Source organism: Coregonus clupeaformis, chromosome 33 (genome assembly GCF_020615455.1).
Source record: "Coregonus clupeaformis isolate EN_2021a chromosome 33, ASM2061545v1, whole genome shotgun sequence".
NCBI classification, from domain to species: Eukaryota; Metazoa; Chordata; class Actinopteri; order Salmoniformes; family Salmonidae; genus Coregonus; species Coregonus clupeaformis.
This window is the reverse complement of record NC_059224.1, coordinates 41,022,243-41,166,421: the sequence shown is the minus strand read 5'-3', so window position 1 is coordinate 41,166,421 and position 144,179 is coordinate 41,022,243. Positions and strand designations below refer to the sequence as shown.

The following is a 144,179-nucleotide window of genomic DNA, read 5'->3' as shown; positions in this document are numbered from 1 at the left end:
TTGTCCAACTAGGCCTACCACCCCCTTGTATAATTTAACACTCATAATTATCCATGTAGGCCCCTCAAACTCAACTCTGGACCTCGAAGCCAGTTCCACTGCATTCTTTCATTGTAGGACAGAAAACAAGCAGGCTCTAGACCTCGTAGTTTCCAAAACTCAGTCCTCGGGACCCCAAGGGGTGCACATTATAATTGTTTTCCCTATACAGCTCAGTCAAATAATCAACTAATCATCAAGCTTGACATCCACTGCCTTCCCCACCGACATAATCCAGCCGTGACATCATTAAAAATGGACCTCCAATGTAGACCCAAAATGTCGCCCAATACAGTTGATCAACATCTCCTGCTGGGCATTAATAGGCTACTGCTCTGCTGGCCAGCCTCTACATGTGTGAGATTGCAATTATTATAGGATTCATGAGATAAGATTGGGATAATATATAGTGCATTTGGAAAGTATTCAGACCCCTTGAGCTCTGTCAGAGTGACCATCGGGTTCTTGGTCACCTCCCTGACCAAGGCCTTTCTCCCCCGATTGCTCAGTTTGGCCGGGCGGCCAGCTCTAGGAAGAGTCTCGGTGGTTCCAAACTTCTTCCATTTAAGAATGATGGAGGCCGCTCTATTATTGGGGACTTTCAATGCTGCAGAAATGTTTTGGTACCCTTCCCCAGATCTGTGCCTCGATACAATCCTGTCTCAGAGCTCTACGCACAATTCCTTCAACCTCATGGCTTGGTTTTGCTCTGACATGCACTGTCAATTGTGGGACCATTATATAGACAAGTTTGTGCCTTTCAAAATCATGTCCAATCAATTGAATTTACCACAGGTGGACATCAATCAAGTTGTAGAAACATCTCAAGGATGATCAATGGAAAGGGTCTGAATACCTATGTAAATAAGGTATTTCTGTTTTAAATATTTAATAAATGTATTCACTGTGACTTCCATTGAAGCTCAGAAACACAAATAGCAATACGTAATGCATGTGAGTTACCCGTTGCCGTTAGCTCATGTGTGGTTTCGCACACATGTGTCACATACAGGTAAGCTGAATCAAACTGCCATGCTATAGAATGAGGAAAAATGTGCTACAGTGTTTCTGTGTCCCTATGCATTAGATTAACTGCTGGCCATCAACAATCCTACAGGAACTTGTCTGTCGGCCTTGCATTAAAGAACATAATTGGTTAAGGAAAACTGTGATAAATAAAAAAGTATATCAGTTTCACTTAAGGACCAAAGGATTGACAGCCGTCCCATATAGATTGCAAAATAGTTGGGAAGAGATCTTTGACGTACCGATCCCGTGGCATAGTGTTTATGAACTGACATGCAAAACGACACCGGATTAAAACATTTGAATCTTTCAATTTAAATTATTATATACAATTCTTGCTACCAATAGAATGTTATTTATATGGGGGATACAATCTTCCCAGCTCTGAAGATTTTGCTGTGAAGAGACAGAATCATTAGATCATTTGTTTTGGTTCTGTCCATTTGTAGCTTGTTTTTGGACACAGGTCCAGGAATGGCTAAAGAATTGCAATATTTACCTGGAGCTAACCTTGCAGATAGCATTATTGGGTGATCTGAAAAGTCATAGTCAATCGATCAATAATATTTATTTATTTATTTATTTATTTCACCTTTATTTAACCAGGTAAGCCAGTTGAGAACAAGTTCTCATTTACAACTGCGACCTGGCCAAGATAAAGCATAGCAGTGCGATAAAAACAGCAACACAGAGTTACATATGGGGTAAAAAAACATAAAGTCAAAAAATACAACAGAAAATATATATATATAGTGTGTGCAAATGTAGCAAGTTATGGAGGTAAGGCAATAAATAGGCTATAGTGCAAAATAATTACAATTAGTATTAACACTGGAATGCTAGATGTGCAAGAGATTATGTGCAAATAGAGATACTGGGGTGCAAAACAGCAAAATAAATAACAATATAGGGATGAGGTAGTTGGGTGGGCTAATTTCAGATGGGCTATAATAATACTTTTAGCAAAAATGTTTATTTTTAATTCACAATCTGTAGAAGCAATGAGAATAGAAAGGTTCAGAACTTTTGTAAAACATCACAGTACGGTTGAAATATACATTTTAGTCATTTAGCAGACGCTCTTATCCAGAGCAGCTTACAGTTAGTGAATACATATTATTTTTTTTATACTGGCCTCCGTGGGAAACGAACCCACAACCCTGGCGTTGCAAACGCCATGCTCTATCAACTGAGCTACATCCCTGCCGGCCATTCCCTCCCCTACCCTGGACGACGCTGGGCCAATTGTGCGCCGCCCATGAGTCTCCCGGTCGCTGCCGGCTGCGACAGAGCTTGGATTCGAACCAGGATCTCTAGTGGCACAGTTAGCACTGCGATGCAGTGCCTTAGACCACTGCGCCACTCAGGAGACGTATATATGGCAAATAGAAATCCTATATGGATGGTGTTAAGAGATAGATGGGAGGTATTGAATAGAGTTGAAGGATGGGACTAATAACAAATAACAACAAATAATAACAAAGATAGCTAATAATGTAAGCATACTGTGTCCATAATAAGTATATGGGTTGTATGTTGGGAGCTTTTGGGAAAGAGCACAGTTAGAAAGATATGGCATATAGAAGCAAACCGGATGAATGAGATCGGAGAGGTTGAGAGTAGAAGAAGTTCAGGAGCAAAAATATTATATATATATATATATATATATATATATATATATATATATATATATATAATAGAATTATTGTAAAATTAACTGTGTCCATAAGGTGTAGATAGTAAGTATAGACCGGAAGTAGAGGCCTGGGCATTGTTGTTCACTAATTTACTCCAAGTAGGGAAAGGATGGCGGGGTTGAAAAGTAATAAAGGGGAGTATATATTTAAAAAACATGGGGGATTGGAAGTGATGCAGACAATTACATTGATAGAAGATACAATCTATCTGCAATATTAAGCTGATCCACCCCCCCAAAAAAAAATAAAAATAAAAAAAACAATCCTACAGGAGTTGGCTGTTCAGTATATACTCAACTACCAGGTAGTGGCCTGCCTATACTCAGAGACGTAGAGTTACTATACAGCTACTTCTAGCGTCTTGGTTGTGTCAGTGTGACAGCTTTGTTTTGTTGACTACTTCCTTGCCCTCTCTGTGTGGCGGCGCTACCATGGAGGGGCGGACTACATGCATCTCTGTAATCCTGTTAGCTGGCACGAACCAACACCGCCATCAAATAACTGAATAATGGACTCCCCGCCAACCGCCGGCACTCCGCAGCCGGTAGTCCAATGTGACAAGTGCTGAGCGGATGCTGGGCCGTGTTTGTTTTCTTATAGACCGAAGGGCTGAATGAGAGTGAAAAAGAGAGAGAGAAAAGCTAAAGAAAAGGGAAAAATGGAACAGAAAGAGAAAGAGAAAAATGTCACATCCGCAACAACGAGAAAGCAGACAGTACATCAAAAAGCATCTTGTTTGTTTGAAAGAACAATGCCAATTGGAGATGGCGGGAAGGAATGCATTGATTTGAGAATGTACAGAAGCTTATGAGATTGGCAAAAACATTGTTTATCAGTGTTAAATCTAATGGCATACGAACGACTGCTGTGTAGTTTTCCCAAAACTCAAAATTCCCAGTCATTCTCATATTGCACGTCAATCCAGTTGAATTACATAATTTATGCCTAATCTTGTTGTTTTTCAGATGATTAGTACAAGATTTAGTGGATGGGAGTCACTTACCATATTGTTGCACACAGATGGCATAGGGACAGTGTGAGAGCCGGTAATCAGGCCAAGCTAATGACCAAAGTTAATAAGCTAATGACTAGCTAGCAGTCATCCAGCTGTGAGAGTTCAGGACCAAGATTACCAACCTCCAGCTGTAGCAAATGGAGTGACAACAAACGGTAGTCATGTTGCATAGGTCATTTCCTGTTGTGGAGGGGCCTGTGTGATGTATTTTCCCCTGAGGTTTTTGGTACTCAACCAAGGTTATCCTCTGCGACTGGTGACATGCTCACAGCTGCAGGAGCCACTGGAGCCAACGCAGTTGGCCTCTGCTGAAGGTCTCTGCAGTTGCTCATCACCTGAGTTCCCAACAGGCTTTCTCTGAGTGTGAAGCAGTATAATGCAATTTGTCTTGTTTTTGAAAATATGGAATAGTCTTGCAATGAAAGCCACTGGGACAATGTTTAGTTTAGTTTTTTTTAATATTATGTTTTGGTTCATTGAATGCAAGTTATGGTAATACACATTGAAGTTGGATGCTGAAATAGTTTATTTCCTTTGTCCCTTTAGTTAATTCTCAAGTCTCTCTCTCCCTCTCTATCTCTATCTCTCTCTCTCTCTCGCGCTCTCTCTCTGTTTCATCACCTCGTCTCTCCCTGTGCAGTCTCCAGGCTTGGCTCCTGATACAGATAGGGACTACATGTCTATGGCCCCTGGGAGCCGCATCTACGACTATGCCGCCATCCCTCCAACCATCCCCCAGCCCCAGCCCACCCCCACCCAATCCAGCCACAAACCCTCCGCTGCAGCCTCCTTCTTCATCAGGTATGTTAAAACCATACATTAACCTAAGAGCCTTCCCAACAAACCGGGAACATTTCCAGAACATACGCTAAGATTCCCATTAAGTTCTAGTTAGGGTTTGATCTAACATTAGGTTGATAACATCCCAAAAACATTCAAATAATGTTTTGATAACAAAAGTGTTTTTTATTTTTATGTTTGAAATAAAATATCCTTGTAATGTTCTCCTAACGTTCACAAAAATGTTGTGCACAACATCTGTAACAACCACCACAGAACTTTCTAATTTGGTTTCCAGGTAATGTAATAACACAATGTACAGTACCAGTAATGTTTGTAGAACATAATTCCGGAACAAAATGTGAGAGCGATAGAAATGGTTCTGAGAAAACATTATGAGAAAATTCTGCTCATTTTGATAGAGATGTTATTAAAAACACCCATTACAACAAGCAGGGAATATTCCTACAATGCTCTCATGAAGTTATAGTATGACATGATTGTTCCAATAATGTTCCCTAAACATTCTTCAGCAATCTTGTCTGGATTCAATTAAATTGGTTCTCAGAAAACATGACTGGAACGTTCCGCTAACATTAATGGAGATGTCATCCGACACACCTACCCATGTATAGGATCTTAATTTGACCAGTTTCTCACAGCAGGAAAATAATCCTGCAACAACAGGAAATGTGAATTACTATGTGGATTTTAATTAATGGAAATATTTGTATTGGTTGATCAATTTTTTGTTAGGCCAAATCAAGTCTGACATTTTAAAGTGGAAATTACAAACTTTAGAAGCATTTTTAAACCTTGAATGCACTACAAGTTTTAATTTCTTGTGGTGCAGGAAGATTTCTCCTGCAACAGGGTGGTCAGATGAAGATCCTGTATAGGCCTAACAACCAATGGTGTGTATTGATAACAACAAACAGCCCAGCAAACCAGGAACATTAGCTAATATTCCCATTATAGTTAGGGATAGAGCTAACATTAGGATGATAACGCCCCACAAAAATTCAAAGGATGTTTTTGATCACCAAATATTTTTTTCTAAGAAACTGTTTGAAATTAAATATCCTTGGAATGTTCTCCTAACATTCACTAAAATAGTGTTCACAACATCTGTAAAAACTACCACAGAACATTACGTTGTCAAGGAATGTAATAACACAATGTTGCGGTAATGTTCTTAGATCATACTACCGCAACACAATGTGGGAGCAATAAAAGCGGTTCTGAGGAAACATTACAGGAACGTTCTGCTAATGTTGATGGATATGTTATTCAAAACACCCATAACAACAAGCAGGGAATATTCCTACAATGGTGTCATACAGTTATAATGTGACATTATGACATGATGGTTCTAAAAAATATTCCCTGAACATACTTCAGCAATAAAATGTTGGAGAAATAGAAGTTGTTCTAAAAAAGCATTCCTGGAATATTCAGCTAACGTTGATGGAGATATTACTACTAACACATATTACAACAAACAAGAAACATTCCTGTGAGACTCTTATGAAGTTATTATGTAAGGTTGTGACATGATGATTCAGAATTAGTTCTGAAAACATTGCTGCAATGTTCTGCTAATATTGATGTGTAATGTAACATTATATTATGAAGTTGCCAAACTTTTACACAAATATCATTTCAATAATTGTTTTAAGATGGTAATCAAGTAGATTTGAACCAGCTATCTGTCATTTTCACACCCCATAGGCAACTTAGTCTGCTGCTCCACCAGGATCCTAATGGTTCTAGTGGATTCCCCTTTGTACTGAAATCCTGCAATTATGATCCAAACTACGGCTGCATGCACATCTATGTACACCTCACCGCAATCTGCCAGGCAATAATTTAACATGATTTCTGAAATCAAGTTTGAAGGGAAATTAAAAATTGAAACCTCCCATCTTTACAGTATACAGTTGAAGTCGGAAGTTTACATACACTTAGATTGGAGTCATTAAAACTCGTTTTTCAACCACTCCACACATTTCTTTTCAACAAACTATAGTTTTGGCAAATCGGTTAGGACATCTTCAGTCGTGGTCAAAAGTTTTGAGAATGACACAAGTATTGGTCTTCACAAAGTTCGCTGCTTCAGTGTTATGATATATTTTTGCCAGATGTTACTATAGTATACTGAAGTATAATTACAAGCATTCCATAAGTGTAAAATGCTTTTATTGACAATTACATTAAGTTTATGCAAAGAGTCAATATTTGCAGTGTTGACCCTTCTTTTTCAAGACCTCTGCAATCCGCCCTGGCATGCTGTCAATTAACTTCTGGGCCACATCCTGACTGATGGCAGCCCATTCTTGTATAATCAATGCTTGGAGTTTGTCAGAATTTGTGGGTTTTTGTTTGTCCACCCGCCTCTTAAGGATCGACCACAAGTTCTCAATGGGATCAAGGTCTGGGGAGTTTCCTGGCCATGGACCCAAAATGTCAATGTTTTGTTCCCCAAGCCACTTAGTTATCACTTTTGCCTTATGGCAAGGTGCTCCATCATGCTGGAAAAGGCATTGGTCGTCACCAAACTGTTCTTGGATGGTTGGGAGAAGTTGCTCTCGGAGGATGTGTTGGTTCCATTCTTTATTCATGGCTGTGTTGTTAGGCAAAATTGTGAGTGAGCCCACTCCCTTGGCTGAGAAGCAACCCCACACATGAATGGTCTCAGGATGCTTTACTGTTGGCATGACACAGGACTGATGGTAGCGCTCACCTTGTCTTCTCCGGACAAGGTGTTTTCCGGATGCCACAAACAATCAGAAAGGGGATTCATCAGAGAAAATGACCTTACCCCAGTCCTCAGCAGTCCAATCCCTGTACCTTTTGCAGAATATCAGTCTGTCCCTAATGTTTTTCCTGGAGAGAAGTGGCTTCTTTGCTGCCCTTCTTGACACCAGGCAATCCTCCAAAAGTCTTCGCCTAACTGTGCATGCAGATGCACTCACACCTGCCTGCTGCCATTCCTGAGCAAGCTCTGCACTGGTGGTGCCCCGATCCTGCAGCTGAATCAACTTTAGGAGACAGTCCTGGCGCTTGCTGGACTTTCTTGGGCGCCCTGACGCCTTCTTCACAACAATTGAACCTCTCTCCTTGAAGTTCTTGATGATCCAATAAATGGTTGATTTAGGTGCAATCTTACTAGCAGCAATATCCTTGCCTGTGAAGCCCTTTTTGTGCAAAGCAATAATGATGGCACATGTTTCCTTGCAGGTAACCATGGTTAACAGAGGAAGAACAATGATTTCAAGCACCACCCTCTTTTTAAAGCTTCCAGTCTGTTATTCTAACTCAATCAGCATGACAGAGTGATCTCCAGCCTTGTCCTCGTCAACACTCTCACCTGCGTTAACGAGAGAATCACTGACATGATGGAAGCTGGTCCTTTTGTGGCAGGGCTGAAATGCAGTGGAAATGTTTTTTGGGGATTAAGTTCATTTTCATGGCAAAGAGGGACTTTTAAATTAATCTGATCACTCTTCATGACATTCTGGAGTATTTGCAAATTACCATCATTAAAACTGAGGCAGCAGACTTTGTGAAAATTAGTATTTGTGTCATTCTCAAAACTTTTGACCACGACTGTACATTGTGCATGACACAAGTAATTTTTCCAACAATTGTTTACAGACAGATTATTTCACTTATAATTCACTGTATCACAATTCCAGTGGGTCAGAAGTTTACATACACTATATTGAATGTGCCTTTAAACAGCTTTGAAAATTCCAGAAAATGATTTCATGGCTTTAGAAGTTTCTGATAGGCTAATTGACATCATTTGAGTCAATTGGAGGTGTACCTGTGGATGTATTTCAAGGCCTACCTTCAAACTCAGTGCCTCTTTGCTTGACGTCATGGGAAAATCTAAAGAAATCAGCCAAGACCACAGAAAAAGATTGTAGACCTCCACAAGTCTGGTTCATCCTTGGGAACAATTTCCAAACACCTGAAGGTACCACGTTCATCTGTACAAACAGTAGTACGCAAGTATAAACACCATGGGACCACGCAGCCGTCATACCGCTCAGGAAGGAGACGCGTTCTGTCTCCTAAAGATGAACGTACTTTGGTGCGAAAAGTGCAAATCAATCCCGGAACAACAGCAAATGACCTCGTGAAGATGCTGGAGGAAACAGGTACAAAAGTATCTATATCCACAGTAAAACAAGTCCTATATCGACATAACCTGAAAGGCCGCCAGCAACGAAGAAGCCACTGCTCCAAAACCGCCTTAAAAAAGCCAGACTACGGTTTGCAACTGGACATGGGGACAAAGCTCGTACTTTTTGGAGAAATGTCCTCTGGGTGTGAAGCAGTATTATGCAATTTGTCTCGTTTTTGAAAATATGGAATAGTCTTGCAATGAAAGCAACTGGGACAATGTTTAGTTTAGTTTTTTTTAAATATTATTACATTTACATTTTAGTCATTTAGCAGACGCTCTTATCCAGAGCGACTTACAGGAGCAATTAGGGTTAAGTGCCTTGCTCAAGGGCACATTTACATCATTTAGCAGACGCTCTTATCCAGAGCGACTTACAAATTGGTGCATACACCTATAGCAAGTGGGATAACCACTTTACAAATTTTATATATATATATATTTTTTTATTTTTTTATTTTTTTATTTTTTTATTTTTTTTATTTGGGGCGGGGGTAGAAGGATTACTTTATCCTATCCCAGGTATTCCTTAAAGAGGTGGGGTTTCAAATGTCTCCGGAAGGTGGTGAGTGACTCCGCTGTCCTGGCGTCGTGAGGGAGCTTGTTCGACCATTGGGGTGCCAGAGCAGCGAACAGTTTTGACTGGGCTGAGCGGGAACTATGCTTCCGCAGAGGAAGGGGAGCCAGCAGGCCAGAGGTGGATGAACGCAATGCCCTCGTTTGGGTGTAAGGACTGATCAGAGCCTGAAGGTACGGAGGTGCCGTTCCCCTCACTGCTCCATAGGCAAGCACCATGGTCTTGTAATGGAGCGAGCTTCAACTGGAAGCCAGTGGAGTGTGCGGAGGAGGGGGGTGACGTGAGAGAACTTGGGAAGGTTGAACACCAGACGGGCTGCGGCATTCTGGATGAGATGTAGGGGTTTAATGGCACAGGCAGGGAGGCCAGCCAACAGCGAGTTGCAGTAATCCAGACGGGAGATGACAAGTGCCTGGATTAGGACCTGTGCCGCTTCCTGTGTAAGGCAGGGTCGTACTCTCCGAATGTTGTAGAGCATGAACCTGCAGGATCGGGTCACCGCCTTGATGTTAGCGGAGAACGACAGGGTGTTGTCCAGGGTCACGCCAAGGCTCTTCACACTCTGGGAGGAGGACACAACGGAGTTGTCAACCGTGATGGCGAGATCATGGAACGGGCAGTCCTTCCCCGGGGAGGAAGAGCAGCTCCGTCTTGCCAGGGTTCAGCTTGAGATGGTGATCCGTCATCCATACTGATATGTCTGCCAGACATGCAGAGATGCGATTCGCCACCTGGTTATCAGAAGGGGGGAAAGGAGAAGATTAGTTGTGTATCGTCAGCATAGCAATGATAGGAGAGGCCATGTGAGGATATGACAGAGCCAAGTGACTTGGTGTATAGGGAGAATAGGAGAGGGCCTAGAACTGAGCCCTGGGGGACACCAGTGGTGAGAGCACGTGGTGCGGAGACAGCTTCTCGCCACGCCACTTGGTAGGAGCGACCGGTCAGGTAGGACGCAATCCAGGAGTGAGCCGCGCCGGAGATGCCCAGCTCGGAGAGGGTGGAGAGGAGGATCTGATGGTTCACAGTATCAAAGGCAGCAGACAGGTCTAGAAGGACAAGAGTAGAGGAGAGAGAGTTAGCTTTAGCAGTGCGGAGAGCCTCCGTGACACAGAGAAGAGCAGTCTCAGTTGAATGACCAGTCCTGAAACCTGACTGGTTTGGATCAAGAAGGTCATTCTGAGAGAGATAGCAAGAGAGTTGGCTAAAGACGGCACGCTCAATAGTTTTGGAAAGAAAAGAAAGAAGGGATACTGGTCTGTAGTTGTTGACATCAGTGGGATCGAGTGTTGGTTTTTTGAGAAGGGGTGCAACTCTCACTCTCTTGAAGACGGAAGGGACATAGCCAGCGGTCAAGGATGAGTTGATCAGCGAGGTGAGGTAGGGGAGAAGGTCACCGGAGATGGTCTGGAGAAGAGAGGAGGAGATGGGGTCAAGCGGGCAGGTTGTTGGGCGGCCTGCAGTCACAGGTCGCAGGATTTTATCTGGAGAGAGAGGGGAGAAAGAAGTCAAAGCATAGGGTAGGGCAGTGTGAGTAGGACCAGCAGTGTCATTAGACCTAACAAACGAGGATCGGATGTCGTCAACCTTCTTTTCAAAGTGGTTGACGAAGTCATCCACAGAGAGAGAGGAGGGGGGAGGATTCAGCAGGGAGGAGAATGTGGCAAAGAGCTTCCTAGGGTTAGAGGCAGATGCTTGGAATTTAGAGTGGTAGAAAGTGGCCTTAGCAGCAGAAACAGATGAAGAAAATGTAGAGAGGAGGGAGTGAAAAGATGCCAGGTCGGCAGGGAGTTTAGTTTTCTTCCATGCCAGGTCGGCAGGGAGTTTAGTTTTCTTCCATTTCCGCTCCGCTGCCCGGAGCTCTGTTCTGTGAGCTCGCAATGAGTCATCAAGCCACGGAGCTGGAGGGGAGGACCGAGCCGGCCGGGAGGATAGGGGACACAGAGAGTCAAAGGATGCAGAAAGGGAGGAGAGGAGGGTTGAGGAGGCAGAATCAGGAGATTGGAGGGAGAAGGATTGAGCAGAGGGAAGAGATGATAGGATGGAAGAGGAGAGAGTAGTGGGAGAGAGAGAGCGAAGGTTGCGGCGGCGCATTACCATCTGTGTAGGGGCAGAGTGAGTAGTGTTGGAGGAGAGCGAGAGAGAAAAGGAAACAAAGTAGTGGTCGGAGACATGGAGGGGAGTTGCAGTGAGATTAGTAGAAGAGCAGCATCTAGTAAAGATGAGGTCAAGCGTATTGCCTGCCTTGTGAGTAGGGGGACGGTGAGAGGGTGAGGTCAAAAGAGGAGAGGAGTGGAAAGAAGGAGGCAGAGAGAAATGAGTCAAATGTAGACGTAGGGGAGGTTGAAATCCCCCAAAACTGTGAGGGGTGAGCCATCCTCAGGAAAGGAACTTATCAAGGCGTCAAGCTCATTGATGAACTCTCCAAGGGAACCTGGAGGGCGATAGATGACAAGGATATTAAGCTTAAATGGGCTAGTGACTGTGACAGCATGGAATTCAAATGAGGAGATAGACAGATGGGTTAGGGGAAAAATTGAGAATGTCCACTTGGAGAGATGAGGATTCCTGTGCCACCACCCCTCTGACCAGATGCTCTCGGGGTATGCGAGAACACATGGTCAGACGAGGAGAGAGCAGTAGGAGTAGCAGTGTTTTCAGTGGTAATCCATGTTTCCGTCAGCGCCAGGAAGTCGAGGGACTGGAGGTTAGCATAGGCTGGGATGAAGTCAGCTTTGTTGGCAGCAGAACGGCAGTTCCAGAGGCTGCCTGAGACCTGGAACTCCAGGTGTGGGGTGCGTGCAGGGACCACCAGGTTAGAGAGGCAGCAGCCACGCGGTGTGAGGCGTTTGTGTAGCCTGTGCGGAGAGGAGAGAACAGGGATAGGCAGAGGCATAGTTGACAGGCTGTAGCAAATGGCTACAATAATGCAGAGGAGATCGGAATGAAATGAACTAAACATCTGGGAAAGGAGAGAGTAGGGCCTCCCTCACCAAAACTTCCACCTCAGAAACTATAATTGTTTCACTGAACCACCCGAACAAAAACTCTCCCAACTTCCACTTTTAGAAATTAGAATTGTTGTGAACTACAGCGGTTCAATGTTTCAAGGAATAGACTCAACTTACTTTATTCAGCTAGCTAACTATGACACCATAGCTAAGTAGCATGCTAGCATCCAATAACACACAGTTTAGCACCAATACTTGGTTACAACAAACTACCAATAGTGTGTTAACACACTAAACAGATAATTCGTGTCCGTGTCTAGTTCCTTTCATAACGCAGCAAAAATTAAACGTTGGCTAGCTAGCACAAATATATTGTATTTAGCTGCTACAGTACAGTTAGCTGGTCGTGTTGGCTAGCTAGCAATGGCTACTGTGTTGACTTTGTTTGAAAAACGGCTAGCTAGCTAGCTTCGTGCTGCGGGCCTACCTACAATACCTAACTACAATCTAAATACATAATTAAGCCTTACTCGACAAAGCCCAAGCTATGTATAAAGCCAAACTTACCCGACGCCCAGCTGACATTTGTCTTCTGCAATCAGTAGGTGTAATTAAGTACAGTAGCTACTAACTACCTAACGTTGATGGCTCAGATAATGAGGTTAGAAAAACGGCTGAATGGTAGGTAGCTAGCTGGCTTAATTACAGGTACTCTTAAGCGTGAAATAACATTGGAAACAACTCTCCACCGTTGCTAAACGTTACCAGTAGCTACCCGCTAGCTAGCTAGCCTCGTGTTCGCCGGGCTCCGCCGTAAACAATACTTACCTACAATAATTACCTACAGAAACCTACAATAACTACCTAAATAACTACCTAAATAAACTACCTACAATACCTAACTACAATTACCTACCTACAATCTAAATACATGGTTTAAGCTTTACTCAACACCATATAAGAAGCCAAGCTTACCTCCTGCTAGAGAAAACACAACCTCTCCCGACCAAAGTGCACCGTACCAAAACCATTCTGTTCACTGATATGTTAAACAGTTCCTCATTCTCCCTCTCTCTCCTCTCGTTTTCTCTCTATTATGTTTTGGTTCATTGAATGCAAGTTATGGTAATACACATTGAAGTTGGATGCTGAAATAGTTTATTTATTTTGTCCCTTTAGTTAATTCTCAAGTCTCTCTCTCCCTCTCTATCGCTATCTCTCTCTCTCTCTCGCGCGCTCTCTCTCTGTTTCACCACCTCGTCTCTCCCTGTGCAGTCTCCAGGCTTGGCTCCTGATACAGATAGGGACTACACCATGGGACCACGCAGCTGTCATACCGCTCAGGAACGAGACACTTTCTGTCTCCTAAAGATGAACGTACTTTGGTGCGAAAAGTGTAAATCAATCCCGGAACAACAGCAAAGGACCTTGTGAAGATGCTGGAGGAAACAGGTACAAAAGTATTTATATCCACAGTAAAACAAGTCCTATATCAACATAACCTGAAAGGCCGCTCAGCAAGGAAGAAGCCACTGCTCCAAAACCGCCATTAAAAAGCCAGACTACGGTTTGCAACTGCACATGGGGACAAAGATCGTACTTTTTGGAGAAATGTCCTCTGGTCTGATGGAACTATTTGGCCATAATGACCATCGTTATGTTTGGAGGAAAAAGGGGGGCTTGCAAGCCAAAGAACACCATCCCAACCGTGAAGCACGGGGGTGGAAGCATCATGCTGTGGGGGTGCTTTGCTGCAGGAGGTACTGGTGCACTTCACAAAATAGATGGCATCATGAGGAAGGAAAATTATGTGGATATATTAAAGCAACATCTCAAGACATCAGTCAGGAAGTTAAAGCTTGGTCGCAAAGGGGTCTTCCAAATGGACAATGACCCCAAGCATACATCCAAAGTTGTGGCAAAATGGCTTAATGACAACAAAGTCAAGGTATTGGAGTGGCCATCACAAAGCCCTGACCTCAATCCTATAGAAAATGTGGGCAGAACTGAGAAAGCGTGTGCGAGCAAGGAGGCCTAGAAACCTGAGTCAGTTACACCAGCTCTGTCAGGAGGAATGGGCCAAAATTCACCCAACTTATTGTGGGAAGCTTGTGAAAGGCTACCCAAAATATTTGTCCCACGTTAAACAATTTAAAGGCAATGCTACCATATACTAATTGAGTGTATGTAAACTTCTGACACACTGGGAATGTGATGAAATAAATAAAAGCTTAAATAATTATTCTCTCTACTATTATTCTGACATTTCACATTCTTAAAATAAAGTGGTGATCCTAACTGATCTAAGACAGGGGATTTTTACTAGGATTAAATGTCTGGAATTGTGAAAAACTCAGTTTAAATGTATTTGGCTATGTTGTATGTAAACTTCCGACTTCAACTGTATAAAGAAGATTGGTAGAGTAAGGAATAATAGAGGATACTTATTTTTCTAGATTTATTTATCCTCTATTTTGCAAAGACAAAGACCACAACCTGGAAGTCAGAGTAAAGGTGTAAACAGCTTTATATTTGTGTTAGTCCCATCCCAGTGGCACAGTGGATTCATTCGAAGGATGACATTCCAAAGCTCCCAGGTTCGATTGCTGCTTGCGACTATCAGCAAAACACAGTAAAACTATCTTTGCTCAATACATGTTTAATAAATTGTCAGTTGATTCTAAATAATTGCCATATGTGTTTCTACATGGATTTTCGTACATCTAACTCCCTCAAAAGTAAGATAACACTAACACATGAAATAAACCTCCATGGACTGTTCAAAACTAAGTTTTATCATTCTGGGAACATTGGAATACAATTTTAAGAACATTGAGGGAATGTTTTGTGCACCCTGATACAAACATTGTAAGAATCACAACTGAACAGTTTTTTGTGAACCTATCTCTTGTCATATCCCCACAATGTTCCCACAACCTAAAGACATGTTTTAGGAACTTTTAAAGAACTTAACATTCCCAGAACACATTTTTTCTTGTAACATTAGGTGAATGTTTTTTGCATAAATATTGTATAATCCTCCGCACAACTGGACAGTTTTTGTGTTTTGGGAACAGATATTTTGTGATGTCCCCAAAATGTTCCCACCAGACTGTTCCCACAGCCTAATGAAACATTCCGGGAACCTTTAAAGACCAGACAGGCAAATGTTTTATAAAAACATTGTATAATCATCAGCACAAATGGACAGTTTTTGTGTCATGAGAAAATTTGCCGCAACCAAACAAATGTTCTGGGAACTTTCACAGAACCAATTTTGGTTTACTGGGTTGTAGGTGATATATGCATATGTTGATTTCAGGGACTCAACTTGTAGCTTGATTGATGACGCAGTCCATGTAAAATAAATTGACATATCCGCAATGGTTCTGCCCCACTGTTGTTTATTCTACACATCATATAAATAATGGTTCTATCCACTGTTGTCTTGGATTGGACAACTCCAATAGGGCATATCACATGACCAGGAACTTTACACATTCCCTCCCCCTATCTGGTTATAGTCTCCTTCTCCACTTCCAAGGGGAAGGTAGGATGCAGTCTGCCTCATTCCTATTCCGTTCTCCAGCACTGTTTGTGTCAAAGTCTCTGTATTGCTTGTAGCCCTAGCTTACTGTGGTAAGATGTCAGTGATGGATGCCTGGGTTGGTCACTTGGAAATACATTTTGTTACGTTACAGCCTTACTCTAAAATGTATAAAATAATTTTTTCCCCTCATCAATCTACACACAATACCCCATAATGACAAAGCGAAAACAGGTTTTTAGACGTTTTTGCTAATTTATTAAAATAAAAAAAGAAGAAATACCTTATTTACATAAGTATTCAAACCCTTTGCTATTTACATTTACATTTACATCATTTAGCAGACACTCTTATCCAGAGCGACTTACAAATTGGTGCATTCAACTTATGAACTTTTTATTTTTTTAGGGGGGGTGGGGGAAGGTTTACCTTATTCTATTCCAGGTATTCCTTAAAGAGGTAGGGTTTCAAGTGTCTCCGGAAGGTGGTCAGTGACTCCGCTGTCCTGGCGTTGTGGGCGTCATGGGGGAGCTTGTTCCACCATTGGGGTGCCAGAGACTCGAAATTGAGCTTTTGTGCATCCTGTTTCCATTGATCATTATTGAGATGTTTCTACAACTTGGAGTCCACCTGTGGTAAATTCAATTGATTGGACATGATTTGGAAAGCCACACACCTGTTGACAGTGCATGTCAGAGCAAAAACCTGTCACGAACAGAAGAGGACCCAAGAGCGCAAGTTCAAATTCAGAGTTCTTTATTCAAGGTTACAGGCGGGAAGAGGAGTCCCAGGGGTGTCAGGGGTCTTTCAGGGTCCTCCTGTGGGTACCTGTGCTCCGGGGGTCACCAAATGTCCGGGGGTGTCCAGTCCAAGTGCTTAGTGTGTGTGTTCCCCAGTGATGGAGCGGCGTATCGGGCTGAGGGTGGTGAAACGTCTGGGCACGCTCATCTGGTGGTCGGAGACCTGGGGGAACACACACACACAACAGCAATATGAATGGCAGGCAGAAGTACAGATCAGGGCTGGGCAAATATCGTGGTGAGAGACAGAAGGCAGAAACGAGTTACCGGAGGGGCTGAAGATCGGAGAGTAGTCGAGGTCCAGAAGGCAGGTTGGGATAGACGGGGCAGTAGAACAAGGAGGCAGTCAAGAAAGGATCGGTATCACAAACAGGAGTCAGAGCGCAGACAGGCAGGTTACTGGTCCGGGTTTGAAGACGATCTGACAGGGCTTGGCTGAAAAACAGGGCTTGATATACTGGGAGAGGTAGTGGGGAAATGCAGTTCAGCTGGCAGAGTAATTAGAACAGAGTGAGGCAAGGTGAGGATGGTGAGTGGGAAATGCAGTGCAGCTGGCCAGGTAACAAGAGCAGAGCAGGGCAGGTGGAGCTAGTTAGGCTGAGTAGAGAGAGGGAGGTGAGCAGAGTGGAAGATAATTGAATGCAATTAATGTTGCTACCAGGGAGAGAGAGTGCTCATGACAGGACCCCCCTCCAAGGGACGGCCCCAGAAGTCCCAAGAACAACATCATGCCGGGAGGGTGGAGGGGAGCAGGCGGCGGGTCAGAACTCCTCCGAGCGGTCCCAGTGAATCTCCTCATCCTCAGAAGGAGCTGGAGGGTCACGGTCGGGAGACAGGACAGGCACTGAGACAGGAGCAGGGCGGGCCGGACGGCTAGGAACCCCTCTTGGACGGCCCCCTACGGATTGCAGGCTGATCAGGATGTAGTCGGTGGAAGTCAGTGATAAGGGTCCGGTCCACTATCCTCCTGGCCGGGATCCAGGTCCTCTCCTCTGGACCATATCCCTCCCAATCAACGAGGTACTGGAGACCCCTACCCCTTCGCCTAGAGCGGAGCAGCCGCCGGGACGGTGAAGACAGGACCGCCATCTACGAGGCGCGGAGGAGGTGGCGCCGGAGCTGCAGGGACCAGGGGACTTTCATGGACCGGCTTGACCTTGGAGACGTGGAAGGTGGGGTGGACCCGCATGGAAGCGGGCAACTGAAGTCGGACCGCCGTTGGACTGATGACTTTCTGCACAGGAAAAGGACCAATGAAGCGAGGGCCAGCTTTCGTGATACAACCCGCAGCGGCAGATCCCGGGCAGACAGCCAGACCTTCTGACCAACCCGGTAAGTAGGTGCTGGGGTCCTCCGTCGGTTGGCACCGACGGCGTAGCTGGTTCCAGACTTCAGGAGCACAGTGCGAGCCTGGGCCCAAGTGCGGCGGCAGCGGCGGGCATACGCAAGAGCAGACGGACAGGTGGCATCCGCCTCCTGGCTGGCAAACAGTGGAGGTTGATACCCGTAGACACACTGAAAGGGGGAGAGCCCGGTGGAGGAACTGGTGAGTGAATTATGGGCATATTCCACCCAGAGCAGGTGTTGAGCCCAGGCCCGGGGATTTTGGGAAGCCACACACCTCAGTGCCTTCTCCAGCTCCTGGTTCATGCGTTCAGTCTGGCCGTTTGACTGCGGGTGGAATCCAGACGATAGGCTGGCGGTGGCCCCAAGGAGATGACAGAACTCCTTCCAAAAGGTTGCTGAGAATTGCGGGCCCCGGTCTGACACTATATCCTGGGGTAGGCCATGGATACGAAACACATGTTCCAGGACCACCTGGGAGGTCTCTTTAGCAGAGGGTAGTTTGGGAAGGGGCACGAAGTGGGTCATCTTACTAAAGCGGTCAACAATGGTAAGGATGACTGTGTGTCCGTCAGAGGGCGGAAGGCCCGTAACAAAGTCCAGTGAAACGTGGGACCAGGGCCTCTTGGGTATGAGTAGGGTTGCAGCAACCCAGCAGGAGGCTGGTTGGGAGTCTTGTTTCGGTTACAAGTGGGACAAGCTCGGATGAATTCTCGGACATCCCGTCTCATCCCCCGCCACCAGAACCGCTGGCGGACCAGATGAAGGGTGCGCAGTGATGCCGGGATGACAGGCCAGACGGGATTCGTGCCCCACTGAATCACAGGTGACCTGAGATTTGCTGGAACAAACAGACGGTTGGGGGCGCTGGTGCTTGGACCTGGCTGGTCCCGAAGAGCCCCATGACCTGCTTCTCGATCTCCCAGGTGAGGGCCGCTACGACCAAGTGGCTGGGAAGAATGGGAGCTGTCATGGCGGTGGTCTCGTCCTTCTGAAACATCCGGGGAAAGAGCATCAGGTTTGATGTTGCGAGATCCCGGGCGGTAGGAGAGCGTGAAATTGAAGCGCGTAAAGAACAGAGACCACCGCTGTTGACGGGAGTTCAGCCTCCTGGCTGTTTGGATATACTCAGGTTCTTGTGGTCTGTCCACACTACGAATGGTTCCTTTGACCCCTCTAACCAGTGCCGCCATTCTTCAAGGGCGAGCTTGACAGCCAACAGCTCGCGGTTCCCAATGTCGTAGTTGCATTCGGCAGGGGTTAGCCGACGGGAGTAGAAGGCACAGGGGTGCATCTTGCCATCCTCAGCTGCTCTTTGAGAAAGCACTGCACCCACTCCCACGTCCGAAGCATCTACCTCCACCACAAACTGCCTTGCTGCATCTGGCATCTGGAGGATGGGAGCAGAAGTGAAACATGTCTTGAGGATATTGAAGGCCTTATCAGCAGCTGATGTCCATTGGTACGGTTGTTTAGTGCTGGTTAGCGCCGTGAGGGGTGCAGCCACTGTGCTATAGTTTCTGATGAATCTCCTATAAAAGTTGGCAAAGCCCAGGAACTGTTGCAACTTCTTCCGAGACTCAGGAACTGGCCAGGAAGTGACAGCCGACACCTTCGTGAGATCCATCTGAATGCTGCCCTCGGTCACCACATACCCCAGGAATGAAACGGTCTTGGCATGGAACTCGCACTTCTCTGCCTTCACGAAAAGAGAGTTCTCCAGCAGGCGGCGCAGGACCAACCGGACGTGGTGCGTGTGTTCTGACAGAGTCTTTGAGAATATTAAAATATCGTCAAGGTACACAAATACGAACGTATTTAGCATGTCCCTGAGGATATCATTCACTAGGGCTTGAAAAACTGCTGGGGCATTGGTGAGGCCGAAGGGCATGACGAGATATTCATAGTGGCCGGTTGGTGTGTTGAACGCTGTCTTCCATTCGTCTCCCTCCCTCATCCGCACCAGATGGTAGGCATTGCGAAGGTCCAGCTTAGTGAATACAGTGGCTCCCTGCAGCAGTTCGAAGGCAGACGAAAGTAAGGGCAGTGGGTAGCGATTCTTAACCGTGATGTCGTTCAGACCCCGGTAATCTATGCATGGACGAAGAGAACCGTCCTTCTTGCCGACAAAGAAGAATCCCGCCTCCTGCGGGGAAGACGACGGTCTAATTATCCCGGAGGCAAGAGAGTCATTAATGTAGTCCTCCATGGCCTTTCTTTCCGGGGCTGACAGTGAATACAGACGACCCTTGGGAGGTGCTGTGCCAGGCAGGAGATCAATCGCGCAGTCATAGGGTCTGTGTGGGGGTAGAGATGTCGCCTTGGATTTGTTGAACACCTCTTTCAGGCTGTGGTAACAGGCCGGGAACATTGGATATGTCGGAGGTAGCGCTAGATCCTTCCCGGTGAACGGGCAGGGTGGCCCCCCTTAAACAGGTCTGGTGACAACTCCTTCCCCACTCACGGACTGTTCCTGTCTCCCAGTCGATGTGGGGGTTGTGCTGACGGAGCCACGGGTATCCAAGAATGAGTGGTTGGCCAGGTGAGTGTAGGAGGTGAAACTGGATGGACTCCTGGTGGTTTCCTGACAGCAGGATTGTCACAGGGGCGGAGATATGAGTGACAGTGCCAAGATGATGCCCATCCAGGGCTCGTGCAGGAATGGGTTGTGTCAGTTGATGATGGTTCACGCCCAGTTGCTGTGCAAGCTCAGGGTCCATGATGTTTGCTTCGGCTCCGGAATCCACAAGGGCGGCCAATGTATGAGTCTTGTCAGAAAGCTGAAGGCGGAGATGAAGCAGGGTCTTTCGGATGGAGGGAGACTGAAGGCTTGTTGAGCTCACCCGGATCTCCCCTACACCTGGTGAGCTGCGGCTTTTGCCGGACAAGTAGCGACACGGTGATTCCGCCACCACAGTAGAGGCAAAGGTTGGAGCTTAGACGGCGCCGACGCTCCTCGGGAGTCAGAGAGGCACGGCCAATCTCCATGGGCTCAGGCTGATTGAGTTGGCTATGGGACTTGACAGGCAGGGGCTGGACAGAAGCGGTATCGACTCGAGTACGGATGGCAGGTTGACTGAGACGGCCCTTCTCCCTCCTCCCGGGTCTGTATACGGCGGTCAATGCGAACGGCAAGGTCAATGGCGGCATCAAGCGTTGAGGGCGGGTCATGGGAAACAAGCTCGTCCTTGATATAGTCCGCCAGGCTATGGAGGAAGGCTTGCACCAGTGCCTCTGGGTTAAACGAGCTTTGACTGGCCAGGGTACGAAAGTCAATGGAGAAGTCTGCCACTGTCCGATTGCCCTGACGGATGGTGAGCAGAGCTTGTGACGCTTCGGCTGTTGGCGAGCCTAGGTCAAAGACCTTTAACATCTCCTCCTCAAAGGCCCTGAAGGAGGCACAGGCTGGGGTTTGCCGGTCGAATTCCGCCGTTCCCCACAACCGAGCTCGACCGGTGAGATGTGTGATGACATACCCCACCTTGGCTCCCTCTGTTGAGAAAGTCCTGGGCTGTAGTGCAAACTGGATTCGGCAGCTGCTCAAGAATGGTCTTACTTGCTTCTGGTTGCCATCAAAAGCGTTCGGGTTCCCAATCCTTGGTTCAGGAGCGTGGGGATCTGGTGGCAGCACTGCCGGGCCTGCAGCATTGGGACCTCCAGCGGAGGGATGAAGGAGTATCGGTGGTACAGGAACAAAAAGACCAGGGGGTGCAGGTGGAGTAGCCGGGCTTGAGAGTAGTTGCAGGGCTTGGGCTAGCTGTTGTTGCTGCAGTTGGAACTGTTGTTGCTGCTGGTTGAATAGCTGGAGAAGGGAAGCGATGTCGCCAGCCATCCGATTTATGTCTCCCTCAGAGCGTTCCAGTCGCTGTAGGGCAGTCCTCTCTGGCTCTTCCTCCATCGTGGTCAGGGAGTGCGCTGGGTCCATGATGGTCAGATCGTTCTGTCACGAACAGAAGAGGACCCAAGAGCGCAAGTTCAAATTCAGAGTTCTTTATTCAAGGTTACAGGCGGGAAGAGGAGTCCCAGGGGTGTCAGGGGGTCTTTCAGGGTCCTCCTGTGGGTACCTGTGCTCGGGGGGTCACCAAATGTCCGGGGTGTCCAGTCCAAGTGCTTAGTGTGTGTGTTCCCCCAGTGATGGAGCGGCGTATCGGGCTGAGGGTGGTGAAACGTCTGGGCACGCTCATCTGGTGGTCGGAGACCTGGGGGAACACACACACACAACAGCAATATGAATGGCAGGCAGAAGTACAGATCAGGGCTGGGCAAATATCGTGGTGAGAGACAGAAGGCAGAAACGAGTTACCGGAGGGGCTGAAGATCGGAGAGTAGTCGAGGTCCAGAAGGCAGGTTGGGATAGACGGGGCAGTAGAACAAGGAGGCAGTCAAGAAAGGATCGGTATCACAAACAGGAGTCAGAGCGCAGACAGGCAGGTTACTGGTCCGGGTTTGAAGACGATCTGACAGGGCTTGGCTGAAAAACAGGGCTTGATATACTGGGAGAGGTAGTGGGGAAATGCAGTTCAGCTGGCAGAGTAATTAGAACAGAGTGAGGCAAGGTGAGGATGGTGAGTGGGAAATGCAGTGCAGCTGGCCAGGTAACAAGAGCAGAGCAGGGCAGGTGGAGCTAGTTAGGCTGAGTAGAGAGAGGGAGGTGAGCAGAGTGGAAGATAATTGAATGCAATTAATGTTGCTACCAGGGAGAGAGAGTGCTCATGACAAAACCAAGCCATGACGTCGAAGGAATTGTCCGTAGAGCTCCGAGACAGGATTGTGTCGAGGCACAGATCTGGGGAAGGGTACCAAAAAATGTCTGCAGCATTGAAGGTTCCCAAGAACACAGTGGCCTCCATCATTCTTAAATAGATAAAGTTTGGAACCACTAAGAATTTTCCTAGAGCTGGCCGCCCGGCCAAACTGAGCAATCGGGGGAGAAGGGCCTTGGTCAGGGAGGTGACCAAGAACCCGATGGTCACTCTGACAGAGCTCCAGAGTATCTCTGTGGAGATGGGAGAACCTTCCAGAAGGACAACCGTCTTTGCAGCACTCCAGGCAAAGATGAACGGAGCAAAGTACAGAGAAATCCTTGATGAAAACCTGCTCCAGAGCGCTCAGACAGGGGCAAAGGTTCACCTTCCCACAGGACAACGACCCTAAGCACACAGCCAAGACAACGCAGGAGTGGCTTCAGGACCTAAGAAGTCTCAAGGCTGTAATCGCTGCCAAAGGTGCTTCAACAAAGTACTGCGTAAAGGGTCTGAATACTTATGTAAATGTCATGGTTCAGTTTTTTATTTTGAATACATTTGCAAACATTTCTAAAAAACTGTTTTTGCTTTGTTATTATGGGGTATTGTGTGTAGATTGATGAGGGGAAAAAACGATTTAAGCCATTTTAGAATAAGGCTCTAACATAACAAAATGTGGAAAAAGCCAAGGGGTCTGAATACTTTTCAAATGCACTGTATATACATTTCACACATAAGGTACTATTCCACAGCCAATGGAAATGAGTAGGCTGATGTTCTTTGGCTCTATAACACAACAATAAAAATTAAGCACAACAACCTCAAAGGGAGCTATTCTGTTAGGAATTACGTTCGAAATGCAGTCTAATGACCTACTAACTGACAAGGAACACTTCCTACTTTGTAGTATGTGAAAGTTGTTTAGAGTGCATCCAGAAGGAAGTGGAGGTGAAAACAGAAACAGAGAGTAAATACTTATATTTCCCTGAGCGAACCAAGGATGAGTGATATCCATATTCTACTCTCTATATCATACCTTCTACATACAGATAAAGCTTTCACACTCTGACACTAAGATGATATTGTCTCCCAGCACAGTGAAAGGATAATCCAGAATCTGTCAAGCATCACAAATGTCAAACATCACATATACTCATACTCTACAGGCTTTTAATTGGGGGGGACTACTACCTTTATCCCAGTGAGATTGACACACTTATCATTGCTGTCATTGACTATAGCTCAGCCTTCAACACCATAGTACCCTCAAAGCTCATCATTAAGCTCGGGGCCCTGGGTCTGAACCCTGCACTGTGCAACTGGGTCCTGGACTTCCCGACGGGCTGCCCCCAGGTGGTGAAGGTAGGAAACAACACCTCCACTTCGCTGATTCTCAACACAGGGGCCCCACAAGGGTGTGTGCTCAGCCTCCTCCTGTACGCCCTGTTCACCCACGACTGCGTGGCCATGCACGCCTCCAACTCAATCAGCAAGTTTTCAGACGACACAACAGTAGTAGGCCTGATTACCAACAATGACAAGACAGCCTACAGGGAGGTGAGGGCCCTGGCGAGTGGTGCCAGGAAAATTACCTCTCCCTCAACGTCAAGAAAACTTAGGAGCTGATCGTGAACTTCAGGAAACAGCAGAGGGAGCAAGCCCCTATCCACATCGACGGGACTGCTGTGGAAAAGCTGAAAAGCTTCAAGTTCCTCTGCGTACACATCACTGACAATCTGAAATGGTCCACCCACACAGACAGTGTGGTGAAGAAGGCGCAACAGCGCCTCTTCAACCTCAGGAGGCTGAAGATGTCATGATTTAACTGGATTTGAACCCAAATGCAGACAACTACACCAAGCCAGAGAAGGTTTAACAGGTTTATTTACAATGTTCAATTAGTCCAGGTTTCCAATAATAGGGGAAGAGCAAGTCCAGGTTACAGGGAGGGTAACAGATCCAGGTCAGGGCAGGTGTGGTACCGTAATGTCCTAGTGTCCGTGGTGAGTCCAAAAGGGAGGTCCGGTAGTGGAAAGCAAGATGGTGGTGGCAGGAGTGAAGCGGAGGCAGGAGTCAGGTTCCAATAATCTGTGGCACAGGAGAAAAGTAAATAGAACAGGCCAAAAACACAAAGAGCGAAAACAAACAGGTTGAGTCGGCAGCGAGACTAACATGGTCGTCTTGACTATGATCTGACGATGAGTGGCAAGTTTGACCGGGTCTTAAAGGCTGAGGTGATTATGGTGAATGAGCTGCAGCTGGAACCCTGACTCCCGCACACCAGACTTCACTCCTGCAATCAAGGACAGAGAGAGGGGAGGGGGAGAGCAGAGAGAGAGCTACCTAGCAGCAGTAGGCCTAACAGAAGAAATCTGTCTTGGCCCCTAAGACCATCAAACCTTTACAGATGCACAATTGAGAGCATCCTGTCGGGCTGTGTCACCGCCTGGTATGGCAACTGCACTGCCCGCAACCGCAGGGCTCTCCAGAGAGTGGTGCGGTCTGCCCAACGCATCACCGGGGGCACACTACCTTCCCTCTAGGACACCTATAGCACCCGATGTCACAGGAAGGCCAAAAAGATAATCAAGGACATCAACCACCCGAGCCACAGCCTGTTCACCCCACTATCATCCAGAAGGCGAGGTCAGTACAGGTTAATCAAAGCTTGGACCGAGAGACTGAAAAACAGGTTCTGTCTCAAGGATTTCAGACTGTTAAAAAGCCATCACTAGCCGGCTACCACCCGGTTACTCAATCCTGCACCTTAGAGGCTGCTGCCCTATATACATAGACATGGAATCACTGGCCACTTTAATAATTGAACACTAGTCACTTTAATAGTGTTTACATACTGCTTTACTCATTTCATATGCATATACTGTTTTCTGTTCTACTGTATTTTAGTCTGTGCCACTCCGACATTGCTCGTCATAATATTTATATATTTCTTAATTATATTATTTTACTTTTAGATTTGTGTGTATTGTTGTGAATTGTTAGATACTACTGCACTGTTGGAGCTAGGAACACAAGCATTTCGCTACACCCGGAATAACATCTGCTAAATACGTGTATGTGATCAATAATATTTGATTTGATTTTGATAAATCTTTGTCTCAGGGATTAATATGGAGCGTTGCTAGTTTATGTCTGACAATGCTGAATTACAAATGGAACCCTGTTACCTATTTAGTGCACAACTTTTGACCAGGGCCCATAGGCCCATTATGTAGGGCATGGGGTGCCATTTGGGACGCAGCAATGCCTTCACTCTCTTTTTCCAGTGCAAAAAAATTTACTCCTATTTATATTGGTGTTGGAGACTGAAACTAATGTTGGGTTTGAGTTAGACAGAGAACTATGTCAGGACAAAAACCAACTAAATAAATCAAAAGTATGTATTCCTGCAGTTTCTTGTAGGCCTAAATGTATTAGGCTGTATACAGTCGTGTTCTTATAGAGCTATATTTCCCATCTGCCAAAGCTCTGGCTCAAAGTAGCCTACCACTTCAAAGAAAAAGTAGAACCTGCCCACGCAAAGACCAAATCAATCCACTTTGACAACATTTACAGCAGGTGGCCAGGTTATCGGATAGGATCCATTTCAGCAAACAGGCGAGGCATTCTCCACTGAAAGGTCAAGAACGAACATGGAATAAAGGGGAAGGGGATGCCAACGCTGAGCAGACAGCCTTCACAATACCAATACTCAGAATTCTGTGTGTGTGTGTGTGTGTGTGTGTGTGTGTGTCTGTGTGTGTGTAAATGGGCTCTATATTGTTAATGTAAATCCTTACAATGAAAGGAGGTGGAAAAATTAACTATATGGTGCACAGGTACGTGTGAAAATCCATATAACCATGGGGCAACTAAAGTGGACAATAGGTAGTATAAGAGTATGACGTATGACAAAAATGATACACAATATCATATGAATAGTACAAATACTACAGCAATGGATTGAGGAAAGGGCTTTTTCATAGATAAGGGCATTCATGGTTCTACTTTAAGTGCTTCGCAGCCAGAGTAAAACTAAAGTGGAAAATTGGTAGGATAAGAGATTTTGGGAAGATAAAGATCTGTGCACGAAAAAGCATGATATACTAGTGACATCAACAACACAGAGACACAATGCCACAAAGCCCAAAAAAGCCCCTTCGCAGAACATTTCCATCACCAGTGCTCTCTCTCTAAGCCCCTCCACACTTGAAACATTACAGCACATATCAAAGGAAAAGCCCTTCAGAAATCACCAGGCGAGAGACAGATAGAGCCTTAAGTATTAGACCTGCGATCACATCAAAGTCATTCCGGGCAGCCCTATCTAAAGACACAGAGAAGAGAGTGAGAGAACGAGCGAGAGATAGAGAACCAGTCTCCTTTTATCTTTGAAGGCTAGATTATCATTACTCTGTCATAAAAAAAACGTCCCTTGCTCCAAGCAGATTGGGTTTTTGCACAACCAAGCAGATTGTGAAAGACACGCCAGGGCAAAATCCTGGAAGTGAACCCTCTTGCAAGAGATAGATAATCAAAATAGATAGACCATATACCTATCTGACACACACTGAATTATTGGTGATACAGTAACTGACTTATTATATGCATAGACAGGGACCTCGGGCCTATCGAATTGGTTTATGCACATGTTTGATTATCGGTGCTTGAAGGAGTTCGATATGGAAATATACTGACTTATAGGCCTAACGTCCTGAAAAATGTGCACCCTAATGACTGGAAACGTATGAAACGTTATGCTTGTTGTGAGGCACCTGACTATCATATGTGGATTTATTCTCAGTGCAGCGAATCATGAATAACAGTATTTGTCGTTGACACATAGACCTAAAGAGAATGGGCTGCTCTGCTGTAGGACACCATTGGGCAGCCTCGACATTGCCAGTCTTGACAATGCCAGCGTGAGTCCCCACCCCCCTTGCTTGTTTTACCACACTGCCAGCTCCAACCGGGCAAGTGGGAGGACGACTGTCACAACACTGCTCGGGTCCTAGGGTTTGGATTCCGCCACACCACCGGGTAGTCTCAGAGGGAAGCCAACAGGGTCAGGGGTGAATCTGTCTAAAATATGTTAAGGCACAGTGGCTTTGTGTCAATATGCAATGTGAAAATGCACAGGGATGCAATTGAAAGCAGAATGGGATGTTTCTTGACCATAACGCGGTTGGAATTTACATAAAGTGTAAGCAACCTGACAGAAAATGGATGGTTAAAAAATATAAATGTGTTACCATTTAATAATGCCCTTACATAATTTCAATGTATTTCGTCTAGCATCAAACCAGTCACTCACCATTGGAGAAAGTGGAGAGCATAAATGTTGACAATCCACCCCATATTCCTACTTCATCCCCTTTTTCATCCCCCATCCTTCCACCCCCCCTTTCTTTTTTTCTAAAATAAAACCCTGCTGCCATGGTAACTTGCTTTGGAGGTCCATTCCAAGGTGTTGAGGTCAGCTGCTCCTTTTCTCTTTGAGAAAGGTAGTGGCTATTTCCATATTGTATACCTACTGCATTGCACCTTGTGCATTCACAAATAGAGACAATACAGTAGTTACAAATCCATCATAATTGCCCCAGAGGTAGGCAGTTGAACTAAATTAAATGTGGAGAAATGTCCTTGTCTGTCTCATATCATTTGCATAATGGGCAATGCTTTGTTTCAGAGGATTATGGAATTAATGTCTGTGTCTTGTTTTGTATGCTTTGTACAAAAAAATAAAATGCAGGACGACAGGATCTTTATAAACTTAGCTCTTTATTAACTAGCTATAACTGGCATGTTCATGTGTCTCCGGCCATGATCATCTTTAGAATGACCTCACCACCTGGGTGGTCTTAACCAATCATAGCACAGTATGATATGACAGTAGAATGCATCCAATTACAATTCAGTATGCTGACACATATGAATATTACATCCCCCTTCTTTTAAAAAAAAATAAAAAATATGTAGAACAACAAAGCGTTTCTTTTGAATACATGCTCTGTAGTTTGAACCCGAAGTAAGTAAGCATTTAAACTGCACCAACTGCATCAACATAACAGACTGAAACAATGATTCAGCATACTGTTACTTTTAGAACAAATATTTCTCAGCAACTCAGCTTTTCACTGTAGCAATGACATCTCAACATATCAAACAAATACAATACCAAAGCATTTCAAGTTAACTTTCAATAACAAGTTTACAGTCCGGAACTCTTTTAGGGCAGCGATCTGCCTACACCTTTTGACATTTCACAGCTCTAGGCTTGACCTCTCTTACTGACCTTGTGTGATATGAAGCTGAGCATGCTTCTGTGTCAGTCAACAGTTATTTTGGTGTTGCAGGTAAGTATGGTGTATGTTGTGTTGTGTCTGTGTTTAGTCCACCCCGTTCTCTTTCAGGGGAACAGTTCATCTCGTCAGTGTGTTGTTCTTTTGTGTTCAGTAGGTGACGACGATTGCGGCGGTACACCGCTCCTTCTGCGGTGCGAACGTGATATGAACGTTCAGTGTCAGCTGGTTGGATGACGACTGCTGGCTTCCAGTAGCCTTGCTCCTGGATTCTAACTGACTCTCCGTCGTTCAGTGGTGGCAGTGGTCTGGCTGACCTGTCGTATAATCGCTTTTGCTGTTGTTGTCTCTGTGCACGTTTTGCATGCATTTCCTTGTAGCTGACGACCTCAGGTTGCAGCTGCTGGTTGGTGCTGGGAAGGATTGAGAGAAGTCTGCAGCTAATCAACAGCTGGGCTGGTGATTTGAAGTTGTCATCTGGATTGTTGCGGTATTCAAGGAGACTGAGGTAGGGGTCTCTCTTGTCTGCTTTTGCTTTGTCCATGAGTGATTTAGCGATCTGCACAGATTTTTCAGCAAGGCCATTACTTTGAGGGTAATGTGGGCTTGTGGTGACGTGTGTGAACTCCCATGCTTTTGTGAAGGATTCAAACTCATTTGATTTGTAACAGGGCCCATTGTCAGATATTAAAGTCTCTACAATGCCATGCCTGGCAAAGGCTGCTTTCAGCTTGTGTATCACAGCTGCAGATGTGGTGCTGTGAAGCTTGTCGAGTTCGAAGTATCTGCTGTAGTAGTCCACTGTTATAATGTAGTCCTCGTTGTTCCAGGTGAACAGATCGGTTGCCATGACCTGCCAGGGTCGGTCTGGGATACGGTGAGGTAACATTGGCTCTTTGGTGTTTGAGGGGCGTCGTTCAAGACAGGTGGGGCATTTACCAACCATGTCCTCTATTTGTTTGCACATTCTGGGCCAAAACAAAATGTCCCGTGCTCTCTGTATGCACTTTTCCATTCCCATGTGTCCAGCATGGATCTTTGTCAAATTCTCTTCTCTGAGACTGGTAGGAATGAAGATTTTCTCTCCTTTGAAAATTATTCAGTTGATCTGTGATAGTTCATCACGATGGTTCCAGAAATCTGAGACGCTCTGAGGGCATTTTCTCCACTCCTCAGGCCATACTGACTGTATGACTTTCCTCAGCTGTGTGAGTTGTGTGTCTTTTTCTGTTTCTGCTCGGATCTCCTTCAGTTTTGTGTCACTAACTGGTAAGTTGCTGTACACAGTGTGCACCTGCATGTCCATGCCTTCACTGAGGCTACTGTCCTTGTAGGTAAGAAACTTCCTGGAGAGTGTGTCTGCGACAGGGATGTCTTTGCCTGGACGGTGAGTGATTGTGAAGTCATATTTTTGTAGTTGAAGGATCATTCTCTGTAGCCTTGGCGGGGCTGCGGCTAACGGTTTCCTCATGATTTACTCGAGTGGCTTGTGGTCTGATTCCACAATGACTTGTCGTCCATAGAGATACTGATGGAAACGATTAGATCCGAACAGAATGGCGTACAGCTCCTTTTCGATTTGAGCGTAGTTGATTTCACAGTCTGTGAGAGATTTGGAAGCGTAGCCGATGGGTTTTCCTTCTTGCAGTAGCACTGCTCCTAGTCCATACTTCGACACGTCCACCTGGAGTCTGAGCTCTTTGTTGGGGTCGTAGTAGGCTAGGATTGGTCCTGGTTCTCTAGTGATCAAGTCTTTCACTTTCTGGAAAGCGATGTCGTGTTGCTTGTCCCAGAGGAACTCACTGGACTGCTTTAGCAGCTGACGCAGGGGTGCATTAGCATTGGAGAGGCTGGGTGCGAACTTGGCTAAGTAGTTGACCATGCCAAGCACTGTTTCCAGCTCTGCGCGGTTCTTTGGTGGCTCCATTTCCTTTATGGCTGAGATCTTCTGTGGATCTGGCTTGATTCCATTCGCTGTGAGAAGATGTCTGAAGTAGCTGACCTCTGTAGCGCCAACTGTGCTCTTTTCGGGGTTGAGCCGGACTCCTCTCTTGCGGGACCTTTGCAGCATCTCGCTGAGGTTTCTGTTGTGTTCCTCTTTGGTTCTACCATAGACAAGGATGTCGTCCACAATTGCCACGACTCCGTCGAGGCCTTCGTACACCTCGTCGATCTTTCGCTGAAACTCGTCTTGGGCTGAGATAATCCCAAAAGGCAGGCGACGGAACCTGTAGCGTCCAAACGATGTGTTGAACGTTGTGAGCTTAGATGACTCTTCTGTGAGCTTGATAGCCCAGTAGCCTGATCTGGCGTCCATGACACTGAAGTAGCGTGCGCCCGCTAGCTTGTGTGTGATGCCATCTAGCATCGGTAAGGGGTAATAGGGGCGTTTGATAGCCTTGTTCAAGTCTCTTGGGTCGAGACATACTCAGAGCTTGCCTGTGAGTGGTTTCTCCACCACCACTAACGCGTTGACCAAATCCGTCGGTTCTGTAACCTTGGTGATGATGTCAGATTGCTCCATGCTCTCCAACTCTTTCTTCAGATGGGCGCAGAGAGCAAGTGGAATCTTTCTCGGTGGGTAGACCACAGGGGTTGCGTCTGGGTCAAGGTGAATGGTACATTCTCCTGGGAATAGTCCTATTCCTGTAAAAACATCAGCAAACACCTCCATGACATTCTCTATCTCTACTGGTGCTGTCATTGATAAAACTAGCTTGATAAGGTCCATGTCTAAACATGCTTTAAGACTTAGCACTGCAGGTACTCGAGTGTCAACAACGTAAAAGTCCAACATCATGTCCCTTTCCTTGTATTTGCATTTGAAAGTGCATGTGTCTTTTACTGGGAGCTGTTCACCACCATAACCAGTCAGTCTGCGCGTGGTGGGCTGTAGCTCGCACTCAGATGTCAAGCTTCTGTACTTATTCAGAGGAATAATGTTTACTTGTGCACCAGTGTCTAGTTTGAATTTGAGCTCTGTGCCTTGTCTTCCTATCTCAATGTCAGCATAGGCTTGCTCTGTCTCTGATATCTGACTTTTCTGTGTCACTGAATCAATAAACAGTTCATCAGCATTTGCCTCTTTGATTGACATTTCATCTTCACTCACTGTATGTACTGTTTTTCCACGGTATGCTCTGCACACTTTTGCAAAGTGATTCCATTTTACACATTTAGTACACTGTTTGCCTTTAGCTGGGCAATTCCCCTGTTCGCCATGCACTTTGTATCCACAATATCCACATGTTTTGGGGCATTTGGAGTCTGTGTCGCTCTGTTTTGGAGTTCTGTCTGTCCGTTCTGAAACATGCTCTCTGGGCACCGGAGGTGTGCTTTGATGTATGCCTGACTGTGTGCACTGCTTGTTCACGTGTGCACTCGTGCTGCCGCCCGAAATGGTTTTCATCTGAACCTGTGCTAGCTCATGAGATCTGGCTATGTCGATAGCTTTGTCCAGCGTTAGCAGTATTCCAAATACAATACGGTCCCTGACCATCTCATCCTTGTTTGCATAATCACAGTCTTTCACAAGCAGACGCAGCTCAGTGACAAACTGTTCAAACGATTCGCTAGCGCCTTGTACTTTCTCATGGAATTTGTACCTAGCGAAAATTGTATTGGTCTTTGGCACAACATATGCTTCAAAACGATCGTAGTATGTTTTCAGTGCCTTTGATTCAGCCTCGGTAAGTGTCCATGTGTTGTAAATGTCTCTCTCTTTTTCACCGATCCAGAGGAGCAGGTAGCTACACTTTTCCTCTTCTCCTCTTTCCTTCAGAGGACCCGTGAACATTAGCTCCACATGCTGTTTGAACTTACGCCATGCATCGGGTAGATTTGTAGACCCCCAATCCATTCGAGGTGAAGGAACTCCAGCAAAATCCATCTTTTAGTCCTTTTACTCTGACACCTTGTCTTGTTTTGTATGCTTTGTACAAAATAATAAAATGCAGGACGACAGGATCTTTATAAACGTAGCTCTTTATTAACTAGCTATAACTGGCATGTTCATGTGTCTCCGGCCATGATCATCTTTAGAATGCCCTTACCACCTGGGTGGTCTTAACCAATCATAGCACAGTATGATATGACAGTAGAATGCATCCAATTACAATTCAGTATGCTGACACATATTAATATTACAGTATGTGTACCACCACACCACAGTATCTCCATTTAGTTCTACACAAACAGGAAATACAATTCACATTTACATTTTAGTCATTTAGCAGACTCTCTTATCCAGAGCGACTTACAGATAGTGAGTGCATACATTTTTCATACTGGCCCCCCGTGGGAAACGAACCCACAACCCTGGCGTTGCAAGCGCCATGCTCTACCAACTGAGCTACAGGGGTAGCTTTCAAACTCCACTGGAAGTAAATTACTCTTGGTGTCTTGGTGTCTATCTAGTGTCTCAGTTCCATTTGCTATAGAGCTATGTCCCTGTGGGGGGTGATGATGTAGCTGATAATAGGTCAGTGGGATGCACAGGGCAATTGCATGTTAGTCCTTTGCAGCGGCACGGGCTGACAGCATCTGCTTGTTGACTGATCCCATCATGAGCAGCCCCGATGGTCAATACACTTAATGTATGCAGAGTCAGTGATAAATCCGAGCCAGCTCAGCATCACTCAACATCACTACTGTGTTCCTATGGCAAACAGACACTTAGACAAATACAAACATTAAGTACACACACACACAGAAATAGGCTACTCATAGTCTTGCACACAGTGCACCATCTAATTTCCCGATTTCATTCTGGGCCTGTCTTTACCATTCATTTAGTTTCAGGCGTATAGCTGGATCTACGCAACAGTTGGCGTGGCACATGGATCGATCTTGACATTACACTTCTTTTAAGGTCCGAAAACATCTGACGATCTTTGAATTTGGGTGAACTATCCTTCCCTCTGCATGCCTTTTATAGTCAGTGTATCCAAATACAACTGCTTCGCCGCTCTAGTTGGTGTTACACATGAGCGTGTGGATGGGAAGGGACCTCTTTCTCTCTCTCGTTCTCACTCTCTCTCTCCATCCTGTGCACTCACTGATTAATCAGTCACACTTGTCTTACCCAGCAGCCCAAAGGCTGTTGGTTGACAGCCCCGGCGCTGAGACTGCAGTAAATAAATAATCGCACGCCACTGCGTCGCCCAATCCCGCACTCTCTGTAACCTCTACTTTACTGATCGACTTTCTCATAGTCCCTCTCTCACATTTGCTCTCTCACTTTCTCTGTGTTCCTCACTCTCTCTAACCTCTACTCAGCTCTCTCTCTCTCGTATAATCCTCTTTCTCTCGCTCTCTCCCTCTGTGTTTCTCACTCTCTCTCCTTCTGTCTTGCACCTTCTTTAACTAGCCAGCTCCCTCTTTCCCGTTTCTGAATCCCCCAGTATCTTCCGCTCTCTGTTTCTCTCTCTGTTTCTCTCTCTCTCTCTTTCCTTGTCAGTAAACGAATTTCACGATGTAGACTAACTTCTGCAGATGCACCATTGAGAGCATCCTGTCAGGCTGTATCACCGCCTGGTACGGCAATTGCACCGTCCCCAACCGCAAGGCTCTCCAGAGGGATGGTGCGGTCAGCCCAACACATCATCAGGCGCACACTGCCTGCCCTCCAGGACATCTACAGCACCCGGAGTCACAGGAAGGCCAAGAAGATCATCAAGGACCTCATCCACCCGAGCCACGGCCTGTTAACCCTGCTACCATCTAGAAGGACTGATAAACAGCTCCAGGCCATCAGGCTGTTAAACAGTCACCACTAGCCAGCCTCCGCCCAGTACCCTGCTCTGAATCTTAGTCACTGTTACTAGCCGGCTACCACCCGATACTCTATCCTACACCTTAGAGACTGCTTTGCCCTATGTACATAGTCATTGAACACTGGTCACATTAATAATGTTTACATACTGTTTTGCCCACATTATATGTATATACTGTATTCTAGTCATGGCTCATCCTATATAACTATTGCTGTACACACCTTTTCTATTCATATACTGTCCACACTGTATACACACCATTAATTATATTCATATTCTGGACTCTGACATTGCTTGTTCTGATATTTCTTAATTTCTTTATTTTTACTTGGATAATGTGCGTATTGTTTTGCATTGTTTTCTAAGTATTATTACTGTACTGTTGGAGCTAGAAACACAAGCATTTCGCTGCACCTGCGATAACATCTGCAAATCTGAGTAAGCAACCAATAGACTTTGATTTGATTTGGAGATCATAGTGTTAGAGGTGATCAATGCACTATACTAATTACTGTGTGTGAGAGACTTGCTGCTTGTCACCTCGCCTCAGCTAGAGGACTTAAGAGAGGCAGCACTCAGGTGTCTCTTCTATTGACTGAGTGCCCTTGGACAGATTGCATTTCTCTCCCTCTCTCTCTTTCACGCTAGCACACACACCTACGCTGCCCTCTTCCTTTACTGGCAGCGCTCGCTTTGATTCATGGCACTCGTTGGCAGCTACTAGAGGAGCGCGGAGCACCTGTAAGTAACAGCTTCATAATCCACAGTAACGTATGAGTCACATGCGGAAAGCCCAAACACACATAGGATTTATGAGTGGATGTGGAAAGGGTGTGTGTGTGTGTGTGTTTGTGCTGATCCTGGGACAATATCTTAGGCTGTTCTGTGTATATGCGTATGAGAGAGAGAAAGAGTGTTACAGTTTTTCTCGATTGCTAAGACACATTTCTTGAAAGCTGCTCTCCTTTTCTCTTAACTGTGAACACAAAACCCAATTTTCAAGCTACATTCACAAAACCTCAGACTCTTCTTGCAAAACCAAACTTTCACCTCAAAACAGTTCAATCTGTGCTCAAAACTGAACTATGTTGTCAAATCGTGCCCCGAGTCAATCAAAATAAAAAACACTACTGAACAGTCACTAAACACTATGTAGAAAAATAGAAAACACAATGCTCAGGACATGAAGCTGGAGAAATAAATGTTTATTGTTCACTGTAGGCTAAATGCATGTTGCAAAACAAAACAAAAAACTGTGCATTTAGCATTTGTACAAAAAAGACAAAACAGAAATCTTGTGCATTTACATGTAGCACTTGTAAAAACAAACAGAAATCTTATGCGTTTGCCACTTGTGTACAGTAAGCCCATGTAAAAATAAAGTACAAAAATATACAAATAAGTGCATTACTCAGCCACAGCATCATGTCTCCGTACTGGGTCAGGCCACAGGACTTCATCCACATCACAGGCCACATTTTGTCTGGCCAGGCAACGGGGAAAAAACCCCTGGCATGCCGTATCCAGGCTTGGCATGCCTCCACACCTATGTCACCACAGGCAAGTCCCATGGCTTGCAGGAGATTTACCCTGGTGTAAGGTTGGCGTTCATATACCTTCCACCGGCATGAGGAGAATAATTCCTCAATGGGGTTTAGGAAAGGGGAGTACGGTGGAAGGCAAAGATTGATAAAACCTTGGTTCATATTGTACCACTCTCTAACCTGGAGGGCTCTGTGAAAACTCACATTGTCCCAAACAACAACATAGATGGGATGCTCATCCTGCTGCCCTAACAAAGCATCTCGCATGTGATTGAGGAAAATGAGGAGCTGGTGAGTGTTGTAGGGCCCCAGGTTGGCATGATGGTGGACAACCCCATGATTGCTGATGGCAGCACATAATGTGACATTGCCACCACGCTGCCCAGTAACACCAACAATGGCCCGATGGCCAATCACATTACGGCCTCTCCTTCTCCTTTTGGTGAGATTAAACCCAGCTTCATCCATGTAGATGTATTGATGGGGTCTTTCCATTGCATCCAGTTGAAAAACCCTCTGTAGAAATAGATATAGTTTTGTAAGTGATACGGAAAAAGTGATTTAGGCCACTACAGTAAATCACTACTTAGAGTAATCAACATTGAATGTGTCTGGATATATGCCAACCTGTACATACTGGAATCTTTGCTCTTTGACTCTGTCTGAGTTGCGATCAAAGGGCACTCTGTATAGTTGTTTCATGCGCAGTCTGTTGCGCTTGAGGACACGATCAACAGTAGAGAGGCTGACACTGTTGATACCCTCAAAATTTAAATGGTCCTCAATGATCTTCTGCTGAATTTCGCTCAGTTTAATGGCATTGTTCTCACGGACCATATCAACAATTAGGGTCTCTTGGTGTGGGGAGAACATACCTGTCCTCCCACCCCCATGTGGCAGTCTTTCAATTCTACAAAAAGAGAACATGGAGTTACAAAAAATATACATGGCATACTAGGCCTGCAAACAGTTAGACCAACCCTCCATTACAATACTACAGTACATTGGTACAGTGATGTACTGAAACATATATTTACTTACAGTATACTGTGGTACAGTATATAGTATGTCATACAGTAATTGCTGTCAACATTTACATACTGTACTATAATGTCAAAAAAAGGTAATTACCTGTTCTCTTCTCTAAATCTTCGGATTATGGTGGACACAGTGAATCTACTGATGTTTGGTTGTACCCTTTGTCCAGCCTCCCTCATGCTCATACCATGGACAAGAACATGGTCAATCACAGTAGCTCTGATTTCATCAGATATTACTGTTCTTTGTCTTCGCTGACCACCTCGACCACCTCGACCTCCTCTCCACCCGAACTCTTCCTCTCAGATGTCTATCCATTGTAGGGCCTCACAAACCAGTGCTCTCTGAACTGGCTTACTGTATATGTTCCCTCACATCATTAGCCACAAGTGTGATCAATTTTGAGTTGTTGTGTTCAAGTGGTGACACCTGTGCTCTAATTGTGTTTGACTTTTGTCACCTGTGCTCACCATTATGCAGCACGGGTGCATCACAATGAAAATGTGTTGGCAAGTTATGTCTAAACAGGTGAAAAGTGCTTATGGTTTTGCCAAAAGAGTGATTGATTCAATCAGTGGGTTCAAGCAACTGAGCATTTGGTTCAGACAATAGGGTTTAGTGTTTTAGCAATTGAGAAAAACTGTAATTGGGTGTGTATTTGTGTGCATGTGAATGAGACTGTCACTGTGTGTGTGTGAGTGTGTGTGTGTGTGGGTGATGAGCGCGGAACGGGAACAATAATTACACCGCCGACTCTAAGCTTGAAGAAGGCTCAACAACACGCTGCTTGAGCACCTGAGACGTCAGCGAGGCACAGTGAAATAGGGAGAAAAGCATTGTTGAAATAACAAACCTGAAATTGGTCTTAGTCAGCACGGCATTGCAGAGAGAGAGAGAGAGAGAGAGAGAGAGAGAGAGAGAGAGAGAGAGAGAGAGAGAGAGAGAGAGAGAGAGAGAGAGAGAGAGAGAGAGAGAGAGAGAGAGAGAGAGAGAGAGAGAGAGAGAGAGAGAGAGAGAGAGAGAGAGAGAGAGAGAGAGAGAGAGAGAGAGAGAGAGAGAGAGAGAGAGAGAGAGAGAGAGAGAGAGAGAGAGAGAGAGAGAGCGCAACAGCTAGTTGCAAGTAGGTGGAGGAAAGCAATGTCTTCATCATCACTGTCAAGCAGCACCCAAAAATAGAAGACGAAGCATGATGAGATGCAATTACTTTTGAGTGTTTCGGTTATTCTCCCCCTCATCGGAGAGTAAGTTGCACAACAGCTTCAGTATGCATCTACTGTGAATGGAAAGGAATAGTGTTTGTGAATGTAGTTTGTGCCTGTGAATGTGTGGACAAAATCAAAAAGAATATTCGATCAGATTTGTAATATTTCCATGTCATAATAGCATTAAAACCACACGTTGAATTGTTGCCTTACTTTTCCCCTAAAGGGCGAAAGTTCTCTTTAGAAATGAAAATCCACACAAATCAAGCATTGATATCAATGGAAGATTTGCTCAGAACGTTGAATGACACACAGCACTCTTATGTCAGGATTTCAACCCGTTACGGTACAAAACAGATTAAGCCGAGCCTGAAATAAAGGATACAAAATAGAGTAACATTCAAGGCTGCTTACTGTCCAGACACCCTATAGCAAATCCCAGTGATCAGACTTCAGACTAACTGTGCCTGCGATGTCTGTTTAGTGTCATTTTCACAGACTTGCAACCCAGGTTCTTATCAAATGACCTGAATGTGCTTTAATCTGGTACTACATCAGTTTGACACTTTATTGTGCATCTTTCAGATCTGTGCCTCAGGTTCTTGTCAGATGACCTGGAAGCACATGACTTTAATCTGGTCCTGAATCAGTTTTGTATTTTAGACCTCCACCACTGGTTGTCATAAACATTTTTAAAATGAGCTGGAAACAATTGGGAAAGTCCTCCATCGCTTGCTGCCATTTGTTATAACTGTATTTTGGTGTTCTTTTTCATAATATTCCAATTAAAATGTCCCCTGTTTAGGCTCCAACTGTTTCATTTATTCTAGGCTGGCAAAGAGCTTTCACCCTGGGAATTTGAAGCATCGAGCAAGCAAGGCAAGAGTGTTTTTGGCAATCATGTTAGTTTTTATATGATTTGCCTTAATTCAGTGAGCTTTCGCGTGGCTGCTAGCCAGAAATGGGTTCCCTCCTGCCTCCATAATTTCTCCCTGGCCTTTCTTTCTTTCTTTCTTTCTTTCTTTCTTTCTTTCTTTCTTTCTTTCTTTCTTTCTTTCTTTCTTTCTTTCTTTCTTTCTTTCTTTCTTTCTTTCTTTCTTTCTTTCTTTCTTTCTTTCTTTCTTTCTTTCTTATCCTCTATCCTTTTATTTTGCATACATTAATTATTTATTCTCGCCTTCACCTTTCTCTCTTTTCCTTTCTCACCATTTCTGTTGTCTCAGTTTTTTCTGGTTTCTGAATTCTCAATTCCACCCCCCCCGCCTCCTCTCCTCCTCTCTCTCACTCTCTCACTCTCTCACTCACTCACTCACTCACTCACTCACTCACTCACTCACTCACTCACTCACTCACTCACTCACTCACTCATTCACTCACTCACTCACTCACTCACTCACTCACTCACTCACTCACTCACTCACTCACTCACTCACTCACTCACTCACTCACACACACACACACACACACACACACCTACCCTTCTGCTCCATTCTCCCCCCATGTCTCCTGGTCCCTTCTGAGGTACCCTACTAATCCTTGCCTTTTCTCATTTCAAACTCCACTCTGTCATAGATGAATGCTAAGGAGATCAGCAGATATTATTTGCTTTTCATTTTTAAAAAGCTTCAGCGGTTTAACCCTTTACATTCGTGGGAATTGGCCTATATGGATAGGGCTAAATTGAAATATTTCTTACAGAAGAAAGCAATTGAAAGGGAACAGTTTGGAGTTTATCCGAAAATTATTAGACCAAAGTTGAGGACACAAGAGTTCACCTGACACAAGACTGAATCCAAACATTACACTGTTGATTTTATATGCATTTGACATTTACTGTACTTTTCAAATCTGAAAATACTCAGGATACATTCAGTAACATGACAAGAATATTGCTGGGGTAGGTGCAACACAAAACAAAAAAAATGACAAGTGTTTGAGTGAGAGGACTGGTGTCTCCAAGTGGCCACACACCTCTCCAAAGTATGCATAGTTCCTAAGGCAATTTCAATGCACTTTTATAAATCAAAGAAGAGTCTTCAACTATAAGGTGATTTTCTGAGCTCCTAGCTGTGCCGTTAAGGAACTAGAGCAAGCACAATCCTAGTTATTTTGTTTGGAACAACCCAGCATCCCGCCATCATACAATTACTCTTGTTGTTTACGCAATCTAAAAACAGCACATTATAAATCGCAATCTGGGTCAGGTGAGAATCATTTGAAAGCTTCTATTGCCTAAATTACTGGCTAAGTCATCAAATACAGTCTTACAGTGTGAGGTTTCACAATTCAGAGAAACAGATTGTAGTTTTGGTGGGCATAGAAAGGAGTCATGAGTTCATTCAGGTGTGTGTTCCGCTGTGAATTTTCTTCACAAAAGACAAACATAGGCTTATTCTGTTCAGAACAACCCAGGGTATGAAGCCATGTCATCCAACATAGTGATCATAAAAGTTGACACTGTATATGACATGAGTTTTATGTTACGGAAATGTGAAGTGCACATTTGGACTCACGGGTGTTTGGCTTGATTGTATGACATCAAAGCGGTATAATCATCAACATCTAATCTTTCAAAATATATTGAGTCCTCTTCATTTACAGCATTTCTCTCACTCAGACAACAAAACATTTGCTAAAGTTGCCCAATTAGCAGGAGGGATTGGGGCAACTTCTAGTGGCATGCGGGGCTCAAGTTCAGAACAGCTGTCAGTCAAAACCCATACAGAGCTCTAACGTAATTTACAGCATGTTACTGTACAGCCACAGCGTTCCAATTTAGGTGCTTATCAGTGCCCAAATCTGTCATTTTCAACCCGTATCCGGGTACGAATGTAAAGGGCTACCCTCTATTCAAGGGCTGAGCAGCATGAAAAAAAACATGGCTACAGGGTTACTGAGCCTCATCCCTGTGTCATGGAGAGACAATGAGCTGAACAATGATAGCAGTAAAAGGAGGGTTAGATAATTGTTTGGCTTGTATAATCCCACAACAGCTGTACCTCCCTCCTCCACAGTTTTCCTGGGTCACACAACAACCATGCAAATGACGGGTGGGGTTGTAACATTAGATATATACGAGATTGATGCTGAACAAACAACCCGGATCAAATTTCCTAATCTAATTCATTTATGTGGAACGAGCTCCTACCGTATTCAGTTTCAGTCAAAATCTGAGACATGAAGGAGGCGATGCTATAAGACAATCCATAATTCAACGAAACTACTCGACGCAGACTTGCTCTCTCTACGACTGTGTCCCGTCTCTGGGGGGAGACATATGGAGTCTCTCATTCACTCCACACAACACTCACCATGAACCACTGATAGAAATGTTTAGGCCAAGTGTGTGATGGATATCAGGAAATGTGTGAGGTTTCACTGAAGGCCAGAACCGTTTGAGGAATGATGGGATGTTTATTGGAAATTAATTTTTCATGTGTATTACACAATTTTGTATACAGTGAATTTCAATAACAGATAAAGACAGTAGGTTACTTAAGACAGAAACAATAGGAGGGATGTTGGTCGGAGGAGGGTAGGCGTATAACAAGAACTTCTAGCAACCCAAAGGTTGCATGCTCAAATCTCATTAAGGACAATTTTAACTAATTAGCAACTTTCCAACTATTTACTACTTTTTAGCTACTATGCAACTACTTAGGATATTAGCTAACCCTAACCCTAAGCTTAACATTTAAACTACTTAGCTAGCATGTTACCTAACCCTAACCCCTAACTCCTAACCCTAACCTTAACCCCTAGCCTATCTAACGTTAGCCACCTAGCTAGCCTAGCTAACGTTAGCCATAGCAAACTAGAATTTGTGTAATATACACAAATGCGTTATGAAGAAAGAAAATTGTGTAACACACACTAAATACGTTGTGATAAAAATTGTGTAATATATACAAAAAAGTGCCTGTCACGAATTTCGAAAAAGTAATTTGTGTCTATTTCATAATAAGCTGTGATAGTGTCTTGCACGTAATGCTAGCAGATACCCATAGACTTCCAGTCATTGCGCTAATGCTAGTTAGCATTGGCTCGCGGAACTACTTCTAACTTCCTTCATACTGGACACAGAGACATATCATTTTTATCCACGAGTTCATCTGACTCTGGGGAGGTAGATAAAGGGCCTCATTGCCAAAATCCTAAAGTATCCCTTTAAGACCAGAATTGACTCTATTGACATTACTTACTTTTTAAGTAATTTTTTGTCTCATTGACATTTGACCCTGTCATCTAAACGACCCCCACCATTTGGTTGTAAGCATTGACTTAAAGTCATGCCGTCGTGCGTTATTTCTGGCCTGAAATAGCACAGTATTTTATTTGAGGACTTAAGCCACCCAAAACTCATGCAAGCTAATTCCTCAATGCTTCTGTTTAGTCTTGGGGATTTTTGAAGGACAATCTATACAGGCTAGGGCTCAGAGCCAAATAACTACTTTAGTGCAATCTCACCTGTCTTATTGGAGCATCTTATTGGACATTCAGGTGAACTCATCGATCTCACTTTACATTAAGAGTCCGAAAACTTTAGTATTTACATGCCAGTTATATAGGTAAGTACAGTTTAATGACAATATAAGTACACATTGTCACAAAGTACTTAACAACTGTTATACCTGTTTAGACCATCTTTTGTCATTAGTAGAACATTAGAGGAAGCAATCAGTCTGAAGTCTCGGGCGAGCAGCTGCCTATTCTGTCTCCCCTCGTTGAGGTGACAACATGAGAGAGGGAGGAAGAGAGAGAGTCGAAGTATAGAAGTGTCATTGGTGGTTAACAGGAAGAATCTGGCAAGGTAATTAGCAGAAAACCAAAGCCGGATGGGGGATTGTGAAAGCTGGTGAAAAGCTAATGACCGTGGTCAGGGTGGATGAATCGCTCTTGCTAATTTGACAGAGTCGAAAAGGACTTCCATTGACACCAGGCCAATTGTTTAGGAACGTATATATACTACGAAGCCCTTATTCATCTCTCTTCCCAGCCCTGGTTGGAATTCACTCCTCATTGAAAAAAAGTCTAAGAAACGGTAGATCTGTTCTATGTGGTGCGCTGTTTCTGTGCTTCCCGTTCTTAAATTTAGTTCTTGCGTCTTTTACTTTTGGTTTTGTACACCAGCTTCAGACAGCTGAAAATCCAATATTTTGGGTTATTGAAAAGATGTTTCACAGCGGTTTATATGGTACCACTATTCTCTACACTATGTTTTGTGACATAAACTGAAATTAGGTTAACTATTTGAATTTTAACAACCAGGAAATGGTGGAGTGATTTCTGCAGATTCAACGTTTAACAAAGGACCTGGCGGATGTAAGCTCAGATGAGTGTGCCTGTGCCTTTGCGGATCCGATCAACCACTGTCAAACACATGCGCACACACACACTGACAGACACACAAACACACACTCATTCACAACCCCATTGTTGGCTTGATGATGCGTCAAGGTAGAGAAACCTGTTTTAGCACTGTCATGTTGAGCAATGGCCTACTGACTGGAGGGGAAAGTGAAGGCTAGCATTGGCTTCTTTACAATTTGAACTCAATTGAATTTCAATGTCCTTTTTACAACAATATTTTTCCAATTCAAGGTCCATTGCTGACATGCATAACAGCCAGTGGACCTGGCTTCTCCTGGGTGACTTTTGATGGCTCAAGGCTCATGCTGGGGGGCTAGAGGTATAAGAAGACAGGACTATGTAAATGGTGGCTTTAATATGATTACAGTTGCTAGTAATTCTGCAACCAAAGGATGTGCATGAACATTCTTACAACCTGTATTTGAACTCGAAACTGGTTTTTAATTCATAACTGTAAAGGTGGAGATGCTGTTGTTTTTTGGTTACCTTAAATTGTGTTTAGCATGCACAGTGATTTCCTCATAATTGTATATACATTACTGGTCTTCCACTTCTATTGAAGAATCAGATAGTCTAAGGATCCTGAGCCACACGCTGATTTATCGGCTCATGCTCTTATTAGTGTCCCAAAACACCCTGAAACTCCCGGTCTAGTGCTGTTGTTTGCTCTTTGTACGAGCATTGATTTATCCTTATAAGCTGTCATCCATCCAACCCAATCTATCCATCCAACCATCCACATCCACACATCCAGTCTTAATTTAACCTCTGCCTCACTTTATATTTTCTTCCCATCGCTATCTAAACCCTTGATTAACTGCGTGTGACCTCTCTCTCTCTGAGTTGATTTTGAATCGTCCTCTTAATAATCTGCCGTTTTATATCAGTGAATTGTCCTTCGATGTCCGGCAAAGGTGTACAATGAAAGATATAAAAGATACGCCCATGCACATATACTCACTCACTCAGATTCAGAGATTCAGAGTGTTTCTCATGTGCACAAGTGCAGTTCATGTGGGCACACACTTACTCATACATATACATGTGAACACACACACACACAATAACTAAATCTCTTTGACGTCCGGCAGAATGGGAAGAGGGGGCTTCTCTCTTCTCATGAAGTATTCACGCAGTGTGTGATGTGTGTGTGTGTGTGAGGAGCACACAGCCGATCACCAGTAGTTTGCACAGCAGATGTGTAATAACACTGTGGGGAGGGGTGGAAATGGGGTTGGGCTGAAGAAGGAGAGTGAGCGAGTGAGCGCACGAGAGGGGTGGGGGGAGGTGAGAGAGAGAGACAGACAGAGGGAGGGAAATACTGGAGAAAGGAGTGGAGGGACGCTTGGACTACTGCCACTGTGTCCCAGCAACAGTGGGAGCAAGAATTTACTTTTTCCCCACCTCCAAGTGGATTCTTTCCCCCTCTCTTCCCTTCATCCTTCTCCTGGAGTTGCGCCGTCTCCCAGTGCCTGACTGTGGGGAGAGAGAGGAGGAGTGGAACGGAATGGCATGAGATTGCTCCAGAGTTTAAGAGAGACTGAAGGGTAACCAGAGTAAGATAGAAAGGGGTAGCGAGAGAGGGAGAGGGAGAGGTAGGTGAGAGAAGGGAGGAAAAGATGAGGAAGGAGTCAATAATGAATGAATAGGGATTGAGAGAAGGCATGCTGGCAAGAGTGCTTAGATGGAGCGAGAGAGGGAGTGGAAAACTGTGATAGAGAGAGCGCTATTGGAAGGTGCGTGGTTGGAGTTTATACGTGGAGAAAGGGATCAGAGCGAAGAAGGGAAAAAAATAGGAAAGATATTGATACAAGAACAGAAAAGTGTAGAAGACGAGAGGCGAAAGAATGGAATAGAGAATGATGAGATGTGGAGCTGTGGTGACAGAACTGCAAAGCGAAAGAGTTTGTAATCCAGGAAGGAACTGAGAGGAGGCACTTCTACTTTCTGGACTGCGTTTCTGTACCTGGGGGATTTCTACTGGCCTGAGCACTTTGTCCTCCCACTGCGCATAGGAGGCTATTGGAAAAAAAGATGATCGGTCTCAAGGTTGGACCAAGCCTTACTCCACATTTCCCTCAATAAGCGAAAACTTTGGCGGACCCCTCTTCCCCCTCGCCCCTCTCTGGGACCGCCGCACTCCCCGTCACGTTTGCCACCATTGACACCCGTTGCCATGCGTCCGCCCCCCCTCTTCCAACTTCACCAGTTTCCACGACACCCCACCGTTCGGAGCTCAATCAATTGGAACCCCCGACAATAGTATGCGTGGCCAAGCGGACCATACCCGCCTTCGAGCGCCGAGAGTGCTCGTGAATACGATTTCTCCTCCCCCTGCATTAAAAACGATTCCACCCCTTCTGAACTGCGCTCACATGTCGGGACTATGGAATACACCTGCTTGAAATTAGGATGATTATGGGAAAGCGGAAGTTTCGTCACATCTACGATTTGTGGCTAGGAACTAGATAATGGATTGGAGAGAACTGTGAGTATATTGTGGCACTGTCTCTTGCAGATGTTTTTTTATTTTTTCATTTCTTAACTTTTTTGCTTTGTATTTCATTTCCAGATTGAAGTTAACCATAACCACTAGCACAGCATCAGATATGTTATCGTCCCAATAATGGGTAAAGTTAGAATTTGGGGGATGATAATCTGATCCTAGATCTGTGGTTCAGTGGACGCCTTACTACCTCGAGCCGAACAACATGGGTATGAAGGGGCTTGGAGCTGAGATGGACATTTCAATTAGTCAATGTTTCCCCTAAACCAGTGTTTCCCAAACTAAGGGTCGTGACCCCATGTGGAGTCACATGCTTTTAAAATGGGAATTCTCGGGGGGAAAAATTGGTTCATAGAACCGGGGTTACATCAGTAACCTCCGGTAGCCATTAGATGCGGTTGTAATAAACAGAGCAGTTTCTGTGTTCGTCCTACAAATGTGACTCTAGCTTTTGAACCGTTTAAGCTACAAAATATAATGACCCCATCACAATGCTCATTAGAACAGAGTGGACAAGACCAGGCACTAAATCAGACTGGGGGAAAAAGAACATCATCAATGATGATGTTCTACACAGAAGATCATACACAGTTATTGCCTGATGATCTTCTGAATTTCCCAATACTTTTCTGATGCATTTCAGTCACTTCAAACCATACTTCCTTCAGACTGATTTGTCATAACCCCAATTTAAAAAAGTTAACATTGGCCGTTGATTACATCACTTTTTTACATGGTGGGGTTGTAAAAAAAGTTTTATATCAAAATGGAGTCACGTGCCAAAAAAGATTGGGAACCCCTGCCCTAGACACTGAACCTGGGTCAGTTTTGCATTTTTAAGGTTCGGATTGGGGGAGGGGAAGCTGATCCTAGATCTGTACCTAGGCGAAACTTCACCCCAGAGCATGATCTCACAGGGGTGAGGACAGGTGGTATTGATAGTGGCTGGGTCATTGTCCTTCGAGAAGCTGCTTGGGCTGCGGACACACCCCACTGTCTGGCTCATGCTGTGTGCCCTCTCTAGAAACGTAACGAATAGAGCTGACATAATTCTCTATTCTACATGACAGAGAAGCATGTCTGTTCTACATAATGTATAGGTCTTTATCAATTTGGCTGCTGGGGGGCACGGAGACCTTGACAGCTATGTGTCGTTTTCAAGGGAATGTTAAATAAATGTTATAACTTCTTGAAGAGCATAGTCAGAACTACACATTTCCGATTATTCCACATTTAGCTCTATCAGAGTTATACAGCAAGTAACTGCATGCTATTCATGATCAGTAAACATCAGTTGATCATGCAATTTCAGATACGTCAGGGTAGCCAGCCATTTGGCATGTAGCTAGCTAATTTAGCTAAGCAAACATCATGTTTAATTTAGCTTGCGTCATCAGAGATTAGGCTTTTGGAAAGAGCTTGATATTGGCAAGTCCTCGTACTGGTAAAGCTGTCAGTCGGACTCCTGTCATCATCACTATAGATGGTAAGCAAATCCAACAATATTTGTATATAGCCATCTAGTTTATCCCATGGAAGTTAGCTTGTTAACTAGCCGTATTGACATGATCTGTTAGTAGCTAGCAGCAATCGTTATTATACACTATTTAAAACAATGTTGAAAAGGGGATAATGTTGCTAACTTCGCTAAGTAGGCCTATGTTGGTTGTAGAAAAAGTACATTAGGTCTACTTACCACTATGTTTAGCCAACTGTATAAAGTTTCTACGGGTAGTTTGCAAAGTAAACATTGCTGCTTGACAGGCAGAGCCCACAAAGGGAAATTCACCTAAACCACTCATACTTGTCAGGTCTAGTTCACTTTATATTATATAACTCAAATATCAAATTAATGGTGGCCAATATTAAGAGATATCGTGGGGCTACCCTCATGTATCTGAAATTACATGATGAATTGATGTTTACTGATCATGAAAAGCATGCATTTACTTGCTGTATAACTCTGACGATAGAGCTAAATATTCACAATTGTTTTGCATGGAATAATCAGACATTTGTAGTTCTGACTGCTCTTCAAGAGGTAATGATATTGTAACCAAATAGTTAACATTTATTTAACAATCCCTTGAAAACGACACACAGTTGTCAATGGTTTTAGCGGAGCTATAAGGCAAATTGAACGCTCTGCACCGTATTGTGACGTTTTATTGATACCAACCTATTTCTATCTGAACATTCTGTTTCAGTAAGGTGAAACATTCAGTATGTTACTCTATCCTTCATGACAAGACCCCAGGGGTAACACTTTACTATAGGGCAGTTTCTACAAGACATTCATAACACCTTTGTGAAACCAGTCATAACCCCTTTTTGAGTGTTGCTGTGACGAGTACTGAGGATACGAAGAGGCAGGACGCAGACACAGGAATTAACAAGGTCAAGGTTTACTCAAACAATGACAAAAGAGAATTAACAAAGAGAGAGTACATGACACGAAGCAAAAACAATCACACACAACATATTACAGAACAGTCCAGGGCTAAATAGGGGTGGTGATGAGATGATGAGATGCAGGTGCGCTGGAGGTGATTAGGGTGCGTTGGGTTTCCATTCCAGTGTTGCCGAGGTGGTGCGCTCAGACCGGTGGCTCAGTAGACTGGCGAATCAGAGCGCCGGAGGGGAGCAACAGGAGGAGACTTGACAGTTGCAGTCTCATTCATAACAACCTTCATAAGAAATTGTATTCAACATCATTCTTAAGGAGTTTTCAAAAATAAAGTGTTACCTTAGTGTGTCTGTTCCACGTAATATATTTATATCTGAATGTTCTGTAACATTTGCACCCTCCTGAACAGGCCTCTGGTAGTATAGTGTGGGTGGGTCTCTTCTTGATGGTGTGGTTATGGGGAGTGGGAAGCTTTGTGTGAGTGGGCACTGGGAAAAGGGGGTAGAGGTAGGGGGGATAGTGAAGGGGGCTTTCACATGCAGTCAAGGTGATTAAGGTAGGGGCTTTGTCTTAAAAGTTAGATGCTGTGTGTGGACATAACCCCCATTCCCTCCTCCTTCTTCTTTTCCTCTCTCTCTACCTCTCCTGCCCCCCTTTATATATCTCTTCTCGCTCTCCCTTTCTCTCTCCTGATCCTCTCTCTCTTTATGTCTCCCCCATCTCTCTCCCTATCTCTCTCTCCCTCTCCTCCCTCTCTCTCCCCTTAACAAACACTGCCTATATAATGAACTATAAATGTAAATGTCAGTATCTTGCTCCCTCCCCCCATACAAATACAATATGTCCACTTCAAAATCCTCTGCTTGCATTAAAAAACCAACATTTACTTTGCCCTAACAATACACATCGATTCAATTATAAGGCGTTCACTGTGCATTTCTTTCATAGAGGATCGAAAGAGATCATTTCGTCCTCTTCATTTCCAATGTTAGACTGTGGCTGTGTCCCAAATGGCACGCTTACACCTGCACAAACACACACACCCTACATACACACAGGACAGCACAGAGGCAATTCCCAGGGGGGCCTCCTCCTGTGTCCTTCATGTAGGCAGTAGTTATATGGTGTGTTCCGTTTTTTTAGCGTTCAGTTTTTAGATTGATGGATTTGATTATGTCTTCTACGCTACTACTGATTCAATGAAATGCTTTGGCTGTGGAAGAGAGGAGCATTTTGTAAGTTATTGTCCCGAGAACGAGCGCGCAGAGCCCGGTAGCAGCTCTAGTGCTGGTGCAGCTAATGCACCACCACGAAGGGATGAACATGCTAAGGGTGCAGGGGAAGGGAGAAGGTGGGCAGATGTGGTTGGAAAAGTAGGAAAGGAAAGCAGTGTGGCTACGGGGGCAATTGTGTTAGATCAGAACAAAGAGGGAGGGAAAACAGTCGGTGAGACTGCGTTTGGGGTTGCTGAGGTGGTGCTGGAAAATGAAATTGGAGGTCAAGAGGAGATTGCAATAATGGAAAAAGAAGCAACTCTTTTCAAAGTACCGAGCAGTAAGACAAATAATTTAAGAGGAGGTGAAGGTTCTAATTCTAAGAGGAAGGTAGAGATGGATAAATCAGTTGAGGTGAAACAGGTTGTAGAGATGGTGGAGTTTTCTTCTGGGGAGGATAGCGAGAGTGAGTCATCTGACGCATCACAATAAAATAGCCAGAGAAATGGGGTGGAAGGGAGGTATGGGATTGAGAAGGTACGTCAATTTCTGAATTTGCCAAAAGGAAAGAAATAAATGCAGGATTATAATGTAACAGATTATTTTCCTGAAAGTGAATTGTTTATTGAATCAGCAAAGTTTCTGATGTCAAAAATAACAGGGGGAGGTTTGACAAGCCCTGAAATCACTAGACTCAAGAAAGTGGTCACGAGAGTGACAAGTGATGTAATTTCTAAAGGAAATGAAAGAGTTCAGTCGCAGTCTTAACTCTGTAAAGAGATGAGGGTTCTGTCTCTTCCTCTGTATTTTTTCCCCATCCCATGAGCAGTTATAAGATTTCTTCTTTAAACGTAAATGAGGTGACAGATGTTAATAAAAGAGCCATAGTGTATGAGTTAATGAAGGGAAAGGGAAGTGACACACGTTTTCTACAAGAAACGCATAGTAATATGGAAAATTAAGTTATGTGGCAACAGGAGTGGGGGGGGACAGTGGTGTGTAGTCAGAAAAACTCAAAAAGTGTGGGGGGGGTTGCCATCTTGTTCTCAAAAGGGTTTTTGCCTTTGTCATATGAGGTTGAGGGGAGGTTATTAAAAGTTAGAGCGTGTAAGGTTTGGTGTGAGGTTTGACCCAGGTGCGGTGCAGGATGTACAGTAGGCAGTAGGCAGAGACAGTGAAACAAGTATCTTTACTGGTGGTCCCGAAGCCTAAATAAAAAATAACGGACTTATCACGATAAATAGCAAATAAGTCTCCAAAAACAGGCTGACAGCCAAAATACGAAATACTACCTACGATTGAAACAAATAACGAAACAGGGAGAACACTGCTCAAGTACCTGTACATAGGTCTCCGATCAGACACTGATTAGTACTGCTGGACATAGAGAAACTAACAGAAAAAACTGAGCAAGGGAACACAGGGAAGTGAGGGCATAAATACACAGGTGAACAGGTAAACACAGGTGACAGCAATAGGATACTCATTAGACCAGACTGTGAGTGAGGAGGTGTCTAAGGTTGTCAGACGATGACACCTAGTGGGTCGCTATTCCAAACCACCATCCCAGACCACCTACCAGTCCTCATACTCAGGCCCTCAATAGGAAAAAGCCGCATTGGCAGACCTGCTGGGTATCAGAGCACAGGGGGCATTGGTGAGAAGTACGTTTCAGGGAATCTCTGAAATGGATGCCTCATCCAAATTTTTCTTTGGTTTAAAGAAAAAGAATGGACAAAGAATAATTATTCATTGCCTCAAGTCAGGTGTTGGACAGGAGCTCACTAGCCCTAGTGAAATTAGAAAGATGCAGTAGAGTTCTATGCTGAGCTCTACAAGTGTGAGTACAAAGAGGATAAAACAGTGACACAGCAGTTCCTTGATGGGCTCCCACAGGTAACTGCAGAAGCTCAGGTTGAGTTAGAGCAACCATTGTCTTTTCAGGAGCTATCCACTGCATTAAACATGGAAGGACACCAGGCATTGATGGGATTCCCGTTTACTTTTTTCAGTCTTTTTGGGCTATGTTGGGAGATTATTGGCTAGCAGTAGTTAACGATAGTTTGACCGGAGGATTACTACCGATAAGCTACAGCAGGGCTGTCCTCCCCCTACTTCCAAAAAAGGGTGACCCTAGGGAGGTGAAGAACTGGAGGCCGGTGGCTTTATTGTGCACTGATTATAAGATCCTGTCCAAGGCTTTGTCCAACAGGCTGAGGGAGGTGATGGGGAAAATCATACGGACCAGTCCTACTGTGTTCCTGGCAGGCAGATAGGGGATAACATTTCTCTGATTCTGGATTCTGAGTCTCTAGGGCTATTGGGTTGGATGCTGGTCTAATTTCAATTCAGGAAAAGGCATTTGACCGAGTTGAACATCAATACTTATGGCACACTTTTGAGGCGTTTGGTTTCAGCTCTGGTTTTATTGCCATGGTCAGGGTGATATATGGTGACATTGAAAGTGTATTGAAAGTTAACGGTGGCTTGAGTGCTCCTTTTAAAGTGTGTAGAGGTATTAGGCAGGGGTGTTCTTTGTCAGGAATGTTATATGTCATCATTGTAGAGCCACTACTAAATAGCATTAGAAGTCGCATTGAAGGGGTGTACCTTTCAGAGGATATTCCTCCTATTCGTCTCTCAGCCTATGCTGATGATGTAGCTATGTTATTGAAAAATCCAGCAGAGGTGGATAGTTTGAGTCTCATGGTTGATCGGTTTAGGGGAATATCCTCTGCAAAGGTAAATTGGGAAAAAACGTTCTGCTTTACAGATTTGGTCATGGTCTGCAGGGATCATGGCTTTGCCAGGGTGGCTAGAATGGTGTAAGGGAGGTTTTAAGTATCTTGGAGTGTACCTAGGAGATGAGGGGACTATGGAAAATAATATGGAATGGGGTGGTTGAAATGGTGGAAGGGAGGATGAGGAGATGGCGTTGGTTGTTATCTTGTATGTCATATAGGGGGCGCACTATTATTGTTGCCTCTGCACTGTGGTATAGGTTGTCAGTTTTAGAGACACCATCTGGCCTTCTGGCAAAGATACAGGCATATTATTGTAGATTTATTTTGGGATAAATATCATTGGGTTCCACAAAGTGTTTTGTATTTGTCAAAAGAGGAGGGGGGACAAGGTCTTGTACATCTTGCTAGTAGGGCTGCTGCTTTCCGGTTTCAGTTTATTCAAAGGTTGCTTTATGAACCGGAAAATGGGGTTTGGAGAGGGGTGGCAGGTCTTGTATTACAGCAGGTCGGGGGATTAGGTTTAAAGAAGGCTTTATTTTTGGTTAATAGTAGCCAGATTTCTAGGGAGGGAGTATCTCTGTTTTACAGAGGCCTTCTTAGGGTTTTGGAGGATAATGAAGGTGTCCAACGCACTTCAGTGGAGTCAGTGCATTGCCTGCTGGAGGAACCACTGGTGTATGGGGCAAGACTGGATTGTGCAACTGCAGCTGTTCCACATTTTTCCAAGATTCTGGTGAAGGGCAAAATCATCACCCTAAAATAGTTAATGGCCATGGCTGGGCCCACCTTAATGGATGGAGGACGGGTGGCTGAACATTTGGGTGTGATGTCGGAAAGAATTGTTGGAAACTGCTGGGAAGCTGCAGGAAGGCTCTGTCAGCAGAAGAGTGGGTTATGCTTAATAGTCACAAGAAGAAGGTACAAGATGAAAACGTCTCATTTCCAAGACTAGGGATTACACCCAATATCCCAGAGTCAGAATGAAAGGTGTTATTACTGGATTTGAGAGGGTTGGAAGAGGTGGGTTTGGATTAGGTGAATGGGAAAGACTTATATAGGTGGTGTGTCAAGGTTTTGAATAAAGATAAATTGAAAAAAGAAAAGACACTCCTTGAAGGGTAAAATTGGGCATTGATGACAAGGTAAAGCCAGCATGGAGAGCATTGTACAAGCCACCGTTACAAAAGGGTACTGGTGATATGCAATGGAGGGTTTTGCATGGCATCATTGCAGTTAATGATTTGTATCTGTTATTAAGTCAGATGTTGGAGATGGATTTCCTTTTTGTAATATAAGAGAAACCATTTTTCACTGTTTTATGGAGTGTGAGAGCATAAAGCCTCTCTTTGTAATATTGAAGTCGGAGAGTGTAGGGGAGATTTTTAATAACACTTTTTATTTTGGGGTTTCAATATAGTAAGCAACAGAAAAGAAAATGTAAACTGTTAAATTTTATTTTGGGACAAGCTAAGATGGGACAAGCTAAGATGTCAATTTTTCTGAGTAGGAAACATGATAGATAGATAGACACGGGATATGGGCAGGATGTAAGATGTGTTTTTAAAGGATTAGCCAAAGCGAGAATGAAAGTGGATTTTGAGTTTTTCTTGGCTGTAAAAGATCTCCCATTGTTTGAGGAGAAGTGGGCTTACGAAGGAGCGGTTTGATTTTTGAAGGAGGGGAAACTATTTTTTGTGGATGAAATGAGTTGAATGTATATATATACTTTTTTAATTTTTATTTAATTTATTTGTATATTTTTATTTTATTTTTTACTTTATTTAGGAATGACATTTGATGTTTAATTTCTGAAAGGGCACAGTTTGCCATTATTTGTGTTAATACTTGAGTATAAAATAAAGGTTTTATAAAAACTCAAAATCTCTCTTGCTCTCTCTCACTCTCTCCTTCACTTTCTCTCTCTACCTCTACCTCTACATCTCTGCCTTACAACCTGGAATTAAAATGAATGTTTTGGGGGTTTGTATAATTAGATTTTCACAACATGCCTACCACTTGTGTGAAACAAACAAGAAATAAGACAAAGTCAATACTTTGTAGAGCCACCTTTTGCAGCAATTACAGCTGCAAGTGTCTTGGGGTACGTCTCTATAAGCTTGGTACATCTAGCCACTGGGATTTTTCACTGGGATTTTTCAAGGCAAAACTGCTCCAGGTCCTTCAAGTGGGATGGGTTCCGCTGGTGTACAGCAATCTTTAAGTCATACCACAGATTCTCAATTGGATTGAGGTCTGGGCTTTGACTAGCCCATTCCAAGACATTTAAATGTTTCCCCTTAAACCACTCGAGTGTTGCTTTAGCCGCTTTCATTGTCCTGCTGGAAGGTGAACTTCCGTCCCAGTCTCAAATCTCTGGAAGACTGAAACAGGTTTCCCTCAATAATTTCCCTGTATTTAGCACCATCCATCATTCCTTCAATTCTGACCAGTTTCCCAGTCCCTGCCGATGAAAAACATCCCCACAGCATGATGCTGCCACCACCATGCTTCACTGTGGGGATGGTGTTCTCTGGGTGATGAGAGGTGTTAGGTTTACGCCAGACATAGCGTTTTCCTTGATGGCCAAAAGCTCAATTTTGGCAAACACCAAACGTGTTTGCTTATTATTTTCTTTAAGCAATGCCTTTTTTTCTGACCACTCTTCCGTAAAGCCCAGCTCTGTGGAGTGTATGGCTTAAATTGGTCCTATGGACAGATACTCCAATCTCAGCTGTAGAGCTTTGCAGCTCCTTCAGGGTTATCTTTGGTCTCTTTGTTGCCTCTCTGATTAATGCCCTCCTTGCCTGGTCCGTGAGTTTTGGTGGGTGGCGCTCTCTTGATAGGTTTGTCGTGGTGCAATATTCTTTCAATTTTTTTAATAATGGAGATAATGGTGCTCCGTGGGATGTTCAAAGTTTCAGATATTTTTTTGATAACCCAACCCTGATCTGTACTTCTCCACAACTTTGTCCCTGACCTGTTTGGAGAGCTCCTTGGTCTTCATGGTGCCACTTGCTTGGTGGTGCCCATTGCTAAAGGGTGTTGCAGACTCTGGGGCCTTTCAGAACAGGTGTATATATACTGAGATCATGTGACAGATCATGTGACACTTAGATTGCACACAGGTGGACTTTATTTAACTAATTATGTGACTTCTGAAGGTAATTGGTTTCACCAGATCTTATTAAGGGGCTTCATAGCAAAGGGGGTGAATACATATGCACGCACCACTTTTCCGTTATTTATTTTTTAGAATTTCACTTCACCAATTTGGACTATTTTGTGTATGTCCATTGCATGAAATCCAAATTAAAATCAATTGAAATTACAGGTTGTAATGCAACAAAATATGAAAAACTGTCACGATCGTCGTAAAGGAGAGTAGACCAAGGCGCAGCGTGTGAAATGAACATGACTTTATTATACTAAAGTATCTAAATAACAAACAAAACACGACTCGTGGAGTCCACGGTTACACTGACCGCATAAGGAACAAAAACCCACAACCCCAAGGTGAAAACAGACAGTATAAATATGGCTCCCAATCAGAGACAACGAGCCAACAGCTGACACTCGTTACCTCTGATTGGGAGTCACTCCTTCAAACAAAGAAATACAACCCCACAGAAATACCAACATAGAAATACACCCAATGAATGAACACACCCTGGCTCAACATACAGAGTCCCGGAGCCAGAGCGTGACAAAAACACCTAGGGGGATGAATACTTTTGCAAGGCACTGTAGCTCTCTCTCTCTCTCTCTCTCTCTCTCTCTCTCACCCTCCGATCCTTGCTAGCTCTGGTCTCTCCCAGATTCCCTTCACTCTTCTTAGCTTACTCCCTCTCTTCCAAACCAAGACATGTTGTCTCACAAAAATGTTATACTTGAACAACTACAACTGCATAACCTGGAACTTCTATCTTTCATTCCTGGCTTTACTGTCAACGGTAAAGGCTAGCGATATGTCTTCATGTACCTCCAGGCCTACTATTTTTACCTATCGCTCATAACATAACACACTGGTCACAACCCTGCACCTGGGTATGCTACGAGGTGCAGGCTTTTGTTCTAACCCAGTGTTAACACGGATACAATGCTCCTCAAACCCAGGCATTTTCGTTAAAAGTACTCCCTGTAATCATTTAGTCTATGCCATGATATGACACCAGGTTCTAACTACAATCAAAATAAATGTTCTAACTATGATCAAAATACAGTTGCTGTTACAAATCTGCCCATTCATATGAGCCAGGAGGAAATGTCAATTAAGGGAGGTAGGGGTGACCTGAGTGGAGAGATTTGGAGAGAGAGAGAGAGAGACTTAATGAGAAAGATTTGAGCAGGGAGAGAGAGAGACTTAATGAGAAAGATTTGAGCAGGGAGAGAGAGAGAGATAGACTTAATGAGAACGATTTGAGCAGGGAGAGAGAGAGAGAGACTTAATGAGAAATATTTGAGCAGAGAGAGAGAGAGACTTAATGAGAAAGATTTGAGCAAGGAGAGATAGAGAGAGAGAGAGAGAGAGAGAGAGAGAGAGAGAGAGGAGAGAGAGAGAGAGAGAGACTTAATGAGAAAGATTTGAGCAGAGAGAGAGAGAGAGAGAGAGAGAGAGAGAGAGAGAGAGAGAGAGAGAGAGAGGAGAGAGAGAGAGAGAGAGAGAGAGAGAGACTTAATGAGAACGATTTGAGCAGGGAGAGAGAGAGAGAGACTTAATGAGAAATATTTGAGCAGGGAGAGAGAGAGAGAGACTTAATGAGAAAGATTTGAGCAGAGAGAGAGAGAGAGAGAGAGAGAAAGAGAGACTTAATGAGAAAGATTTGAGCAGGGAGAGAGAGAGAGAGACTTAATGAGAAAGATTTGAGCAGGGAGAGAGAGACTTAATGAGAGATTTGAGCAGGGAGAGAGAGACTTAATGAGAAAGATTTGAGCAGGGAGAGAGATAGACTTAATGAGAAAGATTTGAGCAGGGAGAGAGAGATAGACTTAATGAGAACGATTTGAGCAGGGAGAGAGAGAGAGACTTAATGAGAAATATTTGAGCAGGGAGAGAGAGAGAGACTTAATGAGAAAGATTTGAGCAGAAGAGAGAGAGAGAGAGAGAGAGAGAGAGAGAGAGAGAGAGAGAGAGAGACTTAATGAGAAAGATTTGAGCAGGGAAAGAGAGAGAGAGACTTAATGAGAAAGATTTGAGCAGGGAGAGAGAGACTTAATGAGAGATTTGAGCAGGGAGAGAGAGAGACTTAATGAGAAAGATTTGAGCAGAGAGAGAGAGAGAGACTTAATGAGAAAGATTTGAGCAGGGAGAGAGAGAGAGAGACTTAATGAGAAAGATTTGAGCAGGGAGAGAGAGACTTAATGAGAGATTTGAGCAGGGAGAGAGAGACTTAATGAGAAAGATTTGAGCAGGGAGAGAGAGAGACTTAATGAGAAAGATTTGAGCAGGGAGAGAGAGAGAGTTAATGAGAAAGATTTGAGCAGGGAGAGAGAGAGAGACTTAATGAGAAAGATTTGAGCAAGGAGAGAGAGCGAGAGAGAGAGAGAGAGAGAGAGAGAGAGAGAGAGAGACTTAATGAGAAAGATTTGAGAAGAGAGAGAGAGAGAGAGAGAGAGAGAGAGAGAGAGAGAGACTTAATGAGAGAGATTTGAGCAGAGAGAGAGAGAGAGAGAGAGAGAGAGAGAGAGAGAGAGAGAGAGAGAGAGAGAGAGAGCTTATGAGAGAGAGAGAGAGAGAGAGAGACTTAATGAGAAATATTTGAGCAGGGAGAGAGAGAGAGAGACTTAATGAGAAAGATTTGAGCAGGGAGAGAGAGAGAGAGACTTAATGAGAAAGATTTGAGCAGGGAGAGAGAGACTTAATGAGAGATTTGAGCAGGGAGAGAGAGAGACTTAATGAGAAAGATTTGAGCAGGGAGAGAGAGAGACTTAATGAGAAAGATTTGAGCAGGGAGAGAGAGAGACTTAATGAGAAAGATTTGAGCAGGGAGAGAGAGAGACTTAATGAGAAAGATTTGAGCAGGGAGAGAGAGAGAGACTTAATGAGAAAGATTTGACCAGGGATAGAGAGAGAGAGAGAGAGAGAGAGAGACTTTATGAGAAAGATTTGAGCAGGGAGAGAGAGAGAGTTAATGAGAAAGATTTGAGCAGGGAGAGAGAGAGAGAGACTTAATGGGAAAGATTTGAGCAGGGAGAGAGAGACTTAATGAGAGATTTGAGCAGGGAGAGAGAGAGACTTAATGAGAAAGATTTGAGCAGAGAGAGAGATAGACTTAATGAGAACGATTTGAGCAGGGAGAGAGAGAGACTTAATGAGAAAGATTTGAGCAGGGAGAGAGAGAGAGAGACTTAATGAGAAAGATTTGAGCAGGGATAGAGAGAGAGAGAGAGAGAGAGAGAGAGAGAGAGAGAGACTTAATGAGAAAGATTTGAGCAGGGAGAGAGAGAGAGTTAATGAGAAAGATTTGAGCAGGGAGAGAGAGAGAGACTTAATTAGAAAGATTTGAGCAGGGAGAGAGAGACTTAATGAGAGATTTGAGCAGGGCGAGAGAGAGAGAGACTTAATGAGAAAGATTTGAGCAGGAGAGAGAGAGAGAGAGAGAGAGAGAGAGAGAGAGAGAAAGAGAGAGAGAGACTTAATGAGAAAGATTTGAGCAGGGATAGAGAGAGAGAGAGAGAGAGAGAGAGAGAGAGAGAGAGAGAGAGACTTAATGAGAAAGATTTGAGCAGGGAGAGAGAGAGAGTTAATGAGAAAGATTTGAGCAGGGAGAGAGAGAGAGACTTAATTAGAAAGATTTGAGCAGGGAGAGAGAGACTTAATGAGAGATTTGAGCAGGGCGAGAGAGAGAGAGACTTAATGAGAAAGATTTGAGCAGGGAGAGAGAGATACTTACAGTTTTTCTCAATTGCTAAAACACTAAACCCTATTTTCTGAACCAAATGCTCAGTTGCCTGAACCCACTGATTGAATCAATCACTCTTTTGGCAAAACCATAAGCACTTTTCACCTGTTTAGACATAACTTGCCAACACATTTTCATTGTGATGCACCCGTGCTGCATAATGGTGAGCACAGGTGACAAAAGTCAAACACAATTAGAGCACAGGTGTCACCACTTGAACACAACAACTCAAAATTGATCACACTTGTGGCTAATGATGTGAGGGAACATATACAGTAAGCCAGTTCAGAGAGCACTGGTTTGTGAGGCCTCTACAATGGATAGAAATCTGAGAGGAAGAGTTCGTGTGAGAGGAGGTCGAGGTGGTCGAGGTGGTCAGCGAAGACAAAGAACAGTAATATCTGATGAAATCAGAGCTACTGTGATTGACCATGTTCTTGTCCATGGTATGAGCATGAGGGAGGCTGGACAAAGGGTACAACCAAACATCAGTAGATTCACTGTGTCCACCATAATTCGAAGATTTAGAGAAGAGAACAGGTAATTACCTTTTTTTGACATTATAGTACAGTATGTAAATGTTGACAGCAATTACTGTATGACTTACTATATACTGTACCACAGTATACTGTAAGTAAATATATGTTTCAGTACATCACTGTACCAATGTACTGTAGTATTGTAATGGAGGGTTGGTCTAACTGTTTGTAGGCCTAGTATTCCATGTATATTTTTCGTAACTCCATGTTCTCTTTTGTAGAATTGAAAGACTGCCACATGGGGGTGGGAGGACAGGTATGTTCTCCCCACACCAAGAGACCCTAATTGTTGATATGGTCCGTGAGAACAATGCCATTAAACTGAGCGAAATTCAGCAGAAGATCATTGAGGACCATTTAAATGTTGAGGGTATCAACAGTGTCAGCCTCTCTACTGTTGATCGTGTCCTCAAGCGCAACAGACTGCGCATGAAACAGCTATACAGAGTTCCCTTTGATCGCAACTCAGACAGAGTCAAAGAGCAAATATTCCAGTATGTACATGTTGGCATATATCCAGACACATTCAATGTTGATTACTCTAAGTAGTGATTTACTGTAGTGGCCTAAATCACTTTTTTACCTATCACTTACAAAACTATATCTATTTCTACATAGGGTTTTTCAACTGGATGCAATGGAAAGACCCCATCAATACATCTACATGGATGAAGCTGGGTTTAATCTCACCAAAAGGAGAAGGAGAGGCCGTAATGTGATTGGCCATCGGGCCATTGTTGGTGTTCCTGGGCAGCGTGGTGGCAATGTCACATTATGTGCTGCCATCAGCAATCATGGGGTTGTCCACCATCATGCCAACCTGGGGCCCTACAACACTCACCAGCTCCTCATTTTCCTCAATCACATGCGAGATGCTTTGTTAGGGCAGCAGGATGAGCATCCCATCTATGTTGTTGTTTGGGACAATGTGAGTTTTCACAGAGCCCTCCAGGTTAGAGAGTGGTACAATATGAACCAAGGTTTTATCAATCTTTGCCTTCCACCGTACTCCCCTTTCCTAAACCCCATTGAGGAATTCTTCTCCTCATTGCGGTGGAAGGTATATGAACGCCAACCTTACACCAGGGTAAATCTCCTGCAAGCCATGGGACTTGCCTGTGGTGACATAGGTGTGGAGGCATGCCAAGCCTGGATACGGCATGCCAGGGGTTTTTCCCCGTTGCCTGGCCAGACAAAATGTGGCCTGTGATGTGGATGAAGTCCTGTGGCCTGACCCAGTACGGAGACATGATGCTGTGGCTGAGTAATGCACTTATTTGTATATTTTTGTACTTTATTTTTACATGGGCTTACTGTACACAAGTGGCAAACGCATAAGATTTCTGTTTGTTTTTACAAGTGCTACATGTAAATACACAAGATTTCTGTTTTGTTTTTTTGTACAAGTGCTAAATGCACAGTTTTTTTTTTTTTGCAACATGCATTTAGCCTACAGTGAACAATAAACATTTATTTCTCCAACTTCATGTCCTGAGCATTGTGTTTTCTATTTTTCTACGTAGTGTTTAGTGACTGTTCAGTAGTGTTTTTAATTTTGATTGACTCGGGGCACGATTTGACAACATAGTTCAGTTTTGAGCACAGATTGAACTGTTTTGAGGTGAAAGTTTGGTTTTGCAAGAAGAGTCTGAGGTTTTGTGAATGTAGCTTGAAAATTGGGTTTTGTGTTCACAGTTAAGAGAAAAGGAGAGCAGCTTTCAAGAAATGTGTCTTAGCAATCGAGAAAAACTGTAATGAAAAAGTTTTGAGCAGGGAGAGAGAGAGAGAGACTTAATGTGAAAGATTTGAGCAGGGAGAGAGAGAGACTTAATGAAAAAGTTTTGAGCAGGGAGAGAGAGATATATACTTAATTAGAACGATTTGAGCAGGGAGAGAGAGAGAGAGACTTAATGAGAAATATTTGAGCAGGGAGAGAGAGAGAGAGAGAGACTTAATGAGAAAGATTTGAGCAGAGAGAGAGAGAGAGAGAGAGAGAGAGACTTAATGAGAAAGATTTGAGCAAGGAGAGAGAGAGAGAGACTTAATGAGAAAGATTTGAGCAGAGAGAGAGAGAGAGAGAGAGAGAGAGAGAGAGACTTAATGAGAAAGATTTGAGCAGGGAGAGAGAGAGAGAGACTTAATGAGAAAGATTTGAGCAGGGAGAGAGAGAGAGACTTAATGAGAGATTTGAGCAGGGAGAGAGAGAGAGAGAGAGAGAGAGAGAGAGACTTAATGAGAAAGATTTGAGCAGGGAGAGAGAGAGAGAGGGGGTAGGAGAGATAAAGACACAGCATACAGAAAAAGTGACAGTGAGAGAAATATATACAGAAAAAGTAAGAAAGAGGGAGAGAGAGAGTGCTGACATGAAGCAGCTGTCTTGCTGACAGGGGGAAAGTAGCGTGGCTGCTTGAAGGCAGGCCAGGGCAAAGTGTTCAACGTGCCGCAGTGACAGCTGAAGGGAGACAAAGGCGCATTCCTCTGACCCCTGAGTCTATGTATGTGTGTGTGTTGCGCATGTTTATGCGTGCGTGTGTGTGTGTGAGAGAATGAAAAAAACAGAGAGAGTGTGTAAGGGCTTCTCCATCCATCTGTCTATGTTTGTGTGTGCGTGTGTGTGTTATATGAATGCAAGACAGTGAGTGTTTGTGTACGTATGTGTGTGTCTGTCAATAAGTGTGTCCCCGATGGAGTTTATGTGTGTGAGCCTGTACTTATGCGGACTGAGAACACCAGTTGCAATAAATTGCAGACATGATGACAGCATAATGACCTTGGATTCCAGACAGCAGGTCATTTCTGGCCAAAATGTGTCTTTTAACTCTTGATTCTGTTTTCTAAAAGTCTTAGAACAAGCAAGACTTGGAATTAAGCTACGGAATTACTTTCCTAAATCAATACTACTCTACAATTTGGTCTGTAAAGCCTTTGAGGTATCAAGAGTTAGCTTTTTAATGTGTGAAGTATGGCCCAACCTTTGAAGTTCTTGTGGACACACCCTACCTTTTCCAACCATGATGGCCATGAATACACTCCTTTCATCTTGACCGCTATCTAAAAAGGCCTGGGGGTAAATGCAAATCAATGGAACCTACCTGTTCATTTCAAGTGAACATGGTACAAATACAAATAAAAATACAAATCATCCTCAAGGAACATTAGCACTGTCAGGAAGATTTCTGGGTACATGGAACCACTGGACTCCCCCACAATCTTCATCACAAATTCCTCTTTCTCTCTCCACAGGACCGCCCAAAACCTTAGCCTCTCCTCCAAGCGAAAGAAGCCCCAGCAGCCTCAGCCCCAGTCTCTGCCCGAAACCGCTGAGCCCCTGGTCTACACAGGTGGCTTCAGCGGCGCCCTGCAGCTGTCCCCGCCTGCTGTGCCGCCATGCCTCTTCCGGGCGGGGTTAAAGGTCAAGGACACCCCGGGGATGGGAAAGGTAAGAGAGTTTGCGATTGTGCCCTTTCTTTCATATTGCTTCAGTATCGTTTCGCTTGGTGGTAGAATCGACCATGTGTCCATGGCGTGGTATCATCAGATAGCGTAGAGTACAGACGGTACCATCCTGTCATGATGCTATGGTATTGGTGTAACATAGTTTTGACTCTTAATTTTATAATTTGGAGTCAATTTCATAGTATTCTCAGAAAAGCCCTTTTGGGATCTCATGCTATAGGCTGGGTGCAGTTTATACAACATGGTTCATGTTAACATTACTTTGCTGAAGCCTACATGACATACAGTGGGGAGAACAAGTATGTGATACACTGCCGATTTTGCAGGTTTTCCTACTTACAAAGCATGTAGAGGTCTGTAATTTTTATCATAGGTATACTTCAACTGTGAGAGACTGAATCTAAAACAAAAATCCAGAAAATCACATTGTATGATTTTTAAGTAATTAATTTGCATTTTATTGCATGACATAAGTATTTGATCACCTACCAACCAGTAAGAATTCCAGCTCTCACAGACCTGTTAGTTTTTCTTTAAGAAGCCCTCCTGTTCTCCACTCATTACCTGTATTAACTGCACCTGTTTGAACTCGTTACCTGTATAAAAGACACCTGTCCACACACTCAATCAAACAGACTCCAACCTCTCCACAATGGCCAAGACCAGAGCTGTGTAAGGACATCAGGGATAAAATTGTAGACCTGCACAAGGCTGGGATGGGCTACAGGACAATAGGCAAGCAGCTTGGTGAGAAGGCAACAACTGTTGGCGCAATTATTAGAAAATGGAAGAAGTTCAAGATGACGGTCAATCACCCTCGGTCTGGGGCTCCATGCAAGATCTCACCTCGTGGGGCTTCAATGATCATGAGGAAGGTGAGGAATCAGCCCAGAACTACATGGCAGGACCTGGTCAATGACCTGAAGAGAGCTGGGACCACAGTCTCAAAGAAAACCATTAGTAACACACTACGCCGTCATGGATTAAAATCCTGCAGCGCACGCAAGGTCCCCCTGCTCAAGCCAGCGCATGTCCAGGCCCGTCTGAAGTTTGCCAATGACCATCTGGATGATCCAGAGGAGGAATGGGAGAAGGTCATGTGGTCTGATGAGACAGAAATAGAGCTTTTTGGTCTAAACTCCACTCGCCGTGTTTGGAGGAAGAAGAAGGATGAGTACAACCCCAAGAACACCATCCCAACCATGAAGCATGGAGGTGGAAACAACATTCTTTGGGGATGCTTTTCTGCAAAGGGGACAGGACGACTGCACCGTATAGAGGGAGGATGGATTGGGCCATGTATCGCGAGATCTTGGCCAACAACCTCCTTCCCTCAGTAAGAGCATTGAAGATGGGTCGTGGCTGGGTCTTCCAGCATGACAACGACCCGAAATACACAGCCAGGGCAACTAAGGAGTGGCTCCGTAAGAAGCATCTCAAGGTCCTGGAGTGGCCTAGCCAGTCTCCAGACCTGAACCCAATAGAAAATCTTTGGAGGGAGCTGAAAGTCCGTATTGCCCAGCGACAGCCCCAAAACCTGAAGGATCTGGAGAAGGTCTGTATGGAGGAGTGGGCCAAAATCCCTGCTGCAGTGTGTGCAAACCTAGTCAAGACCTACAGGAAACGTATGATCTCTGTAAATTGCAAACAAAGGTTTCTGTACCAAATATTAAGTTCTGCTTTTCTGATGTATCAAATACTTATGTCATGCAATAAAATGCAAATTAATTATTTAAAAATCATACAATGTGATTTTCTGGATTTTTGTTTTAGATTCCGTCTCTCACAGTTGAAGTGTACCTATGATAAAAATTACAGACCTCTACATGCTTTGTAAGTAGGAAAACCTGCAAAATCGGCAGTGTATCAAATACTTGTTCTCCCCACTGTACGTTATGCTGATTGTAAGGTTACAGTGGTCTACAGTATATTACATTGGTCATGCTAATGACAACATCTCTGCCGTGGTCTTGTGAGTGAGACCCGTCTCGCTGATTCCCAGGCCTTTGGGATTCCATGAAACCCGCTCCATATCCCAGGGAGCATTCCTCTCTCCGAGTGAGTCACAGACTGTAGGAGTGTGAAAAACTGTGAGTGTGAAAGGAAGGGGGGATGGGGGGGAGTGGGCAATGACATTCAGGGTGATCATCTGTGTGGAGAACATTCCGCTCACAGAATGGGGGTCTGTGTGTGAGAAGAAAAGTAGTTGAAAGTGTTTGTGTGTTGAGGGCATGGATATCTGTGAGAATCAGTGCCATAAAAGACGGTTTGCTATATTTCAGTCTTTTGTGATGTATATAAAGTATAATATTGGGATGTAAACTGACATGGTACAGGTGTGTTTTATTTTTTAAGCTCATAACCATGTGTGTGTGGTGTATACTTTTTTTTCAAAGTAGATTTGTTTAAGACTACCAATAAATACCCTGTATGACCCTGATTTAGCCCACTGCAGTAAAAGGTTAAGACAGCGGTCTGTTGATCTAATTAGCTAAATCCATACATGGATACAGATACATGCATATTTGTGCTTGCAGAACACAAAATCACTCTCAGACACCCTCAAGCGCACGTACTGGACAGAACTCAACAATCAAACTTAGATTTAGTTATTTATTCTATATATGAGTTTACTGAAAATATATTTGCTGCTGGATTACAAGCAGACTTGATGAGTAAGTGTGGGTGTTAAGATCTGCTACCACATCTCTATCTGACTGAGATTGTAAAGTCATGCTTATTGGAAGCCATGCATTTTCATCTCCATAGGCAGCGCAAGCTGCTGTTTTTCCACTCCCCATCTGTTGGTGTCTCACCTCTGCTTCTAGTCGTTGATACAATTTCACACTGTCAGGTACAAGATTAAGTGTTTTTCCCATCTTACAACTTTCAAGTCTAGATTTGTTTCAGCATAGTTAACCGCTCCACTTCATGAATTCCAAGCAGTGGTGGCTCATATCGATTCATCTCCTGAAGTTTGCCGTAAACATCTGGCACTTTTGGTCTTCCCTGTTAAAAATCTGCCCAGGGTTGTTTACGAGAACTAGCCAGACATTACGCAATGTGGTTAGGGACACCGGTTGTGCCCCCCCCCCATCTCCCTCCTCTATCACACCCCATGTAAGCAGGCATTGGGTTTTGTCTCGCTAATGCTTGGCTCTGACTTGCTGCGGATCAAATGAGTAGCTTTCAGAGTTCATTGTCAAATCCAGGCCCGTGCTGCTCAATGGAGATTCCACAGCATGAAGCGATTATCCTGAAGTGGATTAGACACAGGTCCTGATATAGCCCCTCCCTCCCTCCTCGTTTTACAGGCCAGCCAGTAGATGGACAGGTGGACTAAAGCATTACATAAAAAACGTTGTCATTTAGCAGACGCTCTTATCCAGAGCGACTTAGTTAGTATGAGAGGCATCAACTGATGTCCTTACTGTAGCTTTCAGCTATTCGGACAATACGAGCTACTGGAATACCTTAATTCGGACCAAGGTGCGCAGTTTATGCCCATTGACTGCTTGCGTATGGGCATGTATCTATGTTTTCGTTGTGAATCCTGGCATCAAGGTGAAGTACATGGGTGTCTGTCTGTGGGCCAACCTGGCACCTTTTCACTCACCACGGAGCCCAGTGGGCTGCCTGAGTGACCCTGCTCCTGGAGGCAAAGTGATTCATTTCTCCCTAGGAGCCCATAGACGTGGTGCCAAAAGCTACTTGAGACTGGGATGGATGGCCAAAGAATGACCCTCCCCCCCAATGCCAGCCCCCCGCCCCTTTAGCTTTTATTTGGTCATGCTGTTTGGCCAATCGAGTTATGTCTTGGAAGTATTGAAGTAACTATCAATCTCTGATAGGATGTTTCTTTAATCAGAGTTTTGGCCCAGAAGCTAAACATTTCATGTTGTGCCATCAATCCCCCACATAGTAAAACTGGTTTGTGTAACTGTACAGGCAGTCACCAGATGATTGGCCATTCGACTTGTCTTCAAGTCATGACAATCTCTGATTATAATTTGTATATGAATGTTTCTCTCAATCATGGTGGTGTTTTGGCTTACAGCTTTAATGTTTGCCCTTAGTTTCATCAATCCTCCCACAAACTAAGACAAGTTAAAGTGATGCTACAGAGGTTGTGTATATACTTTCAGCCAGTAGTTTTGAAAGTAGTGCTCATGAGCCAAAATGAAAATTGTGCACAATTGTGTACTACATCATCCATTTCGTATGATATGTTACGTCCTGCAAAATGTGTATGATATACTATCACCAAAAGTGTGTGGAAGTCTGCTCGTCAAACATCTCATTCCAAAATCATAGGCATTAATATGGAGTTGGTCCCCCCTTTGCTGCTATAACAGCCTCCACTCTTCTGGGAAGGCTTTCCAGTAGATGTTGGAATATTGCTGCGAGGACTCGCTTCCATTCAGCCATAAGAGCATTAGTGAGCTCGGGCACTGATGTTCGGCGATTAGGTCTGGCTTGCAGTCGGCGTTCCAATTCATCCCAAAAGTGTTCAATGGGGTTGAGGTCAGGGCTCTGTGCAGGCCAGTCAATTTCTTCCACACCGATCTCGACAAACCATTTCTGTATGGACCTCGCTTTGTGCACGGGGGCATTGTCATGCTGAAACAGGAAAGGGCCTTCCTCAAACTGTGGCCACAAAGCTGGAAGCACAGAATTGTCTAAAATGTAATTTTTGCTGTAGTGTTAAGATTTCCCTTCACTGGAACTAAGGGGCCTAGCCCGAACCATGAAAACAGCCCCAGACCGTTATTCCTCCTCCACCAAACGTTACAGTTGGCACTATGCATTTGGGCAGGTAGGGTTCTCCTGGCATCCGCCAAACCCAGATTTGTCCGTTGGACTGCCAGATGGTGAAGCGTGATTCATCACTCCAGAGAACACGTTTCTAGTGCTCCAAAGTCCAATGGCGGCGAGCTTTACACCACTCCAGCCGACGCTTGGCATTGTGCATGGTGATCGTAGGCTTGTGTGTGGCTGCTCGGCCATGGAAACCCATTTCATGAAGCTCCTGACAAACAGTTATTGTGCTGACGTTGCTTCCAGAAGCAGTTTGGAACTTGGCGGTCCCACTCGGCGGTCCCATTCTGTGAGCTTGTGTGGCTTACCACTTCTCAGCTGAGCCGTTGTTGCTCCTAGACGTTTCCACTTCACAGTAACAGCACTTACAGTTGACCGGGGCAGCTCTAGCATTGCAGAAATTTGACGAACTGACTTGTTGGAAAGGTGGCATCCTATGACGGTGCCATGTTGAAAGTCACTGAGCTCTTCAGTAAGGCCATTCTGCTGCCAAATTCTTTGGAGATTGCATGGCTGTGTGCTCGATTTTATACACCCACATACTTATATATATAGTGTATGAATTCCAATTCGTACCCGAAGTGCTTAAGGTCCCGGACTGCATCTTTAATGTTAGTGTACAGACAGTTGCAGATGAAAAGGCTATACCAGCCTTTCATTGGCCATTACTATTTGCTGTGGTGGATGAGGTGATGTCTTTTTGGAATCTGCTCATTACTGTAAGTCAGCACGAGGGCTAACATGAAAACAGCCGGACACACTATACCTCTGTGATCATATCATCATCATCTCGTCTTCAAGACTGCTGCTGTCAGGAGTTCCACGTAAACTTTTTGAAACCGCTAATCGTGCATCTGGGGCACGCGGCTGCAAAATTGTTAATGAGCTCCGCATCAAGGAAGCAGAGGAAATAAAACAGCTTTTTAATGAGGCCCAATGTGCTCGGAAAGCATTGAGGCCGGCTGCAAATCTTGAATACAGATTTATTTTTTGCTGATTTGCAGTTCTTCGCCCGACAGCCAAAGATTGTGGTTCCTTCCTGGGGAAAGTGTGTCACAGCCAGAAATTACATCGTCATTATTATTTGTTTACACAGCATTTATCAAGGCAGGCATAAATAGGTAGGGCTTTGAGATCTGGCCGGACGGGAAAGAGGCATAGGGATGAAGTGATGGAGGGGGGTTGGCATTGATGTAGCTAGGAGATGGAAGAAAGAAAGTACAAGGGGAGGAAGGGGAACAGTCTGGGGATGGGTGTATCAATTGTTTGGCACAGTGGATTCCAATTCAATACAGTGTGTCAGTTTATCAATTAATAAAACCTACATTTTGAAGGGACAGCACCCACACAACATCAATGGGGATGCTTCGAAATCACTAACACGGGAGTCCAGTCTTAAATGTTAAAGCTGACATGTTGTCTGACATATGTACTGGTCCATCATTGGGATGCCAATGAATGAATGAAGAAAATATTGTCAGAATGATAAGTATCTCTTGTTGATAGCTAAACATTGTCTTGTGGAGCGCAAACTAGACTCATTACAATGCACACTCACGTAAATCCTCAACACAATACTCCTTTGATGAGATGCCTAACACTCGTGGGAAATAGAAAGCAAAACTTTTTGTTTAGTTGTGCTGCCAGCACAAATTAGGGGGGAAATGCGGTTATCTCCCCGCTCGATACTGCATTACGTGTGAGAGAAGGCGATTGTAATTCAGTACCAGACACAGAGACCCTCATTGTCGGGGGATTGAATTATTTAGCTGTGTGCCGCGGTTGTAAACGCTCAATCTGTTTGTAGTTACACTACAGGAAGCGGGCCCTGGTGGTTAGGCTATAAAAATGAATCGGTTTACAGTGAGTGAAGGATAGCGAATGGAATGAGACCATGCTGTGAGGCATCCCAGCTAACAACAAACATTCCCACAACTTTAAAGAACATTCCCTTAAGTCTCATTAGGTCATTACCTAACATTTTCATAGGAATGTTCCAGTGATGTGCAAGAACTGTTTCCAAGAGACCATACCCTTAATGTCACAGAACTTACCCAGAATGTGGTTACCATGTTCTCAGAATATTAAATATGAAAGTTCTAGACATGTTCCATGGGAACGTTACAAGAACATTTGTGTCCAGTTTTCTGAGGGTTAGGAGAATATTCCATTAACGTCATGCCAAACATACACAGAGCATGGTTGCCATGTTCTCAGAATATAAGAGATTTATGTTCTAGACACATTTCATGGGACATTGCAAGAACATTCATTTGTCCAGTTTTCTGCAGGTTAGGAGAATATTCCATTAACGGCAGACCAAACATACACTGTCCATGGTTGCCATGTTCTTAGAATATACACACCTAGTCATTCAAGGGTTTTTCTTTATTTTTACTATTTTCTACATTGTAGAATAATAGTGAAGACATCAAAACTATGAAATAACACATATGGAATCATGTAGTAACCAAAATAGTGTTAAACAAATCAAAATAAATTGTATATTTGAGATTCTTCAAATAGCCACCCTTTGCCTTGATGACAGCATTGCACACTCAACCAGCTTCACCTGGAATGCTTTTTCAACAGTCTTGAAGGAGTTCCCACATATTCTGAGCACTTGTTGGCTGCTTTTCCTTCACTCTGCGGTCTGACTCATCCCAAATAATCTCAATTTGGTTGAGGTCGGGGGATTGTGGAGGCCAGGTCATCTGATACAGCACTCCATCACTCTCCTTCTTGGTAAAATAGCCCTTACACAGCCTGGAGGTGTGTTGGCTCATTGTCCTGTTGAAAAACAAATGATAGTCCCACTAAGGCCAAACCAGATAGGATGGCATATCGCTGCAGAATGCTGTGGTAGCCATGCTGGTAAAGTGTACCTTGAATTCTAAATAAATCAGACAGTGTCACCAGCAAAGCACCCCCACACCATAACACCTCCTCCTCCATGCTTTACGGTGGGAAATACACATGTGGAGATTATCTGTTCACCCACACCGCGTCTCACAAAGACACGGCGGTTGGAACCAAAAATCTCAAATTTGGACTCTAGACAAAAGGACAAATTTCCACCAGTGTAATGGCCATTGCTCGTGTTTCTTGGCCCAAGGAAGTCTCTTCTTGTTATTTTTGTCCTTTAGTAGTGGTTTCTTTGCAGCAATTTGACCATGAAGGCCTGATTCACACGGTCTCCTCTGAACAGATGATGTTGAGATGTGTCTGTAACTTGAACTCTGTGAAGCATTTATTTGGGCTGCAATTTCTAAGGCTGGTAACTCTAATGAACTTACCCTCTGCAGCAGAGGTAACTCTGGGTCTTCCATTCTTGTGGTGGTCCTCGTGAGAGCCAGTTTCATCATAGTGCATGAAGGTTTTTGCGTCTGCACTTGAAGGAACTTTAAAAGTTCTTGAAATGTTCCGTATCGACTGACCTACATGTCTTAAAGTAATGATGGACTGTCTGTTTCTCTTTGCTTATTTGAGCTGTTCTTGCCTAATATGGACATGGTCTTTTACCAAATAGGGCTATCTTCTGTATACCGCCCCCCCCCTAGCTTGTCACAACACAACTGATTGGCTCACACCTTTTAATTGAAATGCATTCCAGGTGACTACCTCATGAAGCTGGTTGAGAGAATGCCAAGAGTGTGCAAAGCTGTCATCAAGGCTATTTGAAGAATCTCAAATATAAAATATATTTTGATTTGCTTAACACTTTTTTGGTTACTACATGATTCCATATATGTTATTTCATTGTTTTGATGTCTTCACTATTATTCTACAATGTAGATAATAGTACAAAGTAAAGAAAAACCCTTGAATGAGTAAGTGATCTCAAACTTTTGACCGGTAGTGTACAATATTAATGTTCTAGGCATGTTTCATGGGAACGTTGCACGAACATTCCTGTGTCCAGTGATGTTTAAAGCATAGGACGTTCTGTCATGGTCCCCTGGTGGTTTTTGTCTAGTTCCCAGCTTATTCCGGGAACATCCCTAAAAACATTTTTTCTTTATACGCCACCTCGTTACTGTTGCCGAGCCCATCGAAGCCCTGATTGGTGAACCACTGATCATTCACAGCTCTTTGTTGTTGGCAAGGTTAGGTACAACCACACAAACATACACTGTTTTCAACTTACATATTTGACACTTTAACATGCGTGATTACATTGTGCATGTTCATCTATAAAGTAATTATGATCATGTCCTTCCTTACCTGTGATATTGACCTCACAACCTCTTGGTTCACGGCATTCCAATCTTCCTCCTACGCCAACATGTCTGTGAAAGTTATCAGTCAATCTGACTATTCTCTCATCATTTATTTGATTGGCTTATTTCAGCAATTTTAGGGTTTTCTGTATAGTTGTCTCATGTTGTTTGGGCATATTACTCTGTTTTAATGTTACTCTTTCATCACTATGATAAATACAATAGTGTTTCTTGAGTGTACTTTTAACTGAGCTGAGAGTTACTTCAAAGTGCAAAGTGTAGCAATACAGGTAAAATAATTGACACAGACATGGTGGCGTAACAGGAAGCTCTGAATTCTGTGAACCAAGAGGTTGTGAGTTCAAATCCCAGGTGAGGACATGTTGAATAATAATCAATGTAAAAATGAACATGCACAATGCAATCATGTATGTCAAATAAGTTGAAAACACTGTCTGTTGAAAGCACTGTTTGTATGTGTGGGTGTCCCTTGCCAACAGACAAAGAGATGTGAGTGGTTCATCAATCAGGGTCTTGATGGACTTGGCAACAGTAACAAAGGGGGATGTGTAATTAAACGTTTCTTTGGGATCATCAGGCAAGGTCCTTAAAGCGTCTTTATGGACATCCCTGGAACAAGCCGGGAACTAGAAAAAAAACTCCAGGGGACCATGACAAAATGTCCTATGTTTTAAACGTCCTTGGACACAGGAATGTTCTTGCAACGTTCCAATGAAACATTGAACATTAATATCTTCTTATAATCTGAAAACATGGCAACCATGTTCTGTGTATTTTTGGTGTGACGTTGGTGGAATATTCTCCTAACCCTCAGAAAACTGGACACATGAATGTTCTTGTAATATTCCCATGAAACATGTCTAGAACATTCATATCTTATATTCTGAGAACATGGTAACCATGTGTCTTGTTTTAAACGCTTTGTTCAAAATAGCTAGCCATAACTGGCATGTTCATGTGTCTACGGCCATGATCAACTGCAATGACCTCACGAGCTGGGTGGTCTTAACCAATCATAGCACAGTATGATATGACAGTAGAATGCAACCAATTACAATTTAGTATGTTGACACATACAGTATGAATATTACACCATGTTCTGTGTATGTTTGGTGTGATGTTCATGGAATATTCTCCTAACCCTCAGAAAACTGGACACGAATGTTCTTGCAAAGTGTTAGGTTCTGAACAATCAGAGTAAAAACTCACGGACAACTAGAAAAAGCTCACCCACTGGGTCAAACAGCTGCAAAGATAAAGACATTATTACATAAGCACATATATTTATACCCTCCTTCTAGGCGGAGTCAACTCCTTGCAGATCTAGACAGCCAATACATCTCGGTTGCTACTCAGGAATTTAATTGGTTCCTCTCACTTTTGGAGTCATGGTCCTGCCTCATGCTAGAACCTTTGTGGGCATGTAAGTATATGTGTGTGTAATAGGACTGTTCCTTCTCACTTCATCTGACCTGACGGGCCGAATTCCTCACTCCTCCATAATCCACAGCTGTCCTACCTTATCAGTGACTGAAACCAGAATGTTGCACTTTGCCTCCCTCCTTAGGAGCCATAAGGTTGAACAATACCATGTTTTGACAGAATGTAAACGTTCTCCACTTCCTCTTCCTCACTCTGTAACTTTCCATACACCTAGTTCTTATCCACCCTCCATTGACCTCAACATATACATTCCTTATACATGTAATCTGAGTTCTAGTCTGGTAACATGAATAAGCATATTTAAAGCTAGAATCCAACTAAAGGAAACTGGACATGAATGTTCTTGCAACATCCCATGAAACGTGTCTAGAACATTTAATGTCCTATATGTGACTAGTTTCAGGAAACTAGGTGTATGTCGCGCGTCACTACTTCACATGAGAGCCATTTGAAGGTAAACTTTTTTTTAAATCAAAATGTGTTTTTTGGCAGAAATGCCTTCTGGAACATGTGAACTTTCATGTGCCTTAATAACAAACTTGTATGCCCTCTGTAAATACAAATAAAAGTATTAAATTACGAGCCTAGTTGGTTTAGCCACAGAAAAAGACAGCAACCTTCCCGTTAGCCATGATTGGCTGAGATAATGAGTGGGCTGGACAAGCCGAGAGATGAGTTTGGATTGGTCTACCATGTGGCACACTTCTGTCTATTTGAGCTAGTCAGTATGTATAGGTAATCCAGTTTTACATGGCTTGAAAATATATATATAGCGTAGTAGAACTGCATAAGCGTTGCTCTCCACTTTCTGGAGGATGGAATTTTGAAATCAGTGGAATTAGAGTATGATTGCTAAGGAGATGGAGAAAACACCTGCCTCCGGATTACATCTTCAAACTAAGGGCAACCTTGGCATCCGTGACAGAGAGTGAGAAGCGTCCAACCATGTATACGGTTAAGATAGTCTAGCTAGCTACATTTTCCGATATGACACGTTTCTAATTATGTCTGAAAGTAGTTCATTTCAAGTTAAAGTGTACTGTTAGCTAGTTAGCTAACGTTAGCTGGCTGGCTCGCCAGCTAACGTTACGTGTATGTGTAGTAATATTATTTGTATCTCAGCGCCATTTCCTTTGCTAGTTATAGCCTAATGTTAGCTAGCTAACATTGAACCTGGTTGGTTAGCTACCTGCAGATTCATGCAGGGTAGTAACGTCATGAGTTGGGATTATGGTTCATTGTTTAGCTAGCTAGCTAGCTACATGTCTTAACAAAAGACTCCAATATGCAATAAACCAATTCAATAGAATGTTAATGATGTCACTGCGAAAACTGTTGATAGCCGTAGCTGGTAAATTAGCTCTGGCTATCTACTCTGATTTCAGAGCACTCTCATCTGAGTGTGTAAGAGCACAGAATAACTGACAAATTTACGAACACTCAACACCCGTTGAATATGGCAGGTGTCAGTAATCGTTGGCAAAAAAGCGTAAATTGTTGCCAGCAGCATTGCCGTCACCAACACTCTGGATAACATAAAAACAGCCTAACCACCTCTGCTAGGGCGAGTAAAATGGTTAGTGAGCTGTTCTCTCATTTGTGTCTGTAAGTAGCTAGCAAACTAGCCAACGTTAGCCAGTTAGCTTGGTAATTGACTGCTGTTGTTAGGACAGAATGCTCAGTTCAACCTTTAAAGAGATGGGTGGGGCTAAAGCTTAAGAGGGTGTGAGCGATGCTGAATGGGTGTAGACGAAGAAGGGCTCTCCAGTAGTAGTACCAAAACATTCAAAGGCCATTTTCTCAAAAGTGAGGTTACAAGTTTATCAACTTTCAAAGCAGAATTACTTTCCCATTATTCCTCAACTGTAGTGTATGATATACCATTTTCTAGCTCTGAGTCTCTACTTTTATCCAATGTAAAAAACACAATTTCAAATTTTGCGAAAATGGCAACCATTTTCTGTGTATGTTTGGTGTGACGTTGATGGAATATTCTCCTAACCCTAAAAAAACTGGACACGAATGTTCTTGCATTGTCCCATGAAATGTGTCTAGAACATTAATATAGGATATTCTGAGAACATGGTAACAGTGTTCTGGGTAAATTATCCTAACTCTAACGCCAAAACATGCTAAATAAGTTCTCAGAAGGTTTTTACTAAAGTACATAGAATGTTCCCCTTAAGCGATAATGCCCGATAAGCCAGTGTATTGAGGATATATTGGCAGGGGTGTTGTTAGGCCCAAGACGAAATCGAGGGCCGGCAAACCGTGCCAATATATCCTCCAAACACCAGCTTCGAGGGCATTATCACTTTTATACAACGGGTTACCAACATATTCAATGATTTACATATTTTCATTAAAAACATAATTTTTATTAATTTGTTCATACTATTTCATCCTTCCACAATATATAGTCCCGACACAAGCCGGCTGGTCGTTCGTTTGTTCTATTGGTTCGGTTGCCAGAGACGCAACCCAGTCATTCAGTCTTTTTGTTCTGTATCTATGGACGCGACCCAGTCGTTTGTTCTAAATGTTCCATTGCCATACTGGCTGACAACATTCTTATCCCTTGCTTGCTAGCCAACTGCGGCTAAATTACAGTCACGTCAAATGTCAAAAAGAATAACAACAGTAGCTGCATTTGCATTTGTTTAAGCTGTTTTCTAGTGACATTTACTTAAAATGTGCTCTCTCATCAGGACACTGTTGTTCAGAGGAGCTAGCCAACAACACGGCTTCAGAGGAGCTTGCCAACAACACGGCTGACACAAACACAATCACTTCAAACAAAGCCTTTTTCCCTTTATTCAGATTACAACCTCTCACTTTCAGTTATTTGAAAAGGAAATAATCTCCCAAATGTCACTATTTCTAAAACAAGCCATGGAAAGTTGGTTGCAATTTCAATTTAATCCTCCAGAAACGACAGAACAAATAATGCAACAAATATTGTGGTTAAATTCAAATATACTAATTGACAAAAAACCTTTCTTTTTTGACAGAATGTTTAAAAAAGATATAATCTTCGTAAATGATATCATCGGTAGGACTGGTGGAGTTATGTCGCACATGCAGCTGACAAAAACATATGGAAATGTCTGCTCTACCCAAAATTACAACCAAATAATTGCAGCCTTACCGCAAAAGTGGAAGAGGAAAGTGGAAGGGGGAGAAAGTAAGGAACTTGTCTGTCGGCCTTGCATTAAAGAACATAATTGGTTAAGGAAAACTGTGATAAATAAAAAAGTATATCAGTTTCACTTAAGGACCAAAGGATTGACAGCCGTCCCATATAGATTGCAAAATAGTTGGGAAGAGATCTTTGACGTACCGATCCCATGGCATTGTGTTTATGAACTGACACGCAAAACGACACCGGATTCAAAAATTAGAATCTTTCAATTTAAATTATTATATAAAATTCTTGCTACCAATAGAATGTTATTTATATGGGGGATACAATCTTCCCAGCTCTGCAGATTTTGCTGTGAAGAGACAGAATCATTAGATCTTTTGTTTTGGTTCTGTCCATTTGTAGCTTGTTTTTGGACACAGGTCCAGGAATGGCTAAAGGATTGCAATATTTACCTGGAACTAACCTTGCAGATAGCATTACTGGGTGATCTGAAAAGTCATAGTCAATCAATCAATAATATAATAATACTTTTAGCAAAAATGTTTATTTTTAATTCACAATCTGTAGAAGCAATGAGAATAGAAAGGTTCAGAACTTTTGTAAAACATCACAGTACGGTTGAAATATATATGGCAAATAGAAATCCTATATGGATGGTGTTAAGAGATAGATGGGAGGTATTGAATAGAGTTGAAGGATGGGACTAATAACAAATAACAACAAATAATAACAAAGATAGTTAATAATGTAAGCATACTCTGTCCATAATAAGTATATAGGTTGTATGTTGGGAGCTTTTGGGAAAGAGCACAGTTAGAAAGATATGGCATATAGAAGCAAACCGGATGGACATCATGAAAATGATCGGAGAGGTTGAGAGTAGAAGAAGTTCAGGAGCAATAAAAAAAATAATTAAAAAAATATATATAATAGAATTATTGTAAAATTAACTCTGTCCATATGGTGTAGATAGTAAGTATAGACCGGAAGTAGAGGCCTGGGCATTGTTGTTCACTAATTTACTCCAAGTAGGGAAAGGATGGTGGGGTTGAAAAGTAATAAAGGGGAGTAAATATATATTTTAAAAAAACAAACAAAAAAAAAAACATGGGGGATTGGAAGTGATGCAGACAATTACATTGATAGAAGATACAATCTATCTGCAATATTAAGCTGATCCATCCCCCCCCAAAAAAAAATAAAAAATAAAAAAATAAACACTGAAGCTGTAAAGACTGCAAACTAGCTGCACTTCGTTTCGTTTCACCTTTTTTCAATTGACATTTCCTTGTATATATCCATAAAAATGATGCCAGCTGATGCATGATTTCGACTGGCTGAGAAACGCTGCCTGTCTCGTCCCGACTTCCGACCCCTACACGTTCATTACTATGGGACAGCTGGAGATCGAATTTGAATATTGAAACAATGTTGCAAATGTCGGAGAGACCGACCACAAGGTTTATACAAATCTCCGCTGTTGAAAACTAAATGTCAGTCTAAAAGAAATGTGAGATAATGTCTAGATGCTTTTTATAATTTGTCTGGCTGGGCTGATGAGACAGTGGATTGCGCAGTCAGATGGAACAGAGGAAATAGGCATTTTAACGTCATAGATTTTGCCGGTGGTAACTTGTGGAATAGACACTGGCTGGAATCCGCTTTTAACAAATAAGCATTCAGGATTAGACCCACCCGTTGTATAATAACTAACGGAAAACTGGACAGGGGAACATTACGGATAACATGACAAAAAATGTCCGTCTTCCTATAATTGTTAGCTGGGATGTTACTTCAAGCTCAAGCAGGTTGTGGTGTTGGTTCTCTCTCTCTTTCTGCCTCTCTCTCTTTCTGTGTTGACTTTACCTGTTTATATGGCATTGTTGGATGAACCTCATAAATGTTTGGGGTGAGACCATTGGACTTTACCTTCATGATACTGTGGAGACGTGGCATGCTCTTTTTCTCACGCTCCTTTTCTCTCTCTTTATCCCTCTCTCTCACCCCCCTTGCCCTCTCTTGTCAAATCCACCTGGGTACCAAACCTTTCAGCACTCTCTGAAATGAGAGGGGGGGAAACCACTGGTGTGTCCATGCTGGCTTCCTTCAAATCAAATTAAACTCCTTAACCTTTCCCTCTGTCTGCCTGCTGTCTGGAGCTAGCAGAGTGTATGGCTAATATATCTGGAAGAGTATCATTCTGACTGTCGACGCGAGTCAGCCAATCACAATGAATCTTCACCCACACAGGCAGAGCTAAAGCTCATGTAAGAGGCTTAAAGCCACGATAAAAGGAACTGATTTGAATGCATTAACCTCAATTAGCAGTTTCCAATTAATTGGGGTTTGTTAAAATAATGATGTATAATTGCCGGATGCATATGCATATTTCATGAGGAGGGAGCATTGTGTTGCTTGTTGAGTGACAACTTCATTGACTGATTTGATTTATCGATTGGGCTGATGGAAAATTCCAAAATGATAGAGGAACTTTAATCCAGAAACTGTAAATGTGTGCTTATTGTTTGACACAGAAATTTAGAAATTAAATCAGTGAGTTCATTAAGATTCAATGGCTTTGGTGAGGTCATTTGGATTCAATGGTTTTGGTGAGATCATTTGGATTAAATGGTTTTGGCGAGTTAATTTACATTCAGTGGGAGGAAAGTGCTGGAAAACACTGAAGTGTACACCAAATACATATTGTATAACGAGATACAGCTCTCAACTAAGACATGATGCAGTTACACACTTAAACACTGCACACGTACAGTACATTCTACACACATGAAATGGCCTCTGCTCCTCAGTTGCTACACATTTGTATTATAGCACTGGTTTGTTGCTTTGACTCATTGCCCCTGTGAACCCCAGGTGGATGCATATACAGCACTGCTATATGGGGAGCCATGTGTAACATGCTGTATTTTGTGAACAAGATTAATTCCGTTCTACAGCTGTGGGTGGAGATGTATACCCTGGTGTATTTCACATCCTCACGTGCACACTGTGCCACTGATGCAGACTTTGCACCCATGACTACTCCAGGACTCCCTCCCTTAGGTGGCACATTTCCAAGTCACTAGACTGAGTCGCGGATGAGTGCCGGATAAAGGCGGTAGAATATCAACATACTCAAAGCACGTGGAGCGCAGCCAAAATCAGAAAAAGCTTAAAGGCCCAGTGCAGTCAAAAACTTGATTTTCCTGTGTTGTATATATATTTCCACATTATGAGGTTGGAATAATACTGTGAAATTGTGAAAATTATGATAATGCCCTTTTAGTGTAAGAGCTGTTTGAAAAGACAGCCTGAAATTTCAGCCTGTTTTGGTGGGATGGAGTTTTGGCCTGCCTGGTGATATCACCAGGCGATAAATTAGTTAATAGACCAATAAGAAAGAGTTCCAAACCTCTCTGCCAATAACAGCTAGTTTTACTCCCACAGTCCTAGCAAAATCCTTGCTTGAGAAATTGCTCTTAAGATGCCATTTTAATTGAAAACAATCACAGTAAGGTACTTAATTGTTAAAGACCCAATGCAGACTTTTTTTAAAATCTTACTTTAATAGATGTCCATTTAAATGGGCAAAAATAGCTTTTTAGCAAAAAACTATTTTTCAAGCAAGAATTTTGCTAGGACTGTCTTGGAGTGGTCTGAGTGTGGAGGGGACAACTGAAAACTAGCTGTTATTGGAAAAGAGGTTTGGAACTCTCTTTGTTATTGGTCTATTAACCAATTTACCGCATGGTGATGTCACCATGGAAAGCCAAAACTTCCGATCATGCAAACCTGCTGATTAGAAGGTCCTGTGTAGATTGTATTTTTAAACAGAAACTATCAGGAAGTAACACTGATCAAACATTTTCACACTTTCATCAGCAAAATTATATAAAACACAGGAAAAACTGAATTTTTACTGCACTAGGCCTTTAACTGCTAACATGGCGAATATCATTTTTTAAATCATTTAATTTACTTAGATTAATTGCCACAGGTTATGTTGGGTATTGAACATCAACAGACAGTATGGCAAATTAAATGATAGTGTATGCTAATTTGTATTCATATTGTAATCCTGTCAGTTTTACTCTGATTTTACTGCAGGTATATTGTAGCCTACAGACAAGGACTAAACTGTTCTGTCAAGAACTACACTTATAAAACTAAAGAACAGGTAGATCTTTGTGTATTGTATTGACCATATTGAATAAGGCTGTGGTCTTATATGTTCCATCCATTTCTACTAGGGTAGTGAGTTAGAGGTTATAATACAGTTGACTTGGTCAGGGTCACATCATTTCAAAACTGCTGCCAGCCCAAGTTTGTATTTATTTTATGGGCATATTTAAAAAACCATTGGAGAATGGGAGCTGTCAGAGACGATGCTACACTAGGATAGGCTACACTAGGCTAGCCTATTCAGTATTTAGCCAGCTGCTGTGGGCTTCAACACCATGGATTGAAGACCGAGCCAAGTACTTGCTGGACCCATAGAAAACAACCATTTGTATTCCTCATGAAGTGTTGTTGTTATGGTTTGATACTACAGTAACCAAGTCAATGGCATGCTAAGGTCAGGGATAGCCTCTCCAGACTGTGGGATAAACGCCTGTGTGTCCCTCACTAGTGGGATATTCATAGAATAGAGGAGGAGGGAAGGGTGAGGGAGGAAGAGTGGGGAGTTTGAAAATCAGAATATCCCCACGCTGCCAAGTTGTCTTACATCCAAGCCTCAGCCTGCATGAAGGGTAATCCTTGGCAAGGCAGCTGAAGGATGTTTGTGTAGCATGCCATGCTTGGTGCTGTTGTCTCCATTCATGCCTCGCCATGATAGGCTAAGCTTTCTGAGTACACATGGTATTGTCACAAAGTTAACGGTGATGGAGGCATGCTAATTAGCATTAGCAGTTAGCGGCTCTGTTTAGCGTTAACATGAACAGGTGAAACTAGGCAACAGTAAACATGTCATTCCCCATGAAAATTGCACTGATTGGCCCTTGGGACAGGAAATATGCTTGTTCAAAGATTGGAATTTCAGTTGCTTACTATAGTGCCCCCTTGGGCCAATCAGTGCAATTTTGTAAATGCCGGATCGCTATGGCAAGATTGACGCAACATTCCCCCAAGTTTAGTCAAAATCGGGCCAGAGGTGGTGTCTAAGATATTGCGTGTGACTAACGTACGTACTAACGTACGGATGGAGACAGATACATAGTCCCCTCTCTGATTTTATCGTGGGGGACAATTAGCATTAGCATGACACAGTAAGCAGGTGTGTTGTGTATACTGTAGTTTTCCATTTGACTCAGTCATTTCTCTTGAGATGGAAAACACACACCTGAATTGGGGAGGTGCAGGCTGACTTGACTTCAGTCCAAGCAGTAAACTTTTCTGCTCCAATGTGAGTAATACATAAAATAAAAAGTATCTTATTTACATAAGTATTCACACCCCTGAGTCAATACTTTGTAGAAGCACCTTGTAGAGTCTTTCTTGGTAAGTCTCTAAGAGCTTTCCACACCTGGATTTTGCCACATTTGCCCATTATTCTTTTCAAAATTCTTCAAGCTCCGTCAAATTGGTTGTTGATCATTGCTATACAGACATTGTCAGGTCTTGCCATAGATTTTCAAGTAGATTTAAGTCAAAACTGTAACTCAGCCACTCAGGAACATTCACTGTCTTCTTGGTAAGCAACTCCAGTGTAGCTTTGTCCTTATGTTTTAGGTTATTGTCCTACTGAAAGGTGAATTCATCTCACAGTGTCTGGTGGAAAGCAGACTGAACCAGATTTTCCTCTAGGATTTAGCCTGTGCTTAGCTCCATTCCCTTAATTTTTTTATCCTGAAAAACTCCCCAGTCCTTACCGATTACAAGCATACCCATAACAAGATGGAGCCACCGCTATGCTTGAAAATATGGAAAGTGTTACTCAGTAATGTGTTGTATTGGATTTGCCCCAAATATACAGTGAGGGAAAAAATTATTTGATCCCCTGCTGATTTTGTACGTTTGCCCACTGACAAAGACATGATCAGTCTATCATTTTAATGGTAGGTTTATTTGAACAGTGAGAGACAGAATAACACAAAAAAAATCCAGAAAAATGCATGTCAAAAATGTTATAAATTGATTTGCATTTTAATGAGAGAAATAAGTATTTGACACCTCTGCAAAACATATGACTTCGTACTTGGTGGCAAAACCCTTGTTGGCAATCACAGAGGTCAGACGTTTCTTGTAGTTGGCCACCAGGTTTGCGCACATCTCAGGAGGGATTTTGTCCCACTCCTCTTTGCAGATCTTCTCCAAGTCATTAAGGTTTCGAGGCTGACGTTTGGCAATTCAAACCTTCAGCTCCCTCCACAAATTTTCTATGGGATTAAGGTCTGGAGACTGGCTAGGCCACTTCAGGACCTTAATGTGTTTCTTCTTGAGCCACTCCTTTGTTGCCTTGGCCGTGTGTTTTGGGTCATTGTCATGCTGGAATACCCATCCACGACCCATTTTCAATGCCCTGGCTGAGGGAAAGAGGTTCTCACCCAAGAATTGACGGTACATGGCCCTGTCCATCGTCCCTTTGATGCAGTGAAGTTGTCCTGTCCCCTTAGCAGAAAAACACCCCCAAAGCATAATGTTTCCACCTTCGTGTTTGACGTGTTCTTGGGGTCATAGGCAGCATTCCTCCTCCTCCAAACACGGCGAGTTGAGTTGATGCCAAAGAGCTCCATTTTGGTCTCATCTGACCACAACACTTTCACCCAGTTCTCCTCTGAATTATTCAGATGTTCATTGGCAAACTTCAGACGGGCATGTATATGTGAACAGGGGGACCTTGCGGGCGCTGCAGGATTTCAGTCCTTCATGGCGTAGTGTGTTACCAATTGTTTTCTTGGTGACTATGGTCCCAGCTGCCTTGAGATCATTGACAAGATCCTCCCGTGTAGTTCTGGGCTGATTCTTCACCATTCTTATGATCATTGCAACTCCACGAGGTGAGATCTTGCATGGAGCCCCAGGCCGAGGGAGATTGACAGTTCTTTTGTGTTTCTTCCATTTACGAATAATCGCACCAACTGTTGTCACCTTCTCACCAAGCTGCTTGGCGATGGTCTTGTAGCCCATTCCAGCCTTGTGTAGGTCTACAATCTTGTTCCTGACATCCTTGGAGAGCTCTTTGGTCTTGGCCATGGTGGAGAGTTTGGAATCTGATTGATTGATTGCTTCTGTGGACAGGTGTCTTTTATACAGGTAACAAACGGAGATTAGGAGCACTCCCTTTAAGAGTGTGCTCCTAATCTCAGCTCGTTACCTGTATAAAAGACACCTGGGAGCCTGAAATCTTTCTGATTGAGAGGGGGCTCAAATACTTATTTCCCTCATTAAAATGCATATCAATTTATAAAATTTTTGACATTGACTGGATTTTGTTGTTGTTATTCTGTCTCTCACTGTTCAAATAAACCTACCATTAAAATTATAGACTGATCATTTCTTTGTCAGTGGGCAAACGTACAAAATCAGTAGGGGATCAAATACTTTTTTCCCTCACTGTAACTCTTTGTATTCAGGACAAAAAGTGAATTGCTTTGCCACAGTTTTCGCAGTATTACTTTAGTGCCTTGTTGCAAACAGGATGCATGTTTTGGAATATCTTTATTCTGTACAGGCGTCCTTTTTTTCACTCTGTCAATTAGTTTAGTATTGTGGAGTAACTACAATGTTGTTGATCCAGCCTCAGTTTTTTCCTATCACAGCCATTATACTCTGTCTGTTTTAAAGTCACCATTGGCCTCATGATGAAATCCCTGAGCGGTTTCCTTCATCTTCGGCAACTGAGTTAGGAAGGACGCCTGTATCGTTGTAGTGACTGGGTATATTGATACACCATCAAAAGTGTAATTAATAACTTCATCATTCTCAAAGGGATATTTAATGTCTGCTTTTTTTTACCCATCTACCAATAGGAGCCCTTCTTTGCGAGGCATTGGGAACCCTCTCTGGTCTTTGTGGTTGAATCTGTGTTTGAAATTCACTGCTCGACTGAGGGACCTTACAGATAATTGTGTATGTGGGGAACAGAGATGAGGTTAAACACTATTATTGCACACAGAGTGAGTCCATGCAACTTATTATGTGACTTGTTAAGCAAAGTTTTACTCCTGAACTTATTTAGGCTTGCCATAGCAAATGGTTTGAATACTTATTGACTCAAGACATTTCAGATTCAAATGTTTTATTTGTAAACATTTTGAAAAACATAATTCCACTTTTACATTATGGGTATTGTGTGTAGGCCAGTGACCAAAAATCTCAATTAATGCTTTATAAATTCAGGCTGTTACACAACCAAATGTGGAAAAAGTCAAAGTTTGTGAATACTTTATGAAGGTAATGTAATTGTTGTACTTCAGAGCTATCCAAATGAGCTTTTCTTTTCTCTATTTGTTCTGTAATTTCTAATCTCTGCAGGTCAAAGTGATGGTGCGTATCTGCTCTGCCCAGGGCTTCAGCGACACCTCAGAGTCCAGGTCGTTTCTAAAGGTTGACGCCCGCAAGAAGCAGCTCACCCTCTGCGAAACGCCTGCTAACAGTCACTCCAGTGCAGCCCAGAGGCGCACCGCTGCAGCCGCCCCCAAGATGTTCACTTTCAACACGGTCTTCTCCCAGGATGCCTCACAAGTAAGCCACAGCCACACCCCAAACCCGCCACCCTGTCCTCGCCACTGTTCTTCATAGCTGATCCTGGAGACCTACAGGTTGAGCAGGCTTTTGTTCTTCCCCTGCACTAATACAACTTCAACTAATTAACTGATGATTAGTTAATTAGCTGAAACAGTTGGGGGTTGAGGTGGAGGATTCTTTGGAGATCAGTCCTTTTAAAGTCAAAGTGCTTTGGTTTCCATTCAGGGCCTAGTCGAGCTTTCCAAAAATATGTATCTAATTTCACACAAGAGTTCAGAATGGGTGATGGATACCCAAGATGAGATCAAAGTGGTGGTGTTGGTGGGAAGAAAGGGGGAGAGAAACAGATAAGGGTGATGGGTGAGGATATAACCAGGACCCAGCAGGAGTCCTCGCCCCAGAGTGCAGGAGGAAGAAACAACAAACCTTTTTCCCTGCACCAGTTGTAGCTGCAAAACCACACTAGGCTAAATAAAAAAGGTTAGAGGGTGTCGTGTCAGACAACGTAAGGCCTGATGATCGGTGCCCCTACCCGGCGCTGTTCAAAAGGAGAGGAGGCTTTGAAGAGGAAGACATAGGAGCTACTGTAGAGCTTGTATTAGAACAGTGTCAGCAAACCTGCACTCATACACACACACATTCACACTCCCTCACACACACCCGAGGCGTGGTGCTAGAGTTTGAACACTTCATCGTGGAGGCTTCACAGAATAGGAAGCACCTCTCTGGCTCTGCCTGTCTGTAGGGGAGGAAAGGCTGGTATGGGATTAATCAGAGAGAGCGCTGAGGCTGCTCTTTGTTGCTGGAGTGGAAGTTTGATGTTATATGTCACTAATATGCAATGCAGACCTACTCTACATCCTGGATTCAGGCAGAATTATGAGATTGCCAGGCAGATGGCGAGGCAGGCAGCATAACCTAGGCCCTATACCTGCAGTGTTCTGCTACTGTGGACAGGTCATTCAACGTGTAGAAATACACAGATCCATGAACTCTCTCCTTAGTGCTTTAGGTCTTTGAAATGTTAGTATTTGATATGCATTCAAAGGGTTGTTGATGGTCACTCCCTATTTGTCTGACATGGTCTGTGCTTTTTTGCCATCAGCTTAGTTGTATTTGTCTCTTTGCTATTGCGATGTACTGTCCTTGTGCTGTGATTCCAAATGGTCTGTTTACCCACCAACAATGGTCTGTACCCACAAAATATGGTCTGTACCCACAGGCTGTGTACGAATTTGGTGAAATACACATTGATTGAGGTGTGCTCTGTTCTAATTATGTTGTCTGAAGTTTGATGTCCTCTCTCCTGATAGGCTGAGGTATGCTCGGGGACGGTGGCGGAGGTCATCCAATCGGTGGTGAACGGTGCAGACGGCTGCGTCTTCTGCTTCGGCCATGCCAACCTCGGTATGACAACACTCTCACACTCTACACACACACACCCCATACCCACAAACCTCTGCCCTTGAAAGAAAACTACAGCCCATTACTGTTTCAAAGAGATTAATTTCCTGTTTTCACACCTCAAGAAAGAAACAAACTAGGATTACCAATTTAACAGAGGTCCTTTTTTAATTGACTGAACCATTGTGTGTCCCCACCCCCATTCCCATTAGAAAACCACTTCACTGAATTAATTTCCTCGTGGGAGTCCCAATGATTGCATACAATAAAGGAGAGATGGAAAATCCCCCTTTGTTTTGTCTGCCTCATTTAAAAGCCCTCTTTGAGTTTGTGTGGAGGGCTTTGAATGAAAGAAGTCAGCGGCCACTTATAATGTTGTAGGGGGCCTGTTTGTGTGTCTGCGTGTTGCTGTGCGCATGCGTGTGTGTATCTGTGTGTGTATCTGTGCGTATATCTGTGCGTGTGCACATGTTTCTTTGAGGGTGAAAAAGAGAGACAGAGGGAGCTTTTCGCCGAATGCGAAGTGCCCTTGTTTTCCATCTGTTTGTTAGATCTTCACTCCTTTTGTCTACTCCTTTGTTTCACCTCCAACTGTGTAGGTGTCTGCCCCCCGGTGAGCCCTTCAAATATCCCCCTTTGTTGTTTGTTTATCATAACTTCTACTTCTACCATTACTTATTTTATTGGTTGGCTATTACTGCTATAAATATTTGTATCCACCCACAGACATACAACTCACTTAACACATTTGATATGAAGGCAACATTTTGTCAGCGCTATCGTTTATCTGCTTGAACACCACAAGCAATGCCAACTCGTACACCTGTTTTTGATGTCTTGAGCTAGCTAATTCCTTTTCAGAACGAATGCATAACTGTTAGCAACTAGGCCTAGGAAATTCCAGGGACCTCATGATATGATGTTATCACGATACCTAGGTGCTGATACGATATATATTGTGATTCTCACGATTCTACAGTGGCTTGCGAAAGTATTCACCCCCCTTTGCATTTTTCCTATTTTGTTGCCTTACAACCTGGAATTAAAATGGATTTTTTTGGGGGTTTGTATCATTTGATTTACACAACATGCCTACCACTTTGAAGATGCAAAATATTTTTTATTGTGAAACAAACAACAAATAAGACAAAAAAAGCAAAAAACTTGAGCGTGCATAACCATTCATCCCCCCAAAGTCAATACTTTGTAGAGCCACCTTTTGCAGCAATTACAGCTGCAAGTCTCTTGGGGTATGTCTCTATAAGCTTGGCACATCTAGCCACTGGGATTTTTCCCCATTCTTCAAGGCAAAACTGCTCCAGCTCCTTCAAGTTGGATGGGTTCTGCTGGTGAACAGCAATTTTTAAGTCATACCACAGATTCTCAAATGGATTGAGGTCTGGGCTTTGACTACGCCATTCCAAGACATTTAAATGTTTCCCCTTAAACCACTCAAGTGTTGCTTTAGCAGTATGCTTAGGGTCATTGTCCTGCTGGAAGGTGAACCTCCGTCCCAGTCTCAAGTCTCTGGAAGACTGAAACAGGTTTCCCTCAAGAATTTCCCTGTATTTAGTGCCATCCATCATTCCTTCAATTCTGACCAGTTTCCCAGTCCCTGCCAATTAAAAATATCCCAACAGCATGATGCTGCCACCACCATGCTTCACTGTGGGGATGGTGTTCTCGGGATGATGAGAGGTGTTGGGTTTGCGCCAGACATAGCGTTTTCCTTGATGGCCAAAAAGCTCAATTTTAGTCTCATCTGACCAGAGTACCTTCTTCCATATGTTTGGGGAGTCTCCCATATGGCTTTTGGCGAACACCAAATGTGTTTGCTTATTTTTTCTTTAAGCAATGGCTTTTTTCTGGCCACTCTTCTGTAAAGCCCAGCTCTGTGGAGTGTACGGCTTAAAGTGGTCCTATGGACAGATACTCCAATCTCTGCTGTGGAGCTTTGCAGCTCCTTCAGGGTTATCTTTGGTCTCTTTGTTGCCTTTCTGATTAATGCCCTCCTTGCCTGGTCCATGAGTTTTGGTGGGCGGCCCTCTCTTGGCAGGTTTGTTGTGGTGCATTTTTGAATAATGGATTTAATGGTGCTCCGTGGGATGTTCAAAGTTTCAGATATTTTTTTATAACCCAACCCTGATCTGTAATTTTCCACAACTTTGTCCCTGACCTGTTTGGAGAGCTCCTTGGTCGTCATGGTGTCGCTTGCTTGGTGGTGCCCCTTGCTTAGTGGTGTTGCAGACTCTGGGGCATTTCAGAACAGGTGTATATATACTGAGATCATGTGACAGATCATGTGACACTTAGATTGCACACAGGTGGACTTTATTTAACTAATTATGTGTCTTCTGAAGGTAATTGGTTGCACCCAATCTTATTTAGGGTCTTCATAGCAAAGGGGGTGAATACATATGCACGCACCACTTTCCATTATTTTTTTCATTTCACTTCACCAATTTGGACTATTTTGTGAATGTCCATTACATGAAATCCAAATAAAAATCCATTTAAATTACAGGTTGTAATGCAACAAACTAGGAAAAACGCCAAGGGGGATGAATATTTTTGCAAGGCACTGTATATGGATCACAATTCGATACTGTGATTTTATTGAGATTCGATGTTCCAAACATATTGCTCACCATATGTCTGCTGCAGAGGGACGAGAGAGAGCCATGATTGATTTATTTATTGATCAGTCATGGAAATAAAAGTGCTGAAAACAAATTGGCTCCCTATTTAAAAAGAAGATGGAGAACAAGCTATGAAGGAAAAATACTGGAGTTTTGGTGCAGGTACAGCCACTAGTGCAAGAATTATATTGCGATATTGTCAAAATGATACATCATAAAAAATGATATCCCAATATGTAACTATAGATTTTTTCCCCCATCAGTATAAGCTACCTTTATTGTCTGTTTTTGAGGGTAGACTTATAATACTACACAGCCGGTTTCCCGGATACAGATGAAGTCTAGTCCAGGACTAGTCCAGAAGCGCTTTCAATGGATAATCTCAATTTAAAGGGACACTTCAGGATTTTGTTAATGAAGCCCTTTAGCGTAGAATCCCGTATTATCGTCATATTCAACAGCGTTTAAGAAATATATTACCTTCAACAGTGTTATCTTGTGATCAAGCCTTCAATGTTTTGTGATTATTGGTGTCGTTAAAATGTTAGCTAACGGTTTAGCAATTAGCAAGTTTGACATTTCATTTGAAAATATTACTGTTATCTGCTTTTGATAAGCGGTTTAGCAAAAAAAATACGTCCCGTATTATCTGTATACGGCCCCCAGTTATTGGGCACCTTACTATTTTGTTCAATTACAAGATATATCCGTTTAATTTTGTTGAAAAAAGAGACACCAACCACGTACCCGAAGTGTTTACTAGATAGCTGACTAGTTGGCTAGTCTTCAGGTAAAAAATAATGACTTGCCTGTCAACTTTTCATTGCGTAGCCCGGTGCGCCCTCTTGTGGACTCTTAAAAAATGGTTCTTCACCAACATATTCAGTGTTGTAACCAAATGAAATATGAGTATTAATAATTTACATCAAATACACTTTAATTTCAGTTATGTGCATTAACATAAAACAATGAAAACACTGTTGGAGTTTGTGTTGCAGAGGTGCACTTGGAAAGTGAAGGAAGAAATACACAAGATGGGTTCAATAAATATATATATTATATTTTAGACATTTATTTTTTTGAACAAATAAATAATTTCATATGAACACAAACAAAACAAACAATTAAATCTCGACCTCCATCCCTATATTGTCACAAAAATCACAATAAAAATCCAGCTCCACCGCTACCTCTTGATCCCACTGCACACACCTGCAGTGGAACCAGTGCTGGCAAATGTTACAGCGCACCCACGGCCCCCCGGATCTACACTCCTGAGGGGAGCTTGCAGGCGGATCACGCTCCCCGCAGCGAGCACAGCAGGTGGTGTCTTCTTTTATAAAAAAATTAAATAATAATACAAATTGATTAATATGGTTTTGCAAAATGTAGAAGTTCTTCAACAACAATAGTAATTGATACAACTGAGAGAGCGAGAAAAACAGATTATGAAGTACCTGAGAGTGGTGCCATGGGTGGTGTGACAGATGTGACCGGTGTAGCTTTTCTCTTCCTTTTCTGTGCTGCAGTTTGAGAAAAAGTAGTGTTAGACAGAGCATGTTGCATGAAAACCCTTTTCAACTTTTTTTACATCAATACCTCTGGAGGAAGCTGCAGAGGTTTTGGAGGAGGCGGAGATGACTTGAGGGCTGGTGCTATTTACTGTAGATATATAAAGATATATATATATATTTTTTACATTGCTGATTTATAAAACAGATAACAAACAGTCATTTTTTTCGTAATTTAACATGTGTTTACCTGTGGAGGTGGTGGTATTCAAATTGCAGGGGGGCAGGGACACCAGACGAGGCTGCTATGGTGGTGTGACCAGGGGAGACGGAGGAGGAAGTTGGTCCAGAGGGAGGCCGTGTTGGTGGTGACAGACATGGGGGTGGTGTGCATTGGGGTGGTGGTGGACAAAACCGCCGACGATGGCTTGGAGGAGCTGGTGTTTGTAATGGTGGGGTTGAGGGGCCGACGATGGTGTGGCCGGGAGAGTAGGCATGTGGCCTTCTTCTGCAGCTGGGGACTCCGGCGGCTCCTACAGATGTTGCACACTGGGAGGCACTGGCAGTGGTGATGCAGCTGTCAGGAGTGGTTCCAGCAGGGGGTCCAGCAGAGGCGATGGCGTCAATGGTCTCATCCATGGCAGCCCTCTCCTGTGCCCTCTGTGTTCTGAGGGCTGCCCGACGCTCTTTCTCCTCTGCCCCGGCCCTCTCCTTCTCACCCCTCTCCTGCCACTGGCGCGTGTATTCCTCCCCGGGTGAGGCATGTGGCGACCACAGGGGAGTCTTCTGTATCGGTGCAGCCGATACTTCAGGACAGTAAGGATGTGCCCCAGGTCCTTCGCTATCAGCCCCCCTCTATTAGGGGTGCTCTTCTAGAGCTAGGGATAGGACTGGAGCAGCGGCTGGGACTGGGGCAGGGGCTGAGGGTCCTCCTGTGGTCGCTGGGGAGGAGGTGCTGATGGATGGCACATTGCTGCTGGTTCCAGTAGAGGCGGTGTTGGGACCCGGTAGGGTCCGAGACGGCATTAAACGGGACCCTTCAATGGCTGAAGGGTCAAAAGGGAAGAGGCCACACTTCTTAAACCCTTCCACCACATAGCGCATGTCCTTGCATCGCTGGTACGGGTAGCGGAATACTCTGGCAAATTCTGATTTGTTTACCATGTAGGAGTGGTCAAAATGGCTAAGGTCTCCAGCTACCTTGGAGAACTCAGCCTTTAAAGGGCCAAAGTATGCCACGTCCAGCGGCTGCAGGACATGGGTGCAGTGTGGTGGAAGACAAAGAAGTATAACCCCCTTCCCTTAGTGCCACCGCGAGCACTTCCGGGTCCATGTGGCTCTTGTGCCCATCAAAGAGGAGAAGGAGAGGGCGCTCTTTCACTGCATACTTAATGAAGTGCTGAAACCACTTCCTGAACAGGTCCCTGTCAATGTAGCCACTGCTTGACCGTCCATACAAGGCTTGGGGGGGGCCTCCCAGTGTGTAGTGGCCACCGGGGAAACACTTGGGGTAGATGATAAACGGGGGATGTCCTCCCCAGTTGCGTTGAAGCAGGCCAGCACTGTGATGTGCTCCTTGGTCCCCGGAGCCTGCTGGTACACACGTGTTTGCGCCCCGGGAGCCAGCACTTTGTGCCTGCTCTGGTCGCTACGAAACCCAGACTCATCGCAGTTATAGATTTGTCTGGGTTTCTCCCTCAACCCACTCTCCTCCAAGTGCTTCTCATAAGAAGTGAAGAAGGTGTCCATCGTCGGACGTGTGGCACACTCAGCTCTCCCCCTGTCCAGGGTGTCCGGCCTCATCATGCTTAGGTTCTTGTGCCTCCTCCTGAACATTTCCCACCACCTCTTCCCCAGTGGTGGGATTGTTTCCCCTGGGTGCCAAAACCTACAATAGAATAGAATATATAATTGTCCATCCAGGATGAAAATGTTTGTTTTGGCATCACCATACACATCCACATTTACATCACACACATTGATAACAGTCAGTCCAGCATTCTACATACATAAACACATAGAACACCAAATACCTGCGTATTTTGTCGGCGTATTTCATCAGCCTCTGTCTGGTGAAGGGGGAACCCATGGCTGGCGCAGTAGATACAGTACTGCACCAGAGACTTTTCATCCTCTGGTGCAAGCAATGTGGGTGGTCCACTGCGACAACCATGGGTCACCCGGCCGCTCAGCCTGTCCGCCAGGGTCTGCCGAGGTACACCATGCACCTTGGTAGATAAGAAAAGAAAACTGTTACTAGCAGATAAAATTCACATACACATGGTAATCTCCTAAAAACAAAAGATGCCTAACCTTGGCAGCCTAGCGGATAGCCATCCCTGCCCCGCAGTCCTCCATGGCATGGAACATGTCCACCTCACTCCACTGCTTCCTCTTGACTTTCTCCATGCTGCAGTGGTAAATACATGTAGCTAAATAACTTGGCATACTATACACATTTTAGAAAGATAACTCAATCTGAATATGTATAAACATTTACATTTCAAAGCTAAGGCATTGAAAGGTGATGAAAGTTTTCACAATAACTGAAAGTGTACCCACGTTTTTTGTTTGATGTTATCTGTAATGAAAATTAGTGTCCCAATTAGTGTAATATTGATGCATACATTGTACCATTTAACTAAATACTGCCTCTATGTAGCTGTTGTAAGATGAAATATAGCCAACAGTGATAGGTGTCGAAAAGTTCATGGTTCAAAAGTTCCAAATACATTTTTGCAGATTGTGCAAAACGCCTCCGTCAGAGGACTCCAATTTTGATACGGTAAAGCTTGACAACATGCAGCTGTTTTCGTGATATGTATTATCTAACACTTACAATTTATTTCCTTTTTGCTTACTTAGCAGTTCTATCAACATTTAGCAACTAAGATAGCAACATTAGAAAATCCGTTAGCTATATTTCAGAGGTAAAAAGTTGGATATTAAATTAGGTGTGGTCTGTCGCGCAGTCGAATTTTACAATATGCAGCGTGTTCCACAAAATGTGTACATATAACTTTTTTGAAAACTCTCAAAACCTAACTTAACTTACATAAATTGCACTGAAAATCGGTGGTCAGCTAGCTAAAAGGGTGTCGTTAGTCACAAAACTTACCGTTATTTTTCAGTCCATTTAAATGTTGAGCTCGAGGTGATTCAGTCCTCCAACCGCTAGAAAGTGTCCGAGGTCAGGGGGTGTCTGATGTTTGGGGAAAATTAGCTATCTGCTTCCCCAGAGTCAGATGAACTCATGAATAACATTTGTATGTCTCTGAATCCAGTATGAAGGAAGTTAGAGGTAGTTTTTCGATCCAATGCTAACTAGCATTAGCACAATTAATGGAAGTATATGGTATCTACTAGCATGCTAGCAGTTACCATAGACTTCCAGTCATTGTGCTAACGCTAGTTAGCAACGTCCTTCAAACTGCACGGAGAGACATAAAAATGTTATCCACGATTCATCTGACTCTGGGGAAGTAGATAAAGGGCTTTATTGCCAAAATCCTGAAGTATCCCTTTAACATGCGTTTTAGTCCAGAACTAGGCTTTAAGCTGTGTCCGGGAAACCGGCCCAACCAGTATAACAAACCCACCATGATTGGTCAGGACTGCTCCACCAAATGACCTCTGATCTCTCCTCCATAGGTAAAACATACACCATGATTGGTCGGGACTGCTCCACACAGAGCCTGGGCGTGGCTCCCTGCGCCATCTCCTGGCTCTTCAAACTCATCGAGGAGCGCAGGGAGAAGGCTGGGGCACGCTTCTCGGTCCGTGTGTCGGCTGTGGAGATTTCTGGCCTGGATGAGGCGCTGACCGACTTGCTGTCCGATGTGTCCACTGGCAGCCTGCAGGATGGCCAGTCCCCAGCGGTGTATCTGCGCGAAGACCCCATCTGCGGATCACAGGTATGGAGTTGATTGGCTAGTGGAGGTGTGGTTGTGTGTGTGTGTGTGTGGGGGGGTAGTTCTTAGAGAGAATGCATTTCAATATATTTTGACTACCAAGCATAGGCTATGTTCAGCTGTATTCTGACTTGAGATCTGCATGTTTAATAACTGGAATGTTCAGTTAGTCTCCCATTGACATCAATGAACCATTTACGTGATTGTCCATGTTGTTTGTGCTTTTATCAACTATGAATCGGGCTGTCAGTGAATACTTAAAAAAAACTAAGTAAATTCTTTAGCTACCTGGGCTCTTGTGATGCTCCCGCCTCCCTCTGATCTCCGAAGACGACCTCTGACCTCCGAAGACGACCTCTCTCCCTCTCTGGACCCTCTGTCTCTCACCTCTCCTAACCTCCCTCCCTCAGTGCACATATCTGACCTCCTGATCACCCAGGAGACTCCCTCCGCCAGGCCAGAAATGTGCGCAGTTCGCCCAATTAGCTAGACCCTTCTAATGCAGTCTCTTTTCATCTCTCTCTTTTCACTGACTCCCCCTCTCTTTCTTTCTGTATGTCTGTCTGTGTTTATTTCCCTATCCATCTCCCATTTTCTTTCTCTCACCTATCTGTAGCTCCCTCCCGTTTTCATTCTTGTTCATTCTGTGTCTGTGTGGGAGTCTGTCTCTTTATTCATCTCCCAATTTCTCTTTCTACCAGTCTTTACCTTTCTATCACCTCTATCTGTACCCCCATATATCTCTTTCTCTCTCTCTCTGTCTCTCTCTCAATTCAATTCAAAGGGCTGTATTGGCATGAAAAGCTTTTGCAACAGCAGGAACAATAGGAGGTACAGTAGTAGTCTGAGTAGTATTAGTATGAGTAGTCTCTCTCTCTCTCTCATTCAGTCTCCCCTCACTTTTCATCACTCTCTCTTCCCTTCTCAGCTCCAGAACCAGATTGAGTTGCATGCGGCCACTGCAGAGCGGGCAGCCTACTTTCTGGATGCAGCCCTGGCGGCCCGAAGCACCAGCCACCCTCACTGCGACAAGGATGTGAGGAGGAACTCTCACATGCTCTTCACCCTCCACGTCTACCAGTACAGCATGGAAAAGAGTGCCAAAGGAGGAAGTGAGTAGGACGCCTGTGTCAGTAGCTGTGTCTTAGGGGAGGAGGTGGGGAGGGTTGGGGTGGTGTGTGCGCTAAGCAGACCTGGGTCAAATAGGTATTTGTTGTCTTTCAAATACTTGGCTTATACCAGTGGAATGTATTCATGGATGCCAAGGGAAGCACCCCCCCAAAATTGACAAAAAATAAAATAAAATAATTTAATCTCTCTCTCTGTGTTTTCATAATTTTTCTTCAATTCACAAGAGGATGAATGTGTCTACCTGGAGAAAGTGTCAGAGTGAGTGAAACAGCGCCCCTCCATCTCTGTATGTGTAGGCCATCTATCTGACACTGTCTGGTCATAAAGAGTATGGCATTGTTGCCGCATGTAGCATTGAATGCAAGGGAAGCCAGTGAGCATTTGCCCTCCCTTGATAAAAAATAAATAAAAAATAATAGGCAATCATCATTGAGCGCAACTGTGAATGGTCCTGGTGCACCAAAAAAAAGTGTCAAGGGAAGCCAGTTTGGATTTGGCTTCACTCCTATCACAGCGCATCAAGAGAAATACATCATTGACAGAAACAATTTGAATTGTTGCATCTCGTTGTGTTGTTGTCCTCCGGTGGCTAGCTAGCTAGCTAAAATTAGGCATGGATCGAGATAGGTATTTGGACTTGTGGTTTTACTTAATTAGCCGTACTGGCCAATGATTATAACGGCGATTCTGATCCAACCATAAATTCATACATTGTGCCACTGGACTGAGAGGATATAAGTTCAATATGTAGCTAGATGTAGAAGGCTAATGTTAACTAGCTAACGTTGCCAATGAAAGGAAGTTAAGGCTAGCAGGCAAGCATTTTAGCCAGGTAGCCTAGGACAACAAAAATTAAATGCGTATACTGTATGACAGTCATAGACCGTTTCGTCAACATGAGAGAGAGGAGGATGGCATTGGCGTTTCTCTACAATAGGGTGAGTCAACATGTTTTTTTCTACTTGCACGAACACACGCACGCACAAACACACACACACACACACACACATATCAGAACCATGAACAGCCACATCATATTTAGCTTACGTTGATTGGACTGAATTGTTGTTGGTATATTTTAGTGGTCACTGTATTAGACAAAGCATAGGTGATTTGATTATGTTGAAGTTGAAATGGTGCTGGAATAGTGGAGGCAACTCTCCGTGATTCTAAATCAATAGTTGTTTAGTAGTCCGAAAAGGTTGGAACCATTAACTTGCTTGACCATGCTGAAGGTCATGTACAGTGCATTCGGAAAGTATTCAAACCCCTTCACTTTTTTCACACTTGTGACTTGTTTCAGGAAACTAGGCGTATGTCACGTGTCACTCCTTCACAGGAGAGCCATTTGAACTTGCCTTCTGGAACATGTGAACTTTCATGTGCCTTAATAACAAACTTGTATGCCATCTGTAAATATGAATAAAAGTGTTAAATTACGAGCCTAGTTGGTTTAGCCACAGAAAAAGACAGCAACCTTCCCGCTAGCCATGATTGGCTGAGATAATGAGTGGGCTGGACATGCTGAGAGATGAGTTTGGATTGGTCTGCCATGTAGCACACTTCTGTCTATTTGAGCTGGTCAGTATGTGTAGGTAATCCTGTCTAACACTGCTTTTAAAAATATATATCTCGTAGTAGAACTGCATAAGTGTTGCTCTCCACTTTCTGGAGAACCGAGTTTTGAAATCAGTGGACTTAGAGTATGATAGCTAAGGAGATGGAGAAAACACCTGTCTCCGGATTACATCTTCAAACTAAGGGCAACCATGGCATCCGTGAGAGAGGGAGAAGCGTCCATCCATGTATACGGGTAATATAGTCTAGCTTGCTTCATTTTCAGATATTACACATTTCTAATTTTGTCAGAAAGTCATTTTCATTTCAAGTTAAAGTGTACTGTTAGCTAGCTAGCTAAAGTTAGCTGGCTGGCTCGCTAGCTAACGTTACGCGTATGATCTGTGTAGTAATATTATTCGTATCTCAGAGCCATTTGTAGCCTAATGTTAGCTAGCTAACATTGAACCTGGTTGGTTAGCTACCTGCAGATTCACGCAGGGTAGTAATGTCATGAGTTGGGATTATGGTTCATTGTTTAGCTAGCTGGCTACATGTCTTAACAAAAGACTCCACTATGCAAGTAACCATTTCAATAGAATTTTAATGATGTCACTGTGACAACTGTTGATAGACGTAGCTGGTAAATCTGCTCTGGCTATCTACTCTGATTTCAGAGCACTCTTGTCTGAGTGTGCCAGAGAGCAGAATAACTGACAAATTTACGAACGCTCAACACCCATTGAATATGGCCGGTGTCAGTAAACGTTGGCAAAAAGCGTAAATTGTTGCCAGCAGCACAATTGCAGTCACCAACGCTCTGGATAACATATAAACAGCCTAACCAGCTCTGCTAGGGCGAGTAAAATGGTCAGAGTGAGCTGTTCTCTCATTTGTGTCTGGAAGTAGCTAGCAAGCTAGCCAACGATAGCCAGTTAGCTTGGGTGCTTGACTGCTGTTGTTAGGACATAATGCTCGGATCAACCCTTAAAGAGATTGGTGGGGCTAAAGCCTAAGAAGGTGTGAACGATTCTGAATCGGTGTAGACAAAGAAGAGGTCTCCAGTAGGTGATCCAAAACATTCAAAAGCAATTTTCTCAAAAGTGAGGTTACAAGTTTATCAACTTTCAAAGCAGAATTACTTTCCCTTTTTTCCTCAACTTTTTACCAATTTAAAAAAACACAATTTCAAGTGTTGCTACATAAGACCGAATTGAGCCGATCGGTCACATTTTGTTACGTTACAGCTGTCATGACTCTCCCTGGGTGAGGATCAAAGGCCTCATATCAGCTTGGCAAATGGCCGACAACAACCAGACCGTCTTACCCACAGGGGGGCTGTGCCGGTCTTGACACTTTAATACTGCCAATAATTAGAGAGGAGGATAATCTATCTCTGGCAATCTAGTAGACTTTTTGCCACCCAAAAACTTCAACATCCAACAATGAACATTGGGACAATATATTTCAACATCCAAACTTTGGGAATGATGAGAAATGGTATATGGAAAATATATGCATATTTTGTGATGTCATTAAAAAAATGGTATAAAGGCGTTATAACGAAAACATTGTGACTTGAAGAGCTTTTACACTGTGTATATCAGGATTACATCCTTTACCTTGTGTAGAAAATATCAAGGAGGAAGACAATGTTTTCGTGAAGATAGAAAGCTAAAAGCACAATCCTGACAAAATCATAGTGATGATAATACTTTTGCCTCATAACTAGCCACGCCCGAGGGAGCTCAGAGAGTGTGTCAGTATGACGGAAATGCCCCTCTTTACCAGAGTGCATAAAAGATTGAGATAAGAATTATCAGATCAAACTAGACGGACCTCAAGCTGCAGCTTTTGTCCATATTGGTCCCGACCCTGAAAATCAACACGAGGTGAAGACGACAAAGTTGCCTCCACTAACAATGAATGTTACGGCTGAGTAGCTGTTCTAAGTACTGTATCTCAGAAGGTGAATTTAAGTGGGACCATCCTGTTACTCTCTTCAAAACATCGTCACCTACACTGCTCTCATCACCCCACAGGGGATCATTGACATGGCTGATTAGCCGTCCTCAGAAGACCACTTCCAGTATGAGTGAAAGTAAACAGACAACTAAGAAGAAGGACATTGTGAACTCTTGTGGACAATTTCAGCCTTACATCTAAAAGGCCATCCGAAAGAGAAGGCCCAATCGACCCTTTCCCACGAAGGCCTGGGTCCAACAGAGATACACGACGAAGACCACCAACACGTAAATACATGCATTGCTTTTCTTCCCAAACGGGGAGCAGTTCCAGGCAAAATATTAGGATTAATATTAGGTCCATGTGTATCCAAGTTTTTTTTCTCTCTCTCTCTCTTTAACTCGCCATCTTTTGTAACAAGTGTCATATTGTGTTAGTCCGCTAGGGAACCGTTTTCATTGTATTAAGTTTACCGTGTACATGTTTGTATCTTGTGTTATCATTTTTAATTAGTTAGTAAATAAATAATTAAATACATTTGTGTGGTACGGAATGATCAATAAGTCTACAACTTTCAGAATGAGACTGATATGAGGTAAATTATTAATAAATGACTGTTAAATGATAAGAGATATCTAGATATCTTTAGAGTTAATTCAGGAAACGGTAACTCGTTAAACAACTTTTCCCATGGTGCCCCAAATTCCTACTGAGTTACATTATTAATTTAATCTAGTAACACTTAAACATACATTGGCTTGTGAAAGTATTCAACCCCCTTGGCATTTTTCCTGTTTTATTGCCTTACAACCAGGAAATAAAATGGATTTTTTGGATCATTTCATTTACACAACATGCCTACCACTTTGAAGATACACAATATTTTGGGGGGAAATAAGACAATGAAACAGAAAACTTGAGCATGCATAACTATTCACCCCTCCAAAGTCAATACTTTGTAGAGCCACCTTTTGCAGCAATTACAGCTGCACGTCTCTTGGGGTATATCTCCATAAGCTTGGTACATCTAGCCACTGGGATTTTTGCCCATTCTTCAAGGCAAAACTGCTCCAGCTCCTTCAAGTTGGATGGGGTTCCGCTGGTGTAAAGCAATCTTTAAGTCATACCACAGATTCTCAATTGGATTGAGGTCTGGGCTTTGACTAGGCCATTCCAAGACATTTAAATGTTTCCCCTTAAACCACTTGAGTGTTGCTTTAGCATAATGCTTAGGGTCATTGTCCTGCTGGAAGGTGAACCTCCATCACAGTCTCAAATCTCTGGAAGACTGAAACAGGTTTCCCTCAAGAATTTCCCTGTATTTAGCACCATCCATCACTCCTTCAATTCTGACCAGTTTCCCAGTCCCTGCCGATGAAAAACATCCCCACAGCATGATGCTGCCACCACCATGCTTCACTGTGGGGATGGTGTTCTCGGGGTGATGAGAGTTGTTGGGTTTGCGCCAGACATAGCATTTTCCTTGATGGCCAAAAATCTAAATTTTAGTCTCATCTGACCAGAGTACCTTCTTTAATATGTTTGGGGAGTCTCCCACATGCCTTTTGGCGAACACCAAACATGTTTGCTTATTTTTTTCTTTAAGCAATGGCTTTTTTCTGACCACTCTTCCGTAAATCCCAGCTCTGTGGAGGGTACGGCTTAAAGTGGTCCTATGGACAGATACTCCAATCTCCGCTGTTGAGTTTTGCAGATCCTTCAGGGTTATCTTTGGTCTCTTTGTTGCCTCTCTGATTAATGCCCTCCTTGCCTGGTCCGTGAGTTTTGGTGGGCGGCCCTCTCTTGGCAGGTTTGTTGTGGTGCCATATTCTTTCAATGTTTTAATAATGGATTTAATGGTGCTCCGAGGGATGTTCAAAGTTTCTGATATTTTTAATAACCTGTTTGGAGCGCTCCTTGGTCTTCATGGTGGCCGCTTGCTTTGTGGTGCCCCTTGCTTAGTGGTGTTGCAGACTCTGGGGCATTTCAGAACAGGTGTATATATACTGAGATCATGTGACAGATCATGTGACACTTAGATTGCACACAGGTGGACTTTATTTAACTAATTATGTGTCTTCTGAAGGTAATTCGTTGCACCAGCTCTTATTTAGGGGCCTCATAGCAAAGGTGGTGAATACATATGCACGCGCCACTTTTTCGTTATTTTTTAAATTTCTCTTCACCAATTTGGACTATTTTGTGAATGTCCATTACATGAAATCCAAATAAAAATCCATTTAAATTACAGGTTGTAATGCAACAAAATAGGAAAAACGACAAGTGGGATGAATACTTCTGCAAGGCACTGTAGTAGGTAATTATTTGATAAATAATAGTCATCACAATAATGAAAGTCACGTCACAACACAGCCTTATTATAAAATTGATGAAATTGTTATTTTTCCCCTCATCAATCTACACACAATACCCCATAATGACAAAGCAAAACAGTTGTTTTTTTAGAAATGTTGCAAATGTACACTACTGGTCAAATTTTTTTGAACACCTACTCATTCAAGGGTTTTTCTTTATTTTAAAGATTTTCTACATTGTAGAATAATATTGAAGACATCTAAACTATGAAATAACACATATGGTATCATGTAGTAACCAAAAAGGTGTTAAACAAATCAAAACATATTTTATATTTGAGATCTTCAAATAGCCACCCTTTGCCTTGATGACAGCTTTGCACACTCTTGGCATTATCTCAACCAGCTTCAATAGGTAGTCACCTGGAATGCATTTCAATTAGCAGGTGTGCCTTCATAAAAGTTAATTTGTGGAATTTCTTTCCTTCTTAATGTGTTTGAGCCAATCAGTTGTGTTCTGACAAGGTAGGGGGGATATACAGAAGAAGCCATATTTGGTAAAAGACCAAGTCCATATTATGGCAAGAACAGTTCACATCATCATTACTTTAAGACATGAAGGTCAATCAATACGGAAAATTAAGAACTGAAAGTTTCTTCAAGTGCAGTCGCAAAAACCATCAAGGTCTATGATGAAACTGGCTCTCATGAGGACTGCCACAGGAATGGAAGACCCAGAGTTACCTCTGCTGCAGAGAATAAGTTCATTAGAGTTACCAGCCTCAGAAATTGCAGCTCAAATAAATGCTTCACATAGTTCATGAAACAGACACATCTCAACATCAACTGTTCAGAGGAGACTTTGTGAATCAGGCCTTCATGGTCGAATTGCTGCAAATAAACATCTACTAAAGGACACCAAGAAGAAGAAGAGACTTGCTTGGGCCAAGAAACATGAGCAATGGACTTTAGACCGGTGGAAATTTGTCCTTTGGTCTAGTGTCCAAATTTGAGATTTTTGGTTCCAACCTCCGTGTCTTTGTGAGACACGGTGTGGTTGAACGGATGATCTCTGCATGTGTATTTCCCACCGTAAAGCATGGAGGAGGAGGTGCTATGGTGTGGGGGTGCTTTGCTGGTGACACTGTCTGTCATTTATTTAGAATTCAAGACACACTTAACCAGCATGGCTAACACAACGTTATGCAGCAATACGCCATCCCGTCTGGTTTTGGCTTTGTGGGACTATCATTTGTTTTTCAACAGGACAATGACCCAACACACCTCCAAGCTGTGTAAGGGCTATTTTACCAAGAAGGAGAGTGATGGAGTGCTGCATCAGATGACCTGGCCTCCAAAATCCCCCGACCTCAACCCAATTGCGATGGTTTGGGATGAGTTGGACAGCAGAGTGAAGGAAAAGCAGCCAAGCATATGTGGGAACTCCTTCAAGACTGTTGGAAAAGCATTCCAGATGAAGCTGGTTGAGAGAATGCCAAGAGTGTGCAAAGCTGTCTTTAAGGCAAAGGGTGGCTATTTGAAGAATCTCAAATATAAAATATATTTTGCTTTGTTTAACATTGTTTTGGTACTACATGATTCCATGTGTTTCAGTTCATAGTTTTGATGTCTTCATTATTATTCTACAATGTAGAAAATAGTACAAATAAAGAAAAACCCTTGAATGAGTAAGTGTTCTAAAACTTTTGAGACTATTACATTTTACATTTTAGTCATTTAGCTGATGCTCTTATCCAGAGCGACTAACAGTTAGTGAGTGCATAAATGTTTTATACTGGCCCCCTGTGGGAATCGAACCCACAACCCTGGTGTTGCAAGCGCCATGCTCTACCAACTGAGCTACACAGGGCCTGTAATGCAAGATACGTAAACATTTACTCAGTACTTTGTTGAAGCACCTTTGGCAGTGATTATAGCCTTGAGTCTTCTTGAGTTTGACGCCTGAAGCTTGGCACACCTGTATTTGGGGATATTCTCCCATTCTTCTCTGCAGATCCTCTCAAGCTCTGTCAGGTTGGATGGGGAGAGACACTGCACAGCTATTTTCAGGTCTCTCCAGAGATGTTAGATCGGGATCAAGTCCGGGCTCTGGCTGGGTCACTCAAGGACATTCAGAGACTTGTTCCGAAGCCACTCCTACGTTGTCTCGGCTGTGTGCTTAGGGTCGTTGTCCTGTTGGAAGGTGAACCGTCGCTCCAGTCTGAGGTTCTGAGTGCTCTGGAGCAGGCTTTCATCAAGGATCTCTTTTTACTTTGCTCCATTCAGCTTTCCCTCGATCCTGACTAGTCTCCTAGTCCCTGCCGCTGAAAAACATCCCCACAGCATGATGCTGCCGTAGGGATGGTGCCAGGTTTCCTCCAGACTTGACGCTTGGTATTCAGGCCAAAGAGTTCAATCTTGGTTTCATCAGACCACATAATCTTGTTTCTCATGGTCTGAGAGTCCTTTAGGCGCCTTTTGGCAAACTCCAAGCAGGCTGTCATGTGTCTTTTACTGAGGAGTGGCTTCCGTATGGCCACTCTACCATAAATGCCTGATTGGTGGAGTGCTGTAGAGATTGTTGTCCTTCTAGAAGGTTCTCCCATCTCCACAGAGGAACTCTGGAGCTCAGTCAGAGTGACCATTGGGTTCTTGGTCACCTCCCTGACCAAGGCCCTTCTCCCCCGATTGATCAGTTTGGCCGGGCGGCTAGCTCTAGGAAGAGTCTTGGTGGTTCCACATTTCTACCAGTTAAGAGTGATGGAGGCCACTGTGTTCTTGGGGACCTTCAATGCTGCATAAATGTTTTGGTACCCTTCCCCAGATCTGTGCCGGGGGGGTACTGTCACGCCCTGGCCTTGAGAGCCCGGTTTTCTTTAGTTTGTTTGGTCAGGGTGGGAATTTCTATGTGTATGATCTAGATATTGTGGATCTATGTTGGCCGGGTGTGGTTCCCAATCAGAGGCAGCTGTCGATCATTGTTTCTGATTGGGGATCATACTTAGGCAGCCATGTTGCCTACCTATGTTGTGGGATCTTGTTTCTGTGTGTTTGGCTTGTTTGATGTTAGCCTTTAGAACTTCACGTTACGTTGTTGTGTTTGGTGTTTATTTAATAAATGAACATGTACGCATACCATGCTGCACCTGGGTCCAATCCTGTATTCAACGAACGTGACACCCGGGTTCCGGGGAGGGTTGCCACTCTTGAACGCTGGAGTTTCTAAATCTTGCTGATGCTAGGTTAGTCTTCAGCCCTGCCACTGCATTAAATTAGGGCATAGTTCTGACTGCCTTAATGATATGATTCTGAGTTTTTTACCTCTGACCTAGATGGCATCAAATGGAACGGATTCTGTCCTCTCAACCGTAACTATGTATTTATCTGTGAGCAGTTAGCCCCCGACAGTGCGAGCCCGTTTGATTGTCACCTCTGAGCCAACTGTCCATAACCTTCAAGTCCATCGGCCCCCTCTGTTCCTTTGATTGCGTGCCTCTGTAACTCCCTCTGTCCTCAGTGGGCTCAGTGCCCTCTGAAAGTGCAATTCACTGTATTGGTAATTTAGCACAAATCTAAATGGGGGAGCTATGATGTGAAGTTTAAAGTCGTTCATTCAATGTGAAATCCTGAACTCGTTTTATTTTTGGCTCCATGGAAAGTTCAGGCTTAATAATTCACCTTCTCTCCTCTTTTTCTCTGTCTTTCTATCTCATAAAGTGTCTGGCGGCCGTAGTCGTCTGCACTTGCTGGATCTGGGCAGCTGTGAGACGGACATAAGTCGAACCCGAGAAGGAGGTGGAGGTCAGTGTCTGTCACTTTCTGCTCTGGGAAACATCATCCTCGCCCTGGCCAATGGGGCCAAGCACGTTCCCTACAGGTATGTCCGAAAGGAGGGACAAACACTAGTGAATGATGAGGTTCTTTCACAATGCATGTGTATTATGTCCTCTTTGTGTCTATAGTTTGTGGTGTTTTGTCTGGTTCTGTGTGTTTGTTTATGTTGTAAGTTTGTTTTGTCTGGCTCTGTGTTGTGGCCTTTTTATCTCTCTCTTTTGTTCTTCCCACCTCAGGGGTAAAAATCAATGAAGCCCTATTAGCCTATTTGGATGAGAGAAGTTGAGGGAAGAAGCAAAGCACCAACGTGAGAAGTTATTGATAGTGTAATGGTTCACGGAAAGGCTGTATTCCAGCTTCAATGAGGGGAGGGGGTGGGGGGTTGGATTGTAATATAGAAGATTGGGGGCTCTATTTTAACAAACCTAACGCAGTGATAAATCTAAGCGGTAGCGCTATAGGTTCGGGGGTGTGTCAGATATATTTTTGCTATTTTCACCACCACAATTATAGGCGCAGTTGCTGGCAGTGGCACGAAAGGGCTGGGTTTTGATGAATAAACCAGTTGTGGGTGTGTCAAGGCTTGGCCCCTCACTGGCTAATCAGAACATGCTCCATGGCTAAATATGTGGTTTCTTCAAGTTGTGTATTTACGATCTTTTATGTATTGCGTGGTCATCAACTCCAATTCCAGTGTTAGTCCATTATAGCTTAGTTCGTTAAATAGCCTGCCCCACATTTGCAAAATATGTTGAACATGTTTGCAGTCCACATTGTTCTAATTGCATTGCTTCAGTATGGAAATACATTGTTAAACATAGGCTATAGAATTTGCACTGATATAGGGGCTAGGACTACTGTAAATTGTAATCTGGGCATGGACATGCCAAATGTAATCAATAAGCAAGATTAAATTCACAATGTAAAGCCTAATTCTAATAAAATTGTTTTAAATAGGCGGTCTAAATACAGTTACAGGCACCATAATTACTCCCCGTGGATGTAAAATACAGACAAGGCAACATAGACTATGGTTTTATGCATTTCCAAACTTTTCACAGGAGCTAGATAAAGATCCAATGTAATGTAAAGAGAAAGGGGGGATGTCCACTCACCATTATACTGCTCGCAAATGTTATGTTTTATAAACATCATGGAACCATCTTACAGATCATATTTGTACTTCTCAAGAAATAGCAGACGAAATTGCATTGCCTTCGAGCCATCTAGCCTACGTTATCACCATAAACGCATTGATGGTGAATATTACTAAGTTTGGTTTTTGATTGATTTTCATTTAATTTGATTAATCTGCTTTTTAAACTAACAACAATATTTTAAAATAGGATGGGGTCAGAAGCATGATATCATAAATCACTTCTCTCGTTCCATGGCACTGTGTGCATACAGGTCTAAATGTCTTTACGCATAACATTTGCACATCTATACAAACTACTAGGCTCCTGACAATTGCATCGTTGCCTATGTGCGAGGCAGATTCTCAAAAAAATCCACCGTTGATATGGTATTATAGGAGGTTTGAAAAGTTTGGAGGAGCGCGTGTCTTTGGTAATCGGATGAGGGGCGCTCTTGGATGGAGACCCTACTTGAACAAGTGAAATTAAGTAATGCAAGTATGTGAATTGTGAATAATTAAAAAGCATGAGGGCAACAACCTCAAAGCACTTTCAGTAGACCATTTAAAACCCCTTTATTCATAGGCTAGTTGGCTAATTGGTAGGATAAAAAATACGCACCTATGCAATGCTGCTATACAGCCTTGATTAAGGGGAGGGTAGGCTATGCTTGGTTCTTAATTAAACGAAATGGGGGGGAAACCAATAGTTCTTTATGTTTCTAAATACTAGATTCACCAGCACAAAATGCACATCTCTCTTCCATGGTCACTGTGCGTCATAGCTGGATAGGCTGCGCTTCCGTTTTCAAAATCCATGCCATTATCAGATGAGTTACCGTTAAGACCAGCTTTTTGCGAGTCTTAAAACGTCTCATTAACGCTGCTTGAAATTGTCACGCTTGTGCATGTTTTTAAGGACACACCTCAAATATGTCCACCCCTCCCACCTCAGCACAAGTGAGCTGATGTTAGACAGGTAAATTGCCGACCCTGGCGTTAGGGATGGAAAATGCCAGTGCGCCAGTTTTTACATGACGAAATTGCAAACTAATGTGCGTTTGACACTTACGCCTCCGAAAATAGAGCCCTGCCTCTGGATCAGACAAGATCAGCTTTATTTATACACAGTATATCAAATCAAATAGCATTTTATGCAGTAGGGTGAGCTTAATATTTGTTATATTTCAAACAAACTGTCAAGGACCTTTCACACATCGACCTACTTACAGGTAATTGAAAGTGGTAGTTGAAGGTGAGGTTCCATGAATTGGATATCTCGTTCCCGCTGCCTTTTGACTGTCTATGGCTTTTCCTTTGGTACTGTAAGGAATGGTTGCTCTGAACCTGGTGGGGGGGGGTTATGGCTAAGATCTGGTGCTGGTTCTTTTTTGAGGGGCTAACGATTTTATTTTCGACGTATTATTCAGGGATAGTAAGCTCACCATGTTGCTGAGAGAATCTCTGGGCAACATCAACTGCCGAACCACCATGATAGCACACATCTCTGACTCACCAACCAATTACATGGAGACTCTAACCACGGTGCAGCTGGCCTCGCGTATCCACCACATGAGGAAGAAGAAATCCAAGGTACAGTAGTTACATTTCACAAGCTATTTCAAGGCTTTTATATGAATTTACGTATGTGAGAGTGAGGGCGTTTGAGACAAGAATGTGAGTATTGGATCTTGCTTACGTTAAGATATGGATGAGTAAGTTCATACAATATTACATTCTTTGCATGATCTTCATAGATTCAGACTTTGTTCCTCAAGCGTCCTTTGATATCGCTCAATTAGAGTGTTTTAATTGTTTGAATGATTTCCCAGGGGTAATAATGGCTCTGCCATGGAAATAATTAAATCTATAAAGTGAATCTGTATTTCTTCAGAAGGAGGGACTGTTACAGCAATAATTTAGAGAGAGTTTTTCTCAGTGCCTTATGCCATGTAATCAATACCTCTGCTCCTAAGGGAGAATCCAATGTATGCCCTGAGATTTGGAAAGCATACTTTCAATTTAATTAGGCAGATTGACAACATGTATTTATATTTTATAGATCAGAACATGACATTGACATAGATTTTTATGTAGCCTTCGGTTTGCACTTATAACCTTTTAATGGTATTGATGTGTGGTTTAGTCTAGAAATTAATCACAGTTCGTAATTCAGCTATTGAATCCCAACCTAATTTCAATGCGTGTTCTCTCTCCTGCTTACAGTATACATTCAGCTCCTCTGGTGGCGAGAGTTCCTGCGAGGAAGGACGAATCCACAAGCCACACTTGAGGCCCGGAGAACCAAGAACCATGGCCCTTGACCCGGATATGCCCACATTGCTGTCCAGTGACCCGGACTACTCATCCAGCAGTGAGCACTCCTGCGACACGGTCATTTACGTCGGGCCTGGTGGGGCCGCTATTTTTGATAGAGAGCTCAGTGACAACGAAGGCCCACCTTCCTTTGTTCCCATTATTCCCTCACTAAACAGGAAGTGCTGCAAAGACACCCAACAGCCAGAGGTGGAATACTTCAAGTGCAACACATTTGCGGAGCTCCAAGAGAGACTGGAGTACATTGATGGCAGCGAGGGCCCAGCTGCCTTCACTGGGGAGGGCAAGGGGGCACTAATAGCCCCAAGGACTCAAAGTGGGCCTACCAAAAGCCCAGAGGAGGCTGTATCCCCTAAGACTGATAAATCCTCCTCCCCAAAGCCCCTTATTAGCACAACAACCACCCACACAGCTGCCGGTAAATCTGAGCAGGGACATTCCACATTTTCCTCGGATGTGGGGGTCCCAGAGAGTCAACAACGGACAAGTGCAGATGGGGAGAAGGTTCTTGCCTGTGTGGTTAAGCCCAGCAGGGTTTTGTCTCAAGATTCAGAGTCTATGGTGCAAGAGAAGGTCTACCTCAACAAAGGACCTACTATACCTAAGCCCTATGCCTCTCCCTCTTTGCCAAGATCCTCCGGAACACCCTCTCAGAGCCCGGATGCCATCTGCCGGACATCCCTTGTTGGCATGAGTCAGCAGGCTGTAAGGCAAGGGCAACCCGGGGGGGCCCCGGTCCTGGAGAGGGCCCATCATGGCAGGAGTCCCATGGGGGTGAGCGATCTTCGGGCAGCCTTGAGGGGCAGATGCCTGGAGAGGGATGTACTGAGGACCACGGTCACCCTGCATCAGCCTGTTGAGCTGAATTGGGAAGATGAGCTGGTGTTTACAGTGGTGGAGCACCTGCCCATAGGCCTGATCCCAGATAATGGGCGGCCCTCCAGCATCAGCAGCTTCAACAATGACTGCTCCCTTCAGGCCCTGGCCTCAGGCTCCAGTCCTGTCAGCATCATTAGCAGCATCAATGATGAGTTTGATGCTTACATGGCACAAGAGGGTGTATCTGGGGTGTGCTCTGAGGTGACCACAGCCTCACAGGAGGAGCTATTTGCCCATCATGGTAGCAGACAGTCTTCCATCGGCTCCTGGCAGAGAGAAGTGAGCGTGTGCTCACTGGACAGCGAAGGCACCCATTCGTCAGGTAGATTATTACAGAGAGATAAGTGCATGACCCCGGAGAACACCTCTATACTGTCCTCCCCTGTTATATTCCAGAGGAAGCCGTTCTTGCAGCATGGTGGCATGTGCTCCCTAAATGAGTTGGACAGTGACCCCGCCACCCCAAGCAAGCTCTGCCTAACTAAGTGCCCACCTTCTCCTGACTCTACCAAAGCATCTCTCAGAGGCTCTAAAGAGAAAGCCAACACACTGAACAACTCAGCATCTTCTCAGATCCCACACCATGCTGTTCACTCCAGTCTTCCCAGGAAAACCAAGCCTACCTCATTAGTTGCTCCAAGCTGCAGCAGGCAGGAAGGCAAGCAAGACGACCTCTGTTTGCGAGGAGGCAGCCATTCAGATCCTAGAGCACCTGAATCCACTGTGACGAGTAAGCCACCAAGAATAGGCATGAGTGGCATCTCTTCCAGGAAGCTGGGAGGAAACGGCAACAGTGTACCTCGACCACCAAAGGAACAGGTATCCTCCTCGACTCAGAGGGTGGTTGACGGTTGTGAGAAGTCCAGCAGCAAGAAAGGAGAGACCATGAGCAGGATGCCACATCTCAGGCGAGGTGCCACCACTCTTGGCACAGTCTTAGTCCCTCACAGTCCCTCTGAATCAAAATGGGGCCGCGATGGCACTTCAGAAACTAATAGTCTGAGATTCTCCTCTTTGGGAAAGAGGGCAAATGGACAGAAAAGCAGCATGCTTCCAAAGTCTTGCTCCGGCAGCATCTCTCCTCCTGCTCCACCTGTTCGCAAATCAAGCCTCGATCAAAAGACAAGGATAGTCTTATCTCCTAGTGCCTTAAGGGCAGCCAGCGATGCTGCAAGGTCCTCATTACCTAAAACATCAGTCTCTGAGGAGGAGTTTGATGTTCTATTGAGAAGGGATTTGTTTAGCTACAAAACATCCAGCTTGAAGGCTGACCATGGCTCAGCCAAGACCGCGTCAAGCCTGAGGACACGAGGAGCCAAAGGCGATTCTGGAAGGTACTATGGTAGCCTGATGTCCTTGGAGAGATGTGACATTATAACCTCAGTGGGGTCCAATCCTGGTCTGTCGAGAGAGAATAGTGGGTGTAGCTTAGGAGGCAATGGAAAATCCAATAGATCAGTGCCAAGACTTGGGGTCCCCACCTCCACACCCACTGCTACCTCTCCACCTTCCTCTATCACCTTTGCAATGACAAGCAAGTTGGGACAGCTCAAAGCTAATGTCAGCCCCAGGAACATTGTTTCCAGTGGATCAAAGGCTCGAATTTTGGCTGCCAGCAGTTCTAAGACCATTAGCTCCTCCACCAAATCCCTCGATGCTCCAACAGAACACAATGCCAGCCTACCTCCAACTGGGAAATCCGTAGCTCGGTCTGTGGCAGGGGCCAATGGCAATGGCAAGCCTGGCAGGGGCACTATCATGGGCACCAAGCAGGCCATCCGGGCTGCCAACAGCCGAGTTTGTGAGCTTGTGGCGGGAAGCCCAAGGAAACACCTAAGCAGGGGTTCAGAGGCTGTTGGGAACAACGATAGCGGGGAAAGCATCAGCGGGTCCCCTGCCAGCACGCCGCTACCCTCGCCCTATAGCAAGATCACAGCCCCGCGGAGGCCCCAGCGTTACAGCAGTGGGCACGGCAGTGACAACAGCAGTGTGCTCAGCGGGGAGCTGCCACCCGCAATGGGGCGCACTGCGCTCTTCTACCACAGTGGGGGCAGCAGCGGGTATGAGAGCATGATCCGGGACAGCGAGACCACAGGCAGCGCCTCGTCAGCCCACGACTCCATGAGCGAGAGCGAGGTGTCCACCTCCAATAGGAGTAGAGTGTCTAAATCACCCAAGAAGAGAGGCAATGGTGAGTATTAGTTACCCTGAGAAAGTTCTGGAACAATATCCATACAGCTATACCACATCAAACACAAATCATGATCCCATGAACGTACTTGTGAAATACTGAAATAAAAATTATTATCCAATTCAACAATAGGAGCTATACATATTCAAATACTTATAATTTGGACTATTTGTTTTTATTTGATATGTGATCAAATAAATTATACAGTGCATACAATATTTTCTCTAGCTTTCTCACTCTAGTAGATTATTTATGTTCTATTGAAAAGTGTGGCTGGGTGACATCCCTGCTGCTCAAAACAACATTCCATGCACACTAAACGAGTAAAACTGCAAGTCTTCATACACTGTATTTTCATGTATGAATTTGCCTTGCACATGGATATCTCAGATACTCTACATACCTATTTTTCATAGACCTATGAATATATTTAAATGTACAGTATGTCCTCCACCTAGCATGATCATAAATCTCTATTCAAGTGTAGTATCTGAAGTGACAGTGTGTCCCGCTGCAGTATACACTCATAAAATTAATTCAGATTCATGTACCTATCCTCCGTAATTCATAACAGCAACAGATAGGATCTAGTGCCTAATGCATACGTAATCAGTGCTAGCCGACGGTTATGTGATCCCGGCTGGCTCGATGGAAGTCTGCTATCAGCCTGTGTATCTTGGCACGTTTTTGCCTCATGCATATTTCAAGGCAGTGCCTCACATGCTAGGATATTCCTGGTGTGCATATCCAACTCCAATTAACAGCCGTACCCCCAATGACTCACTCCCTTCACCCCCTTGTTCCAGGGCTCCTGCGGCGCCGTCTCATCCCTGCTCCCCTGCCGGACACCACCTCCTTGGGCAGGAATGCTGGCATCCCGGGACAATGGGTGGACCTGCCCCCCTTGGGTGGGACCTTGAAGGAGCCCTTCGAGATCAAGGTGTATGAGATCGACGACGTGGAGCGGCTGCAGAGGAGACAAGAGGGTGCCACGGGGACAGAGGTTAGAGATGCGCCATCTGCTCGCTTCTTGGAATGTGAAAATGGTGTGTGTGAGTGCGTGTGTACGCATGTACAGTGCCTTCAGAAAGTATTCACACATTGACTTTATCCACATTTTGTTTTGTTACAGCCTGAATTTAAAATGGATTAAATTTAGATGTGTCACTGGCCTACACACACACACAATACCCATAATGTAAAAGTGGAATAATGTTTTTAGAAATGTTTACAAATTTATAAAAAATTAAGAGTCTTAAGTATTCAACCCCTTGTTATGGCAAGCCTAAATAAGTTCAAGAGTAAAAATGTGCATAGACTTACTCTGTGTCCAATAATAGTGTTTAACATGATTTTTGAATGACTACCTCATCTCTACCCCACACATCAAATTATCTGTTAGGTCCTTCAGTCGAGCAGTGAATTTCAAACACAGATTCAACCACAAAGGCCAGGGAGGTTTTCCAGTGCCTTGCAAAGAAGGGCACCAATTGGTAGATGGTTAAAACATTTAAAAGCATGGTGAAGTTATTCATTACACTTTGGATGTATCAATACACCCAGTCACTAGAAAGATACAGGTGTCCTTCCTAACTCATTTGCCAAAGAGGAAGGAACCTGCTCAGGGATTTCACCATGAGGCCAATGGTGACTTTCAAACATTTATAGAGTTTAATAGCTGTGATAGGAGAAACATGAGGCTGGATCAACAACATTGTAGTTAGTCCACAATACTAACCTAATTGACAGAGTGAAAAGAAGGAAACCTCTACAGAATACAAAAATTCCAAAACATGCATCCTGTTTGCAACAAGGCACTAAAGTAGTACTGTAAAAACAAATCCTGAATACGAAGTGTTATGTTTGGGGCAAATCCAATACAACGCATTACTGAGTACCACTCTCCATATTTTCAAGCATAGTGGTGGCTGCATCATGTTATGGGTATGCTTGTAATCGTTAAGGACTGGGGAGTTTTTCATGATAAAACATTTACAGAATGGAGCTAAGCACAGGCAAAATCCTAGAGGAAAACCTGGTTCAGTCTGCTTTCCACCAGACACTGGGAGATGAATTCACCTTTCAGCAGGACAATAACCTAAAACACAAGGCCAAATATACACTGGAGTTGCTTACCAAGACGACATTGAATGTTCCTGAGTGGCCTAGTTACAATTTTGACTTAAATTGGCTTGAAAATCTATGGCAAGACTTGAAAATGCCTGTTTGGCAATGTTCAACAACCCACTTGACAGAGCTTGAAGAATTTTGAAAAGAATAATGGGCAAATATTGTACAATTCAGGTGTGCAAAGCTCTTATAGACTTACCCAGAAAGACTCATAGCTGTAATCGCTACCAAAGGTGATTCTAACGTATTGACTTGGGTGTGAATACTTATGTAAAATAGATATTTCTGTATTTTTTCATATTCAATAAATTTGCAAAAATGTTGCACTTTGTCATTATGGGGTATTGTGTGTAGACTGTAACAATATAATTCAGACTGTAGCACATCAAAATGTGGAATAAGTCAAGAGGTATGAATACTTTTTGAAGGCACTGTATGCATGACTGTGTGCCTGTACATACAAATTAGCCAGACCGTAAGCTCCGGAATATTTTGATTTATTTATGTGGGAATGTTTTATTTGTTTTATTTCCTCTACTTTTTGCATGTTGTGTATATTTGGTCAGGTGCCACACCTGTTCACCTTTTGACCTCACCAAGGATAAAACTTCAAAGAAATCCCCTCCAGACATTTTCTCCTTTACGCAGTAAATAACATTGAGACTGTCATTACATTTACATTTTAGTCATTTAGCAGACGCTCTTATCCAGAGCGACTTACAGTTAGTGAGTGCATACATTTTCATACTGGCCCCCCTGTGGGAAACGAACCCACAACCCTGGCGTTGCAAGGGCCGTGCTCTACCAACTGAGCTACACGGGACTCAGTTGGCTGTATAACAATCATGCTTCCCCTTTTACAGTGGGCTAATATTGAGGAGGACAGTCCAGTGCATCATCCTCAACTGAACATGCCCCCAAATTATTAAGTGAGGGTGCCTAAACTGTCTCAAACCCTCAATCTATCCACCTAAACGGGGTGTGCCTGGGAGGGGGCTGCACTGAGACTCTCAGACTTCCTCACATTTAGTTTGTCAGTAGCCGAGGTTATCACTGGAACAAATACCGCTGCTGCTTAATTGGTTAAGATTTGACTGATGGTTGGAGCCAGGTAACCATGGCAGTCAGGGGAAGCCCAACAAAGAAGAGGGGAGACAAGGTTTGGAGGAGCCAGTGATGAATGAAGGTTGGGCCTGCTATCTTGGCCCTCGCCTGAATGCTCTTTATGGGCTTCTCCACTCTCCATGTCAACGGGTCATTAACCATTCCCACGAGCCGGGCCCAATCCCCCATTGAATAGTGGAGGGGATAAAATACATTAATTCTGCTTGATGGTGCTTTGATTTATTTTCAATTAGGAAAAGATGATCTTCAATTCGTTTTTGAGAGCCTGTCGTCCAGAGCATCCAAAAGTGAAGTGTTTTGAGTGTGTGTGTGTGTGATTAATTGCGTTTGCAAGTGCATCCATTTAGATTGTGTATTATCTTTGGATTAGCAAATGTTGATGTCTTTTTTTTTCTGTTCTCTCTCGCTCATCTCCTAGCAGCTATTCCAGGATGTGGAAAGGGTATGTTGATTCAACTCGATGGATGTGCTTGAATATTATATCACATGCTAAATAAAAAATGCATGGACCATGGAATTAATGCATTCTGTTATGCCTTGTGAAATAGACAAATTAAATTATAACACACGCGTCCGAAAACACATTTTGTACAAAGCCAATAATACAAAAGCAATTCACCTTCCTTGTAGTGATAAAAACAGTTCCGAACTAGGAATAATCTGTATTGTTATTCTACCTTTCAATAACATATTACTGGTGGACTGCGTCTACACTTAATCCAGGAGCCCAACATTTGTCCTAGAGATTCAAGCAAAGCGGGAGATTAGCGTGGATGCTAATTTTATTTCTGCGGTATAACCTCCCTGTCCCGTGTGTGAGCCTCTTCACAGCGCACACACAACTCTAAAGATGCCCCTCCGTCTGGTACTCTCTCTCGCTCCGTTTACCTCACTAAATCCAAGCCTGGGTTTCTCTAAAAGGAGCACACTCAGCTCATTTCCTCCACTCGTCTTTTCCCTCTGCACTCACTCCAACCATCCTTACCATTTGCTCTACCAGGGCCTGCTGTACTTCAACGTCAGGCTGAGGATGCTAGAGAAGAGGCAGCAGCAGATCAGGGTGCTGAGGGCCAAGCACGAGAGCCTGAGGGGGGAACTGGAGGATGCCAAGAGCAGGCTGATGCTGGACCCCGGGAAGTGGACCGGAGAGTGTGAGTAGCCTACTGTAGAAATCTGGCATGCTGTTTTTAAAGTGTGCAGAAAGTGTACCTCCTTGTTTTGTAACTGGGTTGTGTTAGATTGACTTTTGTGTAACTATCAGAGCTGCAGTCAGGTATTATATTTTACATTTTAGTCATTTAGCAGACGCTCTTATCCAGAGCGACTTACAGTTAGTGAGTGCATACATTTTCATACTGGCCCCCCCCGTGGGAAACGAACCCACAACCCTGGCGTTGCAAGCGCCATGCTCTACCAACTGAGCTACAGGGGACTATGGTTTAAGATGGGTCTGTTGTTAGCTCATGTCTTACAAATTACTTTCCTACATTTAGCCTCTCTGAGGCTATTGTAAGTGGACAACAAAGTTTTGTAACTAGCTAGCGATTCAGCTACAGCAGCACAGCGTTCCCTGGCCTCTGTTAAGTTAGCCACAACAAAAGACCCATCTTAAACCATACAGTAAACAAACCTTTCCTACACTGTAGGAACAGTTGATATCCTAAGCACCTTTTTACAGTGCCTTGCAAAAGTATTCATCCCCCTTGGCGTTTTCCCTATTTTGTTGCATTACAACCTGTAATTTAAATGGATTTTTATTTGGATTTCATGTAATGGACATACAAAATATTCAAAATTGGTGAAGTGAAATAAAAACAATAACTTGTTAAAAAAAAATAATAATAACGGAAAAGTGGTGCGTGCATATTTATTCACCCCATTTGCTATGAAACCCCTAAATAAGATCTGGCGCAACCAATTACCTTCAGAAGTCACATAATGAGTTAAAGTCCACCTGTGTGCAATCTAAGTGTCACATGATCTGTCACATGATCTCAGTATATATACACACACCTGTTCTGAAAGGCCCCAGAGTCTGCAACACCACTAAGCAAGGGGCACCACCAAGCAAGCGGCAACATGAAGACCAAGGAGCTCTCCAAACAGGTCAGGGACAAAGTCGTGGGGAATTACAGATCAGGGTTGGGTTATAAAAAAATATCTGAAACTTTGGACATCCCACGGAGCACCATTAAATCCATTATTAAATAATGGAAAGAATATGGCACCACAACAAACCTGCCAAGAGAGGAACGCCCACCAAAACTCACAGACCAGGCAAGGAGGGCATTAATCAGACAGGCAAAAAAGAGACCAAAGATAACCCTGAAGGAGCTGCAAAGCTCCACAGTGGAGATTGGAGTATCTGACCATAGGACCACTTTAAGTCGTACACTCCACAGAGCTGGGCTTTACGGAAGAGGCATGTCGGAGACTCCCCAAACATATGGAATAAGGTACTCTGGTCAGATGAGACTAAAATTGAGCAATCTGGCCATCAAGGAAAACGCTATGTCAGGAGCAAACCCAACACCTCTCATTACCCCGGGAACACCATCCCCACAGTGAAGCATGGTGGTGGCAGCATCATGCTGTGGGGATGTTTTTCATCGGCAAGCACTGGGAAACTGGTCAGAATTGAAGGAATGATGGATGGCGCTAAATGCAGGGAAATTCTTGAGGGAAACCTGTTTTCAGTCTTCCAGAAATTTGAGACTGGGATGGAGGTTCACCTTCCAGCAGGACAATGACCCTAAGCATACTGCTAAAGCAACACTTGAGTGGTTTAAGAGGAAACATTTAAAATGTCTTGGAATGGCCTAGTCAAAGCCCAGACCTCAATCCAATTGAGAATCTGTGGTATGACTTAAAGATTGCTGTACACCAGCGGTACCCATCCAACTTGAAGGAGCTGGAGCAGTTTTGCCTTGAAGAATGGACAAAAATCCCAGTGGCTAGATGTGCCAAGCTTATAGAGACATACCCCAAGAGACTTGCAGCTGTAATTGCTGTAAAAGGTGGCTCTACAAAGTATTGACTTTGGGGGGTGGTGAATAGTTATGCAAGCTCAAGTTCTGTCTTGTTTGTTTCACAATAAAAAATATTTTGCATCTTCAAAGTGGTAGGCATGTTGTGTAAATCAAATAATACAACCCCCCCCAAAATACATTTTAATTCCAGGTTGTAAGGCACTGTATATATAATGGATAGAGCTCAGCTACAAAGGCATGGATCTTCTCTGGCGAACCTTTGGGCGACCTGCACATCAATTCAACATCTATTCCATTGAAATGATGTGAAAATAACGTTAAGTCAACCAGTGTGTGCCCAGTGGGTCCTTGTTCCGCCATTGTGTATTAGGGGTTGGAGACTGGATCCACTTGCTTGCCTTTTTGTGTGTGAGAAAGAAGTGCCAGAAGTGCCTCCCTAAAATATTTTTCAACATTGACCCAGGCTAAAATTAGCAGTTACCACTTCTAAAAGTTTGCGAAACTTTAGAAAGGACCCCAAGAGAATAAAACCCAATTAAAAATACAAAGCTATGGGCCGACGCCGCTTCCTTTGTAAATTGTAGTGTTTATGAGCCACACTTTAATGGCCACACACATTTGCTTGACACCTGCACAATACATTGGTCTATGTTTCATGGAGTGGAATGGTACTGCCATAGGACAGAGCTCACATTGCAGTAAGTATGTCCATTACATTTTGTCTATGTCCATTACATGAAATCCAAATAAAATTCTATTTAAATTACAGGTTGTAATGCAACAAAATAGAAAAAACGCCAAGGGGATGAATAGTTTTGCAAGGCACTCTATTTCTGGAAGCTTCTCAACAAACCAAATGCCTCCAGGTCTGCAATCTAAAGAAAACAGTATTTGGGGAATATAATGATGAATAATGTGTTACGCCCGAGAAGATTACAAAAGTAAACAGCCAAAGTGAATCAGGAATCACATTTATGTAACTTTTTTAACGTGCCTGTTTTCTGAAGTTCCATTTTCATTTCAGTAGAGGGAATGAGGAACCACAAAGAATCCCACAAAGGTCGCTGAATTCAAAAGTAGCCCACCTCATGATTACCTTACTAGGGATATAGAGGAACAGAAAAAAGCTTTTTCAAATCCTTGTCTTTGCAAAAACCCTGTGTGTTCTCGCGTTTGCTTGGGGGTGGAATGTGTACCGGTGTACATCTTGAAATCAATAAGGCATTATTTTCCCTCCGCCACATCTCCCTATTTCCCTGAGATGTTTCCCATTGATTTAGGGACCACAGGTTGGTCCGAACCCATGATGGGAGCAGTCAGGCAATATAAATCATCCTTTCATGTTGTGATTATGAGGGTAGTGTGTTTTGAGCAGCCTTCATCAGACATCCCGGTATATCCAGCCCTGTCAAAGACATGTCGTCATCATCAATCTTCATGTCCCTGTATGACTTTTAAGGTTGTAAAGGTGTGACAACGGAGGAGCAGTCACAGTGGAGTCACACAGTTTCAGAGAGTGTAGAAGTACTGTATCACATAATCGGGGTCAATTCAAATTGAAGGCAGTCACTTTTCAGTTTATTGATAAGTCATTGAAAATAGATGTTTACTTCCTGAATTGACTGACATCGAATTGACCCCAATTCTGATGTAGAGTGCCTATTATTACCCCATAATAACAGTGCACTAAGACATGCTATAAGATTTTTACAAGCAGAAATGGAAATTCCATGTAATGATGTATGGTCATCTAAATGTCAAGAGTGGCTACATCTTTTATCTATGTTGTTTGACACTGTACATCTGCTGTACCTTTTCATGTGCAATCTTCATCGCTAATCTTCCTCCTTTCGCTCTCTTTCTCCCGCTCTCCTTCCCCCCATAGTTGAGGTGGACCAGGATCTGGACATGGAGTCCCAGGAGTACCTGGAGGCTTTGGAGCAGGCCACGGGCGAGCTAGAGTACTGTGTCAACCTATGCAAGTCACACGTCATGATGGAGACCTGCTTCGACATCGTGGTATCGGCGACCACCGTCGCGCAAGGGGAGCAACAGAAAGGAGGTGTGGTGGTGTGAGCAAGTGAGAGAAAGGGAGTGAAAGTAAATGTGAAAGGGCAACGGAGCAAAACAATCAGTTTTCCAAAACCAAACAAAGGTCTCTTATTTCAGAGCCTGCGAGACTGATAAGAGTCAAAGGAGGAAAGAACGCAGATGGGAAAGAGGACGAATGTGAAAGTCAACCGGTGTAGGTTACAGAGGTTAACATATGAAGAGGATGGTGTGTGCTACTTGTACCGTAGAGAGAGCCTGGCTTCGATCAGAGTACAATTAAAAGGAACTTTGGACAAACTTTCTCCATTTCCTGTGGGAGGAAGGATAGTTTGAACTGAGGATGACCGAACAACTTTGTCACTGTTACCAGGAAGTGCCTTGATCTGACTGATTCCAAGGGAATATCGTTTTTTTTCTGATCGGTGCTAGTCTTAAACAGCTTACCTGAGCAAACTCTAAATGTATTCTTTATGCGACATTTTTTATTTTGTAATGTTGTATAGTGTAATTATGATTACAAAATATGTAAACAAACCATAAATAAAATGAAAGAAAAGCAAGTTCATTATTATTGCATACCCAAACCTTTGCCTTTCTTTGTGTTCAAAATGTTTTACAGCCTTCTATCTCAGTAGTGAGAAGTTATTTTGGCCACTGAGTTACCTTTGGGCTAGAACAAACCTTACGCAAATCTTTATGTCCGTTCTCAATGTCTGCAATAGAAGAAGGTTGTCAGGAATGATTTGGGCTCAGAACTGATTTGGGGTTATAAACTCAGTTGCAGTCAATTGTGCAGAAACATTTACAATCCATACAGACGAATGGCACGGTCTCTTATATACTGAACAAAAATATGAATGCAACATGCAACAATTTCAAAGATTTTACTGAGTTATAGTTCATATGAGGTAATCAGTTGATTGAAATAAATTCATTAGGCCCTAATCTATGGATTTCACATGACTGGGAATACAGATCTGCATCTGTTGGTCACAGATACCTTAAAAAAATTAAGTAGGGGTGTGGATCAGAAAACCAGTCAGTATGTGGTGTGACCACCATTTGCCTAATGCAGCGTGACACATTTCCTTCACATAGTTAGTTGATCAGGCCTCCCGAGTGGCACAGCGGTCTAAGGTACTGCAACACAGTGCTTGAAGTGTCAATACAGACCCGGGTTCGATCCCAGGCTGTGGCACAGCCGGACGTGACCGTGAGACCCATGAGGTGGCTCACAATTGGCCCAGCGTCGTCCGGGTTAGGGGAGGGTTTATTTTCCAAGTCCCATCGCGCTCTTGCGACACCTTGTGGCGGGCCGGGCGCCTGCAAGTTGACATTGGTTGCCAGCTGGACGGTTTTTCCTCCGACACATTGGTGCGGCTGGCTTCCAGGTTAAGCGAGCAGTGTGTCAAGAAGCAGTGCAGCTTGGCAGGGTCGTGTTTCGGAGGACGCATGGCTCTTGACCGTCGCCTTTCCCGAGTCTGTAGGGGAGTTGTAGCGATGGGACAAGACTGTAACTACCAATTGGGGTAAAAGAAAATCAAAATGAAGATAAAAAATATAAAAAAAGTTAATTGATCAGGCTGATTGTGGCCTGTAGAATGTTGTCCCACTCCTCTTCAATGGCTGTGCGATGTTGCTGGATATTGGCGGGAACTGGAATATGCTGTCGAACCAGAGCATCCCAAACATGCTCAATGGATGACATGTCTGGTGAGTATGCAGGCCATTGAAGAAATGGGACATTTTCAGCTCCATTAATTATGTACAGATCCTTGTGACATGGGGGCGTGCATTATCATGCTGAAACATGAGGTGACGGCAGTGGATGAATGACACGACAATGGGCCTCAGGATCTTGTCACGGTATCTCTGTGCATTCAAATTGCCATCAATAGAATGCAATTGTGTTCGTTGTCCATAGCTTATGCCTTCCCAAACTATAACCCCACAGCTACCATGGGGCACTATGTTCACAACGTTGACATCATAAAATCATTCGCCCACACAACGTCATACAACGTCTGCCATCTGCCCAGTATAGTTGAAACTGGGATTTATCCGTGAAGAGCACACTTCGCCATCGAAGGTGAGCATTTGCCCACCGAACTGCAGTCAGGTCAAGACCCTGGTGAGGACAACGAGCACGCAGATGAGCTTCCTTGAGACGGCTTCTGACAGTTTGTGCAGAAATTATTCGGTTGTGCAAACCCACAGTTTCAGCAGCTGTCCGGGGGGCTGGTTTCAGATGATCCCGCAGGTAAAGAAGCCGGATGTGAAGGTCCTTGGCTGGTATAGTGACACGTGGTCTGCGGTTGTGAGGAAGGTTGCACGTACTGCCAAATTGTCTAAAATGACGTTGGAAGTGGCTTATGGTAGAGACATTTATATTACATTCTCTAGCAACAGCTCTGGTGGACATTCCTGCAGTCAGCATGCCAATTGCACGCTACCTCAAAACTAAACAAATCTGTGGCATTGTGAGTGGCCTTTTATTGTCCAGAGGAGGAAAAGCAGCCCCAGATCTTGATGTTTCCACCACCATGCTTGACTGTTGGGATAAGGTTATTTTGTTGGTAGGCAGTGTTAAGTTTTTGTCAAAAATAGTGGTGTTGATTGTGACCAAAAACGTCAATTTTGGACTCATCGGTCCAGAGAATGGACTTCCAGAAACCGTCAGGTTTGTCCAGGTGGTCTCTGGCAAAGTTAAGATGGGCAGTTTGGTTCTTTTTTGACAGCAGAGGCTTCTTCTTAGCAACCCTCCCCATGAATGGCATTTCAATTCAGTGTTCTTCTTATTGTTGAAGCATGCACAGTTACCTGAGATGCAGCAAGGGAGGTCTGCAAAATCTCTAGATGTTATGTTTGGGTTGGCTTTTACCTGATTTATTATTGTTCTTGGGGATATTTTGGAAGAGCATCCACTTCTAGGCCGAGTCGCTGTCATGTTAAATGCTCTCCATTTGTAAATTATTTGCCTCAGTGGACTGATGGAGCTCAAATCTTTGAGATGATTTTATAGCCTTCCCAAGACTGATGTGCTCTCACTACCCTCGTCCTGATGTCCTCTGAGATCTCCTTTCCGCTCAGTATGGTGTGCTTTGCATTTACCTAGATGGGTAACACAACTGACCAGGTTTCTTATCTCTATTTATCAGAGTCCCGCCCAAACTCTTTCCTAATGATCTCTCCTTTGATTGGTTCATTTGGTAGCTAATTATTTACCCACCTGATTCTACTTAGCGACTTGATTTAACCAATGCAACTTGGGGTTGACTTATTTTTGCACCTGCACTAATTCCTTTTTCATTTTGTGTGTTTTACTACACGCATGGTTTCCTCTACACCAACATATGTATTGGTGAATATAAACCTGTTATGTCAGATCAAAAAGACTGGTTCTGATTAAATGAAGATTTCATGGTAAAAACTGTAATCTGTAATTGCACAAGGGGTTTGCATACTTTCAAGCAGCACTGTAGATGTTGCACTGTGTCCCGTGGCTCTCCTGTGCTTTTTGTCCTAAATGCTGAATGTTTATCTTAAATGCTTAGTTGGTTCTCATCTCTGAGAACTTCTCTCTAGAGTCGTATCAACGGACAATGTGTTATCTGTGGGCTAGCTAAGGCATCAATGCATTGAATTTACCTTTGGCCTGTCAAGGAGTCAAACATTTACCTCTCTATTGCAGTTATGTTGAAGTGTTTTATTTTGCTTGCAACCAAAAGAGGTTGAAACCATTTAAATGACATTTTACTTGTCTTTTGTCCTACTATGGAGGAATTCTCAGGCCCTTTTTTGAAGTTGCTGCATGAGATCTTTGTTATAATTTTTGTAACATGCCTTAGTGTTCTTTTATAAGGTGGACTGTGGTTTTTACTTAGGACGTGTTGACCTGGTAATGTAAGATCTTGTGTAATGCAAGACCCTTTTCCCTATTGTCTTTGGTTTTATACTGTACAGTTTTCTAATCATTTGTAAAATGGAAAAAGGAAGGAAATGTACAGTATTGCAGTTTGCATTGACTCAAACATGTCAATAAAGGATTTGAATCCTCTTGTTTATATTAAACTGTTGAAATTATTGACTTATCACTTCTGATACAGCAGAAACATTGAGCGAACCTTGAGGTTTCCATTATATGCAATTGATTGAATTCAGGCCTATAAGAGTACAATTTCTATTTTGGGTCACATCCATATCATGGATCCTATCTACACCAAAAAACATTATCTGTCTGACAGCATTTCAGACATTTTAAATTATCTCGCTGATTAGTTTGTCCAAGCACCTGGAAGTGTTTACATATGGGACCAGTAGAAGCACCACTGTTTGGATAATTAGTCAGACAGGCCACAGTCTGTCTGCTAATTGCTAAAATGCACAGCCTACTGTATGATATGGCTCTCCAACCCTGTTCCTGGAGAGCTACAGTCCTGTAGGTTCTCACTCCAACCCTAATCTAGCACACCTGATTCTAATAATTAGCGGTTTGATAAACTGAACAGGGTTAGTTACAACTGGGGTTGGAGCGAAAACCTACGGGAGGGTAGCACTCCAGGAACAGGGTTGGAGACTCCTGCACTAGCTTCTAGGGCCCTGTTCAAATACTTTAGAAATGCATCCTTCTTTCCTTGAGGTACGCACCGATCTATAAGTGATTGTATAGGTGTAAGAAAGGTTACCACCCCATTACTTATATCAATCCAACCAATTCAGATCTGAGATTACTTCAAGGAGGGTAAGAAGGAAGTTTTCCAACAGGGCCTGTGATTTGCACTCAGAGAACCCATGGTATCAAAAAGCTAATACTACAAATTCCTTGTTTCTTCTCTCATAAGCTAGCATTGCCATTCATCACGTCCAGAAACTCTCTGACTAATTTCTACTTGCTCAATACACCCGAAAAGTTAGATTCACTAAGACACTAACAGTTCAGTTAAGATTCACAGTCTTAAACGGACTGTCCAACGGAATAACAACTAACAATATACAGTAATTGTTGCAATGTAATTTACCTTACAGGGGGTTCAAATGGAGTACATCTCTGCCACGGGAGGTTGGTGGCACCTTAATCTGGGAGGAATGTGTTTGATGCCATTCCATTTGTTCACCTCAGCAGCCTCCTATGATCTCTGTCCCAGTGGTCGTTGGAGCCGTTAGATGTGCATATGGAAGTTAACGTGGGTTGCTTTCTGGGCAAAAAGACAGCAGATTTTTCCAAATGCAGCAGGGAAATGGCTGACACATACTTCCCTCTCTTTCCCTCTATATCAGAGTGCACATGAGACATTCATTTAATGGTCCATTCCTCAGGCAAAACAAATGTTGAGTTTTGTTTTCTTTCATGACTTTACGGTGTGCACTGCTGCTCCGACTCGAAGCCAAGCTAACTGTATCCTCTAATATAAACCAACGTGTGATAAATTAAGCGGAGCCAGTTCAGAAAATAAACCTGAGTGCCCCGCCTCAGCTGACTTATCAGCTGAGATTGTACCAATTAGAGGCTAGTATCAATCACGCCTACCTTATTGGGTGGGTATTTAAGCTTTACGGATATGCTCTCTCATCCTGTTGCCGCTACTGCTACTATGCATTGGCTTCTTGTTCTGCAATGGCGCTGCTGTAAAACTAGATGTTTCTCGCTATGGTGCTGTTCTGATATAATATTTTCTTTGTGATGCTCGCTAGCTGTGTTTGAACCTCATCTGCGTCGTTCAACATGCTCATGTTGCAATGTTTGGCTGCTGCGGGGATGTCACTGACAGTAAGGATCAACCATGTTGCTGCTCTACTGTTGTCAGTCAATAGCGGCTACAAACTAGCTCGCTAAGTAGAATTCATATAAGCTACTAGTTTGTTCCCAATACCAGTTTTCAGGCGTGTTCGGAACGCTCCGAGAATACACACCCCCTCATGGGGAATCATCCCCTTTCATACAAGAAGGAAGTTGCCTATGCTAGGCTAGCATATAGGCAATGTGTCGATATACAGGAGTGACTAGCAAGGTTTTCTAATCATGGGCAGGAGATGGTGATTCGATAGTATTTCAGCCTATATGCATATGTTTATCATTTAGTGCATCACTGCACTTTGCGCAGCTCATGAGAACGCTTGAATTATACATACTATTAGATATTTTACTGGTCATCCCAGTCACATTAGTGACTTGCGCCGGCAGTCTTACCTTAAATGTTGTACAATCATTGACTATGTCACGATTCTCTAAAGCAGAACCCAGAAGCAGACCAGGACAAGGTGAGTAGAACGAAGGTGACCATTTATTTACAGATTCAAATGTGGAAGCAGAATAATCCAGGAGACGGCGCGGGCAGCGGAGGTGAGTTGGTGGGAGTGAATAGGCAGATCCAATGATGCCACCGACGACCAGGCAGGGGTGGGGTGAATGTTCCGGGAGAATTACTGTAGACAGAGTAAACGAAGGTAAGTACACGGCAAGCAAAAAGTACAAAACAACAAAACTAACTCTAGTAACATTGAGGCTGATACGTTGACACAATATACTGTTCATGGCTAACGATCCGGCAGGGAATGGATGTCAGGTCAGAGCTTATGAAGTGGAGAGGTGATAGCTGATGAGATGCAGGTGCGTGTAATAGAGAGATCTCCCTCCTAGCTTCATCGCCCGGCAACCAGACAGGGTGCGTTCAGGAACCTCAGGAAACAGACTCCAGGAGAGAAAAAACGGGCAACACAGGCAGAAACAGACTCAGGAAGCGGGATTCATGACAGACTATGGTTATTATTCTTGGAACCCTATTCCCTTACACAGTTTAAGATAGAACGCATTCAAATTAACTTGCGGACTGGTCTGGATTATTGTGCTTGTATAGTTACACTTCTGCTGGTTTCTGTTGTGAGCAATCAGAGTATTTGCATTCATTAGTGCATATTTGTTGCATGAGTTACACTATTAGAATGCATTTGCGGGATCATTTCAGTCAACGCAGTTATATTTACTTCATTCTTATTTGCAGCAGTAGATTTAGGCTGTTTATTTGCATGTGTAATCATTTTACATAGGTGCTCCTCCCTGTCAGTCCATCTTGCATTCTAGTAGTATTATTCAAGTGACTGGTCTTATTCGATCATATGCTTTTGTATTGTATGCTATTGTAGCGATCACTTCATTCTAGTCATGTATTAGTACTGGTATTAATTCATTTTCTGTGCATTTTGTTATTTTCATGTCTTACATACTAGTTCTATTAGTGTTTAGGCTGCAACTCTTAATGTTGTTGTAAATACTCGCATATTCAGGTGATAACTGATATTCCCTGCATCATTTTCTACACACAGTATGCATATGGCATGGCTGCAATGTTGCATTGTGGGAGCACATGCTGGTTAGGCTTCGTATACATCACCTAGGTGGATGTTGTCTTCATGCATGGATGTAGGTTCTGTATCTGCACATAGTGTTATGGCAAGGTTGCTATTATTGCAAGAGCACACAGTGAGGTTGTGGTTACTTAGTGGGCAACACTAGCTATTCCTTCCACAGCATCTGCTGGAGCATTGCAGTACGATGGCACAACATTTTAGGATAGTAGTAAGCAAGTTTATGTGCGTATCATGCATGCTTGTACATAGTGCAGGCATCTTATACCCTGATGCAACTGACTGAGCGTGATTGCTATTTATCAACTTGTTCTGGTCCAAATGTGTGGGTGCTACATGAACTGTTCAGCAGTCAAGTAGCGTGATATCTTGTGCTTCTCAAATGGCGTTAGTCTGTCGTCGACTAAACATTACTGGGTCTTTTCATCACTAGCATATATTCACAGGGGTACAGCCTCATTTGAAATTGATATTATGCTTACCCTAACCTTTCTTCCTCATATTTTAAGTTATCACCCTGGACCTTAGCTGTGCGATGACTAATCAAGGCTTGTTATAGTTTCAGCGTGTTGGATGGGCTGTTGATACTAGCATTACCTACCATGTGGTGGGCTTTCTAACCACCCCCATGGCGATCAGTGTTGGCGATCAAGCGCTCGTTGCCTCTTATGGGAAGGTCTGTTAGAGCTTGTTCAGACACTCTTATATGCAGGCTTATCTAGTAATCTATGAGGTCTATTTATCTCGTTATGATGTCATCTATTCTTCTCTCATGGCTTACCAGCATTTACCGTTAGACATTAGCCTTCAGCTCAAGTAGACTATTTGTAGGTCTAGGTTTTGATGATCAGTTCACTCTCACTGTGCATGCTGCAGATGCATTAGCTACTGCTGAGCAATTTCAGTAGGACATTAGGCTATTTACATAAGGTGGGTATGTAGCTAACGTTAGTTGGGGGTTTGTTAGTAATACTGTATGTTTTATGCTATGTGATGGTATGTCATGGCTGAGCTGTGCCGCTCTGCAGCAGTCTACTGTATGGTCTTCTCTCTGTACAATGTCTTTGGTTATATAACCACGTATGCCTTTTCTATTCCAATTTCAGTATGGCAAATGCACATTATCATGCTGCAATATCATGGATTCAGTTCAGATTGGGCGTCAGGACCCTTCAGCGTGCAGTCTGCTCAAGAATCCATCTCTCTGCCTACTCTTCATGGCCTACGGAGAAGCAACATGCATATCAGTAGCACAAGTTTGAGTTCACGTTAAGGCAACAATGTTGGGTTACATTACTATTTTCCAGAGGCGGTCCGTAGAGGTCTAGGGGTTCTATAGCCTGAATACACTAAATATTAATTCCCTTTAATTTTGAATGCTCTCTTAAGTTCTGTGGACTCTCGCATGTGGAACATTGTTGTCATCACCAGAACTAACACTGCTTTGTCCTCTCATGTTGTGCTGCCTGCATGCTGAGCATGGGCGGCACCTGGCAAACTTCTGTTCAACATTGATGCTGGTAACCAATAGCAAGATACTGGAACTCATTACGTCTCTGGTTCCTTCTTCAACGCTGAGGGCTAGCTCTGAGCTATTGGCGCCCAATTCCGCATCGGCGCTGCTACTGCTTCTCAATGGATCCTGGCTTCACTCTGATCCTCTGCTACTACGATGTTAAAAATATATATATTCTGAGATTGTGAAACCTACCTGAGTTCTTGCAGCATTGCTAGATGATCATGATTCTGTCAGCCTGTGTTCCATTAGCTATTTTGATTAGGTAGAATATCCTCATACACCAAGATGACAGCTTTCTCTGCCTCATGGGCTTCAAAAGGGTAATCTTCAGGCAATGACAAAGGTTACTGATCACCCTCACTCTATGTAAAAAATCTATTCACATTAAGGGAAGGGTGTTTTGGCTCATACAATTATTTTATTGGAGGTTTTTTTTATGGTTGGGGAATACACTTCGTATTAATTTCTCTTTAATCATTGCATGATCTCACAATTTTCAGATTTAACTATGGACACTTGTGTTCACCGTGTTGGTAAAGCATTCCTAAACTAATAGGAAAGGTAAAGGTACGTCAGGTATCATTGCTCAAATTAACACTGCTTTCTGTCCTCTCTTACATGTTGCACTACCTGCAATGGTGAACACTGGCCACGTCAGGCGATCCATTATTCATCACTGATGCTGGCAAACCAATTAAGAGATACTGGTTTTCATCACGGCTCCATCTCCTCTGCCAACGCTGCGCTCCTGAGTTATATAAAGCCATTCATTTCGCATCGGCGCTGCTTCCATGGTTTCTCTATCTGTCCATGCAGCCACACAGAAGATCATGGAGCATGGTCCTCTGCTTCCTATGAATGCTATTTTAGATTCAACGCCAATGAGATTTTGGATGCCAAAAGTGATGAGATCATCTGCAAGTTCCATGCCATACATAGTTTGTTGTATATACAGTACCAGTCAAAAGTTTGGACACACCTACTCATTCAAGAGTTTTTCTTTATTTTTTACATTGTAGAATAATAGTGAAGACATCAAAACTATGAAATAACACATATGGAATCATGTAGTAACCAAAAAAATAAATTCATTAGAATTAACTGCACCTCAGATTGCAGGCCAAATAAATGCTTCACAGAGTTCAAGTAACAGACACATCTCAACATCAACTGTTCAGAGGAGACTGAGTGAATCAGGCCTTCATGGTCGAATTGCTGCAAAGAAGCCACTACTAAAGAACACCCAGAAGAATTAGAGACTTGCCTGGGCCAAGAAACACGAGCAATGGACATTAGACCGGTAGAAATCTGTCCTTTGATCTGATGAGTCGAAATTTGAGATTTTTGGTTCCAACCGCCGTGTAGGTGAATGGATGAGTAGGTGAACGGATGATCTCTGCATGTGTGGTTCCCACCATGAAGCATGGAGGGGGAGGTGTGATGGTGTGTGGGTGCTTTGCTGGTGACATTGTCAGTGATTTATTTAGAATTCAAAGCACACTTAACCAGCATGGCTACCACAGCATTCTGCAGCGATATGCCATCCCATCTGGTTTGGGCTTAGTTACACTATAATTCGTTTTTCAACAGGACAATGACCCAAAACACACCTCCAGGCTGTGGAAGGGCTATTTGACTAAGGAGAGTGATGGAGTGCTCCATCAGATGACCTGGCCTCCACAATCACCCGACCTCAACCCAATACAGATGGTTTTGGATGAGTTGGACCGCAGAGTGAAGGAAAAGCAGCCAACAAGTGCTCATCATATGTGGGAGCTCCTTCAACTGTTGGAAAAGCATTCCTCATGAAGCTGGTTGAGAGAATGCCAAGAGTGTGCAAACCTGTCATCAAGGCAAAGGGTGGCTATTTGAAAAATCTAAAATATATTTTGATTTGTTTAACACTTTTTTTGGTTACTACATGATTCCATATGTGTTATTTCATAGTTTTGATGTCTTCACTATTATTCTACAATGTAGAAAATAGTAAAAATAAAGAAAAACCCTTGAATGAGCAGGTGCGTCCTGACTGGTACTGTATGTCGGCATTCAGCCCACAGTATTTAGCAGTGCTTTGGTGGTTATCGTAATAAAGTTCAGTGCATATTATCCGAGGTGGTTGGCTGGTGCACCTTGTGCTGGGGTCAATAAAAGGCCAGTCTCCTAAAATGTGCAATTTTGTCACACAATGCCACAGATGTCTCAAGTTTTGAGGGAGTGTGCAATTGTCATGCTGACTGCAGAAATGTCCACCAGAGCTGTTGGCAGAGAATTGAATGTTCATTTCTCATTGGCAGTACGTCCAACCGGCCTCACAACCGCAGACCACGTGTAACCACACCAGCCCAGGACCTCCACATCCGGCTTCTTCACCTGCGGGATCGTCTGAGACCAGCCACCTGGACAGCTGGTGAAACTGTGGGTTTGCACAACCAAATAATTTCTGTGCAAACTGTCTCAGGGAAGCTCCTCTGCATGCTTGTCGTCTTCACCAGGGTCTTGACCTGACTGCAGTTCGGCATCGTGACTGAATTCAGTGGGCAAATGCTCACCTTTAATGGCCACTGGCATGCTGGAGAAGTGTGGTCTTCATGGGAGAATCCCGGTTTCCACTGTACCGGGCAGACAGCATGTGTGGCGTTGTGTGGGCGAGCGGTTTGCTGATGTCAACGTTGTGGTGGCGGTGGGGTTATGGTATGGGCAGGCAAAAGCTACAGGAAATTAACACAATTGCATTTTATCGATGGAAATTTGAATGCACATAGATACCGTGATGAGATCCTGAGGCCCATTGTTTTAGCATGATAATAGCACCTCATGTTTTAGCATGATAATGCACGGCGCCATGTTGAAGGATCTATACACAATTCCTGGAAGCTGAACATTTCCCAGTTCTCCCATGGCCTGCATAATCACCAGACATGTCACCCATTGAGCATGTTTGTGATGCTCTGGATCGGCGTGAAGAGAAGTGGGACAACATTCCACTGGCCACAATCAACAGCCTGATCAACTCCATATGAAGGAGGCAAATCGTGGTTACACCACATACTGGCTGGTTTTCTGATCCATGTCTGTGAAAAAGGAATGCATATCTGTATTCCCAGTCATGTGAAATCCATAGATTAGGGCCTAATTTATTTATTTCAATTGACTGATTTCCTTATACGAACTGTAACCCAGTAAAATCTTTGAAATTGTTTTATGTAGCGTTTATATTTTTGTTCAGTGTAGTTCAGTTATAGCACCCAGGGGTGCTTCTTTAGGGTAGCTGGGTTCACACTGCTACGTGACAGATAGGCAGATGGTCACGTGCCAAGATGACGCTCATCTTCCTTCAAATGAGGGTACCCGGAGGATAGATAGGAGCTATACATCGATCCGAATGCACATATGGTTAACATTCTACTTAGGATTCATTTGCATGATAGGATTACTTTAGGTGGTCATTCAATAATATTTGTGCTTCTGCCGTAGCTACACATAGTCGTCTGGCGTAAGGTTCTGCTGTTTTAGGGAATTGGTATAGCTTAGCGCACTCACTGCCCGTAGGCTATATTTTATATGGACGCTTTGCTCGGACAGTGAGTTGCCCTGAAGGAGAAGAGCCTATATCGCCAAGACTTGCATTATTGCTGAATAAATTATTAAACATATTTCTGTGTGGCGTTTTCTTTCTGAAATGAAGCAGAAAGGAAACCTGAGTGCCCCCGCCTCAGCTGATGCATCAGCTGAGATGGTACCAATTAGAGGCTAGTTTCAATCCATATTGAGTGGGTCTGCTTGGTGCTCCGGTACCGCTTGCCATGCGGTAGCAGAGAGAACAGTCTAAGACTTGGGTGACTGGAGTCTTTGACAATTTTTTGGGCCTTCCTCTGACACCGCCTAGTATATAGGTCCTCCACTCGTAATTTAACAATTGTATTCATAATTTATTTACAGATGACATACACGTTTGTTATTAAGGCACTTGAAAATTCACATGTTTCAGAAGGCATTTCTGACCAAAAAAACAACATTTAGATTCAAAACAAATTTTTACATTCAAATGCCTCTTGTGAAGTAGTGACGTGTGACATATGCCTAGCTTCCTGAAACATGTCACAGCTTGTAAAAAATTAATGAAAGCAAAAATGTGCTTTTGGGTCTTAATTTAAGGTTAGGGTTGTGGTTAAGATTAAGGTTAGGTGTAAAACCAAATTTTAATAAGATACATTGTAGAAATAGGCAGGGTTTATGACTTTGTGACTGTGGTAACTAGTGACGACCTAGAATTAGCTTGACTTGAGTTACTGCACTGATGACACAGTTGGCTTTATCAACAATGGTAATGTGTGTTTTGTGAGAAGTTAACTAGTAGGTTAATTACCCAGCCAAGCAGATACAAGTAGTAGAGTAATTTTGGTTGTGAAGTGCATGATCAAAAAGTTTTGTCCCTTCTTTATAACGAAATGCAATTTACCACAGGCCCTCCCAGTAAACACCACCTCATAAGATGAGGAAATATGTTGTTTATGAGGATTGCCTGCTGCAGCTGTTCGAGAGCTGTCCAGTTTTCAGCCGAACATGCAACATAGAGAAGACCAGCAAGGGGACCCTCAGCATCACACAAACATGGCCTCGCTGTGAGCATTTCTATAAATGGAACAAGGAGGACACTTTAATCAGGTTGGTGACATTTGACCTGGTGAAAGCTCCAAATAGTTTCGAGTTTTGTCCCAATTCACCTTCATAATTTAGCCTGGTGGAACCAGCCTGATTGCTGCGTTTACCATTCTATTCACTTCACATTACTTGATATCTGAAGTGAAATAGAAAGGTGAATGCAGCAATCAGGTTGGTCCCACCATGCTAATCATAACCACCATTGATAATGTAATCAGTGCTCTGTGTGTGTGTTTGTGGGTGACTGACAAGTATCTTTGATGAAGGACCAGGAGCTACTACTCTGCCATGCCCATCAATGGGGCACTGGCAAAGACCTTACCTCCAGCCTCACCTCTTGCCTGCTCACCAACAGTTGTCGATGGGGAGACCAGAATTAGTTAGGTTTAGTCTGAGCACTTCAAACTTCAACAACAGAAAGTATTCAGACCGCTTGAATTTTTTCCACATTTTGTTACGTTACAGCCTTATTCTAAAATTGATTAAATTGTTTTTTTCCCCTCATCAATCTACACGGAAAACCCAATAATTACAAGGTACATTTTTTTACAAAACGGAAATATGAGATTTACATAAGTATTCAGACCCTTTACTCAGTACTTTGTTGAAGCAGCTTTGACAGCATCGAGTCCTCTTGGGTATGACGCTACAAGCTTGGTACACCTTTCTCCCATTCTTCTCTGCAGATCCTCTCAAGCTCATTCAGGTTGGATGGGGAGAGTTGCTGCGCAGCTATTTTCAGGTCTCTCCAGAAATGTTAGATCGGGTTCAAGTCCAGGCTGTGGCTGGGCCACTGAAGGACATTCAGAGACTTGTCCCGAAGCCACTCCTGCCTTGTCTTGGCTGTGTGCTTAGGGTCATTGTCCTGTTGGAAGGTGAACTTTCGCCCCAGTCTGAGGTCCTGAGCGCTCTGGAGCAGATTTTCATCAAGGATCTCTCTGTACTTTGCTCCGTTCATCTTTGCCTCATTCCTGAATAGTCTCCCAGTCCCTGCAGCTGAAAAACATCCCCACAGCATGTGCCTTTTACTGAGGAGTGACTTCCGTCTGGCCACTCTACCATAAAAGCCTGATTGGTGGAGTGCTGCAGAGATGGTTGTCCTTCTGGAGTTTCTCCCATCTCCACAGAGGAGCTCTGTCAGAGTGACCATTGGGTTCTTGGTCACCTCCCTGACCAAGGCCCTTCTCCCCCGATTGCTCAGTATTGCTGGGCGGCCAGCTCTAAGAAGAGTCTTGGTGGTTCCAAACTTCTTCCATTTAAGAACGATGGAGGCCACTGTGTTCTTGGGACCTTCAATGCTGCAGATTTTTTTGGTACCCTTCCGCAGATCTGTGCCTCGACACAATCCTGTCTCGGAGCTCTAGGGACAATTGCTTCAACCTCATTACTTGGTTTTTGCTCTGACATGCACTGTCAACCTTTCCAATCATGTCCAATCAATTGAATTTACCTCAGGTGGACTCCAATGAAGTTGTAGAAACCTTAATTTCGAGTCTCATAGCAAAGGGTCTGAATACTTACGTAATTAAGCTATTTCCGTTTTTTATTTTTAATAAATATGCTACATTTCTAAAAACCTGTTTATGCTTTATCATACTGGGGTATTGTGTGTAGATTGCTGAGGAATTTTTTCTATTTAATCCATTTTAGAATAAGGCTGTAACGTAGCAAAAAGTCAAAAGGTCTGAATACTTTCCGAATGCACTGTATGTTTGTTTGTCAGATATCACCTATCCTAACTGCCATTGTTAATAGAACAGTGACTGTGTGTATGTGTTCGCAGATTCATCTATGGAGCCAGCACTTGGAGACGTGCGAGTTGATGTGATGCAGTCCTGACCGACAGACAGGCTTGATACTGCGTCTCTGAATGGAGAGAGACTTGGCACTCAACACATCCACAATGTGGGACTGAAGGGGATTACTAATAATACAGTATAGCAGAAATGTCCAGTATTTGCAACACACTTTTCATTCCATGTGTCACTGATGAACTCTGCCTCAACAGATAGAGAGGACTGTAGATGTTTTTGCTAGATGCCAGCCTCGGTCGTTTGATGGGGAGACCATAATTGGGTAGCTTTTATCTGGCCTATTCAAACTTCAACATAGTACCTGTTTGTGTGTAAGATATTACCTATCCTAACTGCCATTGGTAATAGAACAGTGACTGTGTGTATGTTCACAGAAACATGTATGGCGCCAGCACATGAAGACAAGCAAGATTATGTTATGTAGTCCCAGTGGCGATTTTAGCATGTAAATCTTGGTGGGGCAAACTCAATATTTTTGTTTAGATGCATGCCAGCAAAGCCACTACACAACACAACACATTAATTGCACTATAATGGTGACAAACGGTGCCCACAAACTGTTAGGGCCTACATAAAGCTGTCCCAACAGCAGAGTTTTATTTTCTGCATCATGGAATGAATCCTCACCACCGCTACACCTGGCTATCAGCGGAGCCTTGTCTGGCAGCAAAACATGTGGTTTCTACTGACAATTGAGATGTACATTTAACATTTACATTTACGTCATTTAGCAGACGCTCTTATCCAGAGCGACTTACAAATTGGTGCATTCACCTTATAACCAGTGGGATAACCACTTTATAATGTTTTTTTTAATTTTTTTTTTGGGGGGGGGTAAGGGGGAGTAGAAGGATTACTTTATCCTATCCCAGGTATTCCTTAAAGAGGTGGGGTTTCAAATGTCTCCGGAAGGTGGTGAGTGACTCCGCTGTCCTGGCGTCGTGAGGGAGCTTGTTCCACCATTGGGGTGCCAGAGCAGCGAACAGTTTTGACTGGGCTGAGCGGGAACTATGCTTCCGCAGAGGTAGGGGAGCCAGCAGGCCAGAGATGGATGAACGCAATGCCCTCGTTTGGGTGTAGGGACTGATCAGAGCCTGAAGGTACGGAGGTGCCGTTCCCCTCACAGCTCCGTAGGCAAGCACCATGGTCTTGTAGCAGATGCGAGCTTATACTGGAAGCCAGTGGAGTGTGCGGAGGAGCGGGGTGACGTGAGAGAACTTGGGAAGGTTGAACACCAGACGGGCTGCGTCATTCTGGATGAGTTGTAGGGGTTTAATGGCACAGGCAGGGAGCCCAGCCAACAGCGAGTTGCAGTAATCCAGACGGGAGATGACAAGTGCCTGGATTAGGACCTGTGCCGCTTCCTGTGTAAGGCAGGGTCGTACTCTCCGAATGTTGTAGAGCATGAACCTACAGGATCAGGTCACCGCCTTGATGTTAGCGGAGAATGACAGGGTGTTGTACAGGGTCACGCCAAGGCTCTTCGCACTCTGGGAGGAGGACACAACGGAGTTGTCAACCGTGATGGCGAGATCATGGAACAGGCAGTCCTTCCCCGGGAGGAAGAGCAGCTCCGTCTTGCCAAGGTTCAGCTTGAGGTGGTGATCCGTCATCCATACTGATATGTCTGCCAGACATGCAGAGATGCGATTCGCCACCTGGTTATCAGAAGGGGGAAAGGAGAAGATTAGTTGTGTGTCGTCTGCGTAGCAATGATAGGAGAGGCCATGTGAGGATATGACAGAGCCAAGTGACTTGGTGTATAGCGAGAATAGGAGAGGGCCTAGAACTGAGCCCTGGGGACACCAGTGGTGAGAGCACGTGGTGCGGAGACAGCTTCTCGCCACGCCACTTGGTAGGAGCGACCGGTCAGGTAGGACGCAATCCAAGAGTGAGCCGCGCCGGAGATGCTCGGAGAGGGTGGAGAGGAGGATCTGATGGTTCACAGTATCAAAGGCAGCAGACAGGTCTAGAAGGACAAGAGCAGAGGAGAGAGAGTTAGCTTTAGCAGTGCGGAGAGCCTCCGTGACACAGAGAAGAGCAGTCTCAGTTGAATGACCAGTCTTGAAACCTGACTGGTTTGGATCAAGGAGGTAATTCTGAGAGAGATAGCAAGAGAGTTGGCTAAAGACGGCACGCTCAATAGTTTTGGAGAGAAAAGAAAGAAGGGATACTGGTCTGTAGATGTTGACATCAGAGGGATCGAGTGTTGGTTTTTTGAGAAGGGGTGCAACTCTCGCTCTCTTGAAGACGGAAGGGACATAGCCAGCGGTCAAGGATGAGTTGATCAGCGAGGTGAGGTAAGGGAGAAGGTCACCGGAGATGGTCTGGAGAAGAGAGGAGGGGATAGGGTCAAGCGGGCAGGTTGTTGGGCGGCCGGCCGTCACAAGTCACAAGATTTTATCTGGAGAGAGAGGGGAGAAAGAAGTCAAAACATAGGGTAGGGCAGTGTGAGCAGGACCAGCAGTGTCATTTGACTTAACAAACGAGGATCGGATGTCGTCAACCTTCTTTTCAAAATGGTTGACGAAATCATCCACAGAGAGGGAGGGGGAGGAGGATTCAGCAGGGAGGAGAAGGTGGCAAAGAGCTTCCTAGGGTTAGAGGCAGATGCTTGGAATTTAGAGTGGTAGAAATTGGCCTTAGCAGCAGAAACAGATGAAAAAAATGTAGAGAGGAGGGAGTGAAAAGATGCCAGGTCCGCAGGGAGTCTATTTTTCTTCCATTTCCGCTCAGCTGCCCGGAGCCCTGTTCTGTGAGCTCGCAATGAGTCATCAAGCCACGGAGCTGGAGGGGAGGACCGAGCCGGCCGGGAGGATAGGGGACATAGAGAGTCAAAGGATGCAGAAAGGGAGGAGAGGAGGGTTGAGGAGGCAGAATCGGGAGATTGGAGGGAGAAGGATTGAGCAGAGGGAAGAGATGAAAGGATGGAAGAGGAGAGAGTAGCGGGAGAGAGAGAGCGTAGGTTGCGACGGCGCATTACCATCTGTGTAGGGGCAGAGTGAGTAGTGTTGGAGGAGAGCGAGAGAGAAAAGGATACAAAGTAGTGGTCGGAGACATGGAGGGGAGTTGCAGTGAGATTAGTAGAACAACAGCATCTAGTAAAGATGAGGTCAAGCGTATTGCCTGCCTTGTGAGTAGGGGGGTACGGTGAGAGGGTGAGGTCAAAAGAGGAGAGGAGTGGAAAGAAGGAGGCAGAGAGAAATGAGTCAAATGTAGAGGTTGAAATCGCCCAGAACTGTGAGGGGTGAGCCATCCTCAGGAAAGGAACTCATCAAGGCGTCAAGCTCATTGATGAACTCTCCAAGGGAACCTGGAGGGCGATAGATGACAATGATATTAAGCTTAAATGGGCTAGTGACTGTGACAGCATGGAATTCAAATGAGGAGATAGACAGATGGGTCAGGGGAAAAATTGAGATTGTCCACTTGGGAGAGATAAGGATTCCTGTGCCACCACCCCACTGACCAGATGCTCTCGGGGTATGCGAGAACACATGGTCAGACGAGGAGAGAGCAGTAGGAGTAGCAGTGTTTTCAGTGGTAATCCATGTTTCCGTCAGCGCCAAGAAGTCGAGGGACTGGAGGGTAGCATAGGCTGAGATGAACTCTGCCTTGTTGGCAGCAGAACGGCAGTTCCAGAGGCTGCCTGAGACCTGGAACTCCACGTGGGTGGTGCGTGCAGGGACCACCAGGTTAGAGAGGCAGCAGCCACGCGGTGTGAGGCGTTTGTATAGCCTGTGCGGAGAGGAGAGAACAGGGATAGGCAGAGGCATAGTTGACAGGCTGCAGCAAATGGCTACAATAATGCAGAGGAGATCGGAATGAAATTAACTAAACATCTGGGAAAGGAGAGAGCGGGGCCTCCCTCACCACAACTCCCAAATATAACTCTCCCAACTTCCACCTCAGAAACTATAATTGTTGTAAACTACAGCGGTTCAATGTTTTCTAAGAATAGACTAACTTAGTTTATTCAGCTAGCTAACTAGGTACAGTATTATTCCGTGAAAATCGTCCGGGCACCTAGTCATAAGACGCCACAGCTAGCTAGCATGCCGGACTCCAACAACACGGTTTAGCGCCAATACTCGGCCACAACAAACCACCAGTGTGTCAACACGCAAGCAGATCGTTCGTGTCCGTGTCTAACGTTGTGGGTTAGTCCCGACAGCTTGAGCGAGTCCGTCGTCAACTTATTCAGCCAGTTAGTTAGCTAGAATAGTTAGCAAACTAGCTAGCCATTGCTTTCAGACAAAGAAGAAACCCCTCCTTTCACGGCACGAACACACAGAGAGAGCCAAACTAACGTTAACTAGTCACCCATGTCCCGAATTCCTTGAACGACTCGGGCTACCAATATGTAAAAAACAAAACACAAATGTAGGTTATGACTTACCCCTAGCAGCTACTGTTAGCTAGCCAAGTGCAAAGCTAGCCACTGAATTGACTCAGCCAGTTCGTGTCTGTTCGCTAGGTCGTTCCAGCTATTGTTTACTAGTAGCTATCCAGGTAACAACAAGCTAGCTAAATTTCAAGCACAGTAGCCACTTGCTACCTAACGTTAACGGTTCAGACAATGAGGTTAGAAAACAGCTGAATGGTAGGCTATTATTGTATGTAATTATTGTAGGCAGCCAGCTGGCGTAATTACAGGCACTCTCAGGCGTGAAACAACTATACCGTTGCTAATAGCTACTCGCCAGCTAGTCCAGGTGGTGGGTTAGCTAGCTAGCTTCGTGCTACACCGGGCTTAGCCGAATACAATAGTAACCTATAATAATGACATACAACAACCCACGATAACTACCTACAATACCTAACTACAATCTAAATACATAGTTTAAGCCTTACTCAACAAAGCCCAAGCTATGTATAAAGCCAAGCTTACCCGACGCCAAGCTTACCCGACGACCTCCACCGTCCACCGTGCTTAAAGGAACGATGAGCGGATAAGAGGCAATCCGTAATTTAGATGAAGACATTAATGAGCGAGCTAAGACGGACATAGTCAATATACAGTACAAGTCAAAAGTTTGGACACACTTACTCATTCAAGGGTTTTTCTTTATTTTTACCATTTTTTACATTGTAGAATAATAGTGAAGACATCAAAACTATGAAATAACACATATGTAGTAACCAAAAAAGTGTTAAACAAATCAAAATATATTTTTTATTGGGCGATTCTTCAAATAGCCACCCTTTGCCTTGATGACAGCTTTGCACACATTTTACATTCTCTCAACCAGCTTCATGAGGTAGTCACCTGGAATGCATTTCAATTAACAGGTGTGCCATCTTAAAAGTTAATTTGTAGAATTTCTTTCTTTCTTAATGCGTTTGAGACAATCTGTTGTCAAGGTAGAGGGAGTATACAGAAGATAGCCCTATTTGGTAAAAGACCAAGTCCATATTTTGGCACGAACAGCTCAAATAAGTAAAGAGAAATGACAGTCCATCATTATTTTAAGGCATTAAGGTCAGTCAATACGGAAAATTCCAAGAACTTTGAAAGTTTCTTCAAATGCAGTCGCAGAAACCATCAAGCGCTATGATGAAACTGGCTCTCATGAGGACCGCCACAGGAATGGAAGACCCAGAGTTACCTCTGCTGCAGAGGATAAGTTCATTAGAGTTACCAGCCTCAGAAATTGCAGCCCAAAACAATGCTTAACAGAGTTCAAGTCACAGACACTTCCCAACATCAACTGTGCAGAGGGGACTGTGTGAATCAGGTCTTCATGGTCGAATTGCTGCAAAGAAACCACTACTAAAGGACACTAATAATAAGAAGAGACTTGCTTGGGCCAAGAAACACGAGCAATGGACATTACACCTGTGGAAATTTGTCCATTGGTCTGGAGTCCAAATTTTTGGTTCCAACCGCCATGTCTTTGTGTGACGCGGTGTGGGTGAACGGATGATCTCCACATGTGTAGTTCCCACCGTAAAGCATGGAGGAGGAGGTATTATGGTGTGGGGATGCTTTGCTGGTGACGCTGTCTGTGATTTATTTTGAATTCAAGGCACACTTAACCAGCATGGCTACCACAGCATTCTGCAGTGATACGCCATCCCATCTGGTTTGGCCTTTTTTTTAAACCTTTATTTAACCAGGTAAGCCAGTTTTGAACAAGTTCTCATTTACAACTGCAACCTGGCCAAGATAAAGCAAAGCAGTGCGGTAAAAACAACAACACAGAGTTACATATGGGGTAAAACGTGTGCAAATGTAGCAAGTTATGGAGGTAAGGCAATAAATAGGCCATAGTGCAAAATAATTACAATTAGTATTAACACTGGAATGATAGATGTGCAAGAGATGATGTGCAAATAGAGATACTGGGGTGCAAATGAGAAAAATAAATAACAATATGGGGATGAGGTAGTTGTGTTGGTAGTTATTCTCCATGGACTTTACAGTGTCCCAAAACTTTTTGGAGTTAGTGCTACAGGATGCAAATTTCTTTTTGAAAAAGCTAGCCTTTGCTTTCCTAACTGCTTGTGTATATTGGTTCCTAACTTCCCTGAAAAGTTGCATATCGCGGGGGCTATTCGATGCTAATGCAGTATGCCACAGGATGTTTTTGTGCTGGTCAAGGGCAGTCAAGTCTGAGGAGAACCAGGGGCTATACAGTGGGGAAAAAAAGTATTTAGTCAGCCACCAATTGTGCAAGTTCTCCCAATTAAAAAGATGAGAGAGGCCTGTAATTTTCATCATAGGTACACGTCAACTATGACAGACAAATTGAGGAAAAAAAATCCAGAAAATCACATTTTAGGATTTTTTATGAATTTATTTGCAAATTATGGTGGAAAATAAGTATTTGGTCACCTACAAACAAGCAAGATTTCTGGCTCTCACAGACCTGTAACTTCTTCTTTAAGAGGCTCCTCTGTCCTCCACTCATTACCTGTATTAATGGCACCTGTTTGAACTTGTTATCAGTATAAAAGACACCTGTTCACAACCTCAAACAGTCACACTCCACTATGGCCAAGACCAAAGAGCTGTCAAGGGACACCAGAAACTAAATTGTAGACCTGCACCAGGCTGGGAAGACTGAATCTGCAATAGGTAAGCAGCTTGGTTTGAAGAAATCAACTGTGGGAGCAATTATTAGGAAATGGAAGATATACAAGACCATTGATAATCTCCCTCGATCTGGGGCTCCACGCAAGATCTCACCCCGTGGGGTCAAAATGATCACAAGAACGGTGAGCAAAAATCCCAGAACCACACGGGGGGACCTAGTGAGTGACCTGGAGAGAGCTGGGACCAAAGTAACAAAGTCTACCATCAGTAACACACTACGCCGCCAGGGACTCAAATCCTGCAGTGCCAGACGTGTCCACCTGCTTAAGCCAGTACATGTCCAGGCCCGTCTGAAATTTGCTAGAGTGCATTTGGATGATCCAGAAGAGGATTGGGAGAATGTCATATGGTCAGATGAAACCAAAATATAACTTTTTGGTAAAAACTCAACTCGTCATGTTTGGAGGACAAAGAATTCTGAGTTGCATCCAAAGAACACCATACCTACTGTGAAGCATGGGGGTGGAAACATCATGCTTTGGGGCTGTTTTTCTGCAAAGGGACCAGGACGACTGATCCGTGTAAAGGAAAGAATGAATGGGGCCATGTATCGTGAGATTTTGAGTGAAAA

The 144,179-nt window shown here is 43.7% G+C and overlaps 1 protein-coding gene across 1 annotated transcript; it reads left to right on the top strand.

The window, feature by feature from the left end:
• The first annotated feature begins 45,293 nt into the window (after nt 1-45,293).
• On the top strand, nt 45,294-122,045 carry LOC121549135 (kinesin-like protein KIF26A). Its single transcript, XM_041860997.2, has 14 exons — nt 45,294-46,431; nt 63,496-63,691; nt 85,831-86,040; nt 87,357-87,450; nt 95,249-95,511; nt 96,437-96,620; nt 106,194-106,353; nt 108,876-109,038; nt 109,672-112,852; nt 113,659-113,855; nt 116,526-116,549; nt 117,108-117,258; nt 120,983-121,159; nt 121,267-122,045. Exons 1-14 carry the CDS (start codon nt 46,415-46,417, stop codon nt 121,344-121,346), a joined length of 5,097 nt encoding a protein of 1,698 aa, XP_041716931.2. The 5' UTR covers nt 45,294-46,414; the 3' UTR covers nt 121,347-122,045.
• The last annotated feature ends 22,134 nt before the right edge of the window (nt 122,046-144,179 follow it).

Excerpts from the sequence above, each read along its gene's own strand:
- LOC121549135 (XM_041860997.2), top strand. Across the intron at positions 63,692-85,830 it reads ACACCCCGGGGATGGGAAAG|GTCAAAGTGATGGTGCGTAT; the intron begins GTAAGAGAGTTT and ends TAATCTCTGCAG. Across the intron at positions 116,550-117,107 it reads TATTCCAGGATGTGGAAAGG|GGCCTGCTGTACTTCAACGT; the intron begins GTATGTTGATTC and ends TTGCTCTACCAG.